A 144,179-nucleotide genomic window follows, 5' to 3' on the forward strand; every position below is an offset into this window, starting at 1 on the left:
AGGTTGTTTCCATATCTTGGCTATTCTAAACAATGATGCAATGAACATAGAGGAGCATACTTCTTTTTGAATTAGTGTTTTTGTTTTCCTTGGAAAAATATCCAGGAGTGAAATTGCTGGATTGTATGGTAGTTCTATTTTTAATTTTTTTGAGGAAGCTCCATATTGTTTTCCATAGTGGCTATATCAAATTACATTCCTGCCAAAAGTGCACGAAGATTCCCTTTTCTCCACATCCTTTCCAACATGTTATTTTTTGTTCTTTTGGTAATAGCCATTCTGACAAGTGTGAGATGATATCTCATTGTGGTTTTGATTTGCATTTTGCTGATGATTAGTGATATTAAGCATCTTTTCATGTGTCTGTTGGGCATCTATATGTCTTCTTTGGAAAAACGTTTGTTCAAATTCTCTGCCCATTTTGTAATCGGGTTGTTTGGTTTTTTGATATTGAGTTGTATAAGTTTTTTTGTATATTTTGGATATTAACTTATTGGATATATCATTTGCACATATCTTCTCCCATTCAGTAGGTGGCCTTTTTGTTCTGTTGATAGTTTTCTTCACTGTGCAAAATCTTTTTATTTTGATGTAGTCCCATTTTATTTTTTATTTTTTATTTTGTTTCCTTTGCCTGAGGAGACATATCCAAAAAAATACTGCTAAGACCAATGTAAAAAGCATACTGCCCATGTTTTTTTCTAGGAGGTTTATGATTTCAGGTCTTACATTTAAGTCTTTAATCCATTTTTAGTTTATTTTTGTGTATGGCGTGAAAAGGTAGTCCAGGTTGATTCTTTTGTACGTAGCTACTCAGTTTTCCCAACACCATTTATTGAAGAGGCTGTCTTTTCCCCCATTGTATATTCTTGCCTCCTTTGTCATAGATTAATGGATCATATAAGCATGGATTTATTTCTGGACTCTATTCTGATCTATGTGTCTATTTTTGTGCCAGTATCATGCTGTTTTAATTATGGTAGCTTTGTAGTATAGTTTGAAATCAGGGAGTATAAAACCTGCAGCTTTATTCTTCTTTCTCAAAATGGTTTTAGCTCTTTGAGATCTTTTGTGTTTCCATACAAATTTTAGAATTATTTGTTGTAATTCTGTGAAAAGTGCCATTGGTATTTTGATAGAAATTACATTGAATCTATAGATTTCCTTGGGTAGTATGGTCATTTTAACAATATTAATTCTTCCTATCCATGACACAGTATGTCTTTCCATTTGTCTGTGTCACCTTCAGTTTCTTTCAACAATGTCATATCGTTTTACACGTCTTATCTCCTTGGTTAAGTTTATTCTTAGACTTTTAATTCTTTTTGATATAGTTGTAAATGGGATTGTTTTCTTAATTTCCCTTTCTGATAGTCCATTGTTAGAATATAGAAAGCAAAAGATTTCTGTATATTAATTTTGTCCTGTCACTTTACTGAATTCATTGATGAGTTCTAATAGTATTTTGGTGTTGTCTTTAGTATATTCTATATATAGTACCTTGTCATCTACCAACAGTGACAGTTGTACTTCATCCTTTCCAACCTGGACTTATTTAATTTTCTTGTCTGATGGATGTGGGTAGAATTTCCAGTACTATGTAGAACAAAAGTGGCAAGAGTGGGCATCCTTGTTCTTGGGCATCCTTGTCTTGTTCCTGATATTAAAAAAATACTTTTAACTTTTCACTGTTGAGTATGATGTTAGCTGTGGGCTTGTCATATACCACCTTTATTATGTTGAGGTAAGTTCCCTCTATACCCACTTTGTGGCTAGTTTTAAAAGGATGTTGAATTTTGCCAAAAGCCTTTTCTGCATTTATTGAGATGATCGTATGATTTTTTATTCTTCAATTTGTTAATGTGGTATATCACATTAATTGAATTGTAGATATTGAACCACCCCTGCATCCATGGGATAAATCCCACTTAATTATGGTGTATGATCCTTTTAATGTATTGTTGAATTTGGTTTGCTAATTTTTTGTTGAGGATTTTTGTGTCTATGTTCATCAGTGATATTAGCCTGTAATTTTATTTTTCTGTGGTGTCTTTCTGGTTTTGGTATCAGGGTGATGCTGGCCTTATAGAATGAGCTCAAAAGCATTCCTTCCTCTTCAAGTATTTGGAATAGTTTGAGAAGAGATGTTAACTCTTTTAAAAATGTTTGGTATAATTCACCTGTGAAGCTGTCTGGTCTTGGACTTTTGTTTTGGGGGAGTTTTTTTTATTACTGATTAAATTTCATTACTGGTGATCAGTTTGTTCATATTTTCTATTACTTTATGATTTAGTCTCAGGAAATTGTATGTTTCTTGGAATTTATCCATTTCATCTAGGTTTTCCATTTTATTGGCATATAATTGTTCACAGTAATCTCCATCATTTTGGCTACTTGGAATATAGATAATTTTTAAAAAATAAATAAAATTAGTAGTATGTTCAATAGTGATAAGTGCTAAGGAGAGGGGGAAAAAGCAGGGAAAAAGCATAGAGAGTATGCAGGGGTGAAATTTTAGATCAGATGACCAGGGAAGGAATGAGCAAGTGAAGAAACCTTGAGACAAGAGTGTATCTTTGGGTTTATTTCATGGCCAATACTCTGTTTCTGGGAATATGATGGCCTAAAAAATGTGAACACTCCCTTTAGAAAGCATCTTTAAATGCTGGATATGGTATAATATTAGATTTCTATAGTCGTACAACAAATTACTTACGGGCTTAACACAACAGTAAATGTTCATTATCTCTCACAGTTTTTTTTAGATCAAGAATTCGGGAGCAGTCTAGCTGGGATCTGCTTCCAAGATGGCTCCCTCACATAGTTGGAAAGTGGATGCTTATTGTTGGTGGGAAGCCTCAGTTCATCCCCATGGGGCCCTCTCTACAGTGTGCTTGAACGTACCTGCAATATGATGCCGGTTTCCCCTAGAGCAAGCAATCCATGAGAGAAGCTAAGATGGAAGCTGCAATGTTTTTATGACATACTTAAGACACACATTGTCATTTCCACATTATCCTAAATGTGCACATGGGTCAACCATGATTCAGTGTGGGAGGGAACTATACAAGGATCTGAATATCAGGAAGTAAAGATCATTGAAGGCCATCTTGGAAACTAGATACAATACCACTGCATGTACACAAGTGTACACTCAAGAAATAAGGAAAAGCAGGTAGAAGCTAAAAACCTTTGTGCTAAGCAGCACTGAATCAACAGTTATCCTCAAGGGATTTGCCAGTCTCCATCTTCTTGGATCTGAGGCAAAATCTTCTAAGCACAGCAGTTTTTAATAACTAAGGCTTAGACTCCGGGAGAAGAATTTGGAATGAAAACCTAACAGTATAACTGGATCCCTGTAAGAGTTACACCCTTAGCAAAAGGGGGACTGGAAAAATCTACCCACCAAGAAAGGAAAATGACAAGAGCCATCTGAATTGGCCTGAGTTCTGGTGGAAAAAAAACTGTTTACTAAGAATTTGTAACCACTATTTGACCCTCACATGGCTTCAGGTTTGGATTTATACTTCTTGGAACCAAGGATCCCAAACTAAGAAAATTCACAGAAAGTGGTCCTGAGTTGGTAGCCTTGAGGTGTCTGGCGGAATTATAAACCCTCTCTGGAGAAAGACGTCTTCAATCCATGATTCCCATGTAATATATGCTTAATGAATATGAGCATACATTACAAAATTTTAAAGCACACAAGGGAAAAAAGCATTACAAGTGAGATTCAAAAGAAACAATAAGCTACAGAATTGAACACACAGAAGTTTGGATTAAAGGATTATGAAAATAAAAGTCTAATATATTAAAAATATATTTTAAATACATTGAAATACATTAAAAACATATTTTTAAAATAGTAAAATAAATAAAACAAACTAAACACATAAAAACAATCAGATTTGAAAATAAATAAGAACAATAGCAACCATAAACTACAAATAAATAATATAATAATCAAAATTAGAATCTCATTGGGATCTCCTACTTGTAGCATGTCAGAATGAGTAGATAAATAAATCCTCTCCCTAGAGACTTCCCTGGTGGTCCAGTGGTAAAGAATCTGCCTTTCAATGCAGAGGATGCGGGTTCGATCCCTGGTCAGGGAACTAAGATCCCACATGCCCTGGGACAACTAAGCCTGTGCGCCACAACTACTGATCTTGCGTGCCTCGACTAGAGCCCAAGTGCTGCAAACTACAGAGCCCACGTGCCGTGGAGCCTGCACGCCACAACTAGAGAGAAGCCCTCACGCCACAACGAAAGATCCTGCATGCCTCAGCAAAGATCCCATGTGCCACAACTAAGACTCGACACAGCCAAAACATAAATAAATAAATCAATCTTAAAAAAAAAAATCCTCTCCCTAAAAGCAACCATAAAGCTGGACAAAACACCATATGTTCATTTCAATAGTTACAGAAAAAATATTTGGCAAAATCAATACCATTTATGATAAAAATATCTCAACAAATTAGAAATAGAAGGAAACTTCCTCAACTTGATAAAGGGCATCTATGAAAAACCTATAGCTAACATTGTACTTAATGATGAAAGACTGAATGTTCCTTCCCTGTGATCAGGAACAAGGCAAGGATATCCACTCTTATTACTTCTATTCAACATTGCATTGGAGGTTCTAGCAAGAAAATGAAAGGCATCCAGTTTGAAAAGAAAGAAGTAAAATTTTATTTATTCAGGTGACATGACTCTGTTTTCAGAAAACCCAAGGATTCCATTAGAACTAATAAGCATGTTCAGCAATGTTGGATACAACATCAATACATAAAAATTGATTTTATTTTTATATACTACCAACAATTTGCAAATAATATTAAGAACACAATTTCATTCCTAATTTCATTAAAAAGAATTAAATACTTAGGAATAAACTTAATGAAAGAAGAGCAAGATAGGTAGAAGAAAATATATAAAACTTGGCTGAGAAAATTTACAAAAGATCTAAATAAATGGAAAGACATTTCATGTTTATGGATTGAAAGACTTAATATTAAGATGGCAATTCTCTCCCAATTCTCCCTAGCAGAATATTTGCAAAAATTGATGAACCAATCCTAAAATATATATGGAAATGCAAAAGACCAGAATAGCTAGAACAATTTTGAAAAAGAAAAGAAAGTTGGAGAATTTAGAATTCTTGATTTCAAAAGATAGTATCAGCCTGCAGTAATCAAGATAATATAGTATCCTTTACACTTATGGTGAATTGATTTTCAACAAAGGTGCCAAGGCAATTCCTTGGGGAGAAAGGTTAGGCCTTTCAATAAACAATACTGGGACAATTGAATATCTGCATGCAAGAAGAGGAATTTTAGGACTTCCCTGGTGATCCAGTGGTAAAGAATCTGCCTTCCAGTGCAGGGGACACAGTTTCCATCCCTGGTTGGGGAAATAAGATCCCACATGCCTCAGGGCAACTAAGCCCGCGCACCACAACTACTAAGCCTGAGCGCCTCAACTAGAGAGCCTGTGTGCGCCGCAACAACATAAAAAAAAAGATCCCACATGCCTCACAGATGATCCCGTGTGCTGCAACTAAGACCCAACATAGCCAAAAAACTAAAAATAAATAATTTTAAAAAAGAATTTAGATCCTTATCTCACACCATACACAAAAATTAATTCAGATCGATCACAGACCTAACTGTAAAAGCTAAAATGCTTAACTTTTGTTTTATGTGTGTTATTCGTTTAGTTTTCTATGTATGTGGCACATATCTATCTTTAAACTCTCAGAAGTCTAAATTTTCTCTCAAAACCTCCAACACAACAGGTACCCCATCAGTTTCAGAGTTTTGGAAGTTCTCCTGGAGTCTTCTGTTCCACACCCATGTGGACTGATTCCTTTCTATGACAGAGTCATCATCTCTGGATCTCTCCCCATCCAACTCTTAGAGGGCTCTCCCTTTGTCTCTCCCATATCTGAGACCTTGATTCATGGCTCTTGCTTTATTTCCTCCAGAATATTTCTGAGAAAAGATGCATAGGAGATAAGTTTTCGAGATTTTGCAAATCTGAAAATTCTTTATTGGTCACCTTATCCTTAATTGGTCATTTGGCTGGGTGTAAATTTTTTGGTTGGAAATAATTTTCCTTAAGAAATTTGATGGCTTTGCTCTAATGACTTCATGCCAGTGAGCTACTGGGAAATTTGACTCAATCCAATTCTCACTTTTTTTACACAGTTTTTTTCCCTTCTCAGGCAATTTTCAGATTGTTTTCATCCCATGTTTTAGTGATTTCATGATGATGTTCTTTGGTATAATTTTATTTTCATCCTGGACCCAGTGGACCCATTTCTACAGTTCTGGGAGATTTTATTGGATTATGTGATAACTCTCCCCTCCTCTACAGTCAAGTTACTCTGCTTTCTTTTTCTGAAACTTCTGTTATTTGGATAGAAGCTTCTTTGCTAATTTGGTTTATTAAACATAGCTATTTTGCATCTTATTTTCATCTCTCTTTTTTTTTGCTTTGCTTTATTGTGTGTGTGTGTGTGTGTGTGTGTGTGTTTTTTTCGATACGCAGGCCTCTCATTGTTGTGGCCTCTCCCATTGCGGAGCACAGGCTCCGGACGCGCAGGCTCAGCGGCCATGGCTCACGGGCCCAGACGCTCCACGGCATGTGGGATCTTCCCCGACAGGGGCACGAACCCATGTCCCCTATATCGGCAGGAGGACTCTCAACCACTGCGCCACCAGGGAACCCCTGGGGTTTTTTTTTGACATTATTCTCTATGCCTTCTTTTGAGCTTTTCATTTTCATGTATTTTATTCTTAATCTCTCAGATTCCTTTTATTATCTGATTGTTTCTTTCTTATGGCATCTTGCCAGTTTTCACAGATGCTATATTATTTCTTAGCTCTCTGAGGATATTAAAGACAAATTTTTATTTTATTTTGTTTTCTGAGGATAGTTTCCATTTCCTCAAGTTGCATTTTTTTTGATGATTTGTTTTCTTTTTTTTTCCTCCCTCTCTTTCATTTTAGAACAGTAGAGAATTTCCTCAAATACCTTGTGATCTTTTGCAGTTCATTCATACTGAAAGTTGAGGAGTGAATGGGAAGTTCTAGGGTCTAGTGGGACATGTATACTGTGGGGTGACCTGACTCGGCAGTTTTATTGGGAAGCGCCCAACATCAACATCCACATCCTTAGGCTGAGTAGATTCTCCAGTAAATGATCTTCCATCTGGTGAGTTTAAGTCAGCTCTCAGGGCTCTAAAAGCTAGTGGAGACAAAACTGTAATCTGACAGCCTGTACTTTATGTATTCTCCCTCTTCCCTTCCAGGGCTGTTGCCCTCAGTGCTGCCTGGTCCCCTCACCTCCTTCCCCAATTCGAGTTGCTCTGTTACCCTTTCTGGAGAATAAACCTTCAGTTTGGGGCTGGAACAGATGAGGGTCATTGACGCAGGTGAGTAGAAGAGAGGGGATTATTTTATCCAACTACTTCCTAAATTTTCAGAATCTTGCTATTTTCACTGTACTCCCCAGCCCATCACCTTCACTTGCAGAGGTATGTGGAATTCACTGTTCTTGGTCATTTGGAGATGCTGGGATTTAAGTCACTTTTCTCCTTTCAATAGAGAAATAGACCTTCTCTATTGCCAGGTTAGGATTTAGTTTTCTCAGATTTGCTAAGTTGGATACCATCGATCCATATGCTTTACGGTTTCCAAAAGTATGCTGTTCTTTTCTCCCCTAACATTCTCTTTTTCTATGTGTGTTTAAAGCTTTGAAAAACCATGTTAGTGCATTTCAGGAGAGAGAAGCCAGGCAAATCAAGTGTTCAGTTAACCATCTTTACTTAAATGTGTGTTATATTATTCTTTATGTCTTTTTGTGCCAGAAAGTTTTCATAATTTAAATTAATTAGAAGGATTTTGTGCTCTGAAATAGGTACATTCAGAACAAAGCTGGTGGTTGATTATAGCTAAGGGGATTGATCCCAAGAATGACAGGCACTGTATTGTCAGCATAACCCTATGGAACCAGCTTTCTCTACTCCACAGAGAAATTACATTTCTCCTGACCTCAAAGGAAATTGCTGTCCCTTTCTTGGTAAATGTAAATTAAAAAATACTTCTGGCTTGTTTCTTGCTACATATTGTACTTTTTTTTAGCATAGATTTGAATAGTGATTTAGTAAATTGGGAATTAAGGAACAATTAAAAAAAACCCAAAACTCACATTTTAAATTTCCAGAATTAATGACTGGTTCAAAACGATTTCCTAGGCCCACAGATTTGTATTTTAACTTTCCTACAAATGAATAGCTATCTCAGAACACTTTCAGGCACTAGATCTTTCCATCAGGTCAGAGGGCAACATGATGCAGCTCATAGAAAGCGAGTGCTTGTGGGGTGATGTCAAAAGCCTCAGGGGGAGTCTGCAAGTCTGAGAGGGGCTTTATTCATCCCAGTCAAACTCAAGGGTCCCAAGCAGTCACCACTCAAGAGACAAGGGAATGAAAGGTCTAATTTCAGTGTGCTCCTTGATCTTCAAGAGTAACTGTTGGTAACTCCACTTACAGGCTCATCTGCCAGAGGTGGTGAAAATTTGCACTTACGGTCAAAGCTGCTGGTTTGGTTAGTCTGCTGGCCGACGTTAAACCCAGCCCGTCCTGGGAGGTTGGGTGGAGCCCCTTCGCACCAACTCATTCCCTTTGCCTTTGATGTGATTTGCCCTGGAGCTCTTCACCTCTGTATTTATGGTTAAGAGCAGACCACTTCTCTTGGAACCGTGTTTTTGGAGTCAGCCAAGGGCAACAGGACTCTTTGCATGCTTTTAATTATAGGCTGTTTTTAATGTTTTCTTCTGCACTCCTATATTTCACTTTTAGTCACTTCTGCTATACTTTTCTCCCTTTCCCCTCTGCTGCTCTAACGTCATTTAATTTCAGAAGGAATCCTGCCTTGTATTAATGACCAATGGAGTGAAAACAATAACTTCTGGAATTTTTATTTACAAATGTGAATTAAGTGGACAAGAAGGAATCAATTTCAGTTTCTTGAAATAGAATATATTTGTTGGGCAAGGTTGGTGCAATGGAGGAGGTAAACAAAAACTGGGTGGCTTGACTAACTTTCCATAGTTTTCTTCTAGAGAAATTATTTCTAAGTGAAGAGCAGTTTTGTCTTTAGGCTTATTTATTTATTTAATTTAACATGTCCTTAAATAAGACCCCCTAGTGCCAGGCTTTAAGGAATTTATAAGTATGAGCTCATTTAATCCTAACAATCTTATGAGATAACTTTAATTTTATCCATATTTTATAAGGGATAAAAAATGAGGCACAGAGAAGTTAACTAACTTCCTTAAGGTTGCTCAGCTGGCAAGTGGCAAGGCTGAGATTCAGCTCCAGGTGGTCCTCTGTTCCAAAGTCCATGCTCTTCTTTTTCTAAAATACTGAAACCATACCTTGTTACCTACAGGTGTGTTCTGCTTGCAGAAATTAAACAAGGAAGGAAGAAAGGACGGGAGAGAGAGAGGGGGAGACAAAAGGTGTGGAGAAGGAGGAAGGCCAGAGTGAGAAAGAATCATCAATGACAATGATTAGTCACTTTCATCACTACATCACAAGCTGGGCTTATTTAATTCAGTACCATACATTTAAAGTACATGCCATTTGAAAATGCTTCCAAGGTAATCTTCTATATGCTGCGAAGCCAAGTGTACCTGTACTTGAAAACACTGAAATAGTGCATTCAAATCTGAATCTGCTTTAAATCAAATGTTTCAATTTTCTAAGTAGACACAGATTGTAGGGGAATAAAGAGATTATTTCATCATACTTTTCAGAGTATTCAGAAGATTCACAATAACTGGCTAGGGAGAATATGGGTATCAAAAGAAAGATTTCAATTTCTACTGTGTTCCTAAAAATTGTATTCTGTTTTCTAATGTAGACTCAATAACTGAGTTTTAACTTTTGCATAAATTGATTAGATAGATAGAAAGATGTATGTTTTCTGGGCAAATACAGCTCTTCCACAACATACAGATATTCTTAAACATGTGGTTATGAACTATTTGATGAAATTGGAGATTTTTTTTTTTTTTTTTTTTTTTTTTTTTGCGGTACGCAGGCCTCTCACTGTTGTGGCCTCTCCCGTTGCAGAGCACAAGCTCCGGACGCGCAGGCTCAGCGGCCATGGCTCACGGGCCCAGCCACTCCGCGGCATGTGGGATCTTCCCGGACTGGGGCACGAACCGGCGTCCCCTGCATTGGCAGGCGGACTCTCAACCACTGCGCCACTAGGGAAGCCCCTGGAGATGTATTTTAATCGCGCGTGTGTGTGTGCGTGTGCGTGTGTGTATGCGTGTGTGTGTGCGTGTGTGTTGCAGGGGCAGAAGTCTAGAGGGTGATGTCAGGACATAGAGGAAATAAGACTTCAGAAGTGAGGTGGAAGAGTGGGATCCAAAGAGTAATTGTGTGTCAAGCAATTTGAGGAAATATAAGAGAGGAGGAGATAAAAATATTTACATTACACAGTTAATGATTCAAAATGTCATACCTAAACATTCATTTGGTTGACTGAATTTGCTTCCTAATAAATTAATTTGATAAATTGGAACAGCTCTGCTTCGGAGCATCACATAATGAAATGCATTGGCATTTCATCCTCTCTCTGCTCTAGTCCTGCTCAGAATGGCACATCTCCATTTGTTTCTTTAGAGCCTGGATGCATTATCTCTTTATGGTGGTTTAAACTTTGTGTCTTGGCTCCACTAAGAGTATCTTGATGCAGTTCTCTCTTATATAAATACTCTTCCCCCCAATTTTTGCTTTGTTTTAGTTACTCTCCATGTTCCGACAATTCTTACCACATGGAGCAAAACATTTCAACACTATTTATTCAGAATGGAGGCCCTCATTTTGTTCTTTCTTTTGATGGAGCTCAAAATAAGAAAGTAACAATATTTCAAAAATGGTTTTATATTAAAGAAAAATGTGTGCTGTATCCACCTCAAAAGAGGAAATCTTGTCAGGTTTTTGACTAACTGTAATTTGATTCTTCTTCTAATGCTCCCTGAGTTACTTAAATCACTAAAATGCAAGCTCCATGAGGGAATGGATTTTTTTTTTTAAATGGGGCAATATCTCCAGAATCCAGCAATATCTCCAGAATCTAGAAGTATAGGCACACAATAGGTTCTCAAAAGTATAATGAATAAATGAATAAAATAACATCCTGGAATGCAATCTAAATAAAAAATTCACAAATTTCAAATAAAAAATATTTAAAGGGATTAATCCCAACAAACTAAGGACATATTCTTTCATAGGGTTGTGTAACCATGATGATTTCTTAGAAAGGTTTTGTTTCACAATACACGTGAAAACTTTATGTGTGCTTGTTTAGAAGTTCTCATGAACACCAGCTGCTCTGATAATTTTTAATCCTTGGTAAAAATCCAGAAACTTGTAAATTCTAGTGGCTATTGACAAAAGACAGTAAAAAAAACCAAACTTCTCCATTAGAGAATGCATACTGTGAACATTTCTTTCTATTAAATATTTGAGTAACATTTCTTAATTTTAAAATGTTCCTTCCGTAAAAATCACAATATTCCTAAACTTTCTGATTTTTCTGGTGTTCCCCAACCTAAAATTTCTCCTATAGATGGAAATCTTTCTTCTAACCAAAACTTCATAGAAGACTCCTCACAAGTCTGATGTCATATATCATATATACCTTAAATTTTGTGTTAATCTTTAACTTTCCTTTTCAGGCTGGGTCTTTAAATAAACTCAACTCCTACAATCATCTCTTTGCACCAGCTCATGTTAGCTGGGCAGAGCTGTCTTGGATCATCTAGTTAAGTTTCTGTTTTCTGTTGGAACATTCCAAGCTTCGGCTCTCCTGCTTTAGAAGCTCTGTTGTGAAATACTGCCAACTAGCCAAGTCGGGGAAATGGCTCTAATTGATGGAGAGTCACCTTAAAATGGGTGATCCAACAGAGGTGGTGATAATGTGGGCTGAAGCCATGAGACTGATATTGGCAGGACTCTGGTATGCCCCTTGTCACCCTTGTCCTTTTTATTTTTACACATTTCTCACTCTTCTGACTCAGTGGGATCCGGTCTGTTGCTTTTTCTAATCTCTCTTTTTGCATTCTTGGCCACCAAAGAAACATACAGCATTCACACCACCTTAGACACTTTTCAGGTAATTCCTTCATATAAAAGGTAATTGAGAATTGACAATAAATATGCTTTAAGAAGTGGCTACTGTATAGTTTAACAGTTTGCCTAACTTTGCCCCCCTCAGATAACATGCATTTTATCACATGGTGTTTGCTGTTGTTCACAGTGAATCAAAGAATTAAAATTAGGGCTTCCCTGGTGGCACAGTGGTTGAGAATCCGCCTGCCGATGCAGGGGACACGGGTTCGTGCCCTGGTCTGGGAAAATCCCACATGCCGCGGAGCAGCTGGGCCCGTGAACCATGGCCACTGAGCCTGCGCGTCCGGAGCCTGTGCTCCGCAACAGGAGAGGCCACAGCGGTGAGAGGCCCGCGTACCGCAAAAAAAAAAAAAAAAAAAAAGGATTAAAATTAATGTTCTTTACTGGGAGTACTTATTATTTCCTTGGGGGAATATATTGTTACAGGAATATCTGCAAGACTGAATTAAAACATCCTTTTTAAAGAGGAATGGGGACTTCCCTGGTGGTCCAGTGGTTAAGACTTTGCCTTCCAGTGCAGGGGGTGCGGGTTCAATCTCTGGTCGGGGAGTTAAGATCCCACATGCCTCACGGCCAAAAAACCAAAACATAAAACAGAAGCAGTATTGTGACAAATTCAATAAAAACTTTAAAAATGGTCCACATCAAAAAAAAATCTTAGAAAAAAAGAGGAAGGAAGAATGGAGCAGGAGATGGTCTGTTCTGGCTGATATTTGGCCTCTTCTCTGTAGGAGGCGGATCAAATTGATCCCACAGGTCAGGTTAAACCCCTTTCCGGGAATATTTAGGCCTCGTAAATATTCTTCACACAAATAAACCTACCTTAAAAAGGTATATTTTAAAAAATATTTTCAAATCAAAACATTGGTTATGCTAGTCAAAAAAGATTTTTAACAATATTGGAGATATAGGAATGACACCTTGATTTCTCTGGTTTATATCCCAAATCATGATTTTTTAAAAACTCCCTTAGGTTTTATTTTCCCTGACTTAACAGTCCTGCAGTATAAGTAGCAATAATAAAACATAATTTGTCAGTTCTTCCTTAAAAAGAAAATAAATTTTCTTTTTAAAATTAGGTTTTCAAACTATTTTACACCCACTAGCTGGTTAATGTTTGTATCATGGTCTAAATTACCTAAAAGCCTTCACTCCCTAATGTCACTAGGGGTCATAGAATTAACCTACAATTTGAAAAACAAAATGTGATCATGGCAATTTTCTCTATAACTTTTTGCTGCTGTGAATTCTAAACACTGATTATATACTTGAGGAAGAGAGCAGATTACTCATTTTTTTCTAAGTTATTCCTTACAAGACACCAACTCTCATTTTATATCACATGAAGTTTAAATTTTCAACATGTTTAGTTTTCCTCTCCTAACATCTGAAAAGTGGAGCAAAAAATGGATTGACAATTACCATTCTGCCTAACAAGATTAACTGAGTGACTTTAAGTTGTGTCTGAGTGTATGTGTGGAGAGAGAGGAGAGAGTATAAAAGAGAAATACTATTTTAAAAAGATGACTTACTTTCTTCAATTTCATTCAAAAGTTCACTTCCCCTCTTCACCCTCACCATGACTTTTTAACATTAAATTTTTATATGTTCCATTGCCATTGAACCAATTTTAGTATATAGACACTCCTCAAGGAACTCAGCAACCACATACAGTTTTAGAAACTTGTGTCAAGAAAAGCTCCAAATATTTGTAGCAAATCGATTTCCTGTGGGTTTTTGTTTATTTTATTTATAGTCAATAAAAATACTACCAATAGAGTTGTTTGATAAGAGATGTCAAAAAAATACATACCTGGCAGAGGAGGTACCATGATCTCGAAGATAGTTTTCCCAGGGGGAGGTTTATCCATTGCCCTTTGCATGTGCTGACCCATGCGATTTCCCAAAGTGTGGGAAACTTGACTGCATAATTTGTAGCAGTTGGGGGACTGTGTTTATGGTTTCCCCAGAAAAACAAAGGGTGTAAAGAAGTTTCTAAGACGTGTAACAGTTTATGGTTATTAATAAATATTTAATATTATAAGAAATTCCTTCCTTTACAGTTGAGAGAAGATCCTGTTGTCTTTGCTTTTATGGAAGTTGAAAAACGTTTTCTCCCCCAATTTCCTTCAAATAGGGAGAAAAAAAACACTGACTTCATAAAGTTACTCTAAAGATTAAATGTGACAATTCACATAACATGCCTGCATCACTTTAATAAATGTATTGGTATTATTGTGATGATCATTATCATTATTATGATTTTACTTCTAAGGCTATCAATACTTGGCTCTCCCCATATCCTCATTTTAACAGTTATTCTTTATTCTTTTGGTGTCTCAAGCTCACTGTTGGAATTAGTTTTACCAAATATTAACTTCCATAAACACATTGGAAGGTGAAGAGTAGAGATGAAGAGGGCGTGAATACAGGGAAATTCTCCTCAAGTGTAGGGCTCCCTAGAAATTACCCTCTGGTCATGCTCCTGTGTTCTCATTATTATTAATCGTTTTACTCCTAAGGCTAATTTTGTAATGGCCTGGGCTTTTGATAGGCTCTTTTTGGGCAAACTCTGCTGTAAGTGAGGTGATTGACCAGCAATTATCTGGTCAATTAACAGTGACAGTCAACCTAATTATTTGTTTTATTTGTTTAATTACCTAAAGAAAAAAAAGATGGCTTTTGAAGACCAAATTGTGTTTATGTAAGGCTAAGTCGATTAATCTTTAATTTCTAAGTTAATTAATCTTTAATTTCTTTAACTTCTAATTTGGATATTTAAATGTGGAAATTTCCAAAGAACTGAGACTAGAGCTTAGATTTAAAAATGAAAAGAAATAAAATCTTGCAGCATAGGAAATAAACACACACATTTTTCCCTTTTTTTCTTTTTCTTTTTGGTATGCGGATCTCTCACTGTTGTGGCCTCTCCCGTTGCGGAGCACAGACTCCGGACGCACAGGCTCAGAGGCCGTGGCTCACGGGCCCAGCTGCTCCACGGCATGTGGGATCTTCCCGGACTGGGGCACGAACCCGTGTCCCCTGCATCGGCAGGCGGACTCTCAACCACTGCGCCACTAGGGAAGCTCCATTTTTCCTTTTTTATTCAAGAATTGATTAGAGAGCTTCAAAACCTAGTTTAACACTCATTCCCAGACTATGTCTTATATTTGCCAGTTTCCACATGGAAAAATAATTGCTAATTATTCCAGTTTTGCATTTAAGGGAAACTCTTTTCATTATTTATTATGCTTAGTAATGATTGTAATGACTTTCAATATTTTTTATGTTTTAGGCTGCTTTGGGTCTTATTTGCAGCACGCGGGTCTTCGTTGAGGCATGCAGGATCTTTCGTTGTGGTGGCACCCAGGCTTCTCTTTAGCTGTGGCTCGCGGGCTCCAGGGCGCATGAGCTCAGTAGTTGTGGTGTGCGGGCTTGGGATCTTAGTTCCCCTACCAGGGATGGAACCCGAGTCCCCTGCATTGGAAGGTGGATTCTTTACCACTGGACTACCAGGGAAGTCCCCCATTATGTTTTTTAATAATTACATTTTTATATTTCTAGTCTTTAATTATAGTATATAGATTTCTTTAAATTTTTCCAAAACCTCATATGGAATTTTGGAATCAAGTAGTACTGAATCATCTCATTCATATTCAGTTTTTGAACTTGATGCTGGTTGCTTATTTTGACTAAGTACGTAGACTTTTCTTGAAATTGATGGTTATAGAAGCATAAGCCCATAGAAGCACAAGCATTTAAAATACCAAATCTACTGTATAACCAGAAGGGTAATATCTAGGGAGAATATTACTGTACTCACAATGACTTCTTTCTCCCAACATGTTTACAGGAGTTAAAATTTGGTAAACCAATACCAGTGGTGAACATGAGACATCCAAAAGAATAACTGTTAAGAGAAGGATGTGGGAAGAGGCAAACATTGTTAATTTTGTCAGGCAACCACCCTTCCTGCTTGTTTCTATTAAAAAATTGTAACTGAATAACAAGTCACTTCTCTCTAGGACTTGCTAGCTTCAGCTGCAAGATGAGAGTATGGACTGCAGGGTCCTTGAGGTTCCTTTTAAGGCAAATCCTAGGATATTCCTAGGACTAACTCAGCACACTTTATCACCCCTCATTTCTCCTCCCATAATCACTGACAACTTCAGTTGCTTCATTGCCATAGAAACTAAATTTAGAGGACATGGTTATTTTTCTTCATCTAAAGATCACTCTGATAAAGAGCACAATTCTATTGCTCTCATCAACGCCCAAACAACTTTTTAAAAAGGCTTTACAATACTATAGGCTGAGTGCTGGTATAAATCAATTTCTTCCCTACCACAGTATTGATACACATTGTAGTTAATTGTAAACGGAAATTCTAACAGATGGTCACTAGTGATAAAAAAAAAACAGTATTATTACTTTTTTCCTCTAAGAAAATTTTATTACTTTTTCTAGTTGAAACAGTTTGATTTCAGAGCACGGTTTATAGATAATACCAAAGTGCCGGTTTTGCACAGAGAAAGTGGTTTGTTTGTTGTTATCTTCATACGGAGGGATTTTCAATGCCAACTGGCACTTATTTTCAAAGTAGCCTCAAGAACTCAGTTAAGACCATTTCAGTTTTTTAGTAATAAAAATAAATGCACTTCTTCATCCGTGCCACCATCATCATTGGTATCATCCATTATTAAAATAAGGAGTATAATAGTGGGCTAATAGCGGATCACGGCATCTTGCTCATGTGAAAAATATCAGCCCAGCTGAAAGTTTCATGATGATGACCTGGTAGCTTTAAAAATTACTTTTTTTTTAGTGGATATGAGGTGAGAGCTAAGGAAAGTATGTAGTCAAAAAAAAAAAAAAAAAAAAGAGAGAAACCAAAGTTCTATTTTTGGCTTTTCTGCCACTGACTCACAGTATTAACTTGAACCAGTGGCCAACTTTCGTCTACTAACTAAGCCTATCCACACAAGAGGCTTAGTTAACAGATGAAATGAGAAATGCTTCAGCTTCCCTATTTGAATGCTGGAGAACTGCTGAGATCACTTATATAAATATTTTTCTTTGAGCTCCCTAGAAGACAGGAACTTTATAAATATTTAGTTTTATTGTTGCACCTTAGGTACAAGTAGATGGGAAATTATTATACTTCCATATTTAAGTAAGAAATAACCTATTTCAGATAATCCTGGTTCATACCAAGGACTTGGCATTGGCTTGCTAGGGTCTCTTGAGCTTTCTTTTTTCCATCCTCCTCCACCCTTGCAGTTGACAAACGTGGAAATATAAATAAACCTTCCATAGCAGCGAGGGTTCCAAGGTAAGGAAGCCCAGCATGGATGCAGACACGCTGACTGATGGCAAGCTGTGTATCAGAATGGGTGAGGATTCAAAATACACATCACATTTAGAATTCCTGATTGAAAAGTGTGAAAAAATGATTCATTTTTTAAGAATGAGTAATTTGGTTGAATGTTCTGAACTCAAGAAGGACCTCACTGGATCTCTAGTTTTGTCTTTTCTTTCTTTTTTAGATACATGTGTAGAGAAGAAACCTAAAAAAATGTGATTGTAACCAGCAGGTTTAGAGTCACTCTGTTTATTTCAAGAGGAGTTTTACAAAAGTAATTCACCTGTTTCTTTGCAAATTCTTATTCAACAGGCTCTTCCTTCAAGGTTTTAATGGCACTAGGTTCTGGAATGATGTTCTTGGAATTCATACAAGTGTTAGTTTTGGATGGTGGAATTTCAGGTGATTTTTTAGTTTCCTTTCTTATTCTTTTTTGTTTTTTTTTTTTGCGGTACCCAGGCCTCTCACTGTTGTGGCCTCTCCCGTTGTGGAGCACAGGCTCTGGACGCGCAGGCTCAGCATCCATGGCTCACGGGACCAGCCGCTCCGCGGCATGTGGGATCTTCCCGGACCGGGGCACGAACCCGCGTCCCCTGCATCGGCAGGCGGACTCTCAACCACTAGCGCCACCAGGGAAGCCCCTCTTATTCATACTTTTTGCATTTCCTGATCTTTTGCTTTAAATAAGGAGCAAGTATCATTTTTACAAAAACAATAGTTAAAAAAGTAAATTTGAAACCTCTTGCCACTGATTTCATTCTCTTCCCGGCTCTATACCCTGAGTTTTTAATGGACCTGTGCTTTCTTCCTGCTTTCCTTACAGATTTAAGACAAGCAGTTGTACAGTAATTAATTTCCCAGTTGGGAAACTGCGACTTTATGCAACTGAGCGGGGAGATGGTATTGATCTAGGGAACTCAGGCAGCTTATAAAGCACACTTAGATAAAATTGTCTCTTTTATTTTCATTTACTGGGGTAATTCAAGCCAAGGCAGAATGGGTCTCTTGAGGATGAATTATGCTAATGATGTTCTGTTTGTTGACCTAATCTCAACATGATTATATTAGTTTTAGTAGTTCTTAAGCACTCAGGGTGTTTTGGATGCAATGCCAGTTACAGACAAGCAAAGGGCAATAACTTCACTTTCAACATCCCGACTTTATGAAAGAATAAAGACCATTTAAGACTTTCTCTTTTGTGTATTCATGTATGGTCTCCTTTTATATTTTTGCCTCAATACCAGGGCAGAGCAAAACATTCAATCGTATCTGGGGGCCAAGCTTTCCCTCCACAGCCCATCTTTGTTAAGAGGATGCTTCCGGGAGGATCTGAAAATGCATCTATTTATTCTTCCTACAAGTATTTATTAAGCACTATTGCATGTTCATACATATTCTAGGCAATGTGCTAGAACAAGGAACCAGAATCTGTTCCTGACTTAAAAGGCTCCTGGAGGAAAACAAGCATATGGACAGACACTGAAATGTTAGGGGTGCCATCATGAGGTCTGCACAGAACATTCCATGGCATGGGTACTACTGTGGAGGGGTCAATGCAATCTGACGGACATGTGGGAAGAAGGATCAGAAAATACTTCGAAGAATGGAGGGAAGAAAAGGCAAGTGTGGCAGAGTGTGAGCAATCTGAAAAGGCACAGTGATGGGAAACAGCAGGGCTCTCTTTTGAGGATTCTAGAGACAGCTTTTATGTGTCCGGTTGGAAGTGGGTGAGTGACATGGCAGTGATGGAGGGTAAAGCTAGAACAGTAAACAGGGGTCAGATTCCAGATGTGAATTTGGGATTTATATAACAAACCCCAGGAAGCAGATGTAACCATGTATTCCAGGCTCCTCTATGCTAGGGATAAAAGTGGGGTCACAAAACAGGAAGTTTGCCTTTGATCACTCTGGAGTAATATAACTCCCCTGAAATGCCTGTGCCTCACATGGTACCAAGACCCACTCTTCTTGGCCTCCATGTCCACCATTTTGGTCCTCTCTCTCCACATTCCCTTTCTCTTCCTGGCCAGAGCAACAGTAGTAGCCATGCCCCTGTGCTTGTAAAAATGTAGTTCTAAGGATGCGATTCTTAGTTTGCCGAAGTTGATGCTGCTGCTCTTGATGTCTGCCCAGGGAGTCCTGTAGCGGCTGGTAGTTCATACTCTCAATGCCTCAGTTCTTTAAAGGCTTCACAGGCTCTTTTATTTCTTGCCTTATCCCAAGGTTTCAACATTGCCCTACTCTGATGGTGGTCTGTTGTCATTGACTAAACCTGTAGACTTCAGTCCCCTCTCTCCTTGGGATGAGTCTCTTCTCAAGCAACTCCCTGAACTCCCTAGTAAACAGATCCGCTGGAAGGTTGCTTTCCAGAATTAGTCAAATATGCCCGAATCTTTGGGAGAGCACAGTTTTGATGCATGGTGGCAACTCTGGAAAAGTTATGGGAAAAGCAATGGCAAGAGAAAATAGGAGCAGGAAAAAACAGGCTGAAACATGACTCGCAGAGAGAATTAATATAAGCAGCTTGTGTGGAGCCTCCAAATCCAAAGTAAATAGTACATATTTGTAGTATTCTCCTTACCCATATTTTTTAAATCTGATATCCTCTCTTATTTTTATATTTTGTATTACTTGTATTTTATAAGCCACCTTAGAACTTGTATGAAACATGGCAGAATATAAATAAATGAATAAATAAAGACGGTAATTTGCAGTTGCCACACGGAGTAATTAGCATTCTGAAGACAGGAGTGATGTGGTCAAAGGTAGAGACAAAAACACTTTTTGATAAACATGACTACGGCCAGAACTTGAAATAGCAGGAAACGAGGATATCAACTTAAAATCTAACTCCCAAATGATGTTTCAACCCTGACCGATTTGCTGATGGCAGAGTGGTTTGGCAGAATTTGTCCCCTCAAGACCAAACCAAATCAAACAAAAACCAGTTAGAAGGAGGCAAGCCTTAAGGTGCTGACTCCTGCCGTCAGGAACCAGGTCTCCCAAGACTCGATGAAAGGGTGAGAGAGTTGCGCTGGACGAGGTGAACCGTGTTCCCGGTGGGGTAGAGGCATCGCTGTGTACAGTGGTTTCGGAAAATCGACGGCAGCGAACACGGAAATATTAAGCGGTTAACCCTGGACGGGACTTTCTCTTACTTGCCCTCCAGCAAACCCAGGATAGTCCCTTTGATTACTCAGGTCCTCCCCTCCTCGGCTAAGCTAGACTTACCCTCTCTCGGCAATTCCTTATTCTCTCCCCTGGGATCCCCACCCCCTGGTCCCCAAGACGTGCTCACTCTCCCGCTCCTTTTCCCTCTGCCCCCGACCCCCTTGCCTAGGCTTCCACCTCCTCCTCTCTCCTTCCAGGACGTCCGTCGCTCCGCTCCTCACTGAATCCCACCTCGGGGACCAAAGCAGGGGCGCGGGCTGGCAGATGGATGGGCGGCAAGGGCGGGACGCAGCTGGAATCCGCGGGACCCGGGCCGACGGGCTGGCGGGCCGCCCGGGCCTGGGAGGGAGAGCGGGACGGTCCGGCCCCTCCCGGCGGGCGGGACGGGGGGCGGTGCCCAGCCGCCGGCTCTCGACCGCCGCTCGGCGTGCGCCCACCGCGTTCCAGGCGGCGGGAGCCCAGGTGCCGCCAGGAGGGACGCGCCCGAGGATGTGCCGCTGGCCGCTGCTCCTGCTGTGCGGCCTGCTCCCCGGCGCGGCGGCGGGGGGCTCGGGCCGGCCCTTCCCGCACCGCACCCTCCTCGACTCGGAGGGCAAGTACTGGCTGAGCTGGGGCCCTTGGGGCGGCCGGCTAGCCTTCCGCCTCGAGGTGCGCACCGCCGGCTACGTGGGCTTCGGCTTCTCGCCCACCGGGACCATGGCCGCGGCCGACATCGTCGTGGGCGGGGTGCTCCGCGGGCGGCCCTACCTCCAGGTAAGCGCGTCCCCTCCCGGAGCCGCCCCGCCGCGCCCCGGCCGCTCCCGACCCCGGGCCACCCGGCTTTCCCTCCGGCCGAGAGTGGACGCCGTCGCGCCCCGCCGCCCCGCCGCCCCTGCCCGGCACCCGTTTGCCTTCGCCGTGCGCTCCTGTAGCCTCTGGCGCCCAGGTTTCGCCGCTGAGCACGGTGACCCCAGGCAGCTTGTCGTCTCTGAGCACTTTCCTGTCCCCAGCGCCCCACTTAATACATCCCCCAGGTACACGCACCCCGCTTCATCCCTCACAGGAAAGGAGAGGGACCCCGGCTTTGGGGGCCTAACGGGACAGCTCTCAGGGTTGAAGAGACCAGAGAGCTGTATCATTTGCTGTCTTGCTATCGAGGGTCGGGGATCTCAGAACTTCCCACATCTCGGCTATTCTGAAGCCTCCTGGCTCGCGGGCCGGGTCAGCTACCTTACCCGAGAGATGAATGAAAGGTCCCCAAGAATCGCTAGGAGCTTGCTATTCTGAGAGCCGTTTAGGAAGCCGCGAAACCTACAAAGCCTGGAGTCCCCAGGCAAAACCCCCTATTAAGTGGCAAAACTTTTCACTTACTTTAATAGCTAACAGAATCAATTTGACAGCTACCGTTTTGCTTTGAAAGAGCCCGAGTAGAGTCGTTGCCTGTTCACAGATGTTTTTATGAATAGGAATTTTTTTTTTTTAATTATGAGATGACCAGAATGATGAGGTAGGTAGGTTTTTCTGGACATCTTTGTCTGTTCGATCTTGACCGACATTTGGACACTTCTCCACGACGACATGACATCGTGGTAAACATAGGGTTGCTTATCAAAGTTCATCCAAAAATGCTGACCATTGCCAAAAGTCTCTTGATCCGGATGAAAACTAGTTGTTCTGGCATTGTGTTAAGGCTTTGATGATGTTAAAATCGATGTGCACGATGGATTTCAAAGAGCATTTCTCAGTAATTTTATTTCTGACTTCTAAGTTTGATTTCCACAACGTTCTGCAATTGATTTTTAACGCTAATTTTGGCATTGGACTTTTAACTCCGGCTAGAAATTTTAAAAAATGACAGCAATAAAAACTTTAAAACCATTCTGTTGTCTGTATTTTCATAAATTAGTCCTTTCCTCCCCAAAATAAGGACAACTCCAAGAAAGTAAAGTTATACGGGGATTACACTCTGCTGAAGTCATTGATGTATAAATTTTCTCCTTCTGGAGCATCTCAGACATTAAATTTGTAAACCAAGAATTTGACCCCAAACACAGGCCTCACTAGCTGAATAACTTAGCTCTCTTCCGATATGAAGTAGACAATACCTTATTTAAACACCTGTTGAGCCACATCTTTTTGTTTGTTTGTCTGTTTGCTTTTTTAGGGTGGGGAGAGTCAAATGCCCCTTAACTATCCTTGCATGTTTTCTTGAAGGGGACAAGTCTTACTATAGTGATATCATAAAACAGAGCATGTGTACTTTAAAAGATAACTTGATATTGTTTTCCCCAGAAGAGTGGCAGTTCTAGAAAGCCCATCCAATCTGATATCGAATGAAAGACTAAGAGTAGAATTCTGTTTCAACATGCCATAATGGGCACACCACAAACATAGGGTTTGTTAAACTACAGTATTTTCACACTCCTGGTGGATCTTCATAAAGATCACATAAGTGCTCTTTAGATGGGTTTTGAAACAGAGAACTTTTCTTAAAGTGATTACTGAACACATATCACTATGAAATAAGCCTTGGAAATGGATCCTTTCCCAATATATTTAATGAGCACGAAGTAGGACTTTCCCCTCTGTTTTTATTCCTAAGGAGATGAAATCTTTATTTTCATGTATAAAGGATCACCATTTTCTTAGCTGACTGACATCCTTTACTATTCCATGTTTTTAAGCATCCCATTCATTTTAGGACATATAATATACAATAAAAATTATGCTTATCAGTTAAGGAGAAAGAAAATTTATTAAAAACCTCTTTAATAAAAATGAAAGACCCCAGCCACTAAAAATAAAAAGAAATGTATCAGTTCCAGCTGGATCATCCAGGCTGGGTGATTCCATTTTCCAACTCTTGAAATTGTATCTTCCCCCTAGAAACTATTGATTTGAGATTCTTCATGCAGTGGTGTGATAAGGGTATCCTCAGCAACTATACCAAAAGGTAAATAGGGTTGTTAAACATTGTGTATGTGATTCCACTAGTAGACTGAATTTTGTGTAATTTTACTCCCCAAAAGAACAAATTTTGCATGAAACAATATAGCAAAAAACATTGGCTTCTGGGGCATGATGTAGGATGGCATCAGAGTGTATGATAACAACCTAAGTTGACATCCTAGTCACCTCCCCTTGTGGCTATTTTCCATATATTTTATTTCATCCTTTCTTATTTAATTTAAAAAAACTTGACCTTTACATATTTTTATTCTTTTATTATTATGACTTTTAATAATGATGATTATTAAATTCAGTTTATTATTAAACTGATGATCTTAAACTCTTCTTTTCAATAGAATGTTAACTCCTGGATAACTATATAAGAATAAATCCTAACCAACCAGGCAGAGAACTGTCGTTGAAACAGATGCCATAAACCCAAATTCATGTAGAGGTCAAGCAGCAAATGTAAAAGAGTGACAAGTCTTGAGTGGAACAGGCAGGATTGTAATGCAGCAGAGTAGAGGGGAGAGAAGAAACCCGAGATTTTGCATGTGAATTACTGTTATGTAGAAATGCAAATCGAGTATTGCCGGATCTTCCATTTGTTTTTGTTTTTTTGAGAGAAGAAAGTTTTTTTAAATTTATTTATTTAACTTATTTATTCTTGGCTGTGTTGGGTCTTCACTGCTGCGTGTGGACTTTCTCTAGTTGTGGTGAGCGGGGGCTGCTCTTCCTTGAGGTGCGCAGGCTTCTTATTGCGGTGGCTTCTCTTGTTGCGGAACACGGGCTCTAGGCGCGCGGGCTTCAGTAGTTGTAGCATGCAGGCTCAGTAGTTGTGGCTCACGGGCTCTAGAGCGCAGCCTCAGTAGTTGTGGCGCACAGGCTTAGCTGCTCCGTGGCATGTGGGATCTTCCCGGACCACAGCTCGAACCTGTGTCCCCTGCATTGGCAGGCAGATTCTTAACCCCTGCACCACCAGGGAAGTTCCAAGAGAAGAAAGATTTTTAGTTTGTGTGTGTGTGTAAGTAAAACCTTCTGATTAGTAAATAGCAGCCACAATTCAAAGTTGTACAAAGCACCCTGTAGTGCACATATACATACACAATTTCAGTTGAGGTATATCCCATGGACATCTTCATCTGGGACCAAGAGGAAAAAAAGCTAAAGTTAATAAAGAATCAACCCAAATTATGAAAATCCAGAAAAGACAGAGAAGCAGGTCCCATTTCTCTTCAGGCCAGATTTATTCTGTGTGAAGAAACATCCAGTGTCAGAGGAGACCTTGCCCCTTCTTTTGGTTGTCTGTCATTGTGTAACAAAGCACCCCATAACACAGTGGCTTATTTTGCTCACAAAGCTGCAATTTGAGCAGGACTTAGTGGTGACAGGTCTTTTTTGCTCCACGTGGTGTCAGCTCCAAGGTGAGTGCTTGAGTCATCTGGAGGCTCTCTCACTGGTTTGTCTGACTGGCAATTGATGCCGGCTATTGGCTGGACCTCCGCTGGTACTGTGGCAGGAACGTGGCCTCTCCGTGTAGCTGCCTGGCTTCCTCCCAGCAGAGTGGCTGGGTCCCAAGAGTGGACATCTTGAGAGGCCCAGGTGGAAAGTGGATGGCCCTTTATAATTTAGCCATGGAATCATGGACTGTGTCTTCTGCTGTAGTCAGAGTCCCACTGGATTGAAGAGAGAATGTAGATGCCACCTCAACATCATGCTGTGAGGAGGTCACGTGGGAGGGGAAGATATTAGTGTGGCCATCTTCGGAAAATCCATGCAACCGCACCCATCATCACCAACGTGCCCGTTCCCTTCCACCACCCCTTCTGAGTACCTGTCACCATGTAGTCACTCTCTCAAGACACTGCTCGGTTTGGGAGGCAAGTGCTTACTTTTTCACCTCTTTCCTTCCCCCCCCTTCTCACACACACACACACACACACGCGCGCGCGCGCGCGTGTGCATTGCTCACAAGAAGTTAGTGAATGGTTAGTCCTCCTAGTCCCCATTCCTTCCACCCCTCCCCCCAGTAAAAGATTTCTAAACCTCCACAAACCCACATTTTTCAGTGGTTGCCGATCACTAATTCAGGGCTGGACCCAATGAGACTGTCTCCGGAGGGCAGCGCGACATTTGCTTGTAGAGTTGTGGAGTGAAAAATCAGATTTTGATTTCCTTGCCTCAAGGCAGTATACTGGCTTGGACATCCTTAAAACCACACCCAGAGATGAGGTATTGTGGAAATTTGCCCTGCCCGTTTTGTAACCCTCTGACCCTGTCTGGAGATATTTCTTCAGATGGTGTATAACCAGGTACCATCAAAATGGGAAAGAAAAGAGAGAAACGCGATTGTGAAGTAAAGCCTGTCCCAGTGTACCCTGTCGGGTAAGTTGTTCTGGATCGGGTTACACTTGGGGACACGTTACCCCTGGGATGCTGCTGAGGTTAGTTTTGAGACAGTGTGTTTCACAGAACGGCCGGGGTGGGGGTGGGAAGCGGTCTTTCCTCTTTCTTCGGCTTTGGAAAGCCTCACTATTTTGTCTCAATGAATTAACTCAGTTCTCACTTCCCTGATGCACTCAGATTCGTGTCCTTTCCTTGTACTTTGCCCCTTTTTGACACAGAGCGATCCCACCCCGACCCAAGCCACTTAGTAACTGTGAGTCCCCATTGGGGGAAGTAATCCGGGTTGATGAATGCCTAGTTTGTGTGAGTTGGAGAAGAGGGCAGCATTGTCAGATGTGCCTGTTGAATTTGCACAAAAATGGATTCACTCTTCCTTTGGGGGTATAAATCGCTGGGGAATGGAGGCTGAAACCTAAGTCATCATTTGTTACAGCCTTGCTGGTTGGCCATCGCTAGGACTGAAACTTTTCTGTGATGAGAAGGAAGTCTTCAGCAGCGGGGTAATTGCTGCAGGGCTGCTCCCTGAGGAAATGCTTGGAAATTATGCTGTGATTTGAAATCACAGAAAACAGTGAGCATTCTTTGTGGTTAACGATGTGCTTCTTTTAAGTGCACCGGGGCCAAGGGCAACAAAGAAATGTTTGGAAAGCAAATTGAAAAGCTGTAAGGGAAAGGCGAAGAGAGTGTGCAACCCTGACACAGCTCAGCCGGGGCTTTGTTAAGAGATATTTATAAATCTTCAGATTATGTCCTCTCCCCCCCCCATCAATTTCCAGATGATGAAATTTCCAAAGCTTCATGCTTTGTGCATTAGTAATAAGTCCACATGCACCAATGTAAGCTGGAACAGAAACACACCAGGATAGTCTTCAGCTGTGTGGTTCTCCTTGGAAGAGCAGATGATTTCATAGCGCCAGCCTGAGGAAAGGGCAGAGTAAGGGCCAAGAGAAGAGTGCACCTGAATTGACCATCAAGGTTTAAGACTTCAGGCAACCAACAGCCTATTTCTGGATTCTTGGAAGGAGAGGCAAGAGTCCACGTCAAAGAAAGTGAACGGTGGTTTATCGATTCATCATTTGTAATAGAGCCCTATTAAAATAAAGGTGCTGGCAAAAGGAATGAATTCATTATATATCATGTTTCTGGCAATGTTTGATCCATACGTAAAAACAAAAACAAACAAAAAAATCCTCTGCCTATGGATGCCTCACAATGATGTTTATTGTAACTTTTAAAAAATAATTAGTACAGAACTTTTAAAGAGAGAATATTTCTCCAGGAAACCTCTTCCCAATCTATGTCTTTTTAACCTGTTAAATTTTAAAATAGACTGGGGAAAAAGCTTCACATTAGGACAACATACAGCACACACATAAGCAGAGAATTCTACAAAAATAAAAATAACTTCAAATATATCACTTTTTGTTAACTGTAAAAATGGGATTATATATGAGTGCTGTGCACATAATGTATAGACCAAATTTAATTTACTACTGAGGTCTTTTGTAGTCATCTAATGTAGCCAAAAATTATGAGAAAATCTTTAAACAATGTTTGCTTTTACAAGTTAAATGTCGATGTTTTGGACATTTACTTGCTGCTGGTAAGAGCTCAGAGTTCAGTTGATTCCCCTTAAATTTCCTAAACCACCCCCGCCCCAATTTTACGGTTAAGAAACTAGGCCTTAGGTACCTATTAAACGACTTGTTGGAGGCCATACAGATCAGTAGCCTGGATTCATTTTCTCTCAGTCCTGGTTTGGTGGTCTTTCTTCTCCTACAAGCAACTGGTAGCTTACATAAAAACATGTTAACAGTTTTCTTCCTCAACAGTGAAAAAACATGTTAATAAAATGCATTTTTAAAAAGTGATGAAATCATAGTATCTCTCTGACTACTTTTGTTGTACTATGAATGTCATAGATATACATATCTATGATGTGATTTTTCATTCATGGAGTTCTTGGGGTTTTTTTTTTGGCTGTGTAGGGTCTTAGTTGCGGCATGCGGGGTCCTCGTTGAGGTGTGTGGGATCTTTCATTGTGGTAGCGGGCTTCTCTCTAGTTGTGACATGCGGGTTTTCTCTTCTCTAGTTGTGGCGCACAGGCTCCAGGCGCGTGGGCTCTGTAGTTGGTGGCACGTGGGCTCTAGTTGAGGCGCGTAAGCTAAGTAGTTGTGGTGCACGGGCTTAGTTGGCCCACAGCGTGTGGGATATTAGTTCCCTGACCAGGGATCGAACCCTCGTCCCCTGCACTGGAAGGCGGATTCTCTACCACTGGACCACCAGGGAAGTCCCTCATGGAGTTCTTAATATATGCCATACACTATGATAAGTCCTTAAAGTGTGTTATCTCATGTAATTCTCACAATAGCCCTATAAGGTCAATATCTTATTTCTCCCATTTTGTAGATGTATAAACCTGAGGCTCCAGACCACACAGCATGAGAATCATTTGGGACTCGCATATGACTGTTTTAGTAAAGTACTCACCGATAGGCAGAGAATGTTAGAATGTTCATTCATTCACTTGACCAATATTTATTGAAGGTTTATTGAGCAGTTTTAGATGCTGGGGATATAGCATTTAGTGAGAGGAAATCAGTGGTATCGGGGGGCTCACATTTTGGTGGGGGATAAACAAACAAGCAACAAAAATTTCAGAAAGTGGTAACTGCTGTGCAGAGAATTAAAATAGGGTGATGTGATAAGGAGCACCAGTGTGGCTGTTTTAGATTGGAATGCTTATAATCAAAACACGAAGGAAAACAAATATCTCAAGTTTTAAAAGTTGTCTTTCAAGATTAACCATAGTGTTTACAATTCAAAATATCATATACTATGAAGAAGATTATCTGGCATGGGCATCAAAGGACTCAGTAGACCTTGAATATAGGAGACTGCCTACCTGGAGGAAATATAATTAATGTGTCTGAACCACATGAGCTCTCTTTTCTATTTCTGTGGCATTGTTACACAGATGTTTAGCAAGCTCAACTAGAGTCTTTCAGGCTTTGATCTAGAGACTCGGTGATTTTATTTTATTTTATTTTATTTTATTTTATTTTATTTTGCGGTACGCGGGCCTCTCACTGTTGTGGCCTCTCCTGTTGCGGAGCACAGGCTCCAGATGCGCAGGCTCAGCGGCCACGGCTCACAGGCCCAGCCGCTCCGCGGCATGTGGGATCTTCCCGGACCGGGGCACGAACCCGCGTCCCCTGCATCGGCAGGCGGACTCTCAACCACTGCTCCACCAGAGAAGCCCAGACTTGGTGATTTTATAGGAGTTTCTCTCTTAATACTAGGTATGAATGTTCTTCTCTTGTACTCTGTGTTCTTTCTCGTCTTCAATAATATGAGAGAGCTAAAGGACTTTGAGAACTAGAGCAACAAAACCACATGCGTCTGGGGAAGATTTCCATCTTTCAGGCAATTTTTAGACTAAAACTTGGAAGTCTCAGTTTCTTAGATGCAACTAAATTGCTACCATTTTTCCCCCTGCAAACTTCATGCACGGAAACCCACTCATACAAGGAAGCTCTTGGTAGATGAAACCATGTAGAAGCAAGGCCTCTGGTACTTTGGACATCCAGATCCCTTTGGGCAGGGCCAAGATGGATCTGTGCTACGGTGGATTGGAATCCAGTGGTGAGCAGGCAGAGCTAATGGAAGACTGAGAACTGGGAAAGATACTTCCTACGTCAGAAATTCCCAAATTTGTACATTAGAATCACTTGGGCATCTTTTAAAACTTTCACTGTCCAGGCAACCCCCATCCCTCCTTAATACCCATTAAATCACAATCTCTGGCGGGGGGGCTGGACACAGGCATTAATATATTTTAAAGTTTCTTAATTGACTCTGTGAAGACAATTCTGAAATGTGCAGACAAGTTCGGAAACTACAGACCTTATGTGGTTAGGCTCTTTGATCAGAATCAGGTGACTCCTGTGTGGTCCACCTATAGAAGCTTGGAAGATTCCAGGCGCTGGGCATGGGGACGCATAGCAGGATTCTGGACAAAGCAATTAAGACTGACCGCTTGATGTTTGAAGCCAAGGGCAAACATATGCTTAGATATTTAAGATTATTTTGTAAAGTAGAAAAATAAAGTGGGTTTTTCTAGAATTGAAACACTTCTGAAATGTTCAACAAATTTGGTGATACTTCTAAGTATTTTCTCAAAAGTACACGTTGAAACGAGAGCAGCAATGGAAGAACTGTGGGTAGTGGTGTATTTTAAAACATGCTGAGCCAGAAATCTCCCTCCTCCTCATAGCCCTCTACCATTCCTACACACCTTTTGTCAGTCGGTACTAGCTGCTGTATTTCCAAGCAACAGGAATATCTGCCCACACAGAGTCTAAAATTCATAAGTTATATATGGCCACAGGGCATTAAAGGAATATTAATAAATGAAAGTCTTAGATAATTTCTCAGCCTGTTCAAGAGGCGTGTTCTGCTCTAAAATCTTTTTTTAGAATTACCAGTGACAAAATGGACTCCCTTTGTATTTGGAAAAATTCGGAAGTGTCTTTCTAGTTACGTAAATAGATGTTCCTTTCCCTCCCTCCTTCATTTTCCAAAGTTACTAATAAGAAGTGAAATGCCCTAAAGCTATAGTTGCAGTAGGGAGAAGGAGGAAAAGAAGCAGGAGTAGTGGATAATTAGTGTTTTATTAGGGTGTGGATGCAACATTCACAGGTCGATGAGTATGTCAGTGCTGCCACAGTCTTCCTGAGGGACCAGGAAAGAGTCCATGTGCCTGGCGGGTCCTCAAGAAATACCTGCTGAGCAGCAAAAAGCAGGAAGCTCTGCTCTGAATCCCAGCACTGCTTGCTACTTACTCCTTGTGTGGCCCTTGGCAAACTCCTTAACGTCTCTAAAGTGACAGTTCCCTTTATGAAGAAGGGAATTATATCTAATGCATGGGGTTTTTGTGAGGATTAAATGAAATAGGCATGTAAAGCTCTTAGCAGAGTATGTGGCACATTAAAAGTACTCAATAAAGACAAGGTATTATTATAATGAGTCGTTTAGTGAAATATCAGAAATGTCAGATGATTACATGGAGAGAAATGTCCCAGATTTTCAACTTGGGGAAAAATATCTACTGAAGGAATAGATGGGGGAGATTCATAGTAATTTTTGAGGAAATTCAAAGACAAACTTTAAGCAACTGATTTGTGAATGCTTGGCCCTAAGCAATTGGTTTGTGACTAGAGGTCAGCATGGTTTCAGTAAACACAGGTTATACTCACAAGACTGCATTTGCTTTTGCATTTGATTTGCTGAACCAACCTGTAGTTGTGGTAATAAATCAATGGTGTGTCTGAATGATTCTAAAGTAATTGGCAGGTCTCTTAGGATGTCACAACATGTTTATAACAGACTGCCTACATTAGTCCACAGAATAAGGACTCAAAAGATAGTGATATATTAAAATAACGGAAGGAAACTAAAAGTTAAAAATTCACTGAGAATACAAATAAGGTTAAACACTTGGTTTAAAGATTAGTTGTGTATGTACAAAATGTGTAAAATTGGACTTAAATGGAATTCATATGAAAAAGGTCTAAATATTTGTTCTTCTTAAGCTCAAAAGATGTGCTTGTTGAGCACAAATATGCAATATTAGCCTATAAATTCTATGTTTACATCAAGTGAAGTAATACTGACATTGTAATCTGTACTAGGCTAACCATAACAGAAGATACCTTCTTGAATAACTTCTTTAAAGGATGTGTGGGTGAACTGGATCATTCTAAAGGAGAATTACAAGGATGATTGAAATCTCTGGAAATTGGGGTACTTGAGTAATGGGAGACCACTGGCAATGTTTGCTTGGAAAAAGAACAATTAGAAAAGACATGATCATTGCCTTTGAAATAGTGGACAGTCTTCCTCAAGAAATATGGATTGGATGCTACCTATTAGGTTCCAGAAGGAAGAAGAAAGACCCAATTAGTATACTCTATTTTAGGTTAGTATAAGAAATACATTTCTGACCATCAGAGGTATTAAAATTGGATGAGTTGCCTTGTAAGATTGTAAACTCATGAGCTTTGTCACTTGGAGGTATTGAATACTGTGTGATCCTCTCTTAAAAACATTTTTGAGAGAAATCCTCTTGATGGGAGCTAGGATTAGGTATCCTTCAGGCTGTCTTCCAACTTGAGTGTGATTCTGAAAGGAAATTTACTCCACAATCTTGCTTTTAGGTTATTCTAGAAATTAACAGAAGGGGAGACATTAGCAACTATGAAACTGTCTATTTTTTTTTTTTTGGTACGCGGGCCTCTCACTGTTGTGGCCTCTCCCGTTGTGGAGCACAGGCTCTGGACGCACAGGCTCAGCGGCCATGGCTCACGGGACCAGCCGCTCCGCGGCATGTGGGATCTTCCCGGACCGGGGCACGAACCCGTGTCGCCTGCATTAGCAGGCAGACTCTCAACCGCTGCGCCACCAGGGAAGCCCGATGTTTTTTAACCTGCCTCAAGAAGTCCTGCTGTCTCTGTGGATAGGTGTTCATTGAATCTTTACATTAGTTGTGAGAGTATTTCATTTCTTTACCTACTATATATTTCAGTATATTTGAATTATATTAGTGAATATATGTTAATCCTATATAGTGAATATGTATTAGTTTTGAAACCGAAAAAATGAAAAAAAGAATGTCTTATGACTTGTATATACTCAAAAGAATTTGGAGGGCTTCAGGAGCCTTTATATTCAAGGCTGAATATAAAGTCGGTAAGTTTCAGAAGCTTGGTTGATGCATTTTTTTGATCTAAGAACAGTCTATATATTCTCTGCCTCCTGACCTTCTCACCTGGATGTCTAGGTAGCATCTTAAATCTGCTTCTTCCCCAGCCTTCCCCATCTCAGTAAACGGCACCTCTGGGTACCTCCAGTCAAAAATTAGGGGTCATCCTTGTTTCTTCTCCTTTCTTCTTCCCACATATAAAACCCACCTCTTCAGATTCTATTGACTCTTCCTCCAAACCAAATCTAAAACCTGCCCACGTCCCTTCAGTTTTACTACTACCACTCAAGCTTGAACCCCTGGAACCACTGTGTGACTCCTGTCTTCTGACCATGGCTCTTCTTTTTTCTTCTCTTCATTCTCCACACGGTAGCCACAGTAATACACACACACACACAGACACACACACACACACACACACGTATATATATATTTTCATGTCAATCAGAATATGTCACTTTCTGCTTCAAGCTCAAATAACTTCTGTATAAGTTTAGTATTAAATCTGAACTTCCTATACTGACCCATAAGGCGTTCACAGCATCTGGGGCCTCATGGGATCCCTGTTGACCTCATTTTTCTGTTCCGGGCACTACAGTTCAGTCACCCTGGTGTTTTTTTTTTTTTTTTTTTTTGCGGTACTCAGGCCTCTCACTGTTGTGGCCTCTCCCGTTGCAGAGCACAGGCTCCGGACGCGCAGGCTCAGCGGCCAGGGCTCACGGGCCCAGCCGCTCCGTAGCACGTGGGATCTTCCCGGACCGGGGCATGAACCCGCGTCCCCTGTATCTGCAGGCGGACTCTCAACCACTGCGCCACCAGGGAAGCCCAGTCACCCTGGCTTTTATTTGCTTCACTAAACTGGATAAACCTCGCCTCGCCCCCTTCTAGGTCCTTTCCAATAGCTGCTCTCTCTTCCTGGACCTACTTCCTCGTCACTTTCCATGGCTGGCTCCTAACTGTAGTTTATTTCTCAAAGTAAGTCTCAGTGTCTCAGTGGTGACTTTTCTGATCCCTCAACCCAAAGGCTTTCCAATCTGTGTCTAGAATCTCTGTCTTATTTTCCTATAAGCACTTATCAAAATATTTTTGGTTATATTGTTATTTAAATTTAAAAAAATTGTCTGCTTATCCTGCAACTCCACTCTCAGTTTGATTATAATAAGGACTTGGTCTTATACTGTCTATACTGTACAATCGTGTGCTCTCAGCCCTACAACAGGGATAAGGAATAGTAGCCATGCAATAAAATATGTGTTGGAAAAAAGGAGAAGAAGAAGGAAGGGAGGAAGGGATGGAGGAGGGAAGCCAGGAAGGCAGGGGCCTTCTCTTCAAAATTGGTTCCTTTCATAAACTGGTCATGGAAAATTAAGAGAAGTCATCTAAATTTTTTTAAAAATTAGAATGATGGAATACGGTGAAAGTAAAGGAACGTCTTATGTCAATGGTAAGATTTGGAATTGTTTTTTCCATTGAAGCCTATTGTTAGGGATGGAGTCAAAGTTTTCATTTTACACTTTATCTGATAATTCTATAATTATAGCAAAGTCTTAAATGACCTATATGAAAACTAAAATGAGATGATTGGCTGTGGGAGAAAATTCAGGATGTGTATTTCCAGAAGGTGGCACTTAAAGGACAAACAGATTGCTCAGGTGGGCCCCTCATGGAACACAAGCCAATAGGGCTCACATTTAGGCGTTCCGGCAGCCATTTAACAGATCCCTTCTTAGAGCTAGAGAGTTTCAGTTTTATCTGAAGTGGTTTCTGGAAGGCATGCCCCTTCTGTTTTGACATTCCTCTCAAATTTCCAAGATTAGCGAAGAAATAACTTATTAAAATCAGCTATATTATACTGAAGTCTGAAGATTATGCTTATATAGTTTGTTTATACGGTTTTTTTTTGTTTAGTTTGTTTTTACGGTTTTTATAGGATCAAAGATTCTCTTGAACACAAAAATATCTATTATTATACTATCAATATTATTAAACTACCATAACACTTATTATAGAAATGGATATTACAAACAGGAATGTTTGAAGTAACAAGGCTTTTGTGATTTAGAAAAAGAAGAAAAACTACAAGCACCTGTTGAAGAAAATGATGACAGATGGTAACATTTTTCTCAAGGTTCCCTCTGCAGCTGTGCTTACATTCACTTCCCCAGGCTGAACTGGGGTTTATTCATATCTTTTATTACACCCATAAGAGTTTTCACTTCATCCTGTTTAACACAACACCGGTCAAAGCTCTTTTCTCTTAACAGAGATTTTATTCAAGAGAGAAAAAAAAGACTGACAATGAGTGAGAACCAATTTCACATCTGTGTAATCATGTTTTTTAACGAGAGGTCGTAGCAATCTTGTGGATTATCAAAGCTAGTGTTTTTGGTTTGTTATCTTAGTTTGAAGGTGGCAGTCAGTACTCTGGCTACCATGCGAAATGCTAATGCCAACTTCTGCTGATGCTGTCTTTACTATCGCCACAGCATTTTGAAACCTCAGTAATACACTTGATCATTTATTTCAAAGCATAACATGTTCAAAAGGAAAAATATCCTGTGAGAATATGCTTCAGAAGTAATATTTTATTTATTTTGAATTTTATTTACTTACTTATTTATTTATTTATTTATACCGCAGGTTCTTATCCATTTTATACACATCAGTGTATACATGTCAATCCCAATCTCCCAGTTCATCCCACCACCACCACCACGCCAACTTTCCCCTGTGGTGTCCATACGTTTGTTCTCTACATCTGTGTCTCTATTTCTGCTTTGCAAACCGGTTCATCTAGAGGTAATATTTTTATGACACAACTGCAGGTTAATTTTATTACCAGAGTCTAATTATCAACTCAATTTTCAAAGGTAACAGCTAATATTTTATATTTAAAAAGTATAAACAAGGTTAATACATGATATTATCCTTAAAAAGTATAAACAAGGTTAATCCGCAATAAAAACAAAAAATACCTCAATGACAATTCATATTGAAGCTGATATTTATGCAGATATTTGAGTTAGAATATGATTGAAATCCACATAAGACCATTTATCTAGGGAAATATTACTTCACATTTCACTTTATAGAACGTTAAAGAGGAATAAGTACAAAGAAGAATGACTTCTGCATGCCAGCTTTTATATTTACACAATTAAAACATCTACATATTTTTATTCTTAAATGCTTACAAAATCTCTATAGGATCATGATTCTCTGAATCCTCCTCAGCCCTCTTGCCCTCATAAAGTCAATTTTTAATGATACTTAATCGAAACTTACTTTTATTTATCAGCATTTTATGTTACATTTATAATTTATAAATATATTTAATACATATACAATGAGATTTTTATAATGGCTGTTATTTTTATAATCAGACCATGACAGTGAGAGTACACTGTGATCAATATTTCTATTTTTATTTTATAAGTCCTGGAATATCAAACACTACAGCAACGTGGCTGAGGAATGGCCTTCACCATGGATGTACAGCGAAGCTGCATCTGGCCCCATTTGCTAAATGGGATGGGGAGTGGGAGAGAGGGGCACCATTTTGTTCGAATTCTAAAGGTGAAAATCTGATAGTAAAACTGATCTGGAAAATTTCCTTAAATAGCCCATAAGTACCATACTGTATGGTTTTGTGAATATAAATTTCTAGGTGATGTTATCAGTATTCAAATTATTAATTGGTCAATGTTTTGCTGTTAATTTCATTCTCCATTTTTTTTCCCCTAGAAGATGATAGTACAAAATAAGTATTCCATTTAATTATCCCCTTGTATAACATTTATCTCTTTGTCAGACTGTCAGGAAACCCTTAAACTCACTAAATATACTTTTTTTTGGTTTGGCCAATCCTCAGGATAAATTCTTAAGATTGTTCTCTGAGTGACTCGCTTTCTTTTCCTCCTTCCTTCTTCCTTTTTTTGTCCCTCCCGTCTCCCCTTCCTCCCAGGGAGAATAATTGAATGATAAGAAATTTGAGACCCAGATTTTTTTTTGCCTTTGTCTCTCCTCTTGCCTCATTTAATTTTGCTTTTAAGGTTTGCCAATATGCCATTTCTTACGGTATAATATTGACACCATCAATCCTGTGTTTGATTGTAGTTCATGTATCTTCTTAATACAGGCTGAAGGAAGAAAGTAGGTGCTACTGTGGGATATTTTGCTCCCACCAAGTTAAACTGTTCCTTTACCACAAAGATGTGAATATCGGAGGATAGGTTATGGGTCCTTATCTTTTAGTTTCAAGATTATCCCCTCATTTAGATTTAGCAAAAGGAAAGGCAGGATTCTTCTTTCAAAACTGCACATACTTAATGAGGCTCTGCAATATGCAAGTCTCTCCATTAGGCACTGAGGATATAAATTAACATCAGAAAACGTTCTAAAATAGGGTTTCTCTTTCTCAGATATGTTTTTTAAAAAAATTTCTTTAAAATAGGTAGGGAATACCATCCTAGTGTAAAAGGATTTCAAAGAGCTGTTGCATGTATAAACTCTTTTTCTAAATGTTGATGTCAGTTTCGTAAGATTCATGTCCATTTAGGGGCTAAAAGGTCATAACAGCGCTCCCAAATTTCAGTGCCAGATGTGTCTGCATCACACGTCATGCAGACCCAAACTCATTCTAGCATCTGGTTAAACACCTTCCACACCAGGTCTTAACCATATGTAAATATAATTGAGAGCAAATGGGAAAATAATCTACTGTTCCCTTTTTTTGTTCCAGTTACAATGTAAACAACTTTTCTAAAGGTATACATTTATAACTGGATTAACAGGACTAGCTGTCTATTTCTAGGCAACTACCACTGGTTGAGAAGATAATGCTTTGTCTAGAATATATTATATGCAACACGGGAATGGAAATAGAGGAATAAAAATTCAGAGAGGGAATGATCACTTCCAGTTGGAATGCTCAAAGAAAACTTCGTAGAGGAGATAGAATCATGAGTCTTGGAGAGAAGGAAGCATTTCAGTGGAGTTGTTTCAGTGGGTGGAGGTAGTGGAGTGGTTATCTCAGTGGGGTGAAGAGAGTGGGGAGATAAAGAGGAAGAATGAACAAAAGCAAAGGGCTTGAAAAAGGTAGATTATTTGACGGGAATAATAAATAGATAATAGAGATCATGTGGTGAGATATTTTTTTAAAGTCTTTATTGAATTTGTTACAATATATCTTCTGTTTTATGTTTTTGGTTTTTTGGCCATGAGGCATATGAGATCTTAGCTCCCCAACCAGGGATCGAACCTGCATCCCCTGTATTGGAAGGTGAGGTCTTAACCACTGGACTGCCAGGGAAGTCCCATGTGGTGAGATTAATGGTAGACACTCTGGAAAACCAGGTTAGGCTAAATTCTAGAGAAACTTGAATCTAAATTATAGAACTTTGCAGTCTATACTGTTGAATAAAATGTAGACGCATTGAGAGTGATTTTCAAGGAAGACCTTGACAAAAGTATGAGGTGATAGAATCTGAAGTGAGATAGAAGAAGCTGAATGGAGCAGAAGTAAAAGCTGGGTTATTTTTTTAAAGGAGGAACTGATAGGAGGAGAGATTATCTGTGGAGGTGTGAGTAGTAAAGGAAGAAGTTAATAAAACTGTGGTTTTGAATTTGGATGGTTGGGAGAATGGCAGTACCAGGAAATAAAAATCCTTATAGATAAAGGGTGAATACAATTTTGGATACATTGCACGTAAGACTTCTAAGTGAAGGTATCCAGTGGACTTTTGGGTATGTAATCCTGAATAAAGGTGATGATTGGAAACTCCTGGAGCAGATGAGATTCCCAAAGGATGAAAGATGAAGACAGTGTAGTATAATGTCAAGGACAGAAGTTCCATGACCATAGTTTGGGAATGAGAATAACACAGACAAACTGTCAGAGGCGGACAACCAACAGTGGCACCTTCTGGAAGTGGGGAGTATGGACATCCTTGCCTTATTCCCAGGACTTACTTGTTCCCAAACTTAGTGGGGAAGAATTCAGCGTTTCATCGTTAAGTGTGATATGAGCTATAGGTTTTTATAGATTCCTTTTATAAGGTTAAGGAAGTACCTTCTGTTGCTAGTTTACTGACAGATTTTGCCATGAATAAAAGTTTTAAATGGATTTTCTACATTATTGAGATGATTGTGTGATATTTTTCCTTTTTAGACTTTGGTATAATGAATTGCATTGACTGATTTTCTAACGTTAAATCAACTCTGCATGGTCATAATATCTTTTTTTCTTTTTTTTTTAAACATCATTGGGTTCTATTTGGTACTACGTTTTTTTGTTTGTTTGTTTGTTTGTTTTTGCTCTACGCAGGCTGCTCAGTGTTGCGGCCTCTCCCATTGCGGAGCACAGGCTCCGGACGCGCAGGCTCAGCGGCCATGGCTTATGGGCCCAGCCGCTCTGCGGCATGTGGGATCTTCCCGGACTGGGGCACGAACCTGTGTCCCCTGCATCGGTAGGCAGACTCGCAACCACTGCGCCACCAGGGAAGCCCGCTACTATGTATTTTAAAGAAAATTTGCAGCTAGGCCCATGAGAGATATTGATCTTTTTTGTAGTGTCTTTGATTTTGGTATCAGATTAATGCTGGCATCAAAAAATGAGTTAGGAAGTATTCCCTCCTCTTTTATCTTCTGGAAGAGTTTGTGAAGAATTGATATTACCTCTTCCTTAAATATTTGGTGAAATTCCAAGTGAAAACACTTTGGCTGAAAATTTTCTTTGTAGGAAGATTTTTACCCATAGGTAGACTATAGGGCTATTCAAAGTATCTGTTTCACAAAGTTTTGCTGGTTTGTGTCCTTCAAGTATTTTGCCTCCTTCTCATCTAATTTATTCAAGCTTTTTACATCAAGGTGTGCATAAAAGTATTAACCTCTTAATGTTTGTAGGATCTATTGTAATATTTCTTGTTCATTTCAATTACATCTATTTGTTTTCTGCTGGTCCCATTTACTCTTTGTTTTATATTTCTATTTTCTTGCCTTATTTTAGGTTGATTTTTTTATGATTCCATTAAGTAATATTATTTAGACTAGAAAGAAGGCAAGATGTGAGCTCTCATGTATCATAACTGAAATTCTCTCAATGAAGGGAGAAGTATGATCAGAAGCTGAGGGTGGGGAAATGTTGGCATCTTATATAGAGAAGGTTTAGAATATTTGTCTTGGGACGTCTTCCAGGAAAAGCAAGAGATTAACATGTGGATTTCCAAGCATTAGTAAGGGCACAGCTAATTAAACAGGTAACTGATAAGGCTATTTGGATAGCTAAGGTGTACAATGGTCAAATCTGAAGATGTCTCCAAATAGACCCTAAAAATTGGAGAATGCAAAGAAACACTTATGGAATTACAGTGGTGATTAGGCTATTTCACATTTCAATTTTAGTTTTATTCAAACCCATTCATATTTTCCCTCAATGAAGTTGAAGATATCAGCTTGTTTTAAGACAACCACATTTTTCCAGGAGTCCAGAACTTTGACATAATTGGCATCTGTCTTTTCTGAATATTGAACACACAGTGGTTTACATGAGGCAGATGAGCTCAAGGGATTTTCAGTAAGTCCTGAATGAAGTTTCTCCTGCTTTCTTATAGCTAAGTTATCTGAAAAGCCAGAAAAAGGTGGAATAGCTGAAAGGAATTGGTTTTGGTGAGTGGAAATAAAACAAATGGAAAATTGGCAAGCCAGCTGGATATTTTGTGGGTCTAAGGTTTTGGAAACATATTTGCAAGACTAGGATAATTATTCTACTCTTTGAACTGATTACATTTTGTACTGTATTCCTTTTGTTTGCAAAAACTGTGACTACTTGAATCACATAATGAAATGTGAGCTTGGTGTAAAGGCACAGTTAGTTTATCTAAATCCCTTGTTGTCCACAGGCATTGTTATCTCATTTACATACTGAAATCTATGTGATCAAAAGTGGGAAAACCATAGTATCATAGGAATATTTCATTTGAATTGCTTTCACAATTACAGCTGGTTCTCAGAAAAAAAATTTTGGACAAACCCTGACTTCAGCAGTAGAAAAAGTAACATTTTATGTGAAAAATACTTGATAAGATGATTTTGTAGCCAGAAAGATATAAACTAACCCGTCCTTTTCCAGTGGTGGCCACTATGATGTAGAACAGTAAAGAAGGATACAGGCTTGGATCTGACTGCCTAGGTTTCAGTACTGGCTTTACCACTTACCAGCTATGTGACCCTGGGCAAGATGCTAACTTCTTTGGGCTTCATTTTATCTCATACACTTGATCTGAAGATTAAATGAGTTAATATGTGTAACATGATTAAACTATAGAATGTACACAGTAAGTTGTAGTTGTTACCATAGTGAAAGAGGTTAGTTAGGCTCTGTGCATTACCGATAATGTGGGGTCTGAACAGTATCTAGATCTGGTACCCTGGATATCAAATTTACACACACTTGATAACTAATTTAAAAAGGTGCTAGGAGGGAATTCTCTGGTGGTCCAGCGGTTAGGACTCTGCGCTTCCACTGCAGGGGGCACGGGTATGATCCCTGGTTGGGGAACTAAGATCCCACATGCCGCACGGCCAAAAAAAAGAAAATAGATGCTAGGAATAGAAATGCCAAATACCATCCATTTGAGTATGACAGTTATAGACAATTTAAAGTTCTTCTCTTGTACACTGTATTTTCTCTGTCAAGCATGCAATCGTTTCTTCAAATGTAATTTTAGTGTTAGAAAAACTAATTATAATTATGTTTCAACATGTATATTCTAAATCAAGTCTTTGTGATTATCAAAAATAAAATATCCTATGTACTGAAAAAACAGTATAATTACGGCAAATTTTGTGTCTTCTGTTAGTGATAAAAATTAACAATGTGATTTTTATAACTCTCAATATAGAAAGCTAATGGTAAAAAGCATGAAGAATATTTTCGGGAAAAACCAAACTCAAATTGCAGAAGGGGGAAAGAGACTGGCATTGAATGAGCTCTAACCATGGTTGGCAGTTTTTCCCTCATATACTATTTCACTTATTTATCTTTCAAAATCCACAAAATAAGTATGTATCATCTCAATTTTATTAATGTTAGAACAGAAGTTCAGAGTTTGACTTCAAAAATTCGTCAAGACATTTCAGAGTAGAGCTGTGGGTCAGATCCTAGTCGTTTGATCTCAAAGCCCATGCCCTCTCCATTGCATCTGTCTGCCTCCCAGAAGTGATCTTACACCATTGAACAAGCTTATTATGAAAATTATAGCTGAACCACCAAAGCAAAATGTCCCTAGTATTTCAATATCTTATAATTCAACTAGTGTCATTTCTTTCCATATTTTCCCATTGCATTTCATTTTAAAAAACATATGCCATTAAAGGTCTTACTAAAACAACCTATAATCTCAGGATGGGTCTCCTTGCTTTAGAAGTGCAGAAGGGAAGCACCACAAGGTATAATAGTGGAAAAGTGCTGACCCTGGCCCTGGTTCTGGTGTTGCCATGAACTGGTTATTTCATTTGGAGCAAGACATTTCACAGTGTTGAAGTTCTTTTCATTTGCAGAATGAGGAAAAAGTACTCAGTGATTGTGAACATTCATTCCATCTCTTTCAATGCTCTGGGATACTATAAATCCATTACTGCCTTTTCCTGAAGGGCCAGATGTTCAAAATATGGACCAGTTTCCTAGGGAACTGTCCCTAGTCCCAACTATGGAGTATCCCATACTCCAGCCCCTTGGAAATTCCCAGGACTTAAAAAATGACTATAAATACAGGGTTTTGTAATAAGCAAACTGAGAATTAAATTTTTAAGGTGATATGTGTATACTCTTAATCTAATTTATTTTCACCCTGAATTTAGGACATCCTAATTTTTCTTTTTCATATTTTCCACAGGATTATTTTACAAATGCAAATAGAGAATTGAAGAAAGATGTTCAGCAAGATTACCACCTAGAATATGCCATGGAAAATAGTACACACACAATAATTGAATTTACCAGAGAACTGCATACATGTGACATAAATGACAAGAGTATAACGGTAAGGAGTCTATCAGTGAATTCAAGCATGAATAGAGTGTACATTTACAACTGGGAAACACTTTACAGAATAAAAAGAAACAAATATTTTAAAATAACCATTAACAACAAAGTCACATAGTCTTCTTTGGAATATTTTTGAATTCTCTTTAGAAGCCACAAAAAACTCTAAGACTATAAATTTCAATGAAGGCAATTTTTGTGTGAATCTAAAATTTTGAAGGGCTGTTTAAAGTGTGTGAGATTTTACCTATAAAAGGTTTTAGCTTCTTTATAAAGTTTTAAAATAGGTAATAGATAAAGGTTGGAAAAATTGTATTACACAAGAGAGAATTATGATACTGAATATTAGGCTGTAATTCATCTGAATTGTAACTGATTCATTTTTGTAAATTTCTAAAGTCAAGATGAATATAGACTGTTGAAAATTGCCTGTTAACATATTATACAAGATTTCTTACTGTCAGACATCATGCAAAAATTAACATCTTTGTGCATATGCAAATTAGGTATTTAGAGGATCTAAAATTGATGTGGTTCTTTGAAGGTTTCCATGAATTTCTTGAATCAATTTCATTTTGTATAGACCAACAAAATTATTGTTTTTATTTGGTAAGTCAAAGCTTTAAAAATGGGAATGTAAAAATCTGAAGCAAATTTGATTAACATTCAGCATAAAGGGTAAAATAGGAAGAAAAAAACACATGCAAAGATATGGACCATTTTTTATGTAATATACAGTGCAATTATACTTTAATTGGAGTAATAATTATAGTTGTTTGACTTAAGAAAGAATATAACTTTTAAAATAAATAGCTTTTGTCTTATTATTTATTTTCAAAGTTCTTATTACAAAGATCTGGCAAAGTCATCTTTATCTGTGGGGGGACTGAACTGTTTATACCCCAGCAAACCCTCCCCACTGCCCCACTGCCCTTTGGGCAATCTCTCATTTACTTAATGGAAACCGATTTCACTTGACAGTGCTTTCCCTAGTTGGGATACCCCAGTCCCTAGGAAATTCCCAGGATTCATAAAATGACCATAGATAGATTCTAGGATAATAAACAAACCTAGAATCAGAAGTTCCTGCTGTATTTCCACTTTCTGTAAATTCATACATGTGAGTGGGCTAGTGTCTGGGAAAAATCTATTGTGAAAATAAAAATCCTGACCTGGGAAGTCATTTTAATTTTCATTGTATTTATTTGTTTTCCGTAAAATGTTCCATGGCATAAAAATAGGTTTTAATTTTCCCAAACCCCTGCTGCTTAACAAGAGTATTTGCTTGGTAACTACTAGTTTGCTAGTTTGGAGGTTTAGCATGACAATGATTTACCGTTGCTGTAAGCATGAAAGCATAACTACTAAATCAGTTGGCCTTCATTCTATTTTGGAACACATAATCTTGCACGGGGGAGATGATTTCTTCCAAAAAGGAACTCATCTATTTGGATTTTTAATGACTTAATCAGATTTACACAGTTCATGTGAGAGACCATATTGATAACTCCAAATGTCATTATTCTCTGTTTTGAGCTTCTATATCCTGCTTTGAATAGAGTTCTTTAAACTCAATTCAATGGTAAGGAAAGTGCTCTCACGAGACATAATCATGCCCCTGTCTGACCACCAGGAGAGCACGGTGAGGGTGATCTGGGCCTACCACCACGAAGATGTGGGAGAAGCGGGTCCCAAGTACCACGAATCCAGTCGTGGTACCAAGAGTCTGCGGTTATTGAATCCTGAGAAAACCAATGTGTTGTCTACCGCCGTACCATACTTTGACCTGGTAAATCAGGACGTAAGTTTTTTTTCAGGTTTTTATGGTTCTAGGGGTGGGTTTATTGAAAGTGCATAATGGTTTTTAAATTATTGTTTTTAACAGAATGTCAAGAGAATGTGACTTTTGTTCCCCTCTCCTTTTTTTTTAAGACAGGTCCCCATCCCAAACAAAGGTACAACATATTGGTGCCAAATGTTTAAGATTCCTATGCTCCAGGAAAAGCATCATGTAGTAAAGGTATGTGACCCACTCACAGGCTAAACTTAGTTTGTATGAACAGAGGAGAAATTGTTGTTCTTAAAACGAAAATAATATAAAATTTATAGAAATGATTTTCAGTTATTTAAAAGTTACCTAGAGAACAAGGAACTGGCTTATCTGACCCACACACTGTCCTAAAAGTCACTGAATTTAGTGAGAAACTCGGATTGTAGCTAATATTTTGTGTTTTGTCTCCTAATTTTATATGTTTAAAGGTTAAAGTTTTGGGATGCATTTGTACACCTCTGGTTATTTCGTAGGCAACAATTCAACATTTGGAATGGTTGGAATTGCAATTTAAAATAATATATTGGGCCTCCCTGGTGGCGCAGTGGTTGAGAGTCCGCCTGCCGATGCAGGGGATACGGGTTCGTGCCCCGGTCTGGGAGGATCCCATATGCCGCGGAGCGGCTGGGCCCGTGAGCCATGGCCGCTGGGCCTGCGCATCCGGAGCCTGTGCTCTGCAACGGGAGAGGCCACAACAGTGAGAGGCCCGCATACCGCAAAAAAAAAAAAAAAAAAAAAAAGAAAAAATAAAATAATATATTTATGTATCAATAAATTCTATCCAGGAAGTTCACATTCCCCAATATTGTTTGAGAATATCTGCTTCATTGAAAATACTGAATATAGTCATAAAAATAACTGTTACAGTATATTTTTGAAAACAGGAAAACAAGAAAGTTGTAGTGAATTTCTACAGAGTTGAAAAACACAGAATGGGGTAATAAATAAAGCCTAATTTGCCTGTGGCATCTAATTCTCTCCCACCTCCTCTAGGGATAGGTCTCCCAAAACTTTTGCATCTAGTTAGTGACTGAACAAGTATTTAAAAAAATTTACAGGTCCTTGGCTCTGTGCTAGGAATTGTTTGGGCAGTTCCACGGAGGCTGAATATATGTTTCATGCTCTCAAAGAAACTACAGTGAGATTGTAGGAGACGTGACCAAGACACAAGAAAGAATAAGATAGAATTAAATAGTGCACACAAAATACTGCAGACATTCAGAAGGCCAGACATTGCCGACTTTTTGTCCTCCCCCAGACTACGTAATGAAGTAGTGTGGATGTGAGAAAGGGAGAAACTTCTAGATTCTGAAATCTAGAGGGAAATATGAGGGTTCATATAGCAAGTTGGCTCTTTAACTATGTGGTCTCAGATAAGTCACTCTGGGGTAGCGCTGCAGGCCCCGTTTCCTCATCTGTAAAAGAGGGCTATTCGTCCCACTTTTCCTACCAACCTCAAAGCATTCTGGCAAAGATGGAAACACTGAGCACATTCTATAAAGTGATTTAAATTTGTTAATTTCTAATGTATTTCTCCAGTGGCACAGATCTGCCTTTTGTTTACAGAATAATTCATAACTACTTAGAGAAGCAAGAGGGGTAGGTTGAGGGAATGTTCATTGAATTAATAAGTAGTCCTAAATATTTGTAGGATATTTTTACAATCAGAAGACTTACCAACAGTGTGACTGTGGATGAGTCAATTCACCTCCATGCAATGTTAGTTTCTATTTCTTGCATGTGAAAGGGGAATGCAAATTCTATTCTTACATACTTAATACAGTGCCTGAGTCCTTCCCTTAAACCAATGAAGTCTTTCTCAGAAAAGAGAATGGTATATTTATACATACTGTGTGTCATACATTACTATGCATCATTTGCAGTAAATTTAACTGGAACCTGGCTTAAGGGTCAAATGTAAAACTATAGGTTAAGCAAATGTTTCACAAACCAGGTCTTTGATTCATTTTTCAGCAAATGTTAATTGATAGGATGTAAAGTCCTTAACCACTTACATGAATGCATTTTTATTCTTGTTTTTATTAATGCTAATAATTAAGTTGAATGAAATAAAAACAGTTGTCTACACTTAAGGGATGGCAGTATATGTTCTGACTCTCTATGTAGGGTATTTGCTTAGTACCTCATCCAAGAAGTCTTAGCTAGCTTTCCCGTCACAGGTATGTCATAGTAAGACTCAGATATGTGTGCATCTATTATCTAAGGGTGTGCTTGGAATTAAGTACTTTCAGGTTCACATTGCTGTCTTCATAGGTATCAAGAGGGATCTCAGTGACTGGAAAGGCTTTGGAGCAGTTTTTTGTTTGTTTGGTGTTGCTTTGGTTTTTTTTTGCAGTGGTTGGAGATCTGTAAGATGACAAAAATTCTTTACCCTGAACAAGAGGGGATTTGAGGGAAGGGTGGCAGGTTGGAGAGCAAGGCTTATACAGACTTTCGTTGCTGCAGGGCAGAGGGTTGGTGGCTAAAATTTTAAACTCTGTTATTACTCATGAATACCACTTATAGACTAGATTCCTGAGCTTGTTGGTAATCCCTAAAATATTTTAAGTCATTAAGTATTATGAAACATTTAACTCTCAAATGAACTCAAATAGGATAATATACAAAAAACAACAAACACGAAAACAAGGGAAAGCTCTATGGGGAAAATAAATTGAAAATATTTAGATTGTATAATTTTTTTTTTTTTTTTTTTTTTTGCGGTATACGGGCCTCCCACTGTCGTGGCCTCTCCCGCTGCGGAGCACAGGCTCCGGACGTGCAGGCCCAGCGGCCATGGCTCACGGGTCTAGCCGCTGAGCGGCATGTGGGATCCTCCCGGACCAGGGCACGAACCCGCGTCTCCTGCATCGGCAGGCAGACTCTCAACCACTGCGCCACCAGGGAAGCCCCTAGGTTGTATAAATTTTGAGATAGTCTTTCAAAAACGGTTTTAATTTGCAGCCTCTGCCAGTTTACAATAAAATTTTAATAAATGTTTGAAGTAGAATTCATAGATTTCTAATTTACCTTAAGAAATTATCTAATTTCCATTCTCTTTGCCTTAGCAGAGATGATTTCTAATAATTTAAGAAAAGTGTATCTTCTTTTCATAGAACCAAAGACTCCTATATTTCAAAAATCCATTGGCTAAGTGTTTCTCCTTATTCCTTATTTTATATCCCACACATTGGCTGCATGAAAAAGCCTCAGTCCTTCTCTGATACAAACAAAAAGTGCTTTCTCAGAAAAAAGAGCATTGCTTTTATATTGTATTATGTTGTGTGTCATTTGCAATGAGTTTTAAGAACATATTGATTACACTAGTACTATGAGAAATCAGTTGTATTCTCTGGACTCTATTTCAAAGCAAATGTTTATAATTGAAGTTTAAACTTTGATAGTGTTGCCTAGTATACATTTAGTAGTTGTAATAACTATAAAACTAAGCAAGTAAATAAAATCTATCGGTGGTTTGATCAATGAATACATTTAATAGAAATGACTAAAATTCAAAATACTAATTACAGGTTAAATTTTAATCATATAATGATAAAAATGATTTACTACTAAAGTACAAAATAATAAGGTAAATAATTTCTAAAATTATAACAAAGATAAATAATTTTATCTGTAGGAAAGATGGGATTATGATATAAATTATTGGCCGTTCCAATTTACTTGACTCCAGTTTATTGATTTGTATTTTGATGCTTGCAAAAAATGTCTAAAATTATGACTTGAAAATGTTGATGTTGTCACATGACAGATATGGAGATTGTGAAAAAGAAAATTCTTAGTAAATTATATTAAAACCACACTTCTCATATGAGATCATCTCTGTGAGTCCCTCTTGAGACCCACCCTCCAGCCCATCTCCTCATATTTAAGCATGACCCTATTTGAGCTTTGCCAAATATGTGATATTACCCCAAATTTAAAATTTTTAGAGAAAGTGATTCTTTCCACTCTCTGTAGTCAATATAATATCATTATCCCAACTTAGAGTAACGCTTGGATATACTCTGCTAGAAGCTGGGGCTGTCAGTTGTTTTAACACACTTTTTATTTTTCTTGAGGAGCTTTTAGTGTCAAGGGATTTTCCCCATAGATGAACTAAACTTCTAATTCATCTGTTTAAATCTGATGTGTCTTAATGAATTTAATAAATAGTTGTTGATGGCTTATTTTGTTAAAGAGGAGGAAAAAGAAAAACAGCCAGGTTGAATCACCATCCTTAGTCATCTCCCCTTAAAAGAGATGACTCCCTAATAGGGAGGCAGTAGGTGCGTTCTAGACTTTGATGGGCCAGGGTTGAATCCCTTCTTTCTATTAGTCACAGAACGGCGGGAAAGTTATTAATCATGTACAACTCAGTTTTACATGGGAATGATACTTTCCTGATGGGATTGTTTAGACTAAAGATTAAATAGCAGGTTTAAAAAAATTTTATTAGCACTTAGTACAGTATCTAACACAGAAGAGTCTTAATAAATTCAACTACTGTTATCCGTCCATTTATTTTCAGTTTTGCTCTCTGAATGACTTTTCATTGAAAACGACTATTTTGTGTGAAGGCCCAGAAAAGGACAAACATCATGCTAGAAGGTTGACTATTGCTGAGTTTTAAGAGAGGATTACTTTTACTAGTTGTGTGATCATGGGCAAAGTATTTACTGTCCTGTACTTCAGTTTCCTCATCTGGAAAAATTGGTATAATAGTTCTCACCTAATAGGGTTGTTATGACCATTAAATGAATAAAAGGCAATTAATATTTGTAATTTAGAACAGGGCCTGGCACATAGTGTTTGTTAAATAAAGTAACTAAATAAAATTATGTTGATCACTAGTGATACACAGTTGCTAATCTGTTAAACATCTTGTTAGGTTTCTGGGTTTCTGAAGGATTCCAAAGCAGCCAACCCTTTCTAGACAGTCAGAGTTTCAAATAAAACAGAGATTGCTGCTCATTTCATTTAGGGAGGCCATCTTGAGAACTCTCTGCTCAGGAGAAACGTGAAGTTGAGTGAAAAAAACACTCATCATTCTCCTCTTCAGCAATCTACACAAGAAGTGAAATGCTGTGCTTTATACTTGTTACTGGACAGAACATCTTTCTTGCCATGAAATTAGATGCCGCTGTTCTTTTCCATTGCTGGCATTCATAAATCTGAGTGATTTAATTTGGGGAATGTTTCCTAGGATAAGAAAATCTAAGCACAATTGACACTGAATAACCATGAAATGTCCTTGAAGCCAGAGTACTGTATAGCCATGAAATAGTCACTCAAAAATTGATTTTCCTATGCTAGACACACGGCATGAACCTTTGACTTTATATACTAAATTAAATGAACACTGCTGTCTAGTTTCCCTATTATGTTCATTCCTTCTTCTTTTTGAAATAGAAGGACGCCATCAAATGGAGAAATTTAGCATTAACACATTCTGAAACGTCAAGTGTGATAGTGGGTTTCTATTTCTGAAAATGTGCAAGACTTCAGGATTAAATTTAGTAAAACTTGGAAATTCTCAGTGTCAAACTACATGATTTGACAACTATTAGAATGATCTCTTCTCAGTCAGTGTATCTTCTTCCTTTTTTCCCTGAAATGATATTTCAAACTATATTTTAGTTGATGTGATCTTTTGCCCCCTGATGGAAATAGCATTTTGGTTTGTCATCAGGATGCATTTTCACAGACTCCATGCTTTAGTTCTCATTCTTTCATTGTGTGTTTCACTTTACTCTGTGGCAGACTAGTAGGAGTTTGTTATTGACTGTTGACTGAACAGTTGTTTGTATTTTCACCCGTTTTCATTCCAACTCTATAGTACTTTTTTGGGTTTCCTGATGTTTCCCTTTTATCTTTTACTAATTCAACCATATTTCCTAAAGGCAAACTTTAGCTCTTCAGATAGATCTATTTAGTATGTTGAAAGAAATTAGCTTTCAAAGTATGCTTCATGTAAAAATACTTTCCATTCCTTTTAAATACTTTGCAACACTATATGTGGTTATTAAATTCTTAATACCAATGCATGACCACTGGCACCTGTGGATTTTATCACTGATTGGCAAAACAGATGATTTTTGACCTTCTAGAAAAAAATCGTGCTGTAAAAATATAAGAATCTTCTTCTTTGGGAATTTTTCATCCAATATTTATAAATACCAAAATACCAAAATAATTTTACCCTTATGTACAAGTATATCTAAGAATATCTGAAATGTTGTACAGCTTTTATCTACCAGAGAAGAGACGAAATTACTTGGGCATTTACTGTGGCTAAAACTATAACTTTGAACAGAAGAGAAGTTGGTAAGAGCACCGCCCCTAACAATAATGAGTTGACTCAAATTAGCGCATTTAAAAAATTGCTGACTTAGATTGTTCAGTGCTGCCAAGTTCTTTCTAGACCCTCTTGGGTTATACTGACTTCACGGAAACATTGGAGATTGTCTAGCAACATGGGTGTTCTTAATAGCCACTTGAGAGTGGAGGTAATTGAATTCACTTTGAAAGCATGTCTTTTCATGGAAGTGATTTATTGCTAACTCTGTCACTAATTAGCTTTCTGACCCCAGAGAAAGTACTTAACCTCACCCTGATCCTCAAATTCCTTGTCTGTAAGATAAAGGGATTGGACCAGATGATTTCAATTGGCTCTTTTTTATTTCTAAATATCTATGACTTACTGAAAACTAAAAGTGAAATCTGTGCTGGGGTTTGGATGCCCTGTGGTGTGACTTCCTGATAACGCTTCATTCTCACTGTCTCTGGGCATGCCAGGGTGACAATGCTTAGGACCCCACTGCCTCCCTTAAAGTTAAAAGTCCTCCTTCTTGAAGTTAAAGGTCTCCTTCTTTAGTCCCTTGGTCATAGGCTCTCTTAGCATACATTCTGAGGCTTCGGTTTCCATCTGTAAATGGGGATAATAATAGTACTCGTCTCAAATGGTAACTGTCATTATCAAATGAGATAATATCTGTAGAGTTCTTATATGTTTGGCATATATTAGATAGCTCAATAAGTACTAGCTATATTCCCAATTTACACTGGTTTTCAGGTACCTCTAAATCTTGGATATAATCCAAGTAAAATAACTCTAAATAAACAGACAACAACTAAATAACTCTAAATCTTGGGAATAATGTCCTTTTAAAATAAGGATAGAATGAAGAGTGCCAGGGTGAGAAGACTTATAGGTTGGCACAGTGCACAGGATGGACTCTAGAGGCAGGTAGGGGTTGTGTTCTAACTCTGCTTTTCATTAGCTCAATGACCCTGGGCAAACTGAACTCTCAGTGTGCATCTTCCCCTGTGAGTTAGGAAAAACAATTTCCAGTGAAGATGAAATGGTTACAAGTGAAGACACCTGTTGCATAATCGGCTCATAATTGCTTGTTTTCTTCTCTTGATGGGGATTATAGAGATGGATGACTATAAATTCATCTAGTATTTTCTCATCCTTAAAGTCAGGACCGCACTGAAACCACGGTAGGCAGTAAGTCTCTATTTTATTTTGACGAAAAGATTCTCTGGGAATTAGATTTCATAGCTTGTTTCCATTATTCTAAACCAAAGGAAATTTAAGCTAATTTCCTCCTGTTCTGGCTAAGTAAGGATAAAAACCAGCTGGTGACTAACCTCTGGGAAATATTCTTTCACATTCTTAGATCACCCATTAGCCTTCCACTCTATGGCCTTAAATAATTTTCAGCAGACATTAAAAGATAGTTATTCTTCTTTGTTCTCTTCTCAAAATTGGTAAATAATTAACAGCACTTCTATTGAAAGAGTACTAAGATGTTTAGGTTGGATTCTAAATGTTGATGGCACTATAGGATTAAGAAGTATGGTAATATTAAGATATGAATGACTTTTACTTACATAAAGGTAAGTATGTAAGCAAAGTACTTACCTATTTTTTTGCTACTTTAAATACATTATCTTGTTGGATTTTTCACAGCCTCCCTTGAGGTAAGTTGAATTACCACCACTTTCCAGATGAACGCAGTGAGGCATGGCAGGCATAAGTAACTTGCTTAACACTGCACAAATTCTGTGAAGCAGAGCCAAGATTGAACACAGATCTTCATAGCAAAACTAGTGGATCTTTCTCTCTGCAATACTACTAGCCCAGGACTTATGATTTTTCTAGGTGATATATATCAAGGAAACAATTTGAATAAGTTCCTCAGTACCCAGGCTACTTTTATGTCCTATAGAATCAGTGCATAGACAGAGGGCTACATGAGCAGATCCCACTGGAACCTTCCAGAAATATCAGTATAAAGATCCTGGGAACTGACTTAGACCTGGTTGGATGGCATTTGAGTACAAAGAGGCCTACTGTTTTCACTCTTGGGGACTGGAAATGCTCACGAACAAGAGATGACACCTATAAAGTTTCATTTGTGATTTAGGAAGTCATTTAAATACGACTCGATTTAGGCTGATTAGGTGAAAGATTATGCATATGGATACAAAAGGGCACGGAACGTTAGATCTCAGAGATGATGTTAGGGAGACAGGAACTTCAGTGGAAAGAGGTAGCTTGCTAATCTGATTGGTCATGTCTTGTAGCATAAGGATCATTGGAAACAAGCCCATAGCCTTCTCTATAAGCTGAGTTACAGTCCTCTTTGGAGTTAAGTGAAAATAATGGCAATGACCTATTTTATTGCCCTTCACTGGCAATGTGAGAAAAAATACTAACATTTCCATTTGGAAGTTAAATGTATGGCAAAGTGCCTAGAGAAAAGTACCCTAAAAACGAGAAGAGCCATGTTGTTGGAGAGAGGTCTTGAAGTGTTGATATCTCCGAGTGGCCTAAGAACCAGACTGAGTGTGGGTTCTAATCCTGCAGTAACATTGGTCAGCTGATCATTCATGTGGCTGAACCTCAGTGCTTCTCAAGAGATTGAATTCATGTTAAAAACACAGTTCAAAGACTGTAAATCTGTATAACCAAGAGGTTGTTCTAAGTGATCTTTAACCCTTAAAATTCTATGACTTTAGTGAAATATTGAAATTGATAAAACTGGAAATGTATAAAATAAATCGACACATTCATACAATTTATAAAATAAACTGTAATAAAAAGTTATACTAAAAATTATAAAAGGAATGAAGATAATGTGTGTGTGTGTGTATTCTCATGGATATAACATGCCAATTTTATTTTGATGTCTATTTTCAATGTAAAAAATTCTATACTTTTCAAAACAGGATGACATCCATTATTTCCTTTTTAATGCAACACTGTGTCTTATAGTTTTTATGAATGGAGCTTTTAGTAATTAGTAGAGAAAAGTATATATGTGGTAGAAACAGTTTAAATAAATCAGTTATTTACTATTCAAGTTTATAAGGCTGAACAGTTGTGTTCTTTAAAATATCAAGCCTCTCAGTGCATTTAAAATGAATGTATTTCTACATCAAAAATTCAGATTATACCTAAGAGTTTAATAATATATCTATTTTATGAAGAAGAATATTACACTCACATATCAAAAAAGTTATGGTTGAGTCTTGCTTCATTGAATAGTTATATTTTTCTTGATTCCTAACCTAGGGTACACATTAGAACCATGTGCATGGAATCTTTAGGGATGCAGTCCAGGCCCTTATGTTAGTGGCAGTTGTTGCTGTCATTTGGAAAAATTCCTTAAATGATCTTGATATGAACTCTGTGGTTGAGAATCACTGTTTTATATGTATTAAAATTTCCCAGGAGACCATACTTACATTATATTTTATAGCACCTAGTAAAATGCTCTTCATATTACATTGCATCGGTGCATATTTTCATAGTAATACATTGTTTTATTCAACAAATGTTGTAAAAATTGAACACACATCAAACATCTACTATTGAAATGCACTGTTCGTTGTCTGCACGTGAAGATTTAAACAATTTATGGTTTTGAGATAGTTTATTCCTGAGGCATTGGACATTTTTTGTGGAAGTGGAGAGGCGAAAACACCAGCTGTTTCCTGGAGCCACAGCTGACATTCATTATAAAATTTCAACATGAACTAATTCAGATATATGGGATACTTTCTTCTATGAAGGAAAAAAAACTTATGTTCTAGGGAAATATACACCTCGAAGTTAACTCTATACATTAATGCTTATAATGTAATGGATCCATTTTAGAAACTGTATACGGAAGACCACCTTCCTGACTTTTGAATGCATTCCATTACCAACAAAGAGACATTTTTCATTACTGAAATCCCACTGAATTGCTCTATGTGGAATCTTAAATATTGACTAATGGCCAGACCATGTAAATAACTGTTATTAAATACATAAATGCTAGAGCCTTTCAGCCTTTTAGCTTGGCGTGAGAAGTCCTGAGAATATAGGAGAGGCACTTTGTTTGTGATATGTTTCAGAAATCAGATGTGTACTTAATACACAATATGCTTAATCAGCTAGAAGTATACCTTCATACTATCCTCTAAATCGAAAAGAAGAATCAATGAGTGTCTAGTGAGTGTCCACTTCAGAAAATCTATGTCTTTTGTCAGATACAAGGCAATATAAGACATAACCTTTCACCCCCAATGACCTTCCAATCTAGGTGGGGAGAAGAGATGCACACATGCATAACAGAGAAACCCCAGAGCCGGCAAGCGAACATGGTGTCAAACTAGAAAGTATAGGCAGCTGAGGCAAAAAGAAGGGAGAGAGCAGTAAAGTTTTGGGCACAGTCCCATGCTGTATGGAAAGAATCATTTGGGGAAAGTACAACCAGATGGATCTTAGGTAAGGATCCAGGTGTGGTCAGGATGACCAGGAGGCAACCTCCCTCTTTATGTGCTTCAGCACCAACATAAAATGAGATGAAAGACAACATTTACTGAGAACACTGTACATTCTGTGAGTCATCAATCCTCATTAAAAAACCCCTAGGAAAGTAGGTAGTAGTATTATCCTCATTTTAGGAAAATGAAGCCCAGAGAAGTTACATAACTTACTCATTGCTGATAATTCTCCTGTTTGTATACTTTTCCCTGAGGAAGAAATGTCTCAAAGAATCCTTGATGCTCTGGCCAACATCTGCCTGTGCTAGAGCTAACCAGCAGCGGCTGGCTGAACTTTAAATTCATAGTCATGTCAGATTAGAATGCAGAATCCCTACAGTTACTTGTTGTCAGGGTAACTGCATTTTTTGATCAGAGAATGCCTTAGGCATACTACGCCAAAGCCCCTAGTGTCAAATATTGAAAGGGACTGTAGACTGTGGCCTTCACTACCTAAATGGGGTCACTGATTTTATCTTGAATGATACCATTGTGTAGCTTTATCCCCAGTCATGAACTTATAGTTTTACTTAATGTTAGAACTCTGGCAAGTTGCATCATACACTCCAAAGTAGAAACCAAGGCTACCTCTTAACTGCACACATATGTATATAACCATTTCGTTCTTTAAAGAAAAGCTGCAGACAGTTCCTCAGAAGAGAGTGATGGCCTTTCAGTTCTTACGGAAGTGAGAGGTCTTCCCTAGAGCTCCAGTCACTGTAGCGTGACTTCACTATTGAGTTTGTTGGACATCCATTTGCATTGTCAACATCAGTCGAGTTTTCTCAGTAGTTTACAAGTATGTAGTGCGTGTGAGCCTCTTTATACAAGAGGTTTGTATCACTTAGCTGCTCATTTTGTTGAATCATGGACCTAGAATATCTCAAGAGATAGTTTATTTATTGCCTGAGCTTTGAAAAAATATTTCTTTAAAACTACCCTCCAAAGATGAATGTTTCTCATAATTATTAAAATATTCCATAGACTTTCCAAATTTATCTTTATTAATGAAATTGGATATTTTCTCCATAATAGCTGATTTTAACTTCATGACTTCAAGGCAAATTAGTCCTTTTGAAAGGAAACTGAACACAGTTTCATCACAGCAGTAAATACCGTGGCCTGTTATTGAATATGCCCCTCTTACCTTTTATGATCTTGGTATCAGTATATACCCATATGCAAAATGGAAGTAATAATTCCTGTCTTCTCAAGATTACTCTGAAAGTGCTTTAAGAATATTGAATTTTCGAAAACAAATATTTGTTGATTGTTCTTTAGGTACCAGGCACTGTGCTTTACTTACTACTTACATCATTTTGCAGATGAGGAAACTGAGGCTCAGAAAAATTCGATGACTTTCCTAATGTCACAGAGGATTTAATATTATAAAACATATTCCTGGGGCTTCCCTGGTGGTGCAGTGGTTGAGAGTCCGCCTGCCGATGCAGGGGACACAGGTTCGTGCCCCGGTCCGGGAAGATCCCACATGCCGCGGAGTGGATGGGCCCGTGAGCCATGGCCACTGAGCCTGCACGTCTGGGGCCTGTGCTCCGCAACGGGAGAAGCCACAACAGTGAGAGGCCCGCGTACCGCAAAAAAAAAAAAAAAATTGATAATAATAATAATAATAATCTCTAATGAAAGAATTTTTAGAGCTTTTGGAAAAGCTCTAAATTACTTAAATGTAATTATCCAGTAATTTAGAGCAGTTGTGAAACTCACTTTGATCTCATTGACTTTTCTGAGACATTAAAAAGAGGGAAACATTGAAATATATTTATATCCAACTGGATTTCATATGGTATATTAGCTCTTTATAATTTGCCGTTCATTCTTTCTACTATGTTTGCTTTTTGTTTCTATATTCACTTTTAAGATAAAGCTTGGTTCCTCTAAGAACTAGGGTGCCAAACGTATCTTATTTGTTATGTAAGGCAAGCTCTCATTGCAAGAAGTTGTAGGATTCACAACTGAATTAGATTTACAAGGTTAGAGAACTAAGTTCTTTTTTTAAATGATAAAAAGGAAATGTCAGTACTCTGAGTAATATTTTCCACTCATATAGCAAATAATTCCAACGGATTTTCGGGTTGATCACTTTATTTCAAAGTGTATTTGTTCCAAGTGCTAAAAGATATTTTAAAGTCTACTTTATTTCTTCTTCAGCTTGAATTAATAATCATATGAAATTTGTATATGATATGATGTCCTCCTGGACTGACCTTTAACAATCTTGAAAAGAGATCACAACTGTTAAAATTTTATCCCTCATTAGTTGAAAGATTAAGGAGTTTGTTCTGTGCACTGTTTCTCAACAGAATGCTTATTTTTTTCTTCTTTTTTGGGGTCTATTTTGTATAATGTTTGTGTCTACCTGTGCTGATTGGATATAAAATTTGAAAACTGCATTTAATGAAGTGACTAGATGTTCTTATTTTTAATTTAAATGCTGGGAGTTTTTTTTTTTTTTTTTTTTTTTTTTTGGTACGCGGGCCTCTCACTGTCGTGGCCTCTCCCATTGCGGAGCACAGGCTCCGGACGCGCAGGCTCAGCGACCATGGCTCACGGGCCCAGCCGCTCCACGGCATGTGGGATCCTCCCGGACCGGGGCACGAACCCATGTCCCCTGCATCGGCAGGCGGACTCTCAACCACTGCGCCACCAGGGAAGCCCATGCTGGGAGTTTTTGAAAAAAGTATTTTCTAATGTGTGTACATATTTCATTTTCAATGTAATGAAAACTTGTTACAACAAGAAAAAAGTGAACTGTATAAAAGAAACAATAGCAGTGTCCCTCCTCTTCCAAATTCCACTTCTCTGGGGTAACCAATGTTAACAGACTTATTTGTTAATTTCTATAACTTTATACTCAAGGAAAAAATTACAGAATTATATAGGATTTTATTGAGTTAATATCCCTTCTTTTTTGAAACAAAAGTAGGATCACTATATATATATATATATATATATATATATATATATATATATTACTTTGAAATTTGCTTTTTCAAATTACCACCCTTATCACTGCAGGTCAAACTATAATAATACATACACTTTAATATTTATATAATTAAGTTCCCTATTACATATAAACCACAATTCTTGCAGCGATCCACAATTGATGTGCATTCAAGGTGACTTAAATTTTTTTTGCTGCTATGAACAGTGCTTCAATAAATATTCTTGTAAGTATATGCTTATGTGTTAGTGATTTCATTTCTGTAGGATAGATTCATAAATGAATGAGTTTGTATATTAACTAGTTTATAGATAGATTAAATAGTTATAGATTTTATAGATTTTAACTACTTTATAGATTATAGATTACATAAATGAGTTTATAGATTCATAAACTTTAACCTTGAGTAAAGGTTATCTGCATTACAAATTTTAATTTATTAATTAGATTACTTTCTAAAGTTTACACACTAGCAATGTGCCAATATTTCCTCATTCCCTCTCAAGTACTGAATATTTCAGTCTTTTAAGTTCATTGCCTACTAATGGATGAAAGCTAGTATTTATGAGTGCTCTAACTTGCTTTTTTCAGTGAGAGGCTGATGCTCTTTTTATTTATTTTACCTCTTTGGTGAATTTGCTGTTCAATTCCTTACCGATTCCTTTTTAAAAAATCCTTTTACTGAATTACATATATAAAAGTGTACAAACACTAGTATATGACTCACTGGATTTTCAGAAGGTGAACTGACTCATGGAATCAGAGTCAAGATCAAGAAATTAGAACATGACCACTCCCCTGGAAGTGGCCCTTGAGATCCCTTCCAGGTACTGTTTCTCTCCAGACATAACCACTATTCCGACTTCAATCATTGTTTATTAACTTTGCCTGTTTTGAACTTCATGCAGAGAGAATCAGATATTCAGACTCTTTTGTGTCTGCCTTCTTTTCCTCAATATGCTGTGTGAGTAGCCATGCTTTTGTGTGTAGAAAATCATGTGTTCATTTTCATCTTTGTGTGATATAGTGTTTGTCTGTATATTCCAGATTTTTTATTTGTTTGTCTCAGTTAGCTATTGCTGTGTCCCAAACCACCCCGAAATTCAAAGGCTTTAAATAAATACACATTTATTATAGTTTACAGATCAGCTGGCAGGTGTTCTTCTGTTTATTGCTTTGCTTACTCATAGGTCTGTAACCAGCTTGGGTTGTGTAGGCGGTTCTTTAATGGTGGCTGGCTGTTGCATGTGGTTGGGAGTCAGCTCTTTGTAGGCTGGTCTAGGAGTCCTCAGCTGGGAAGTGGGCTCTCCTTTATAATAGCATGTTCTCCAGAAGTCTAGATTGAGCTTGTTCAAAGATGGTGGCAGTGTTCCAAACAAGAAGGTAGAAACTATAAGGCCATTTGATGTCTGCCCTTGGGATTGGCATACCGTTAACTCTTGCCCCAAGAATACAGTTTCAACCTAGATACAGAACAGTTTTTCAAAGTGTGTAATGGTTCTAGTTGCTCTGTATCCTTGTAAATACCTGATATTACCAGTGCTTTCCATCTTTAGCCATTCTAGAGGGAGTATAGTGATGTTGCATGGTGCGATTTTTAACAGGTTTGCTGAGATATAATTGATGTCCAATGTCTTGAGACACTGCTCAACATCGTTACTCATTAAGGAAATGCAAATTAAAACCACACTGGGATTAGCTATCACATATAAAGCTACTATGAACACTCTTTTACAAGTCTTCGTATGGACTTTTTTTTTTTTTTTTTTTTTTTGCGGTATGCGGACCTCTCACTGTTGTGGTCTCTCCCGTTGCGGAGCACAGGCTCCAGACGCGCAGGCTCAGCGGCCATGGCTCACGGGCCCAGCCGCTCCGCGGCATGTGGGATCTTCCAGGACCAGGGCACGAACCCGTGTCCCCTGCATCGGCAGGCGGACTCTCAACCACTGCGCCATCAGGGAAGTCCTGGACATATGTTTTTATTACTCTTGGATACATATCTAGTAGTGGAATAGCTGGACTACATGGTGTGTATGTTTAATTATTTAGGAAGTTGCCAAATAGTTTTTCAAGGTAGTGGTACCATTTTATATTCCCATCAGCAGTGTATTAGAATTCCAGTTACTTCACATCTTGCCAACCCTTTAATTTTAAGCTATTCATATAGATGTGTGATAGAAAACTGATAAACAACAGAAATTTATTTCACACAGTTCTGGAGGCTAGGAAATCCAAGATCAAGGTGCCAGTAATGTGGGTTTCATTCCCAGACCTCTGCTTTTCGCTTGTAGGGAGCTGCCATCTCACTGTGTGCCCATATGACCTCTTCTTTGTGCAAGCACAGGAAGAAAGAAAGAGAGAAAGCAAACCCTCTGGTGTTTCTTCTTATAAGCCTTTAATTCCAACATGAGGGTCCTACCCCTGTGACTTTATTTAACCCTAATTACCTCCCCAAAGCCCCATCTTCAAATACCATCACATTGGAGGTTAGGACTTCAACATATGAATTTGGGGAGTACATATTAACCCAGATTTGTGGCAGAAGCAGGTTTTTTCATTGGCTGCCTTTGGTAGCATTTAGATTTTTCTAGCCTGCATTTCACTAGAGTTGTATCAAATTGAGGGGTCCAGGTTCTATGTCTAAATGGGGGAGGGGGAAGAGATATGTGTCAAGTTCAGGCTCCCCTCTCCTATCATTCAATTAGCCTATCCTGTCACCATTATTCCCTGAGACTCTAGGATCATAGTATAGACATACATTCTCATAGGAGCCTCAGTTTCTGTTTTTGTTTATCACTTTGATTTCCAACATATATACATATAAATTTACCTTTAGGAAATTTCCCTTAATATCTTACCGAGCTGATCAGTACATTTGAAGGTATGTTTAAGTTTTGAGAATCCAGATGGTTTCCAACTGAGGGGTGTTTAAAACAGCTAGCTATCCTACTGAAAGCTCAAGCTGTGATGGATACATTTCAGTTCTGCCAGATTCAGGATTGAGGAGGCTGGAATGCCATGACCACAGGCGCAGAGAACAGATCTTCCCAGTAATGTTTGAGGGTCTTGTGACACGATCCTATGGAGCATGGGTAGGAGGTTGAAAAGTGAGTTTCTCTTGAGGCAAAGCGAACTGTTGCATTCTGACTAGAGGAATGGCATGATTTGTTGTTGAGATTTTAGAATGCAGAAGATTAGAGATAGAAGTTTAGCCTCTAATCTAGGACAAGTATACGTGAGAGGAAAAGACAGCCTCCACTGGTAGAGTGGCTTGGGAAATAAGGAGAGAATACACACAAGTGTTGTTGTAGAGGTGGAAGTTGAAACACTTGGCAGCTCACTTGATGTTAGGGGTTAAGACTTTAATAAAACTCCAAAGGAAGAGATGGTTCATGGGGGAGAGAAGATGACGAGTTCTTTCTTGGAACCATTATCATAACTTGATTTATCAGATCATTTTTAGGTTTCTTCTTTCAACTGCCAAGAAAGGAGATTGGCCACATTTCTGAAACTGCACATTTCTCTCGTAATATGAATACCTATGAAGGTTGTGAATAATGAAGTTTAGACTGGGTGTGGCTTTTATCTGATTGAGAAGAATATGGAATAAATCACCCATGCTTTTTATGTTTCTCTCATAAATAGATCCATTTTTTGTGTAATTACTATAACAGCAGACCTAAGAATATTTAAGCTCTGATAAAAAGTATTGATTGCAAAAGTTATTTGAAGTTTTATTTAAAGAAGATGGAGAACATGTTTAGGAAAAAGAAGATCAGACCTGTTAAGACCCGTGAGTTATTCGTTGAGACTCTGAATGCCTGAGTTTGTCATTCAGGTCACCATTGAGTGCCTAGTGAGAAGAGAGAAATGTGTTGGATTTAGTGGGGGCAAAGAGGAACAACAAAGTAAAAATGACAATATGCTAATTAATTCTGGGTGGTTGTTATTGTAAATGATGTTATTTTCTATAGGTATAAACTTTTTAAAATCAGAAGTAAGCAAATAACTTAAAAGATTAATGAGATACTTGCTTTGCTTTCCAGAAACCTACATCTAGAGGAGAAGACTTATTTATTCAAATAGCTAGAAGGCAGCAGGAGACTGAAGGGCTTTGAAAAGGTGAATTCAGTGTGATCCTGTTTACTAAGCTAAGCAAAGGCTTCGTGGAGGAGGGGTTATCTATCTAGAGTGGAGGTTCACCCACAGAAGAGCAGTGTTAACTCAGCCATAGCCTGAGTGAGACACTCTTCATTTTGTTGTTTTCCCCTTTTTATGGAATTGCCCTATAAATGAGGACTTCTTTTTATGGAGGCCTCATGTTTAAACATATAGAGAATAAGAAAGAAAGAGGGGAGCCAGAATTATAAAAGCCATTCACTGGTATTTGTTTAATTTTCCTGAAATGTAAAGACCATACGTACGTATTTCTTTTACTCTTTAAATTTTTTTTTTATTTAAAAATTAAAAAAAAATTTTTTTGACCGCATGGCATGCGGGATCTTAGTTCCCCGACCAGGGATGGAACCCGTGCCCCCTGCAATAGAAGCATGGAGTCTCAACCACTGGACTGCCAGGGAAGTCCCCATATGTATTTCTTTTTTTTTTTTTTTTTTTTTTTTTTTGCGGTACGCGGACCTCTCACTGTTGTGGCCTCTCCCATTGCGGAGCACAGGCTCCGGATGCGCAGGCTCAGCAGCCATGGCTCACGGGCCCAGCCGCTCCGCGGCATGTGGGATCTTCCCAGACCAGGGCACGAACCCGCGTCCCCTGCATCGGCAGGCGGACTCTCAACCACTGCGCCACCAGGGAAGCCCCCCATATGTATTTCTTAATTGTAGTAATGGCTAATCACAAATTCTGTGAGATCACCTTTTTTAAAAATTATTTTTATCATCCCTTTTCCAACCAGAGGGCAAAGTTCCATAAATAAAATCAAATGACTCTTTGAACCAGTACTGTAGTGTTAAAGTACAAAATTATTTTTGAGCCTTATTCCAATTCTTTTTCTAACCATAGCTCCACTTCAGATCCCCACTGCAGTCTGTGTGGATAAGAAAGGGAGATAAGAACTGTCCCCCAGAGAATGGGACTTAAGCTAGTCAGCCCTGGGTGCAAATTCAAGCCTACTACTCAGCAGCTGTATGAGTTTGTTCCATTGACTTAACTGTGCCTCAATTTCCTTGTCTATAAAATGAGACAATAATGCCTGTCTCTGGATGGTGTGAAGATAAAATGAAATTAAATGTGATAGTATGTGTAATGTGTTTGGTACACATAAATACAATTGATAGCTATTACTGATGCTATAGCACCTATATTTTTCCTATGGGATGTATCTTTTTACCTGACCTTAGAAGTTAAGTCCCAGGACAGTTGTGCCATGCTCATCCTTAGACCTTCAGTTCTGGGTACAGTTCCTGACAGTGGTGCTTAATGAATGCTTGTTGGATGAATGACTCAAATCTAAATTCAAGTCAGTGATGGTGAATTATAAACAATGTTCAGTAAGGTATTTCTTATCCCTGAAACAAATGAACTTTGAATGTGTGGCACTGTGGCTTATGTATCTAATTTCTGGGCTGAACTGAACAGATACATAAGCCACAGTTCTGCTGTGCTACTTGTAGACACTTCATAGAAAGGGTCAAAATTCAATGAAGTGAATTATGATTTGGAAACCTGCATTTACTACCAGCTCTAAAGCGACATTATTTTGTATCTTAGAGAAAAATACTTAACATCAGTTTCTCCTACTTTCATTACAAGATAAAAAAATAGACTATGCCTTAAACTTAAATTTAATTTAAATTTAAAGAGCAGTGAATTCTACACCTCTGGATAAAAGCCAACATAGAATTCTGCATGAGGCAGTGTTATTCATCTGTATTGCTTACAATTACATCTAATCTTTAAACTATGCGTGAAGGAATAAAAAATGCCATGTAATGATTATTTCCGTACTCCTAGAGGAAACAAAAAAGTTGGCCCATCTATTAAATTTCTCTAGAAAAAACAATCCTTAAATTATGATGAATCAATGCTAAAATAATACACTTTACTTAAATCTGCCAAAATTATTATGATAAATTATATATAAACACAGGTACTAGAAGTTTCAGGATGTGCAAACAAGTCTTGGAGAGTTAGTTTTAAAATATGCAGAATTAAATCAGTTATTTTTACATGTAAGTTGTATTGGGCTGAATGAAAAACTAAATTTTTTCTTCCCCCTAATTTGGGGCTATGGCATTTTATCATGTGGATCATCTGGTAGTAATTGAGTTCCGTCCTTTCATGGATGGAATTATTAGGCCTTTAAACCATTAAAAAAAAAAAAAAGCACACACAACAACAACAAAACCAAAAAGCAGACCAGCAACTGTAGCTTCAAAGGAGACCAAGAAGCAAAAACAATCCAGGGAGACAGAAATTGTTTGATGCAGAACCAAGGAAAGGTCTCGGTGTCTTTGCCGGGACCCTCCCAGCAGGAGCTGTGTCTGTTCAGAGGTGAAGCCAACTCAGTGACATCTGCCAGTGGGCTGGAAAGTCTTGACAGCAGGTTTGGGGAAGAAAACTCTTTTATTCTAAGGGCTTAAAAATTTGGACGCTATAATTGGGTTTTCAGAGGAACAGAATGTTGCTCCATCCTGGTCAATTATTACTGTAAATAACTAATATTAAATTAAAAAATCATGAGAGGAAACAGACTATTGTTGCACTGACTCAAGATTAGGGAAATAAACATTTTTTACATTTTGGGGGACTCTGTATTATATATTCAAGTGTAATAGCATAACACAAATGCGATATATATGTAACATTCAAGGAAGTATCCTAGATAGATTATGGATAGGAAATATGAGAACTAATATTTGATGATGTTTGTATATACCATGCACTGTTGTAGGAGTTTCTAATATTTCATGTGATTCTCACAATCACCTTATCATGTAGGAAAAAAAGACTCAATTAATTACCTTGTCAGGGGCAATTCAGCTAATAAGTGATGAACCCAGAATTCTAAAAATATATTATAAAATTAATATTTCTTCAGTGTAAACAACTCAAACACAGAAGGCCATACAGTGAAAAGCAAAAAGTTCTAATTTCTACCATTCAAGTTCTGCTTCTCATAAGCCATCATTAATGTTTTCTTATATTTTTCTGAAATTTCCTATACATATGCAATCATACACCTTTATGTCTATTTCTGTTTACATTTTGAGACCTCTCTCTTTACATATATATTTTTTCTTGTTTTTATTTTTAGACTTCAAAGGAATTAAACTATATATTTTGACACTTGCTTTTTACATTTAACTATCTCTTGGAAAATATTTCACTTCAGTATGTACAGATCTATTTAATTCTTTTATGACTGTGTAGTAGTCCATTGTCTGAATTTAATATAATTTAATTGATAACATTAAATATTTTCAGTTTTCTGCTATTACATACTTCCTGTCTGTATTAGTTTTCTCAGGCTGCCATAACAAAATATCATAGACTAGGGTGGCTTAAACAGCAGATATTTATTTCCCACAGTTCTAGAGGCTACAAGGTCCAAGATCAAGATGTTAACAAGGTAAGTTACACTCTGAGGCCTCTTCTTTTGGGTTGTAGATGGCTCTTTTCTCATTGTGTCCTCCCATGGCAGAGAGAGAAAGAGAAAGAGAGCACTCTCCTGTCTCTTCTTATAAAGACACTAATCCTATTGGATTAGGGCCCTACACTTATGACCTCATTTAACCTTAATTACCTCCATAAAGGCTCTCTCTCCAAATATAGTCATTTTGGGGATGGGGACTTCAATGGATGAAGTTTTGGGGGATACAGCATTCAGTCCACTCTCCGACATTGCCTTTTAACAAACTTCTAACATGTTGCCAATCTGATAGGTGAAAGAGTGCGTTGTTTTCATTTCCATTTATTTAGTTATGAATGACTTTTGACATCTTTTTCTCTATTTGTAACGACTTGTATCTCTTTGCTATATACTCTTCACTCATGCAACTCTGCCTGTTTCTACTATTGTCTTTTTGTTTGTTTATCAGAGCTTTTTTTTTTCTTTTTTTTTCTGCTTTATAACAAATTTAATCAGTTATACATATACATATGTTCCCATATCCCCTCCCTTTTGCGTCTCCCTCCCACCCTCCCTATCCCACCCCTCCAGGCGGTCACAAAGCACCGAGCTGATCTCCCTGTGCTATGCGGCTGCTTCCCACTAGCTATCTACCTTACGTTTGGTAGCGTATATATGTCCATGCCACTCTTTCGCTTTGTCACAGCTTACCCTTCCTCCTCCCCGTATCCTCAAGTCCATTCTCTAGTAGGTCTGTGTCTTTATTCCTGTCTTACCCCTGTATTCTTCATGACATTTTTTTTCTTAAATTCCATATATATGTGTCAGCATACAGTATTTGTCTTTCTCTTTCTGACTTACTTCACTCTGTATGACAGACTCTAGGTGCATCCACCTCATTACAAATAGCTCAATTTCGTTTCTTAGAGCTTTTTTATATCAAGGGAATTGTCCCTTTGCTTGACATAAGTGTTGTGAATATTTTCCTCATTATTTTGGTAATTTAATGTTTACTTATCTTTGCTCAGCTGAGTGTTGCTTCCAGTTCTTTCCTCTATTAACCTATAGTCCACTTCTCCACAGTAGGAGGATGGGTCACTTTAGATAAAGTTGGAGTGTCCATGCATTTTTATTGCACTGTTTTGTCTCCCCTGTCATTCTGTGATGCTGAGCTATGTTCCTATCAGATATCCCCCATTTCTGAAGTTTTTATCCTTCATAAAACATGTTGGTCCACGTGTGTCTCTCTACCCTGCATAGGATTGGCAGAAATCCAGTTATACTCATACCTTTGATATATGTATTGCTGCACTGAATAGCATGCACTGACTAATAGCACTGTTGGACAAGATTTACAATGTGAAAAGTGGTAATCTGTGAAGATGGTTTGGCTGGGATATGGAGTATGGTCCAGAAAGCAAGCTCCTAAACATTTAAGAAGTATGTGACTATTGGTATAATTTAGGTAGGATGTGTAGGAGGTGTAGACTAGGATGATTGCTGTGACTGGAAAGTAGCTTGAAGGATATTTTGAAGATGAGAAATATGAAATAGGATGAGCCGTATTGCTTTGGCATATTCTAAATATTCAGTGTTCTCATGAAAAAAATTCGACTTTCAAATATGTTATAGAACCAGAGACTCAGCCATTAGCTAATATTTGGGGAACTCTTTTTTTTTTTTCAGAAGTCTTAATTAACAAAGCTTCTAACTTTATCCAGATTTGGGTGCTCATCTCAGTTTGCATTGTTTGTCTAAAGAGAGGGAAGAAACAAATGAAGGGTGACAGAAGAAAATAATTGTCATTGATAATTACTGTCAGCATCAAACCCATTTTTATTTCAACTGAGCATTGCTTGTGTTTATTTCAGGCAAATCTGTTAGTCCAGAGGTTTGTGATGTTTCAAGAGCTGCAGCTTCATTTTGAGTTTGGCCCTTACCATTGTGTTGTCTTCATGCTTAGGCTGTTTTCCCTCATGGTAGGGAAATGGCAGCCTCAATTTCTGATGTAACACTTTCTCTTTCATGTCTTGGGGAAGGGAGAGGACAGCTCTTCTGTCAGCCACCATGGAAAAGTCCCTGTGGTTTGACCAATTTAAGTTCATGTCAAGGATGGGATCACATAAATGGGTTTAGGTCACTCAGGGGAAGTAGGAATCATTCTTAGCCCAATGGTGTAGTTAAGCAGTTCAGGATTCTGGTAGGAAAATCAGTGCTAGAGGGCAACCAAAAATGATCATTCTCTGGCCTTTGCTTCTCTACCGTTCTAGAATATGAACCATATGACTGTCAGATTCACGTATGATGCATCTTTGTTTTCCCCCTTGGCACCTAACAAAGAGCAAACAGTAGAGTAGATATAAGTGTGTGGGTTTTTTTTTTTTGTTTTTTAGTTGATTAGTTGAGTGCATGAATGAATGGATGGAGGGCATCTCTTTGAGAGAAAAGATTTTCAGAGCAAAATGATAAGGAACGTTTATATTCAAAATTATACATCAACACACATAAGTGTCAATGTAGCTAAGTTTCTTTTGGAGAAAGGAAGGTGGTCGTAATTCAGAAAAAGATCTCTGTCGAGAAAATACAGCTCAGTCTTATATCTACAAATTTGAAACTCAAATCCTAAATAAATTGACAAGGCACACGTAAATTTGTATTTCATATGATGACATATTTTGCAATAAAACATTTGACCATGGTGATATTTTTTTGCCTGAATATTTATAACATAAAGCCTTAAAATTTGATTTTGAAATACTGGCATTTGTGAATAAATTATTTGCATAGTTTTGCTTGTTATCTATGTGGGCACAATGTTAAAAATGTATTTAAAAACCCAGAACCCAATTTATAATAATACATCACTTTTTGAGCACCTACAAGGTGTCTGTTGCTTTATATGTACCAGCCATTTGATTCTCAAGTAATCTTATGAGTAACTCTCATTATTACTGATTTTCTGATAAAGAAACTGAGATAGAGACGTTAAGCAACTAGGAAACAGAGATAGAAAATCACGTAATTATCAATTCCATTTTTTGTGGTGGGAATAATTAAAATCTAGTCTTTAACAAGTTTGATGCAATTATATTACAGTGTATAAATGTATCAAGTCAGCATGCTGTACACCTTAAATTTACACAATGTTATATGTCAAATATATTTCAAGGAAAATAAATAAATATGAAAATAAGGGAGCAAGATTCAAACCCAGGAAAATGTGGTCCAACAATGCTCTTCCATTATGCTACTTGCTTTAGGTTGGGTTCCCAGATTCAGTCCTTTAAGACAAGGTTTTATGTTCAAGGATTGATTAAGGAAGTTCCAGGAGAAAACAGTAGGGGGCAGAGTAAGGCTAGGGAAGGGGAAGCAGCCAAGCAAGTGTGTGACTGCCTTGTAGTTCCAGGTTTAACTTAATCCCACTGTCTTAGCCCCTTTGGTCTCCTCTAACAGAATATCATAGACTAGGTGGCTTCTAAACAACAGAAATTTATTTCTCACAGTTCTGGAGGCTGGGAAGGCCAAGACCAAGGTGCTGGCAGCATAGCTATCTGGTGAGAACCTTTTACTCAGAGATAGCCGTTTTTTCACTGTGACCTCACATGGAAGAAGGGGCAAGGGAGCTCTCTGGGGTCTCTTATAAGGGCACTAATCCCATTCATGAGGATCTGTTCTCATGACCTGATCACCTCCCAAAGGTCTCACATGTAATACCATCAGCTTGGGGGTTAGGATTTTAATATATCAATTTGGGGGGCAGGGACACCAATATTCAGTCCATAGCACCCATGAAGAATATAAAGTATGTTTAGAGTTGTCCTATTTAACACAAGATTACCAGACATTCATATTCTCTTACCTTTTACCTTCCCTAGAGGAATGTACATTTTCTGGTATTTCTTGCTGTTTGCAAAGTGAATCCAAAATCATGCCTCTGGTGCCTAGAAATTAGGCACCAGAACCTGGGTGATGGGTACACAGTAAAGGCTACAGGGATCTGAAGTGATCTTGGTGGAGTAGACACTGCCCCATCTACTACCCTGCCAATAAAGAGGCCAGTACATCAGTGTGGTGGTTAGGAACACCGACTCCCAGTCCAGGCCACCAGAGGTCAAACCAGGGCTCTGACACTTGGGCAAGTTTCTTAACTTATATGTGTTTTACTTTCCATTTCTATAAAATGTGTGAAAATTCTATTACCTAAGCTCATTAGGTTGTTTTGAGGATTAAGGAATGTAATATTTATGTTTATATATCTAGTCTGTATATAAACTAGAGCCTGAGAGCCTGATGGAAAGTAAGAACTAGCGTGATGTGACTTGCACAAGGTCATGTCGCACAGGTGGTTAGTGGCACAGCAGGAAGTCAACTTGGTCTCAAAACCTCCAGGTCATTCCACTACTCCTTGCTGGCCATATAGGTGTTAATTTAAATTTTCTTAGAGTAGGTAGGTGATTTCTAGCTTATTAAATATCTCAGTTAACCAAAAATTAATATATAAATATAGGGCCAGAAGCTATCTTAGAGTTCATGAATAGTCTATTAAAAATTCAAAAAACAATACATACACTGAGCGTGCTGTGTTATGAACTTTCTTAAAGGTAATTTTCTGTTTTATTTTGTATTTTTTTAAATATGCTTGAAGTGTTTGGCAAAAGTACCTCATTAATTCACATGCAGAAATTAATGACTGTAAATCATAATGTTTTACCTTTCTCAAGGGTATTGGCATGTTCACCAAGTAAAACAGCCTTAGTACTAAGTGCCTATGTGCAATTTCAGAAATCAATAAGCAAGGGAGAGAGACATTTATGTGTGTTAGAGGGGGTGATTTTTTTCCCCATATTGCCTATTAAGGGCATTTTATTGAAGTAACTTTGTTATTAACTTACCCAGATCCAATTAAGAATAATAATTAAAATAAAATAGTAAAACAAAAGCAAAGCAGTTTTATATGGCAAGTTTCCTAAGAGAAAAAAAGCTATTTTCAGATAGCACATACATAAATGCACACACATATTGATAAGTTGATGGTATATAGTTGTGTGATTATTAATCAGGGCTCTTGGTTGCAAGTAACAGAAACCCAACTTGAGCTAGCTTAGGAAATAGAAAGGAATGTACTGATCCATGAAATAAGAGGAAAGGTTGAATAAATAAGCCACAGAATGGCAGAGAGGCAGCTGGTTTCAGGAACAGCTTAAGTTAGGTATTCAAAGACTGTCTTGTCTTTGGCACTTTTCTGTGTGCTGACTTTATTGTATCTCACTACATGCTGGCTTCTTCCACAATCTCCACCTTCTAGAAGGCAGTGGGTTCTTTTTCATAGTTTGAAAATCCCCAAAAAGGATTGATGCATTGAGCACCCATCCCTGAACTGGTCAATTGTGGTTGCACGGGCATGGTCATGCATGAAGATGGTAGTTCCTAGGAGAATTCAGGATTGCAGTACGGAGTGAATTATTTCCCAGAGATCTCCTTTCCCTCAGTTTTTCCCTTTTCTTCATTTCTTTTAGTCATCTCCATCTGGTTTGAACATGATTTCCTGGGCTTTAGCTGCCAAGTCCATTCAAGCTGTGACCCCTTGATGCCATATCAATAAGTCGGGTTTTACTTTGAACCCTGAACTTTTTCAGAGTGGATTACCTGTCGGACAGTGATATCATTCTCTTGCTCAATTTGGTTGCCTCTTAAAAGTCAGATATATTGTCATTCTCAAAGAGTTCTCCCCATCAGGGATGAAGATAAAGAGGGAGAAAGGGAGAGAGGGAAGCAAATAGTCACATGACCTTATAATCATCTATCTATACAACTAGTTCTGGCTAAAATGTTCTCATAGGCTGCCTCACTTTACGAGCCAGGTGCCCTTTGGATAACCTTTGTCAGAGCTGGTTTACCTGCTATTATATGGACAGCAACCTGTGCTTCAGGTGCGTATGTAAAGAGGGATGCCAGGAACAAGAATGGGCAGGAAGAAAAGTGGTGATGGGGATTTACAAAATTGCCAGCTCATTACAGATTCCACCCATCACCTCTTTCCTTTTGTTTTAATTTTTAATTTATTAGACTGCAAGTTGGTTTTGGAGAGCTATGTTCCACTCATGTTCCAACAAGTCACATCTTAAATGGGTAGACTTGGAAGAATAAGTATAGGAAAATTGCTCATAAGAGCTCTAATCACCTCCTGTTTTTCTCACTGAGCTCAGTATACTTAGACCAGTCAAGAGGGGCATTTTATCCCCCTCTTTTTTACCCGCCAAAAATGAAAACAAAAGCAAGATAACACATATATTTAGCTATAGATAATGAATCTTATTTTTTTTTACTTTTTACACTTTTTATTTTGAAATAATATCAGATTTACAAAAAGAGTTGTAAAAATAGTAGAGTTCCCTAAATGCTAGCATCTTACATTTATTTAGTTTGATTATCAAAACCAGGAGATTACCCTTGATACAATATTATTAACTAATCTACAGATCTATTCAAATAAGAGGAAACAATGTATATTTGTGATAATTTCACATCACAAACAAATGCAGAGACAACCATGGCCTAGGTACAGGTGTAAAAATCTGAGAATTGTTAGTTTTTTATTTAAAAATATTGAGGTGGGGGGCTGTATTAGATTCCTAGAGCTTCCATAATAAATGACCACAAGCTGGGTAACGTGAAACAGCAGAACTTTATTCTCTCAGAGCTCTGGCAGCCAGAAGTCCAAAATCAAGGTGTTGACCGGGCCATGCTTTCTCAGAAGGCTCTAAGGGAGAAACCTTCCTTTGCCCTTCCAGCTTCTGCTGCTTTCTGGGGTTACTTGGCTTGTGGCAACTTGACTTCAGTCTCTGCCTCTGTCTTCACATGGCCATCTCCGTGTGTGTGTGTGTGTGTGTGTGTGTGTGTGTGTGTGTGTGTGTCTGAGTCTGAATCTCCTTCTCCTCTCTCTTCTATTAAGACACTAGTCATTGGATTTAGGACCCATCCTAAGCCAGTGGAAACTCATCTTAACTAATTACATCTGCAAAGACCCTATTTCCAAATAAGGTTACATTCTGAGGTTCCAGGTGGACATGAATTTTGGAGGAACATTGCTCAACACAATGTAGGGGAATTAAGCAAAAAATAAGTTTCTTTCTGCAAGTGTTAGTCCTAAGGTAATTGATATTTGAAAGTTGAGAAAACATGGTTACATTCAGGCTACCTTTTTTTTAAAATAAATATATTTATTTTATTTATTTATTTTGGCTGTGTTGGGTCTTCATTGCTGTGTGCGGGCTTTCTCTAGTTGTGGCGAGCAGGGGCTACTCTTTGTTGTGGTGTGAGGGCTTCTCATTGCAGTGGTTTCTCTGGTTGCGGAGCATGGGCCCTAGGCATGTGGGCTTCAGAAGTTGTGGCACGTGGGCTCCAGTAGTTGTGGCACATGGGCTCAGTAGTTGTAGCTCGCGGGCTCTACGGCGCAGGCTCAGTAGTTGTGGCACACAGGCTTTGTTGCTCCTTGGCATCAGGCTACCTTTTAAAGGTAGTGCTCACTGGACTTGTTGATTGACTGCATCTCTGGGAGATGGTGAGGGAAGCGGGATGCAGCATAAGTCACTGGAGTTGAGATGATCAGGAAGTTAGGAGGCATTGCATTTGATGACTCAGCTTCCTTAATGTTGGCTGCATGAAAAAGGTAGTAGTCACTTGATTTCCATTCAATAAGTAGTTATTAAGTAGTCTGGGTGTTGCAGGGACTTTGCTTTGACCTGACTAAAGAGGTCAAGAAAAGATGGGGTCATGAGAAACAGTATAAATATCTGGGGGTTTTCAATGTCTAGGTTATTTTATCGTCAATGTTAATTTTCATCTTTGTGTTGGCTATGCTTAGTAGCTCTTGTTTTTTCTTCTTCTTCTTTTTTACTGCTAAGTCCTCTCAATAGTATCCCAAAGTTCCAGTTTCTTGAACTAACTGAAGGGATTGTTTTACCTGCTAAAATCCTTCAGGTTGAAGACTTCCCTCTCTTTTTCATCTGCGTTTTTGTTCTCCGGCTGTTTTTTAGTATGCACCCACGCTAACAGATAACCCGCAGCTGCCAGGCCACCCTTGCCTGGCTTCTGTTGCATACGAAGGTGGGCGTACAGGCCTACCATCTGTTCTAGGTCTGTAAATTCCATCTATGTGCAAGAACACAGTGATCAATCACACAGTTTAATATGTCATGAGGTGGGTGTCATTGCCACCCACTTCCATAGGCACTTCTAAAAAATATTTCTCTTTATTTATTTCTTCTGCTGGCATATAGCCAACTAAAAACAAAATTCAATTAAATGTTCATTACAGTCTCAGGAATACCAATTTATTTATATTTGTGTACTTTATCTTGCCATGACCTTCTTTGACAATTTCTATCATTGTAATATTTTTTTGAATAGAGGCAAATTTTTGGCATTACCATTTTGACTGTGATAATAATGTGACACCTATGAAGTAGTAACCAAAATAGGAAATCCTTTGTAAGTGCTGCCCCTTATAGACAAGCACTGATAGACAAATAAGCCTTACAGCCTTATTTGTCTCTGAAATATTTAAATACAAAAGTATAGCACTCCACCATTGTTTCAAACAAGGCAGTGATGCAAAAGGAAAATTCTTTCCTGTGGACTGTTACCAAGAGCACAAGAAAGAGTAGTGTTGAGTGTTTGCATTCAGCCAGCAAGCAGTGTGAGTCATGGACCCCTTGTGCGCCTCACTCTCCTTCCTCAGATGTACTCACTGGTCTCTGCCTCAGCCTTACTTGGGAGAAAAGAAGGATATCACAGCAGGGGATAAAACTCAAGTGCTATGACTGCTTCAGATGTTTGTGGAACTGGTTGTGGCAGCAGAAGATAATGTGCAGCCATCATTTGGTGATCGGTAGCCATGCACTGGTGTCACTAGGCTCTTAAGCATGACAGGAAGCTTTGTGGGAAATTCTCTCCTGTGCTGGGCGCCATAAGCCAATGGCCCTGTCCCGCTCTCATCAAGGAGCTCTCATTCCCTGGAACTTGGACCCTGCACTGTCGGGTTATTCCCATCCATGGGGTCTCACTTAATTATCCCCCATGGTCAACTTAAAATTCTCTATCAAGAAATTCTCCTCTTTTCAGGAGTTTGATAACTCGTATTTTTCCTCCCACGTCTGTGGCCTCTTCACTCAGTAGTTAGCCTTACGTATCATTCTCAGGCACTTCTCTTTCTTTGTCTCTTTCATCTCACAGTAGAAAAAAATTATTTTTTTCCAAGGGCTTCACTTCTTCCAAGGCTTCCTATATTTTCTTATGATCAGTACCTAGGTTTGCCTGCAGTAAGTTTCCTTCTTGTTTTATGAGTGTATTTTTCTTAGGAAATCCTCCTTTTCTAGGCTGTACTATCCATTTGTAACCTGGGGCTTGGGTTGCAATTTAATTCTCCTTAAAGCCTTCACTGAGCTTCGAGGAGAGACCTTGTTATTTGCTCTCCTTAGGAGAGAGCACAGTTAAAGGTCACAGTCTGTCTCCTCTCCCTAGAGGCTAAGGGTACTTGGACTGGGTCTCAAGGAGGGCAGGAGACTCCCCAGGCATGGCGCTCCCTCCCAGTCTGGCACTGCTCCCCTGAGGGCAGTATTGCATGGGGATTTTCACAGTGGCTCTGAAAGCACCTCCTGGCATTGACATCTGCCTGACAGTTGTCGGCAAGTTGCCTTATGTGAAACCCTTCATCTGCCCGCTCACTGGGAGCAACCTCCAAGGTCATTGGTGCGTCTCCAACATATCTTCCTTCAACAACGAGTTGCAGCAGAAGAATACTGACCTTGGGGTCAGACCAGCCTAGTTTCAAATCCCCATCCACCACTTCCTAGCCATGGTACTTTGAACTTGCTGCCTAAACCTCTGAGTCTTAGTTTTCTCATCTCTACAATGGAGACAATAACATTTACCTTATAGATTTGTTATAAATAGCAAATGAAATATGTGAAATGACTCAATAGTGGCTGGTAGTTAGTAGGTGCTAAATAAAAGACAGATGTTACTATTATTGTTCCTAGAATGCATTGTTAGCTTGACAACTTGGTGTTGGCTTCAGCACTTCCTTTATACATACAAAAGGCACTTGTTCTTAAAGAGATTTTTTAAAGAAGTTTATTGGAAGCTCCTCTAAGACAGGCACCACCCAGCCTCACATACTCTGCCCCCACCCTCTCTTAGCGCCCTCTTGCTGTGCCATTATGAAGGCCTCTAGTTTATGTAGCTGCCTTGGCAACAGCCAACCCTCATTTGCCCTAAGGGCTCCTATCCAGGACCTACCTTGTAGAGCTCGGTACAACCTACAGGTTCTGCCTGAACTTAGAAGGCACATAGCAAAAATCTCACGTGTGCCTGAATATTTTACTATGGACATATTAGCAGTTTCCTGTCCCCCTTGGAGTACTGAGGTGCCCAAATAAGTACTTGCAAAAAAGCTCAAACTAAATGTGGAAACTACAATCTCGTAGAAATCCTGGGCTGTCCTGTGTACTTGTTATATATTATGCAATCATGCTTGAACAATAACTGTCATTTTCAAGCAAAATAGAAAATAGTTTCTGTCTTCAGGGCACACGATCTTCTAGAGATGAGGCAAGTGCAAACACAACCATGTGCAACCATGTCATTTTCTGTGAATGTGATGTTAAAAATGTACGTGTGGGTTAGGTGTGGCAGGACTCTATGCAACACAAAAGAAAAGCTGGATTTAAAAACTTGAAACTCTGGCTGCCCACTCAGAGCTCTGCTCACTGCCTACTGCTTCTCTCTTTGGCTGCTTAGATTTTCATATATATATATATATATATATATATATATATATATATATATATATGTTTATATATATATATACATATATATATATAAACATATATATATATAAAGAAAACTAGAAAATCAAAATGGAGAGACTTAGGAGAAAATAGCTGAAAACACTTCATCTTTATGACTGTCTAAAGCAAGGATTTTAAAATGAATTGTTTGCATTTGAGTAGTTAGGGCTAAAAGCACAAATGTGGATGAGCTCTAAGACAGCTAAACTCTTGGAAATTTAGGAACACACCAGGCCTTCTTTGGCAGTTGAGCAAAAGGTTCAAAGAACCCTGTAACTAATGGCAACACCTGTAGCCCAGCTAAGCTAAGTACAGGGCTCATCCACTTCCTCTGGATATAAGGCTCCTTGGGTTGTTAGGATGTGCTTAGCTCATTCTGGGTTCCTGGACAATGTTCTGAAGGGAACTTACAGAAGGGACAATGGAAGGAGCATAGTCACCTAAATCACGCTTTCAGGACCAACTTTACCACTCATTCTATTTTTACCAGTTTCCTTCTTCTAATTTGAGCAGTGTCACGGGAGTGCATCGCTACAATGACTTTTTCTCTCCTAAGTTCTAATGGTAAGATTCTTGTTAGAGTTTGATTTTAATCACTAAAATAAAAATATCCTTTATTGAGCCCTCCTTTGTGCCTAGCACTATGCTCTGTACCATATAGATAGATGATAGATGATAGAAAGATAGATAGATAGGTGATACATGATCTATTACTGCCAGTAGGGATGGGTAAAGATAACATTTTGAGGTGGTAGAGAGGGAGACTGTAGGCGTTTATGCCTATGTGATTTTTTTTTTCTATGTGAAAAAGAGAGAGACAGAGAGACAGAGACAGAGAGATGGAGAGAGAGACAGAGAGAGACAGAGAGTGCCAGGGCAAAGTAAAACCTGGAAGAGAGCAAGCAAGTTTTGAAACAGCTGCTATGCAGAATGTTAAGGGAAACAACAGTGAGTTAAAAAAGCAAACAACAGATTAGTAAAGTCCTAGGATTCTTGGAGGAGTAAACGGTTATCGAATCTTTGCTGTTGCCATTGTCTTTGCCACTGTCATCACTATCAGCACCATCATCATCATCACTGTCATCATCTCCAGAACAAATTGTGCTTCAGCCACATAGCTGTTACCATAGTTGAGAAAACTATTCCTTTGAAAAACTAATAATCATTTATGCTAGTTTCATGCTTATCGTAGGGTGTTGTAGGGTGTTTTTACTCATTGCATCCTCCCTCTCACCTGTGCTTCCTTAGGTTAAGCCCGTGATACAGAGAGGCCACGAGAGTCTGGTCCATCACATCCTGCTCTATCAGTGCAGCAGCAACTTCAGCGACAGCGTCCTGGACCACGGCCACGAGTGCTACCACCCTAACATGCCTGATGCCTTCCTCATGTGCGAGACTGTCATTTTTGCGTGGGCCATTGGTGGAGAGGTGGGCCAATGATTACTGAGATGTAACGAAGTTAATTGATCATTTTTCCCCCTACGAGTCTAACACTTACTTGTAAAACTCTATATACTATTTTTTTTAATGTATTTATTTATTTTTGGCTGCGTTGGGTCTTCATTGCTGTGCGTGGGCTTTCTCTGGTTGCTGCGAGCAGGGGGCTACTCTTCATCGCGGTGCACGGGCTTTCTCACCGTGGTAGCTTCTCTTGTCATGGAGCATGGGCTCTAGGTGCACGGGCTTCATTAGTTGTGGCATGTGGGCTCAGTAGTTGTGGCTTACAGGCTCTAGAGCGCAGGCTCAGTAGTTGTGGTGCACGGGCTTAGTTGCTCCGTGGCATGTGGGATCTTCCCGGACCAGGGCTCGAACCCATGTCCACTGCATTAGCAGGCGGATTCCTAACCACTGTGCCACCAGGGAGGCCCTATATAGTATTTTTGATATGAGGGTGGTTTATTTTTCTTTCCATAGGAAGTAATTCTTTCCTTAAGCCATTTTATTTGATCAACTATAGATTAATGGAGTTGAAAAACGTTGAAATATCGTTGAGAATGGCTGGCTTTTGGGTGGAACAGAGCTCTGAGGGACTTTCACAGGACAGTATGTTACAGAATTTTGCTTGTTTAGGGTTTTTCCTACCCACCTCATGTTGGATTATCCCTCGGCACTCCGTTAGACCCTCATTATGTGCTCCTGGAAGTCCATTACGACAATCCAACATATAAGGAAGGTGAGTGTATTCTTTATACATTCTACCTATGATTTTAAAAGTTTTGTAACTTTTTATTTTAACAGAGTTAAACATACTTAAAATAAAATAGCATCCAGTGGTAGAAAGAATTAACCTATACATTTGTCATCCAATTAGGATACTTTTATTAGAATGAAAAAGGGCACTATTAATAGTTACTCTGGGACAACAGTCATTAACCAGCGATGAACCAGGCAAATGGGCGCATGTGATCACTAATTTTAAAAAGCAATTTGCATATTACTTACCAGGAAGTAGAATAATAGCCTTTTTCCTTTATGATGTATATTAGTCCCAAATACATGATGCTTACAAAATATTTTCTTTCTAAAAGCATATATAAAAAACTATCATTCATCACACTAGAAAATATTAAGCACTTTGCTGTGTGATAGGCAAACCATAAATATACTCAAAAATATTTATGCAGTGACACTGTGTAATATGATGTTGAAATGAAGAGAGGTAAGTATTTACACCTGCATTTACTATGTAATATTCCAAAGCCAACAAATGGAAGGATTTAATATGAAATTATCAACAGAAGAAACTTAAAGTTATTATTTTACACTGATTCGTGCAATTTTTCAGCAAATAGTGATCACCAATGATGTGCTGGATCTGTGTTTAACAACATAATGTCCCCACCCTCATGGACATTATAGTATAGGGGAAGAGAGAAACAATAAAATAATCACAACAATTAATACAAAATTATATATATGTTACTTGATCCAAAGGTCAGTTCGGTAGTCACAGGTAGGTAAGTCACCACTGCAGAGAAGAAGCAATTAATTTTATAGTGGAACAGATTTATGAAGTGTTGGGGCTCATACTGTCCATCCTTTTGATAACTTATGTCACAGCAAGAGATGTGTCTTATTCATCTTTCCTCCCCACTGTTCCTGTTGTTGTGCTGTTCACATGATAGATTCTTAATAACTGTTTGTTGATCAAACGACTGATGAATTATTAAAAGACTGGTAATAAACTATAAAGAAAGTTGACCATTAATACTTTTCTCCATCACCAGGTGGTTTCTAGACCAAGGGGTTTTCACCTCTATGTAAATGTTACTGAACTTCACCTCAAAACAATATAAAATGAAACTCCTGTTGAGTTATTCTATATTCTAATGAATGACTTTAGAATTTTCGTTCTGTCTTCATGTTAGGTAATTGTGGAATATATCAGCTAGTCAACACAAACGTGTCTCCTATGGTATGCTGTGTAAGTCAAGAGTGGTTGCAGACCATATGGCGACTCATCTTATAATTCCTCTTTGTGAAGCTGAATGATGCCGTCCGTTAATCTTTGCTTGTACTCCTTTCCCTTGTGAGATTCTTTTTTTTTTTTTTTTTTTTTTTTTCCGGTACGCGGGCCTCTCACCGCTGTGGCCTCTCCCGTTGCGGAGCACAGGCTCCGGACGCGCAGGCCCAGCGGCCATGGCTCACGGGCCCAGCTGCTCCGCGGCACGTGGGATCCTCCCAGACCGGGACACGAACCCGCGTCCCCTGCATCGGCAGGCGGACTCCCAACCACTGTGCCACCAGTGAAGCCCCGCCTTGTGAGATTTTTAAGAAAAGCCAATGAACCCATTTCAACTGAATCTGGAAAACTTTTTCTTTTTTAAGAACTTAAACTCACTTTTAATTTTTCTTGTTTAAATGCTCGTTCCAGGCTTGATAGATAATTCTGGATTGAGGTTATTTCACACGACAGATATAAGGAAATACGACGCTGGGGTGATTGAGGCTGGCCTCTGGGTAAGCCTCTTCCACACAATCCCTCCAGGCCTGCCTGATTTCCGGTCTGAGGGTCACTGCACCCTGGAATGCCTGGAAGAGGTATGCTATGTCTGAGTCTATGAGCTGCTGTTTCCAGATTAATCTATGCTCTTAGAAACTATGTTTGGAAAATTCCAAGTTAGTTTATTATTAATCTTTTTCTTGTTGTCATGCTGTAAAACAATTATTTACAATTTTAGCAAGACCTTTATTGCTTTTTTAAATCTTGAAGACTACAGGTGTAGAATTCTAAAGACAGGAATAATTTTCAGGGTGTTTTCCTTCCTTTCCCCTCCTTTGATTGTTTCATAGTGGATACTTCACTTTCTCTTTTACAGTTTCGACCTTTGTTTGTATAGTCCCCTTTTCCTTTCTCAACTTTATCTTTTATCCATATTTGTTTTCCATGATTCATTTTCATTTTTTTCTCATTTTCTCTGATTTATAGTTGCCTTCCCTTCTTTAACCAAAGAGCAAGAATAACTAATATAAAAATACATATTGGATAAGAGAAAACCATATATAAGTATTTCATAATGTCTGCTTCCACTTATAGTTCTTTTTTCTTGAATTAAAGTATTTCAACATGGATAGTATTCTTTATGAATTATAGGATATTGTGGTTGTGAACAGTATGGCAGACTGGTGGAGTGGAAAGATTGTGCTCTTCTGAGTTATTTAAGCCATTTACACCATGAATTAAATTACCATGACATCAACCACTAGCTGTAGGACCATGAGCATTGCATTTAATTTCACTCTCCCAGTTCAGTTTTCTTATCTGGAAAAGTGGGAATAGATTCTCCTTTTAAGAGTTTCAATGTGCAAGCTACCAACATACTGGAATCTTTTTGCCAGGAGCTCTGACTGCTTTCTTACCTACTAAAAGAAGAAAAAAGAAAGATAATATTTAGAAGTGGTCCAGTTGGTCCTCAGCAAGCATTAGTTCCTTTTCTTTTCCCCCAGCCAGTATTGCTTCACAAAGATAACACTGCTAGGTATAAGTAAGGAAAAATCCAAATTCAAAATGTCTGGCAGCTCATGCATTCACTTAAATTGTGTAAGTTGTTCTTCTCAGTTGTCTCTACAAGTCTGTTTTAAGGTAAACTGTCTGAGCTTATTTGGGCTAATCAGGCCTCCCCTGTGTCCCCTGTAGGCTTTGGAAGTTGAAAAGCCAAGTGGCATCCACGTGTTTGCTGTTCTGCTCCACGCTCACCTGGCAGGCAGAGGCATCAGGCTGCGTCATTTTCGCAAAGGGGAGGAAATGGGATTACTCGCTTATGATGATGATTTTGACTTCAATTTCCAGGAGTTTCAGTACCTAAAGGAAGAACGAACAATTTTACCAGTATGATTGTTTTGTTCTTTTTCACTGAATGTCATCAAAGTCCTGAGACATAGGTCTGCTGAGAATTAGCCAGGTTTCTATTGGTGAAATAAATCGCTCATCCATATCCTCAAAGCCACCCACCATGGCTGTTGCACAAGCCACATGGAATGTGTTTGATCTGTTTTCCCAAACTGAAACTCATTTTTCTTACTATTCCCAGGGGCAACTCAAGTTGTTGATTTAAAAAGAAAATAAAAACTTGGGTTTTGTGCTGTAAGCATCTTTATTTTTTTTTAATTTTTTTAATTTTTTTTTTTTTACTTGACTCCCCAGTTAACAATCCTTTGGCTTGCAGTTCAGGTAATGGTAAGATCAGAAGTTTGCTTTCACCATAAGATAGTTTTTGGAAGTTTTATTTCAGTAAACGTGAATATAAGGTAATTCTTTCATTTGACAAAGATATTTAGACATAGCTAATTATTCTATTGTGTGTAATCCAGCTTGCAACAGTACTTGGGGTTCTAGTGGAAGGACACAGAAGAGAATTTTATGTTTTATAATAATGAAGAATTTAAAAAATTTTATGATGCTTCATTTTGTCAAAATTTTTATTTAATGGCCATCAAGCTCAATAGTTATATAAATTCCTACCCTTATTCTCTTCTTAAAAGTCAGATACTTATACAAGTTATGAAGTGAGAGTAATAGCAGTATCTTTTCTACATGCAGAAATTCCCTGATACACCCTGAGAGTAGGAAGATGAAATTTGAGAAACAGTGATCTCAAGATCCTTAAGGACTACCCTCCATTGTATGGTGTTGTCTTGTCTTGGGACTCGTCAACCAGTTTCACTGGGTTATCTCAGAACTCCCTGTGACACAAAACTGGTGTGCCATAAGTAGGGTATAAATATGTTGAGATACTGATCTCTGGGCTCTCTGAATATCTAGGCAGGGAGGACAAATCTGGGGGCCATTACCCAGAGCTCACTCCCTCTGATGAATAGCCTGTCCACTTACTTGACTGGGGAGCCATAAAAAATTATTTTCATTATGTGCAGAACTGTTCAAAAGGTTGGAAAGTATGGGAAAAATAAATTACTAGTAATTTGCCTCATAAACCTGTTTTAAGAAAATGAATACCTAAAGACCTTTAAAGAAAATAATGTAAATGAGGAGATAATCACAATAACTAGTATCTGTGGCTAACATTTATGAAGTGTTTAGTCTGTACTAAGAGCTAAGTGTGTGCTCTGTCATGTAATCTCCTCCCAACAGCTGTGCAAGATAAGTGCCATTTTTATCATTATTTTTTAGGTGAACAAATTGTGCCCAGTTGAGTCATTTCCTTACCTAAGGTCATGCAGCTAGAACATGGTGGAGTCTGGCCTGAACAAAGAGAGCCTTATTTGTTTGTTTGCTTGCTTATGATACTAGCAAACCTAGAATTTAATAGATCAAAGGTCTTCTTATGAATCAAATTACTTAATGCATACATTCATATAGCAAATTAAACTGTTGGTCTACAAATGTATTAGATAAATAGAACAACATGAAACTCCAATATGAAAGCTTCTACTTTTATGTTTTAGGGAGATAATCTAATTACTGAGTGTCGCTACAACACAAAAGATAGAGCCCGGATGACTTGGGTAAGAAGAATTTTATTATTATTAAAATTTATTTGTGGAGGAGGAGGAATAAACTTTGATTTTAGAAGAGAAAAAAGTGAAAAGCATTCACATTTGGAAGCAAAATTCCTGAATATCTTGAACGTGAATCATCATAAAAGTAAAATCAGAGCTGTTTTAGCATTTTATAAGATTAACTAATGATACTTTGGTAATATTTGCAGTATAATTTAGTGACCCTTTCATGAAAAGCTATCCTTAGTCTTTCAGTTTTTCCTCACCAAATATTATTAATAAAGACCTGTGGTCTTTAATGACCACGCGTGTGAATCTGGACTTAGATGAATCAAGACTTCAAAAGGAAGAATAAATTCCATGACCTTAGTGCTTCTGACCCAAAGAGAAATCTGGTCCCAACAGATTTACTGGGGAGTTCTGCCAAACATTCAAGAAATAAATCACTCATGCCTTCCTCGGTCTCTTCCAGGGAGCACAAAAAAAGGGGGAACACCTTCTACCAACTCATTTTATGAAGTTAGCATAAGCTTAATACTGAAACTTGATATGAGCAATATGAGAAAGGTCCACAACATGCACCAGAGGGAAGTAACTTTGACAAAGTATTGACAAACCAAATCCAGCGTTATATAAAAATGTAACATTAGGACTGATTTGGGCTTAACTAAGGAATGTAAAATTGGTTCAAATTAGAAAATACACTAATGCCATTATACATTAAGAGATCGAAGGAAAAAGACTTATGATCACTTCAATAGGGGCAGAAAAAGCATTCATAAAATTTGTCAGTCATGGGGGGAATAAAGGACATTTAGCAAACTAGGAATAGGAGAGAATTGCCTTAACCAGATAAAGATTAGCTGTGAAAAATCTATAGCAAATATCAAACTAAGTGAAATACTAGAAGTAATTCTTTAAAGTCAGGAAGAAGACAAGGATGTTTATTATCACTGGTTTTATTCAATATCGTAGTAGAAAAGAAAAAAATGAGATATAAAGATCAGAAAGGAAGAAGCGAAGAAGTAAAACACATTATTTACAGATATTGTAATTTTCCACATCAGAACCTCCCCCAAACTGATAAATCTAAAGTTAATTGTATTTTAGTGTACAATAAATTATCTCAAGAAAATTCAATTTAAGGCTATAAATCCTATAGAAATAAAATAACATTAGATGTGTTTGATCTCTATGGAGAAAATTATTAGTCATTATGCAAGACATTAAAGATCACCTAAAGAAATTAAGAGATACTGTGTTCATGGATAGAAAAGCTCAGTGAAACAAAGATACTCTTTCTTTTTAAATTGGTTTATAAATTTGATATAATTCCAGTAAAGAAAGATCAGAGAGATTTTATGATTTGGGGTTTTGGTGTCTAACGAAGAAATCTTCACCTAGCCAAAGGTTTTCTCCTATTTTTAAAAAAATTTTTTTCTAAAAATGTTACAGTTTTAGCTTTTACACGGAGCAAATTGATTGTAAAATCTACATAAAAGAGCAAAGGGTTAAGAATTGGCAAGACACCACTAAAAAGAACAAGATGGGAAACAAGCTACTAGATTTGATGACTTATTTTAAAGCTATGGTGATTAATAGTGTGGTTTGGGTCCAGAGTTGGAAGAGTGGAGCAGAATAGGGATCTTGGAAACAGACCTACAAACCCCCTATATGGAAACTTGGTTTAAGATAGAAATGGCATTCAGATAAATGGCAAAGGATGGACTTTTCCATTAAAGAATTACTGGCACAGTTGGGTATCCAGATGACAAAAATAAAATTACATCTTTATCTCCCGCAATACACAAAAAAATCATTTCCAGGTAGATTAAACATTAAAATGTGAAAAACAAAATATTAAAACCATTAGGAAAAATATATATAAATATAACTTTAGTACTTTGGGGTAAGAACTTATTAAACAGAACATAAAAAGTGCAAACTATAAATTAGAATATTGATGAATTTGATTACCTTAACACTTTTGGTTACCCAAAAAACACTATTAAGTGAAAAGATAAGTTCTAAACTGAAAAAAATTGCAATACATAAAGCATTAGTATCCAGCATATAAAATAAATTCTATAAATCCATAACATAAGACAAACATACAATAGAAAAATAGCAGAAGTGTGTCCCTCACTGGACATTGCCATTGGTGTCAAGGAATGACCCACTTAAAGTTATACTCTCTTCAGTGGGGCAGCCAGCAGCCAATGACTGGTTGATGTGAGAATACAAAAGCCCAATTCCCTTCCTACAATTTGGTATAACTCTGAATAGCCATCCCAGCTCAAGGACAGATTAAATATATTTACTGAGGTGTCAGCTGCACCTCATTTGCAGATCAGCTTCTCCTTTTGCCCAATCCTGCATCAAGTGCAAAGCATTCTGTTTTGCAATTTGTAAAATCATTGCATATTAACCACTATGTTAATGTATAACTATGAACAACACTACTATGTTTTTCACCTTCACTTTTGAAAGATAGATGATTTGCTGGATACAGAATTCTTGGTTAATTTCTTTTTCCCTGGAGCACTTGAAAATGTGATTCCAATATCGTTTTGTTACTTCCATCATTTATGATGAAATGTTGGTTGTTCACTGTATTACTGTTCCCCTGTATGCAATGTATTGTTTTTCTTTGCCGCTTTCAAGATTTTCTCTTTGTCTTTGGCTTTTAGCAATATGACTATGATGTGTCTAGGTATGGTTGTCTTCATAATTATCTTTGGCATTTATTGAGCTTCTTGGGTCTGTAAGTTAATGTTTTTCACTAAATTTGGGAGGATTTCCACCATTTTTTTCAAATATGTTTTTCTATTCTTTTTTTCTCTTCCCTCTCATTCTGGAATTCAAATTACATACATGGAACATTTAACATTATCCTACAGATCTCTGAGGTGTTTTCACTTTCTTTAGTCTTTTTTTCTCTGTTCTTTGGGTTGGGAAATTGCTATGGATTGATCTTCAAGTTCACGGCTTCCTTCCTCTGCCATGTCAAGTTGCTCTCAAGCTCATCCTGTGAATTTTTAATTTAGATATAGTACCTTTCAACTCTAGAATTTCTATGCAGTTCTTTTTTCTAATGTTTTCCTTTGTCTGATGTTATTCCTTATTTGTTCACTCTTTTTTTTTTTTTTTTTTTTTTTTTGCGGTATGCGGGCCTCTCACTGTTATGGCCTCTCCCGTTGCGGAGCACAGGCTCCAGACGTGCAGGCTCAGCGGCCATGGCTCATGGGCCTAGCTGCTCTGTGGCATGTGGGATCTTCCTGGACCGGGGCACGAACCCAGGTCCCCTGCATCGGCAGGCGGACTCTCAACCACTGTGCCACTAGGGAAGCCCTGTTCACTCATTTTTAACATATTTACCATTAATTATTTGAACATCTTTCTTTAGCTCTTTAAATATATTTATGTCTGTTTTTAAGTCTTTGCTAAATCCAACATCCATGTCCTCTCACAATTTATTTCTACTAACTTTTTGTCCTGAATACAGATCATAGTTTCCTGTTTCTTTTCATGTTTAATAACTTTTGGTTGAAAATTGGACATTGTTGTAGCAACTCCAGATGCTGTTCTTTTTTAATTAGTACATAATTTACTACTTAGATTCAAACTGTGAACTGTGCCTCCCCTGTGGTATGCAGCTGCTGATGTTTATATACATGACAGCAAGATTATGGAAAACTCAGTGCAATCAGGCAAAGATTCCATCAAACTGACCGATTGGTATCTTGTTACTGAACATCCTCTGAAATGTTCACTGTGGTGAGAAGTTTACATCACATACACTGAACTTTGAGGAGATTATTAAGTTATTTAAGAAAGGCAGCTTTTAAAGAGATGGAAATAACTTTATTAATTTTTAAATGTGCCACTATCTTTTGAAAAACCAAATTGGCCTTTAAGTGATTATTTTTCAGCTTTAAGGTCATTTCAATATGGAAAGAAACTGCATAACGTTTGCAGCTTGTGTGCTATAAGTATCAGAGTTGGTGGAACATATACTTTTCTAAATAAAGTATCTCCATTTTCAGGGAGGATTAAGCACCAGGAATGAAATGTGTCTCTCATACCTTCTTTATTACCCACGAATTAATCTTACTCGATGTGCAAGTATCCCAGACATTATGGAACAACTTCAGTTCATTGGTGTTAAGGAGATCTACAGGCCAGTCACGTAAGTAGTAAATGGATTTCATGGTAGGGGTAAGGATGGGCTTTATTTTCATACTAGATTCATCACCATGTTATGGGATTCCTTAATGTGCTGTTCTATTTGATTATTTTCAATTGGGGAGTCCAAGGGACCTTCTTGCTTGTTATGTCCAGGGTCCTTGAGACTACTCTTAGCTTCAGTAGTTTTCTAGGAAGACCTAAAGGATTCAGCTTATAGTTGTACTCATGACTAATATTTATTACAGTGAAAGAATATAAAGAAAAATGAACAAAAGGAAAAGGCACATGAGGTAAAGTCCACACAGTAAACCAAGTGCAAGCTTCCAAGAGACCTCTCCTAGTGGAGTCACACAGAGTGTGCTTAATTCCACTCACGTCAAATTATGACAACGTATATGAAGTGTTGTCAACTGGAGAAGCTCATTAGAGACTCAGTGCTGAGAGTTTCTACTTGGGGCTGGTCACATAGGTGCCCTCTGCTTAGAAAATACCAAAATTCCAGATTCTCAGAAGGAAAGCAAGTGTTCAACATAAACAGCATCATTTGTACAGACAGTCTAGGTACAGTAAATTACTCTTATCATTTGGAGAAAGTTTTATGTCCTATAGGAAATTGTTTGCTATTTAAGTTCCCTGATGCCAGCCAAAGGTCAGCCTTCCAAGCAGGTGTTCCTAAGGATGGCCGTCTCAGACCTTCTATGTTAACTCTTTCTGCACAATTGCATATAATAGAAATGACTTAGGATAAAATTATAAACAAGAGAAATATTATTCCTGCTCCCTTGAGATTGTGTGCTAGAGTGGGGAGGAGGTAATAAGCAAATAAACAACATAATATAAAATTTCAGATATTAAAAGATGCTATGAAAATAATCAAGACAGTGAAGGAAGTGTATAGTTGTTCTCAGTAGGGTGGTGAGAGCTTTTCTCGGGAGGTGTCTTAGTCCATTTGGACTCTTATTACTGCCATAGATAGGGTAGCTTATAAACAACAGAAAATTTACCTGTCACTGTTCTGGAGCCTGAGAAGTCCAAGATCAAGATTCTGGCAGATTCAACATCTGGTGAGGACCCATTTCCTCACAGACAGCCATCTTCTCACAGTGACCTCATGTGGCAGAGGGTCAAGGGAGCTTTCTCAAGCTGCTTCTATAAGGGCACTAATCCCATTTATGAGGACAGAACCTCCCAAAGGCCCCACCTCCTAATAATGTCACCCTGGACATTAAGATTTCAACATGTGAATTTCAGGGGGTGGCGGAACACAAATATTCAGATCATAGCAGGAGGTGATGTTTGAGCAGAGACCTCAGTGATCAGGAGCCAGCCAAGGAAAGATATGGAAGTATACTCTTCAGGGAGAAAAGCCAGTATAATGGATGGTGGGTATGAGGCTAGCATGTTCAAAGAACAGCAAGAAGGTGAGTATGGCTGAAGCAGAGTGAAATTTGGCAGAGTAGGTGAGGAGGTCTAAGAGCAAGTGGGACCATATAGTGTAGAACTTTTTAGGCAACATAAGGACTTTGGGTTTTAAGTGCGAAGAGAAGCTATTATAGGGTATAGGGTATTAAGAATGTTAATTTAGCTACTGTGTTGAGAAAGGACTCTAGGAGGGCAAGATTGGAAAGAATAATATCTACCTGGAGACTTGTGATTGTCCAGTTGAGAGCTGAGGGTGCCTTGGACCAGGATGGTGCCAATAGTGTTTATGAGAAATGGTTCCAATCAGGTTAGCTTTTGAAGGTAGCACTCTCTGGACTTGTTGATTGATTGCATCTCTGGGAGATGGTGAGGGAAAGAGAAGAGTAAAGGGAAAGTAATGATATGTGAATGGTGCAGGGAAACATGTTTGAAGAAGAAATTGAGAATTATTATTAATTAATTAATATTATTAATATTAAGGTTGATGCAAAATAAAAGGATTTTATCCATTCTTAGTGCCACAAAGGAGAATTAGGGTGGCTGGTAGAAATTTTGAAGTGTAGATTTTATCTTAATGTAAGGACGAATTTTCTAATGATTAGGATTTTTCAAAATGAAAAGGACTGGTGTAATTAGGCAAAAGATACACATAGATTTTTGAGGGGGTGTATTTAAGCAGAGGTTAAATAAACTCTTAATGAGGATGTGGTAAAATGCAGATCTGAAGGAGGATATACTTACGGTCTCCTTTTTTTTTTTTTTTTTTTTGCTGTACGCGGGCCTCTCACTGTTGTGGCCTCTCCCGTTGCGGAGCACAGGCTCCGGACGCACAGGCTCAGCGGCCATGGCTCACGGGCCCAGCCGCTCCGCGGCATATGGGATCCTCCCAGACCAGGGCACGAACCCGTATCCCCTGCATCGGCAGGCGGACTCTCAACCACTGCGCCACCAGGGAGGCCCCGGTCTCCTTTTTGTTCCAAAATTTTATGGGGATTATAAATTAGGAACTAAAAACACTCTTCTTTTTAAATTAAACCTGCTATTCATAGATATGTTCTGCTGAGTTCTTATCCAGACAACCCAATGACCACTAGACAATAAGTCTGTATCTACTAAAATACAAATAACAAAATGCTGGTGTAAATTAGGTTGTAGGTTATAAAGTATTTTCACATACATGATTTCATTTAATTTATTTTCACACAATTCCAATAGGTAGAGCAGTATTTGCAATCCCAGTTTAGAGAAGGAAATGGAAGCTAAGAGATTAAAAATCTGTTCAACCTCATAGAGTACATACTAAATGGGGGAGCTAGGGTTTGTATTGTGGTTGATGATATATGTGCCTTTCTGTTCACAATCAATAACTACATTGCAAATAAGTAAATAAAAATATCAATAATCAAAACAACACATAAAAATCATTCTAAAAACAATAAGGTGTAGTCTTGTCTTTAAAATATTGAGATTATATTGTTTCTTACTAAGACTTAATAGTTTTTTTTTCCCTTTAGAATATTTTTAACATATTGACTAGAAACTTTTCCTAATCAAGAGAATGTTGGAGTGAATGTTGGATGAACATTCAAAACTGTGTATTTACAAGACGAATGAAACATGTTCTGTGGTCCAGTTATTTTCTTTTGTGTTCAACTTGCATGAAGCCTCTGAAACACTCAGCTCCTGTGTCCCAACGAGCTCTGTCAGTGTCCGCACGTTTGGTCTCCTTCAGGAAATATTGAAGTTGGGGTTTTCATCACTTCGAAAGACAGGGAGGGTTGCTTCAAAGAACAAGGCCAGTTTTGAGATGTCATTGCCCACATAAAACCATTTAACTACATGGTTAAATATAGTTATTCTTCAAAAATATGAGTGAAAAAGAGCCTCTGTTATAAAATACATGTTTGGACTTTAAATCAAACTTTCAAGTCTAGTTCATCATCACAATGACATAATAATCATTAAAGGCCAAACCAACAAGGTTCTGGTGAAAAGATCAGAAAGAGAGAAATGGTTTGAGTGCTTTTTTTCTGTTTTGCTTATAAGAATACCACGAATTTGGTTTTAGGACACAATACTAAACAGGAATATATATAACATATAACCTAGAATCTCTTATTTTTGCTTTTAATGTAAGGACTATTTAGGTGTCCAGTTTTTTTTTAAACATTCTGTAGCAATTCTAGGATTAAAGGATGCATTGGTGGAAAGATAGAGACAAGTACATCCTGTCTCAGGATTTGTCTGTTTTGGGGGATGCAGTTTTTCTCTGCCTCCTACAGATCTGGCAAGGCTTAAGGAAAAACAAAAAACTCCCAAAGATCAGATAACAGAGTAGACAATGAGGTCAGATAAATTTGTATTCTCTGCTGCACCATATATCACCACTGTCTGTGTGGTTTCAGTGAGGTTTATGTGATGGAAAGTTCCTGCCTTATTTGTTCTATTTCTTAAAAACAAAATCAAGAGAGGTGTTTGTATTTTTCTTTGCAGGAAAAAAATTACTTTATGTTGATAAGGTGTAAAAGTCACGCAGGCTTTATGATAAAGAGCTTAGGTAATGCAGAAAAAGGTTTTAAAAAAGAGGACAGGGCTTCCCTGGTGGCACAGCGATTGAGGATCCCCCTGCCAGGGCAGGGGACATGGGTTCGAGCCCTGGTCCAGGAAGATCCCACATGCCGCGGAGCAACTAAGCCCGTGCACCACAACTACTGAGCCAGTGCTCTAGAGCCCGCGAGCCACAACTAGTGAGCCTGCATGCCACAACTACTGAAGCCCGTGCTCCTAGAGCCCGTGCTCCACAACAACAGAAGCCACCGCAGTGAGAAGCCCGTGCACCTCAATGAAGAGTAGCCCTCACTCGCCGCAACTAGAGAAAGCCCACGCACAGCAAAGACCCAACGCAGCCAAAAATAAATAAATTTTAAAAAAAAGAGGACGAAAGCAATCACCCCAAATTCTGCTAGAAATAAGCAACACTAACATTAATGGAATGTCATTACAGACATTTTTCTATGTAGGTATTGATATGAAGATGAATAGAGTAGCATTAGAAAGATTATAATTTGTGCACTGCTTTAAGCAAAAATATTAAAATTTAATTTTGTTTTAATTTATCAGAAGAAAAAGAAACTAAATCAAAATTGAATAATTGTTGAACAAATAAGCATTTCTATTTTTTTTTTTTTTTTTTTTTTGCAGTACAAGGGCCTCTCACTGTTGTGGCCTCTCCCGTTGCGGAGCACAGGCTCCGGACGTGCAGGCTCAGCGGCCATGGCTCACGGGCCCAGCCGCTCCATGGCACGTGGGATCTTCCCGCACCGGGACACGAACCTGTGTCCTCTGCATCGGCAGGCGGACTCTCAACCACTGCGCCACCAGGGAAGCCCAGCACTGCTATTGTTTTTAACTACAAGAGATAATATTGTATAAAGGAGCTCTCAAATGTTGAGAAAATAGATCATAAAAGATATTAACACATTTTTTTGAAAACATGTTTCAGTTTTAGATCATAAAGATTGAGGACATTCACACTTTCACATTTTCTCCCAAACTCCCTTTTGTACCTCCAAATATTTATTATTTATATTAGAATTTTTGTATTCTCAAGATTTTTAGTTTTCACATTTAATTCTAAAACATAATTTCCACAATATTTAATGCAACTTTTATAGATTCAGTGATAATCCCTAATCTTTATATGATTTCTGCATTTCTGAGTTCTTTAATTTGATTCCTCAGGGTTTTGTCCTCAAGTTGCTTAATCAAGAAGGGCTTCCATGTGCTTTATGCCCTGAGTTCTTTTTATGTTTGAAAATTTCTGCATTTATATTTGGGCAGCATTTGGCTGGATATAATATTTTGGGGTCATAGGGTTTTTTTCCCCTTTGGAGATGTCTTTGGATGAATGGGCTCATTCTTCCTCTACCTGGAGAATTCATAAGTTAAATTGAACATATTTCAGTGTTGAGCATATGAATCAAATTCTCCTGAAACACCAAGTGTTCTTTCAGTACATATATTCACTTCTTTTTTTTCATTTCAAGGACATTTTATCTTATGTCTACAAACTTTTTTCTAATCTATTTGGGATTTTTCTCAAGCATTTTCCCATAATTTTTCAGAAATGCTCTTCTGCTTCCTGTTTTTTCTAACTTATTTAGTACTAATTTTTTTTGTCTTAAATATATTAACTTTAGTCTGCTATCCCTCTTTTCATTTCATTGTGTTGTTTTATCATCTTGTATTTGAGCTCTTGTTTAATTGAATTCATGTTCTTATTAAATAAACTTACAGCGTGAAACACTTGTGGGAATTCTCTCCAGTATAATTGATTTATATCTTCTTCTAGAGTTGATTTTTTCTGTCTCCTTATATGAAATGTGATATAATTTCCTTTCACCCTAAGTTTGCATGGTTGTTTGTCATTTCTTGCTTATGCTGAGCCAGCTCTGTTTAGAACTTCTCTTTGCTCTGGTAAAATATAGGTGAATTTTTACTACCTTCTAAGCAAATCTGAGAGTAGCTTTCTTTCTCTCCACACCACAGTTTGAAGTTTGGGTGATGTATTTTTATGTACTTCCTTTTCTATATTTTGAGGGTAAAGGGCTGTGTGTGTAGAGGTGGGACTCTATATCACAATGCATGGGTTATTCCTTCCTCAGATTTTATTAAAAATCTATTAGAGGATGTTTACTAAGTGGTTAGGCTGAATGCCTTTCCATAAGGGAATGTCCCAGGCCTTATATCATGCTGTCAAATCTGTTGCAGCTCTCAAGCTTTTGCTTCTATCAGGGAGATTCAGCTTTACTGGGTGCTTCGCAACATTCACTGGCTCAGGGAGTGTCGAGAGGATTGGGAGTTGTGCCTCGTTAAGTCAGATTTCCTGGTTTCCTTCTTTAACAATTTGATTGGTAAAGTATACACTGTGTCTTTTTTGTTGGTTTGTTATGTTTTTTTTTTTCAGTCAAATTGCTTGAGGTAGAACATACCTACAATAAAATGCCCCTATGGTTAAGTATACTGTTCTAAAGTTTTCTCAGATGTGTACCCCTGTTTAACCACATCACAAATGAGATATAGAGCATTTTCATCACCGCCAAAACTTCTCTCACACCTCTGGAGACAATCGCCCCTCCACACAAAACTCCAGGAAACCATGGCTTTGATCTTTTCTAGATTTTATGAAAATAGGATAAGATGGTATATACTATTTTGTGCCTGACTTCTTTAACTTACAATGTTTCTGAGATTCATCTAAACTGATGAATATATACTGAGATTCATATATATACATAAATATATATGTATGTATGTATCAGCAGTCCTTTCCATTTTATTGCTGAGTAGTATTCCTCAGTGTGTATATACCCAGATTCATTTATCGATTCACCAGTTGAAAGACATTTGGATTCTTTCCAGTTTGTGACTATTATGAAGAAAGTTGCTATGAACGTGATTGTGTTCATCCTTGTATGGACATATGTTTTCAATTTCTGGGTTAACACCTAGTGGTGGAATCCCTGGATTGTACACTAAGTTTATGTTTACTGCATAAGACTCTCAAAATGTTCTCCAGAATAGCGTACCTTTTTACATTCTCACCAGATTAATAAGATCTCCTACTGCTTAACAATCTTCCCAATGTATTTTGTGTTTTCCATATTTTAAATTTTATCTATTTTAATGTGTATGCAGTGGTATCTTATTGTAGTTTTATTTTCCATTTCCCCATGATGCATGATATAGAGTGTCTTTTCACATGGTTATTAGTCATTTATATATGTTCCTTCATAATGGTTCAAATTCTTGTCCATTTAATTGGGTTACTTTTTTAAAATTTATTGAGTTGTAAGAGTCCTTCATAATTTTAAAAAGTTCTTTATACTTTGGATATAAATCTTTGTCAGGTATATGTTTGCAAATAATTTTTCCCAGTCTGGCTTGATTTTACTTTTTCAACTGTATTTTTTGAAGTCTGTTTTATCATTTTTGGTTTGTTTTGTGCTTTTGATATCCCACGTAAGAAATTGCTGCCTGCCCAAGGTTGTGAAGATTTTCTCCTGTTTTTTTTCCTAAAAACTTTACAGTTTTAGCTTTAGGTTGATGATTCATTTTGAATAATTTTTTGTGTGTTGTATATGCTGAGGTTCATTGTATTTCATACAGATATCAAGTTGTACAAGAACCATTTGATGAAAAAAACTACCCCTTTCCTATATAATTACTCTGGAAGGTTTGCTGAAAATCATTTCACCATATACTGACAATTTCTGGACTCTGAGTTCTGTTTCATTGTGGTACATGTTTAGCTGTACTATAATACCACACTCGATTATTATTATAGTTTTATAGTAAATCTTGAAATAAGAGTGTGTAATGTGTAAGTCTCCAAACTTGTCATTTTTTTTCTTTTTCCAAAATTATCTTGGATAATCTAAGTTTATTCCATATTCGTGTATTTTTAAATCAACTAGTCAATTAAATTAAGCTTACAAAGGAAAGTTACTCATCAATATTAAACCCTTCCTTTTTATCAACTATAGTGATATATAAATAATACCCTTCTATTTATATGTATATCTGGGTAGTCATTTGGACACTGCCCAGATGTTCAGAAATATAACTTTTAATTTCTAGAACATTCCTAGTGTTTCTAATAACTAAGTCCCAGTCCCAGTGAGAGCAGAAGAACTTGCTACTTCAACATTACCTGTTTCTGGTTTACAGCTTAGTCTTTTAAGGAAAAATACTCAGGATAAATATTTACTTTTTCAGGATTTCTACTCATTCTGTCTTTTCCTTCTCTTTTCTCCAATGGTAATCTGGAAGTGTGGTGTAGGACAGCTGGAAAGGTTAGGAAATTAGTTGGTGTGATGTTACAGAGTAGGAGCCTGGACAAATTTAGTAGGAAGGGAAAGGAGACAATAACAATGAGACAAGATGCCAGGTCAGGGAGGTTGTGACGTGCTTCTCCTCACCCAGCCTGTCATGCTGGCTCCAACATAGGATTCATTGGGTTTGCCCTTTCCTACATCCTTTTCCATATATTTATAGTAAGTAAATAAATGTGTTTATACCTCTTCTGTCATTTTATACTGTGAAATCTCAAACAGGTACTAGTTTACTAATTTGTTTTAGCAGTAAAACTTTTTAAGATTTCATCTACGTATGTAATACACTATTCACTCTTACCAGCAAAGCTGCAGAAAATTTAGGGCACTTAGTCCTCCTTAGTACTTTAGTAGAGATTCCATTGCCACCTTGTGGTGTTTTATGTGATTACAGGCTGATGATCTCCACACACCCCCCCACTCCCACCCCCCAACCCCCAGCATTTCCCTGGTGATTAAGTTGATTTTCCTTTTTTAAAGACAAATACCTTATCTCTTTGAAAAGTAAATTTGATTTTTAATATTTGATTTAAAGTTATTTTATAGTTAATGAAATATAAAGCTTTTAGTGTATTTAAAAGGACATTGTATGTAAATATAATGGGCCCCTTTCAAGTCAAATTTTTACTTTATGCAAGTTTTTACATGTACAAGTTTTATTTTATACTAATTCTGGATTGTATCTCTGCAAGTCTTCACAGTGTATTTAATTTACAATGTTATAGATCTAAGGTCATTGCTAGATATGTTTAATGTAGTGTGATGGTGATTGCTCTCTATGGTACTTTAAGGTCTCTGCGCAAAATAGTACATTTAAAACTCAACAAAGATATATGGACTTTAATTAAAGGAAAAAGAAGGTTAGGAATAAAGTATATAAAGATTCTCATATATGACCTATTGTATTATTCATTGTCTTAATTAGAGTACAGAGGAAATGACTTTGTTTTAAACATTAAAAATTTATCTTCCTAACTGTAAAAGATTAATAAAGGATGTTTAATTTAATTAAAAAGATAATATTCAATGTGCCTGAGTAGGTTATGTGTGTAAGAGAGAGAGGCGGTAGTGACATAATTAAATGAAGAAATTGTGAAAATCAAATATTAAAAATGTAGATTCCTTAGCTGGAGGTTAATTCATTGTTAGTTACTGAAAATCACTGGAACTTCCTCTTGGGGTGTCAAGGGAGCCAAATACCTACTGGTTACCCATGATAATCTCCTGGAAGGTCCGTGGAGTAGTTTATGTAAATTTCTGAGCTATGCCAACACTTACACTTTTCCTTTTTTTTTTCACTTTTCCTTTTTTCAAGAATCAATAATATCAAACTTATATTTAATGAAAGACATCACCTGAAGAGTACCTCTTGAAGCTGGTCATGTCATTCTTCTGTGATTTCGTTCTTCTTTCTTGGACACTTAACATATATTTTTTTAGAGCAGCAAGTAGAAGCAGAGTGTATCCTCTGTAGAGTATTTTTTTCTCAGTGGAGTATTAAAAACACTGGTTCAATTTCAAATTTTTCAAAACTTTTTGTCACTTAGGCAAGCTAAAACAGGGCAGCCAGCAGGGGTCAGGCTTTTCAACAGCATGGAATTGAAATTTCCAACGTTGTTCAGTACCTTTTGAGATTCTGTACGTTTCTTCATTACACCATTAACATTATACTCGTCAGAACTGAATGCTTACCAGTTATATTGTTAACTAGAACCAAAACAAGTACGTGAGGAATTATGAGGCTCTGGGGAAGCTTTCTAAGCCAAAACGATTTGTTTAAAAGTAATACCTAGGGCTTCCCTGGTGGCGCAGTGGTTGAGAGTCCACCTGCCAATGCAGGGGACACGGGTTTGTGCCCCGGTCCGGGGAGATCCCACATGCCGTGGAGTGGCTGGGCCCGTGAGCCATGGCCGCTGAGCCTGCGCGTCCGGAGCCTGTGCTCCGCAACGGGAGAGGACACAACAGTGAGAGGCCCGCGTAATGAAAAAAAAAAAAAAAAAAAGTAATACCCATCTGTTACTAAACCGAGGATTTTAAAAAAAGACTCCTTATTTTATATGTATTTCTTCTAGCAACTGCTTAAGAGTTCATTAGTGCTTTGCATTAGGTTATCTGTGTGTGTAAAAATGAACAAGTATGAAGTCTATTTTAGAATGTTGAAAAGTGATGGAAACATGTAATGCTTTTGTTCTGAATATGACTAATTATGGTTATTTATTTTAAATTCAGGACCTGGCCTTTCATTATTAAAAGCCCCAAGCAGTATAAAAACCTTTCTTTCATGGATGCAATGAATAAGTTTAAATGGACTAAAAAGGAAGGTCTTGCCTTCAATAAGATTGTCCTTAGCCTGCCGGTGAACGTGAGGTGTTCCAAGACAGACAACGCAGAGTGGTCGGTAAGCCCCACTTTGTTTCAGTCTTCGGGGAAACCAGATGTTACATCTTACCTGACTCCACAACAGATACCATCAAAGGAACAGACAGATATCCGTAAACCCAGTGGTCCAGCTGTCTTTTGATATGTCTGCGTATTTATGCAGTGATTACTTAGATTGGCCCAAAACTCCTGATTCCACTTCCTTTGAAGAAGGCAGTCTATTCTAAAACTAAAATTGGGGTGAAGAAGGAATAAAATGGGATGAGAGCTTCAAAAAAAAAGACAGAGCGTGCTTTCTATCTCTTCTTTCCCAAAGGCGTGTCCGGCCCTCTTTGCCCCCTCGCTGGGAATCCTTAAGGTTCTGACACCCGGACGGTGCACAAATTCCGCATCCACACCAACACCCCTTTAAGCCCTGCAGAGGCGCAAGGGCTGAGCACGCAGTCCTGCTCTTAAATCACGCACTCAGTGGTAATGTCTGCTTTTTCCTTTTCAGATTCAAGGGATGACAGCATTACCTCCAGATATAGAAAGACCCTATAAAGCAGAGCCTTTGGTGTGTGGAGCTTCTTCCACTTCCCTGCGTGGAAATGTGTCTCTCGAGCTGCTCCTGTGCTTCATGGTTCTGGGCGGCGCACTAAGCTCCACAGGCTTGTGCCAGTAATCCTGTTGTGCTCCGTAACCATGGTTTTCCGAGATCCGAACCTGACATTTAACGTGCAGGTTAAAGACACTTTGGGCATGAAGGGTGAGGGTGAAGCTCTTGGAGACTTGCCTTTCACATGTTCCCTTCCTCCCCTCCCCCTCTTCCCAGGCTGCCTGAGAGATGTCAGTCGGGTTCTCATCTTTTCCTCAGAAACATCTGATAAAATGTATTGACCCCCAAATAGAGCAAAGCGGGCCTGACTTCATATAACCTCTTAAAAACTATGGATAAAGTCAAGTGGAAGTAAAAGAGTTCTTTATCTCCTTCTGTATTTCATTTTATTGAAATACTCCTTGTTATTTTACTTTTTAACATTGTTGATTTGGTTTCTATATTCCTTTTTTTTTTAAAATGTTTTCATCTTAAAGGTGTAAAAGGAAGTACTCCCCATTGCAGTTGTCTTCCTCTTTATTGCCCTTTGGTGTGGCTTCCCAGATTTAACAGCGGTCCTTCCTACCTTTCCACGTTATCTGGTTCTGTTCTTTTTTGTGAATTACCCACGCACCTCAGTGCTTTCTGATGTTGCCCATTCTAGTCTCCTCATTTATCTGAGTCTGAGTCCCAAACTACCCTGAATCCATCTCAGAGTACTTTTCCCCACCTCCCCCTTCCTTGCTCAGCACTGGCCAGGTGAGTTTTTTCCTTGAGCTCTGTCACTATGTAAAAAGAAAGAGGCTATGGGAAACATAGAAATGGTACATAACTGATTGTAGGCTGAGGAGAAAATGTAATTGGCTGCAAACTCTGTGCTGTGAGGGGTGTTTTGTGGGGCTCCAGGGCAAAGGCCAGATAGTGTGAACCAGCTGAGGAGGGTGTGAGGCCCCTGTAGTACCTCCCTGACCATGGTGGGTGTCACACGTGTTGCATACTGGCTCAATCCGAGTCACAGTTGCTATTGTAGATGTATTTTTATATTAGTTAGTAAACTAACTTTCCATCGTAAAATTGTCACCAACTGAAAATCTTGTCACCTTTTTTGGTTCTCTTGGTATAGTATAGATTAGCCAAATCTTGTTTTGTGTCTTTTGCTCATTTCTTAAACTAAGTCTGTTTGGATAATATTAATAAACTAAATAAAATTAAATTTTTGTGTGGTATCTTGCATACTCCTTGAGAGAAGCAAGTGGTTCAATACCGCTTGATTTGACAGTCCAATCAATTAAGAATGTTGCATTTTTGCATTCCATTTTTAAGCCATTTCTCCCTAGCAAACAATGTCTTCAACACAAACTGTATTGTCTTTTAAATAAATATTGTGTTTCAGAGTTTTTCCTTCTTGATTCTCAGAATTTGTCCATCTAATGAAATACTTGTCATGTTTTTGAGGAATATTTTATTGTTAACTTTAATTCTTTTTATTTCATAAGTGTTATATCAGATTCTATGATTTTCCTTCTAAATATTTATGTAAGAAATATGATCATCTCAAACACTCCCTATTTGAAATTTCATGTTTATTTTTACTTCAGAATTTCTGAACCTGAGATATCAAAGTAAAACGATTTCCTTTGGAAATTGTGTAATATTATATTTGTTTTCATTGTTCTTAGTAAGGAAGGTGCGCATGCTGGCTAGAAAAGGATACACAGCTTTTGGAAACTCAAATTTTTGGAGCCAGGGGAATCTATTTTTCTACTTGATGTTGCTAAGAATAAAGCTGACATTCTACTCGTAGGAATTCTCATGAATATATATAATTTTGAGGCATTGACTCTTTCTTTGAAATTGGGATAGGTTATCTGTTGAATATTTGGTTGGATTCTGATTATATTCTAAGTTAGTTTGCTCTGTAGTTGCGCAGACCTTCCTGAACAGCCCAGGCTTTTTACTGCTGCCCTGGATCAAGTCACAGTACCTGTTTCCTAGGCTATCAGGGAGGAGTGCCTGAGACTCAAGGGAGGACAGAGTCTCCATGTACAATGGTCCCTGGTTTGAGCCTCCGTGTGGGGAGGGTCAGAGAAGCATCCATGATAAAACCAAAATTCATCAAGGCCATGTGAGGTTGAAAGTATCTTGGGTGATCATTTTCTCTGGAGTAGTCTCAGGCAGGGTCAAGGGTGATAAGAGTGATTAGAGTGATGCAGTCAACAGAGGCAGATGAATTAAGAGCTCTGGACTTTATCTTAATGGCTACGGAGGCCAATGATGAATAACAAATAGCAGGACATTTGGAAGCAGGATATAACTGCATTGTACAATTTGCTCAACTAAACTCTTATGTTGGACGTACAGGCCATTTCCAGTTTTTCAGTATGATAAACACTGCTGTGATTAACGTTCTTATAATTAAAACTCTCATTTCTATAAGTATTGCCTTATAAGTTACTATAAGTGGAATTACATATTAATAATTGCATATGTTTGAGAATTTTGATGAATACTGCCAGATGCCTTCAACTTATTGTTCAAATTATTCTCAAATGGTTCAGAAAAGAATCCTATCTATCTATCTATCTATCATCTATCATCTATCTATCTATCATCTGTCCACAGAGAGAGAATAATAATTCAGTATGGTAAAATGATACCAAGTGAGGACTGTGGGTGAAAGATATAGAAGTTTTTTAATACTATTCTTGCAACTTTTTAAAATTTGAAATTATTTCAGAATAAAAAGTTACAAATACTATAATGAAAGATCCACCTATAGTAAAGTGATCCAGGCAGGTGATCTTCCCTAGACAGTGGCAAAGAGAGAAGTTGGAATGTGATTATGCCTCAGATACCCATGGGTAAGGGCAGGGATGACTGGCAATTTGCCAGTTCTGACTAAGGATGGAATATATTCCCAGTTTAGAGGTCCAGAACAAAGGGCTTGAAAATTTTAGGGATTTGGAAAGGATCCCAAAACAAAAAAGGAAGAGGTTTTGGAGCTAGAAATCATTAAAAATATGTATCATTTATTTCATGTTTTCCCCCTGATTATAAATCTAATGTGTAGTAATGCCTATTCACTGAAGAAAATTTAGAAAATATGGTAACTTAAAAAATAGACAAAACCCAAATCTGTTAATCCTATTACCTAGAGACTACCAACTCTAACTTTTTGGTTCATAAGCTTCTAGTATATGTCTGTGAAAGTATATATTTATGTGAATCCATATTTGATATTAGATAACACTAGCTTCCGAAACAAATTCCAAAATATCAATGGCTTAACATAATAAAGTTTATTTCATATTCATTTACTAGTTTGATGTGTGTGGTTCATTTGCTAATTGGCTTAACTTTTTTTTTAAAAACATCTTTATTGGAGTATAATTGCTTTACAATGGCTTGTTAGTTTCTGCTTTATAACAAAGTGAATCAGCTATACATATACATATATCCCCATATCTCCTCCCTCTTGCATCTCCCTCCCACCCTCCCTATCCCACTCCTCTAGGTGGTCACAAAGCACTGAGCAGATCTCCCTGGGCTTTCTTTTTGTGGTGATTCAGGGACCCAAGATCCTACAGTTCCATCATTCCTAGAGCCTGGGGGTCCTATGCGTTCAGCCGGCTAACAGAGAAAGACCTGAACTAGAGTGACATAAGTGACCACTTTCACTCTGCTGATTAAAATTAGTCACATGGCTTCACTGGAATGTGAAAGGGGCTGGGAACGTAATGTCTGTTTGGATAGCTGCCTCCTAAAGATAGCACTACAGAAGAGAATCTCTGATGCAATAGATATTTTTAGCAAAATTGACTTCCATCTAATCCAGTAAATTCCAAGAGTTTTGAGTTTTAGAGACAATTATCAGACCAGTATAGTGTTGTCAATTATATATATTTGTCAAGTAGGTCACTAAACAGGATAATTAGTATTTATTTAACATTTTTTTTGAAAGCCTACTTGGAGCCAGGTTCTTACTAGAATGTTGAGTTTATAATTGTGAGTAAAAACAGATATTGTCTCTGCCATGATGGAGATTATAGCCTCGTGGTAAAGCTCATAGCTGAGCCAAATAAAATCTTCTCTCTTTATTTATTTATTTTTAAAATGGAAGGATTCAGAATAAATGTCAGTCCTTCAAACTGAATAAATTTAGCTTTATGAAATGCTTATTCACCATCCTGAATCATCCCTTTTCCATAGATTATTTGGACCACAACCATAGTTTATATAGTTTTATCTATTTTTGGTCATCTTAGTCTTACAAGATCTTGATTGACAGTTGTATCCAAATCCAGCATAGTCAAACTGGTAGTTTATGAGAAGAAAATGGTCAATTGAATAGACTTATGGCAGCATCCCCTACCCCCTTGGCGAGAGGTGTGTTCCATGGAAAATATGAATAGTGGTGGAAAATTGATACAAAGTTAAAGAGGGTTACTGTTGCACTTTTCAGAGTTTTGAATATATGAATGTGCATTTGAAAGTCCAAGCTATATAGTATGAAACATTTCCCGAACTCATTGACCACTCTACCACGTTGTAGTGGAGCAATGTTCCCTAAGGAACAAGCTTTGGGGCACACACTTTTCCCCACAGAGCATGTCCAGATTTATGTAACAATTTTTCTGAAGATTGCAACGTGTCCATGGCTAGCTGCAAAGTATAACCCAACAGACACGGGCCTTCCACGTGTGTTCATTGGTCTATTCCTTATTTGCTGTTCTTTTTGCTAACACACTATTTTTTATTAATCTAGAGTTAGTACAATTTACGGAGAACAAAGAAAAGGGAATTTACTTTTTTAAATTAAAACAATACACTAAAATGAATTACATGGCATGAATAAGGTATCTGAGAAGTGCTGACAAATAAGACTGTATTTTTGGGAAGTTTCAGACCTATAGACACAGACTAATGGTGTGGAATTGATGTAATGAAAAAAATGAAAATTGGGAATAACCATCTACAAATGTAGAATGCAATCCTGAATTGAACCAATTTCTCCCTTAATATTTTTAAATAAGGCCATTAAATCTTGATAACCAAAATAATTCCATATATTTCTACAATGCTTTGGAATTTGCAAAGTGCTTTCACATTTCTCAGTGTTTAAAACTGCTTTTACAAGTGAGTATTTGTATTCAGAAAAGCTAAGCAGACAGCGTGTTGTACTGCAGTAATCATAGCAGACCTAAGTTTCAATCACTTTACAAACTACACGTGTATAAATTAGATCCAAATTACTTGGATTTACTAAGCTTCTGTTTCCCATTGGTAAAGTAGGGATAATAATTTCTAACCTAATAAAATTGCTTGTGGATTAAATGTGATAATGAAGGTATAGCACCTGGCACAATGAGTTGTCTATTAGTTTTTTCCTCCCTTTGCAAGATCTCACATTTCAGGTGCACAGTATCTGATAACAAATGCAGATTTTCTCTCCTACCTTACAGACATAATCAACTGAAATTTGACTTTAACCAAACCACTTTTGCTGAGTGAATGATACATAATCAAATGAACATTAGGTCTGAGTGAATTTGGCAATCACTCCCTCAAAAAAAAAAAAAACATATTTAATGACTGGCTATGTTTCCAAAGAGGTAAAATACTGTTTTGCTCTTTTAGTTCCTCTTGAAAATAATCTGTTCTCATTGAAACTAATGATATTCAGAGTTCAAATTAACTATGTTTCTTGTCTTTTATTTGATTAGTTTTTGTGTGAATAGCTTTAAAGTTCTCTATTTTTTATTGCTTCATGAGACTTTTTCTTCCACATTTGATTACAGTACCTTCACCTCACCTTGAGAAATTATTTGATAAGTTGTCTTCTCTTATTAAGATATTTCTGGAAAAATGGACTCTTCTAAATAATCCTACTAAATATAATGATACTCTGTTAACCAAAAATAAGGAAAGATGGGGGAAATAAAAGAGTGGGGTGAGAGAGAGATCCATATTAAACAAGGAACGTGTTTCTATTCGCCACTAGAGGGCGCTTTGTGTATCTCTTGTCAATCCTGTCAGCTCTGGAGCAGGATTTAAACATGCTGGATTCGTCCAGCTGCTCTGAGGCTTCACATGTTGGACTCTTCCTACTTCCTTCCATATTACCTTTATTCTTGCTAATTCTAAATTCAGTTACCTAAAGTTTAAGCTTTCTTTTTGAGCGTTTAGCTCGAAGGTCAATCTTAAGTTTCTTAACCTTTTACTGTGATGATTCTAAGACTCTTTCTAAAATTTCCAAATTTTCATTTTACTGTAGCTTGTGTTTTATACTTTCACCTTCAATTTTGGGATTATTTAGATCTTTAACTTTCTGTTCTCTTATCTCTCACTGTTTTCATTTTTTAAATTTAATTCCCAGTTTCAATTCTGATCTAACCATCTTAATCATTTCTTCCCAATCTCTTTATTATTAAGTCCATTAGTTCTCCATCAAAAAAAAAAAATATATATATATACACTTCTTTAATAATAGCTTGACGCCCTTAAGTGGGATTGTGAGCAGTAGCGAGAACGCACTCTGTAAACAAGGAAAAGTGGAGGAAATTTTGCCCCGGAACTCTCTGCATCTACATCACTGGCTCCCTGTACAGGGTTTCCCAGGGCAGATGAGGCTAAGTCTTCAGTGCTTGAAGTCATTGGTTAATCTTTCTAGAGTCATAAACCCTATCGCTCAGCTGGCACACTGGATTTGCAAGGATAATGTTACTTTTCACAGACCATTTAGTGCTCGTATGAAGTACTCTGTTCTTTACAACTCCATAGTCTCCAAATTATAAAAGCACAGGGTTTGGAGTAAACTATGACACTTTCATTCCCCTAGCCAGGAGCCGTATATGGGCAGTGCACTTGGAGAAGTGAGCAAATATGGTACCTAGGCCTACTCCTGGGGTTGCCTGTTTTTTTCTGTCACTTTTTGTGATTGCTAATGAGCTGGAGAAATTTTCTTTTTTTCTTTATTAAAATCGTCCATTTTTACAATTAACAAAGATTTCCTGCAGTCTGTCCTTTGCATATTTGAGATGTGGTTGTACATATGGGCTCTGCAGGAAGTCCGTGTGCAGCCTTTAAACAATTTTAACTTTTCATCCATCATTTACCCTTCAGCCAGACATGCTGCTACAGATTTGAAATACACTGGTGAACAAGAAAGGTCAAGTTCAAATCTCAGGAGAAAAACAGATTGTAGGTACGGCTTTAAACAAATCTCTTATTTTTAATTTTTCTTTGCATAGCTAATATAGCATCAATTCTGATAGCCATGGGACATAGTTTTTTTTTTTTTACATATAGTTTACAGCTTTACTTATCGTAATGTTTGACCTATATATTGCTTACAATTAAGTGTTGTATTTACCCTCAATGTTAGTGATATTTTTAGGACTGTTAACTTATTTTCTATATTATTTACAGATGAGTTTATTTAACAGTTAAAAGGGCTTCCTTTAAGTAAGATATGCCTGCATCTCTAATAAGAATATTATTTTTCACGTGATTTGGATCCATTCAGCTTTAATTTATAAATTATACTTGTGAGCACTCTGCTTACAAGAATAAGAAGGGTAGGATGAGCGAGCAGAGAGCTCTCAGAGGAGGAGAGCTTGGGTTGTGTTCTGTGGCTCATATTCCATATCTACAGAAAAACACTTTTGCTTGGAACTGTTACACAATGCTTAGTCTCCGGGTCATAGCAGCTTTTAGTACTTATTCTGATGTGATGACTTGACATTAAATCTCTGCCTTACTTCATTACAATGAACATAAGATTGATTTAAAGTTGACCCAAGTACAATGAAGAAGCTAGAATAAGATATTAAATTTTCTAAAATCCTCTTCAAATCGTCGTTTTAAAATTCATGTCCGTTAGACTGTCTAATGTGATTTAACTGAAAAATTTTCATTTTCCTTTGTAACCCCGATACAGTTTAGCACAGTGAACTTGCCTATAGTAATTTCATTATAAGTATTAGTTAAAGAATTCTGAAATATTTAGTTTTAGAGTATCTCCAATTATGCTTTTAAAGTTTTTATAAAAGTAGGTTGGGCTTCCCTGGTGGCGCAGTGGTTGAGAATCTGCCTGCCAATGCAGGGGACACGGGTTTGAGCCCTGGTCTGGGAAGATCCCACATGCCGCGGAGCAACTGGGCCCGTGAGCCACAACTGCTGAGCCTGTGCGTCTGGAGCCTGTTCTCCGCAACAAGAGAGGCCGCGACAGTGAGAGGCCCTCGCACCGCAATGAAGAGTGGCCCCACTCGCCGCAACTAGAGAAAGCCCTCGCACAGAAACGAATAAATAAATAAATAAAAATTAAAAAATTAATAAAAGTAGGTTGTTAATTTCCAGTAGGCTAAATATGTTTCGTATTTAAAACTTAAAAATTTTTGAATTTGTTTTGTACCAAAAGTGACATCAAGCACGTAATGTCAGACTAAGTAAATCGAACTTTTTCATATAAAGTTATTTTATGTGATATCTTACTGTTGGTAGAAAAACACAGTAACCAGAACTATGAGACTAGCTTAAGGCCATGTCCGGTACGCAGGGCTTGCTTTGTAAATAGGCAAAAGGATAACCATCATGTGATCTAGCTTTATGAATTCAGATACTTAGAGGATGAATAGAAAAACTCTGCCTAGCTGGCTGCTGCCTAAAATTTCAAAAATAGAACATTATTATTTGGTCATTGGAAAGCTAATACATTAAATATTATTCCTTCCTAAGAAAGAAGGAATTTAATGGAATGTGGTGGAGGTAAGAAGTTTGGAGGAGATGAAGTGGGTCGAGTATTCAGATGAAAGAATGAACAAGACCACCTGCAAAAAAAGTAATGGACACTAAACAGAGTCTAAGACAACCTTCTCTCCAATTTCTGTAGTTAGCACTATATGTGTGCCTAAGGCACACAACCAGGATTTGTCAAGGTAATTTGCATTTAATGCATTCTCTCCTGTCATCCGTAAAAGCAGCAAGATATTTACTTCAGTGTAAAATATGAGCCTGTGGTTTAACATGAGGAAAGGTCTAATGCAAAGTTTAAAATGGGTCCCCATATACAACAGCTACATTTTCTTTCAGTCTTCTGTGAGTAGTAATGGCCTTAATTAATGAAGAAAAAGGTTATGGGGTGAAATGTCAAAGGATAACAGTGTTTCTTCTCCCCTTTTTGTGGTAGGTGTGATCTTCCCAAAGAATAGAAGGAATAACACGTCATTGAAGTCCCCATTTCGTTTTAAAGGACATGGGTGCCACTGTGGGGACAGATGCCCAGGCAGCTACAGAAACATTCTCAACCCTGGCGGGTCCAGCAGTCAGCTCTTGCAGACAGAACAATAGTCTGGGGTTTGAGTAGACACTGTGGTCCCACAGATTTCTCATCTTTCTTCTTCCTTTCTTCCGTGTTCTCTCCCCACCCTCCCTTCCACCTTCCATTTCTCCCCTCCTGTCTTCATTCTCTCTTGCAAACTCTCAGCTAGACAGCACACATTTACTGAGCACCAAACTTGGCTGGGTCATCAACAAGACAAATTTCCTGATTTTGTAGAATTGACAGCCTCAAGGGAAAGCAGGACCATGAACAACCATCACGCAAATACCACTGTTCATATATTAGAATGGCTAAAATCAAAAACACAGAAAAAAATGGTGATGAGGATCTGAAACAAAAATATATAAACTTACACATTGCTGGTGGGAATGTAAAGTGGTACAGCCACTTTGATCAAAGGTTGCAGTTTCTTATAAAGAAAAGCATTCATTTAGCCTACAACTCATTCATTTAGCCATCACATTCCTGGGTGTTTACACTAGAGAAGGGAAACCTCATGTTCACATAAAGCCCTACATGAATGTTTGTAGCAGCTTTATTTATAATAACTAAAAACTGGAAACAAACCAAATGTTCTTAAATGGGCGAATGGAAAAATAAACTGGGTACAGGCAACTTACGAATTACCACTCAGCAGTAAAAAGGAATGAACTATTGATACAAGGACTTGGATACTTCTCAATGTCATATGCCAAGTGAAAAAGAAAATCTCAAAAGGTTACATAATGTATGGTTCCATTTATATAATATTATCAAAATGACACAATTATAGCGATGGAGGACAGACCAGTGGTTGCTGGAAATTAGGGCTGGGTGTAGGATTTGACTGTAAAGGGGTAAAACGAGGAACTTTCTTTGTGGTGATGGAACAGTTCTGTCCCTTGATTGTGATAGTTACACAAATACGTACCGGTAATAAGATTTCATAGAACTATGCACCCCTCTCCTTAAAAAAAAAAAAAAGTACATGCAAATACTGGTGAAATATAAACATTGTCTATAGTTGAGTTAATTGTATTGTAACAATATTGATTTACCACTTTTGACAATATACTATGATTATATAAGATATCATCATTGGGGGATTTATTGTTCTTTATATATTTTTCTATGTCCTCTGGCCTATGAATTCCATGAAGACAAGAATTATAACTTTGTTGTCTCACTTGTTCCTAACATACTACCAGATACAGAGAAAATGGTCAATAAACATTTGTTGAATAAATGCATTCTATCATAAATTATCAGATGAAAAGTCAGGTTGCTTCTGAGATCAATCTCATCTAATGTCTCTGCTGCATTTAACACAGTGATCTCCTTCTGTCTTCTTCATATTTACCCCCTTGGCTGTGCATTACAATTCTCTCTTTGTTCTTTCCTGGACTTTTATCTTTTCTTAAACCCTACACAGTCCTTGAATTGAGGAGGGAAATGCCATAACTATGGTGACGAAGTGGGTAATTTAAATAAGCATTTTACTTGATGATCGTAAGAAAATGTGGAATGAAGAGGTCTGTGTCCAAATCGGAGAACACAAAACTCAACTAAAGGTTTTGATTTTTTTTTTTAATTAAAAAAGTGTTGAGCTGACCTTACAAAATGTATTTATGCGATTTAACACCTTCCTGCTCTTTAGGGTTTTGTCTTCCCTGGTGTTCACGAGTGTTTGTATTATGGTAATTCCTGACCTCAAACATATTGGACTAGACATAGCAACAGAAATATATATACACAATTATATTATACAATTATAATTATATATAATATCTACATATTATCTATATGATAATTATATATAATATATATTATGGTATATGTAATTATATATTTTTAATTTCAAATCTCAAATGTATTCTACCCCAAATAGAACTCCTCTTGCCCCAAAACATCTATGTTCTTATCTATTTCCTTTTTTGTGAATTGGCCACACAGTCCTCTCATTCACCTGAACTGGAATTTGAACTCATCATCAATTTCACCCATTTCTTCAATCTTCACGGTCTGTCTGTCCCTATGTCTTGTAGACCCTTGAATGCTTTCTGCCATTCTCACTGTTATGAGTTTAACTCAAGTCCTTATTATCTCTCATTTGATCTTTTTGCCATAGTTTCCTTGTCAGTGATTCCAAAACCTGGATGTGTGTCAGAATCACCTGCGGAATTTTGTAAAAATAAAGATCCCTAGTCTCAGTTGCCACGTCATACCTACTGAAGCATAATCTCAGGGATGGGCCTAGAACATTCACAGTTGGTTCATTAAAGAAATGTCGTGACTTAAAAATGCTCATCAATATTCTTACTGTTATATCATATCAGTCTACACTTCTTACTTAAACCATTGGCACCCATGCTGCTCTCTTTATTCCTCTTCCTAAAGAGCAGACAGCACCCTAATGCAACAAAGAGAAACCATAGTCCCAGGTGCTGCTGTAGAGCCCAGAAGTGCCTCAGGCTTGAGGACTTTAATAAGAGACCCTGCAAGTCAAAAGGCACAATGACGGCTTCCCTGGTGGCGCAGTGGTTGAGAGTCCGCCTGCCGATGCAGGCGACGCAGGTTCGTGCCCCAGTCCGGGAGTATCCCACATGCCGCAGAGCAGCTAGGCCCGTGAGCCATGGCCGCTGAGCCTGCGCGTCCGGAGCCTGTGCTCCACAACGTGAGAGGCCACAATGGTGAGAGGCTCGCGTACCACAAAAAAAAAAAAAAAAAAAAAAAAGGCACAATGAAGGCACATTCCAGCTAGAAAATTATCCAGCTAAACTCAGAAGAATTGAAAACCTAATTGTAACACTAGATAATGAAATCATTTTCCTCAAAAAATAATTTATCTTTTTCATGGATGAATTGCTATTGTTTAAACAAAGTATTTCTGTTGGTTTTGGTGAGAGAGTTTTAACCTTGTACTGGAAGCTAAGGACCATGTGAAACCCAGCATTACCTGTATTAAATGAGCCTGTGCTCCGGGGCTGGAGAAAATCCCTCAAGTAGAGTGAAAATATCTCTTCATTTCATTGTTCTAACATTTAATCATCTTTGACAGAAACCCATCCTTGAAAAATAGCAAAATTTCATAAGTAGATGAAAAAAATTCTAAAGTTTCTTAATTAAGCTTCTACTTACAAGAAATATTCTTTCTTCAAAATGACAGTGCTGATTGCCAACCCAAAGTTTTGAAAAAGAAACTGACTGTCTCAGGGCTGGCAGCACAGCAGTGATGGGGGAAGAGGTGCTCTCTTGTAGCATGAATAAAAATGACCAGAAGTGCTGACAAACCAACAGTTCTCATTCCACTTGTTTTCTTGCCTTTGGAACTATTGAGCTAATAATGACGTCTCTCTTTTATCTCCATTCAAATACAATAGACACATGCAAGTGTTTCTTTTGCAACAGCTGAAACCTTCGGTAAGCTAGGACAGAGTGCTGTTTCGAATTTTAGCTTCTTTTAGATTGAATTAGAAGGACACTGCCCTCTTGTGGTAGATATGTCGCTTTGCAAAGAGAGATAAATTTCTCTGGCCGGACTCCCAACGTAAGAATTTAAATATTGCCAAAAGGGCGGGTGGGCATTTGAGGAAATGCATAGATACCTTGAATGCAATCCTAATAGAATTTCACATTTCCTATTAGCTTACGTAAGAAGAACAAGAAAGTTCATCTTAATACAGCCTGTTAAAAAACATTTGTTATAAAGTATTGGTTTTGAACTCAACGTTTCCTTTCCTTGTCTTTTCTCATCTGGTGTTCATTAAAAATAGTGACATGGCTAAGTGTTTCTAGCTACTTCAAATAGAAACAAACAATAAAACTTCCCCAAATTTATTGTCAATGTTTATTTGTGAGAAATGCTACTAAATTAAAATTTTCTATCTCAAGAACCTGAATGTTTAGCAGGGGTCTGGCATAATAAAAACATACTGGTTTCATTGAATTTTGTTTAATGAATAAATAGAAAGCTTCACATTATATTACCTGTCTGCTAGAATTCAGATATCATCTTTCTCATGAAATAGATGGGTTAGGCAATGAAAGCTGTGTAAATTAACTTTTATATTTTAAATGCATTTGAAAGGAGTTTATTGTGTTAAAAATGTATTTAGTGCCTGCTACGTGTCAGTATTGTACTGCAAACAAGTTGTATAGAGAGAAAAGATAAAGTCCTTACTTTTTAAGGAGTGCACTGACCGATGAAGCAAATAACTACCCACTATGTTTTACTTTTTAAAAAATGAATGTTTAGGTCATAGATTTATTTAAAAATAAGCTATATATTCATTTAGTTTCTCCCCCCCAAAAGTATACTTTTATGGCTGATTTTTCTATTTTTTAAACTTCCAAAATAGAGTGTAAATAAAATTTTAATATGAAACTGTTTGCACAATATGGCCATCCTGTGAGGCCTGTATAAGTCAAGGTTCTCCAGAGTAACAGAATGAATAGGATATATATAGATATTTATAAGAGGAAATTTATTATAGGAATTGGCTCACAGGGTTATGGGAGTGGAGAGGAGAGGACTGTCTGCAGGCTAGAGAAGCTGGAAAGCTGCTGGTGTAATTCAGTCTGAGTCTGAAGGCCTGAGAATTGAAGGTTGATGTTGTAAGTCCCTATCTGAATCCAAGACCCAAGAACCAGGAACATCGATGGCCCAAGGGCAGAAGAAGATAGAGATCTTAGCTGAGAGAGAGGTAGAGAGAGAGAGAGAGAGAGAGGAACAGAGACAGACATAAAGAGAGACAGAGACATAGAGAGAGGTCAAGTTCACCCCTCCTTTGCCTTTTTGTTCTATTCAGGCCCTCAGGGGATTGGATGACCTGCAGCACTGGTGAAGAAAGCTTGCTTTACTCAGTTCACCGATTCAAATGCTAATCTCCTCCCTACACACCCTCACAGACACGCCCAGAAATACTAAATGTTTTACCAGCTGTCTGGATATCCCTTAGCCCAGTCACGTTGACACGGAAAATGAACAAGGCCCATTCTTGCCTTTTGAATAGTTATAGAACACAGAAACTTGAGATCACAAGACATTCAGATAGAAGAGTTTCCTTTTTCCGTACAATTACCTTAGCACAAACCCCTCAGAACAAAGTAGGGGCCACTGACTCTGCCCTAGGGGTAACCATTCTGCAGCTTTCTGGAGGCTGCAGAGGGCCTGGAAATTAGCAGACTAGTTCTGGGAAGATCGGATTCTGCAGAATGAAATGCTTATCAGATTCTTTTCTCTCAACCTGGGGATTCTGCGATTGAACTTAAGGCATATCCAACATAATAATACTTTAATTCAGGAAGAATAAAGTACACCAAGAGTTATGTTTGCTCTTTTCCACAGGAGAGGTGATGCCTGTTCACATTGGAACACAAAACTAGAAAAGGTATTTTCTCCTTGGTTTTGATTTGCAGTGTTCTAAAAAGATGCTACTTTGAAAAATTCTTCCACACTGGTCTGGTTTAATGCCTGACATTCCATTATTTCTTTCACACAGAGAATCACAGACACTTTCCTATATGCTTAGCACATTCTAAGCACTTAGAAAAGAGTAGAGTGAGGGGAGAGAATTTACAATTTGCTTTTCAGGATCTATAGTCTGGACCAAAAAAAAAAAAGTCTCAATCTAAGAAACAATGGAGACCAGCAGAAAATGAAAATCAGGGTCATAGGAAGGTACAGGCAGGGGGAAGGATCAGAGTTATAGTAAGTACTTTCCCAGTGCCACCCTCTTCATGCACATTTTCTCACTTAACCCTCAAAAGTCAACACATAAAAGTGTTATAGAAAGGGGGACCAACAGAGTGGGCTCTTGTCTAATACTTGGAGACGAAATGTCTGAGGAGACACACACACTGACAAAGCAGAAGACTTTATTGGGAAGGGGTGCCCATGGCAGAGAGCAGCAAAGTAAGGGAATCCAGGAGAACTGCTCTGCCATGTGGCTTGCAGTCTCAGGTTTTATGGTGATGAGGTTAGTTTCTGGGTTGTCTCTGGCCAGTCATCCTGCTTGGCCCATATTTGGTCTGACTTAAGGTCCTTCCCAGTGGCACATGCATCTCTCAGTCAAGATGGATTCCAGTGTGAATGGTTCTGGGAGGTTGGTAGGACATATTATGGGCTGGCGTCTCCTCTCTCCTTTTGGCCCCTCCTGAAATCTCCTGATTAGTTTTCGGCAGCACGATGTTCTTTCTCAGGACCTCCTGCTGTGAGACAACTAAGGCAAGTAGTTATCATCATGCCTGGCCAAGGCAGGCAGTTTCGGTCAATGGTTCCCTAACAAAAATATATCATGCCAAAGGTCATACACTAGCTCTGTAGAGAAACTGGGATACAAATAACAAAGATAAAAATAATACAATTTTTATAACAAGAAGATATAGTTGTTTTTGTGTGTGTGTGTGTGTGTTTTATAAATTTATTTATTTTATTTTATTTATTTTTGGCTGCGTTGGGTCTTTGTTGCTGCACCCAGGCTTTCTCTAGTTGTGGCGAGCGGGGCTACTCTTCATTGTGGTGTGCAGGCTTCTCATTGTGGTGGCTTCTCTTGTTGCAGAGCACGGGCTCTAGACACACAAGCTTCAGTAGTTGGGGCACATGGGCTCAGTAGTTGTGGCTCGTGGGCTTAGTTGCTCTGCAGCATGTGGGATCTTCCCGGACCAGGACTCGAACGTGTGTCCCCTGCATTGGCAGGTGGATTCTTAACCACTGCACCACAAGGGAAGCTGAAGATATAGTTTTTTTGAGTTTCAGTTATATATCATTTATTATACTAGATAACAGGTCTGTGAAGTAGGCACAATCATTCTTATTTTGCAGATGAGAAAACTGAAGTTTAGGGAGATTAAGTAATTTCCCTTTATTACCCTCAAAAGAATAAAAAATGGCTCACTGAGGATTTAGAGTCAGTTCCAGCTGAGTTGTAGGCTCATGCTCCTGGCACTCTGCTGGGATGCTCTCACATCTGGGCTCTGAAGCTCATAATTTTGCCACTACTGTGCCTTCTTCAACATTTCTCCTTCTGCAGCATGAACCATCCATGCCAAGAAGAGTTCAGTGAATATTACTGTAGCCTGAAAGGTTCTTTGGGTCCAGAGGTTCTTGTTGAAAACCACACATCTCTAAAGGGTTCAATTCTTTAGCCTGTGTTTTCTACTTGTCACCAGAAAGAAGATCCATGTGGTCAAGTAAGTTTGGGAAACACTTGGTTCAACAACATATACAAGTTTTGTTTTGTTTTTTTAACTTGAGGAATTCTCAGTATCATTAAATAGTTGTAGTAATAGTAATAACTTAAATATTCCCTGTTAACATATATTGAGCACGTATGATTTGTCAAGTATTTTGCTAAATGTTTAATACATGGCCCCTAATTTCATGCTAACAAAATAATAGGAGGAAGAGACTATTACTGGCCCCATTTTATGGAAGCAGAGCAGTTAAGAAACTTATCCCAGGTTCCTCTGTGGAAGAACTGACTCTGAACTTTACAAATCTCCCTTGACCTTGGGTACATTTCAGTTCATACCATTTCCAAGGCATATTTGAACTCGGAACATGTTTTGGTGTGGCCAATCACAAGACTCCTTTCTTCAGGAGATGCATTGGTAATTACCCCTGTAATAATAAAAACTAATATGGAGAGGCACCATGTACCAAGCCAGGACTCAAGGCTTTGAAGAGATTGTTTAATTCATCCTTGCCTGTTAGTAGGGTCACATTTTTAGGATGTAAAACCAAGCCGCAGAGCAGGTAAGAGACCTGTATACGGTTGGGAGCCAAGGAGTTCATGCTCTCCAGGCCGTGCTCATCACCCAGCACCATACTCCTCTCTGGCCCCTCACCCCACCAGCAGCCATTCTTCTGGGCTCTGTCCCAACTTCCTGCTTTCTGGGAAGCAGAATCTTGATTTGAAGGTTCCAGAGAGACACTAGAGACCTGGAGAGAAAGGGCCCTGGAACACAGGTCTATCTTGTTAGCAGGAAGGCAGGATTGTAGGTTTGTGAGGGACACAGAAGAGAAGCTAGTCATGGCGAGGTGAGGGCACCAAGCAGGCTGGAGCAGAGGGTGGGAAGTCACGTCAGGCCGAAGTGAGAGTTAGAGGGGGTGGGGTGAGCAATCCAACAAGTGTTTGTATTGGGGTGTGGAGTCAGCCTGGGATAGGTAGGGGAAGCCCTCAGCTGTCTCCCTTGGCCTGGACCACATCCGTGAGGCTATAATAAGAAACAGCAAATCTGACTCCATATTGGATCTGTTGCTTTGACTTCAGCTTTTGTTTTCTATTGCCTTTGCTGCAAGTGAATCCCTGAAGAAAGGTTACCTATAGCTTAAAACATCCATAATGATTCATCTCCGGGAACCCTGCCCACCATGCCTGAATGTTAAGCTAAAATGCCTTTGTTTAGCTCACAGGAAACATCCTGACCAGGTCCACCTGTGAAGAGCTGCAGGAAAGAAGAATTTTAACACATTCCCTCTGGAGTTTGGCCAGAACCAGGAAATAGCTGCAGCAACTTATGGCCTTTTTTACTTTACCTCCTTACTTCCGCCTTTCTGTATCATAAAAGAAAGTAGTATCCAAACCCGGGCAAGATGGTTCTTTAGGACATTAGTCTGCCATCTTCTAGGTTTGCTGGCTTTCTGAATAAAGTTGCCATTCCTTGCCTCCACACCTTGTCTCTCCATTGGTTGGCCTGTTGTGGGGTAAGGGCTTAGACTCAGTAACAAGGAGACAAGGTGACATTCACTTGGAGGGCTTGGGGGCTGGCACAAGCATGGCTGCTCTCACAGGAAGCAGGCTCCCTGCCTCAGCTGCATGAAGCCATGTTGTGTGTGGTGCCTCTGACTTGGTCTCAGAGGATTAGGCCCCCTCACCCCTCGCCCCCAGATGGTTTATTGGAAAGAATGGCACCTTTGTCCCAAAGAGACAATACTAAAGGGGTGGCCCAATAGATAACACACGTGACCATCAGGAGCTTTTATTTCATGAGGTTTCCTTGGACTCAGGCTGCAAATGCCAGGTAGGGCCTGTGGAGGAAAAATCCACAAATAGAATCTTGCAGCTCATGCCTGGAATTCATATAGTCAAAAATTGTGTTCACTGAAATTTCCACTATTTGGTCATTACTGGAGAGTTCTAAGCTTAAGACCAACAATGATAAATCCTCCAAAATGCCAAAGGTAACTTGCTCCAGAAATAGCAAGGAAAACAGTACTGAAGAGGAGAAGGGAGTGATGCTGATTGTGTGGCATCCTCTGAGCCAGGACTTGAGGAACTTCTGGGTAATTTTAGCACATTTCTTATTAGGAAACACCGTGTGTCAGGGGCACCTCTCCAGTCCATGCTGGAATGCAGTTGCAGAGATGAGGGGAGCCCTGCTCTAGTTTAATCTGGCTGATCAAGGAAAGGAACGGAATGTGCTCCTTCCACACCTGCAAGACCCTCCTGTCGTGGCACTGGCTGCTCCAGAAGAAGGTCTTGTCTAGCATTATTAATATTCTGGAAAGTTCTCTGACTCATAACACTGGAGAGGTCAGAAACCCTTTTCTATCCATTACAGTACTGTAGAAAAGCTATAGGTAATCATAATATGACCATATTTCTCAAATTGGCCATGAGGAATACCCATAGTGATCGTGATAGATAAGAAACCACAATGACAGGCAGACCTTGGAGATATCATGTGTTTGGTTCCAGATCACCGCAATAAAGCAGATATCACAGTAAAGTGAGTCACATCAATTTTTTGTGGTTTATTTATATTTTTTGCTTTTTATTTTATTTAAAAATTTTAATTTTGTTAGAGTATAGCTGATTAGCAATATTGGGTTAGTTTCAGGTGTACAGCAAAGTGATTCAGTTATACATATACAAGTATTTATTCTTTTTAAAATTCTTTACCCATTTAGGTTATTACAGAATATTAAGCAGAGTTCCCTAAGTTATAGAGTAGGTCCTTGTTGGTTACATATTTTAAATACAGTAGGAGTCACACCAAGTTCTTGGCTTCCCAATGTATATAAAAGCTCTGTTGACACTATACTGTAGTCTATTAAGTGTGTGATAGTATTATGTCTAACAAAATGATGCATATACTTTAATTAAAAAATAATGCTGTTGGGAAATCTCTTGCATTCCTATACACTATTGATGAAAAATCTGAAAGACAAATTAAAGAAACACTCTCATTTACCACTGCAACAAAAAGAATATAACACTTGGAATAAACCTACCTAAGGAGACAAAAGACCTGTATGCAGAAAACTATAAGACACTGATGAAAGAAATTAAAGATGATACAAACAGATGGAGAGATATACCATATTCTGGGATTGGAAGAATCAACATTGTGAAAATGACTCTACTACCCAAAGTGATCTACAGATTCAATGTAATCCCTATCAAACTACCACTGGCATTTTTCACAGAACTAGAACAAAAAATTGCACAATTTATATGGAAACATAAAAGACCCAGAACAGCCAAAGCAATCTTGAGAAAGAAAAATGGAGCTGGAGGGATCTGGCTCCCGGAATTCAGGCTATACTACAAAGCTACAGTAATCAAGACAGTATGGTACCGCCACAAAAACAGAAATATAGATCAATGGAACAGGATAGAAAGCCCAAAGATAAACCCACGCACACATGGTCACCTTATTTTGGATAAAGGAGGTAAGAATATACAGTGGAGAAAAGACAGCCTCTTCAATAAGTGGTGCTGGGTAAACTGGACAGATACATGTAAGAGAATGAAATTAGAACACTCTCTAACACTATACACAAAACTAAACTCAAAATGGATTAAAGACCTAAATGTAAGGCCAGACACTATAAAACTCTTAGAGGAAAACATAGGCAGAACACTCTATGACATAAATCACAGAAAGATCCTTTTTGACCCACCTCCTAGAGAAATAGAAATAAAAATAAAAATAAACAAATAGGACCTAATGAAACTTAAATCTTTTGCACAGCAAAGGAAACCATAAACATGACAAAAACACAACCCTAAGGATGGGAGAAAATATTTGCAAATGAAGCAACTGGCAAAGAATTAATCTCCAAAATTTACAAGCAGCTCATGCAGGTCAATATAAATAAAACAAACAACCCAATCCAAAAATGGGCAGAAGACCTAAATAGACATTTCTCCAAAGAAGATATACAGATTGCCAACAAACACCTGAAAGGATGCTCAACATCACTAATCATTAGAGAAATGCAAATCAAAACTACAATGAGGTATCACCTCACACTGGTCAGAATGGCCATCATCAAAAAATCTACAAACAATAAATGCTGGAGAGGGTGTGGAGAAAAGGGAAGCCTCTTAAACTGTTGGTGGGAATGTAAATTGATACAGTCACTATGGAGAACAGTATGGAGGTTCCTTAAAAAACTAAAAATAGAATTATCATATGACCCAGCAATCCCACTACTGGGCATATACCCTGAGAAAACCATAATTCAAAAAGAGTCATGTACCACAATGTTCATTGCAACTCTATTTACAATAGCCAGGACATGGAAGCAACCTAAGTGTCCATTGACAGATGAATGGATAAAGAAGATGTGGCACATATATACAATGGTATATTACTCAGCCATAAAAAGAAATGAAATTTAGTTATTTGTAGTGAGGTGGATGGACCTAGAGTCTGTCCTACAGAATGAAGTAAGTCAGAAAGAGAAAAACAAATACCGTGTGCTAACACATATATATGGACTCTAGAAAAAAAATGGTTCTGAAGAACCTAGGCACAGGACAGGAATAAAGACGCAGACCTACTAGAGAATGGACTTAGGACACGGGGAGGGGGATGGGTTAGCTGGGACGAAGTGAGAGAGTGGCATGGACATATATACACTACCAAATGTAAAATAGATAGCTAGTGGGAAGCAGCTGCATCGCACAGGGAGATCAACTCGGTGCTTTGTGTCCACCTAGGGTGGGATAAGGAGGATGGGAGGGAGATGCAAGAGGGAGGAGATATGGGGATATATGTATATGTATAGCTGATACACTTTGTTATAAAGCAGAAACTAACACACCATTATAAAGCAATTATACTCCAATAAAGGTGTTAAAAATAAATAAATAAATAAATAAATTTTAAAAAAAAGAAAAGAAATGAGACTATAGACATATGCCATTTGCCATCTAGCAACATCATGTAATGGGGTCATAAAGATCACAAGCATATATTGCCATGTGATTCTCAATCTCTTTTATGTGGGATATATGATATTGTATTTTAGTAATACAGTGCCACTGAATTCAACATCAACATTCAAAAATATAAATTGATATGGAAACCCATCCTGCTTAGCTTAATGTACCTAGACTTTAAGTATTCAAAATCTTCTGTGTGTGTACAAACTGTGAAAAGATTAATTTTATTAGATTTCAATACTTTAATCTTGGGTTTATTATTCCCTCTTTGATTTTCTGAAGTATTCAGATCTGCTCACAGTGTGGAAATATAAATATATGATCTTGTACATACACATGAGTCATAATAAAGAGGTTGTCTTCTCTCAATGGAAATAAATAAATAAATAAATAACGCTGTTGGGAAAATGGTGCTGAATAGCTTTGCAGTGTTGCCACAAACCTTCAATTTGTAAGAAATGCAGTATCTGTGAAGTGGAATAAAACAAAATATGCTTGTATAAGGCATTAAGAAGGAATTTAGAGAATCGAACTGACCTCCTCCAGCTCTATAACCAGTCCCAGAGCTAGGTTTCCTTAGCTGTCTGAGCTCTGCCTTTGGCAGGGTTGAGTGTCATCTGTACTCTGCAGGAGGAAGTAGCTTCCTTAATTAATGATGTCTCCTACCAGTGGAGTGATGTCAACTGTATTGTATGACAAACCTAGTTTTATACTTATTGAAAAGAAGCCTCTCCCTCTGCTTGGGTAGGCTTTAAGCTCATAGGAATGCATTCTTAAAGCTCAAAATACGCATTCACAGAAAATTTCTAAGAAGAAATAAGAACGGCGGAGGACAAAGATGAAGAGATTTTGAAATGTATTCCCATATGATATCTGAAAAAGAAAAGACAAAGCTAATAAAGTTTTTAGCAGGGGATATAATATGAATTCTTTTCACAAGCATTTACATCTTCACATTTTATTCACAGCCAGATATACAATGACTATTACAGGTACTATAGTTTACAGATTTGTTCAAAATGGAAAAATATTTTTAATCAACAGTATTGTGTCTACAATATTAGATTCACTTCTGAACATTAAGTAAACTTCTTCAGCCAGGCAGTTACTTATCATCAGCTGTTGACAAAATCTTATATCCAAAGTCGAATTATTCTAATATAACATTGCTTCTTAAATGTTAGCAGTAGCAGAAGCAGCTTACCTTCATTTCTGATTGACCTCCTTAAACTAGAAATTTATCTTTTAGGAAAAAATGACCTATATCCAAAGTTCTGACTGATACAGTATGATTTTTGAACGCTGATGTACCAGATTTTTTTAAACCTTAAAAGAATGTATTCTAAAAAACAAAACTTCCTTTCCTGACCTCCTCCTTCTGCTTCAAAAGCAAACAACAGAGAAACAAAGAAATAAACAAAACACATTTCCTGCACGCACTTGTGTCTTCATTTGAAGAATAACAGGAACTGATGATTCCCATTAACTATTCAATGGCAAACAATGTATAGGCTTGTGAGCCAGAACTTTGACAAATGTCAAAGGAGTAATATTATTCTACAAACAATATTTTCTACCTGTTTTTAGAGGTCTGGAAAGGTATGAGCCTACCATCCCACTCTACAAGGTGTTTTTAAAAAAGGCCCAGGTAAGAGCTTCAGGTAGGCAGCTGGACCCTACACTGGGAAAGAAAGAAGAGGTTTGAGGAAGGAAGGAGGGCCGGTAGCTACTGATGAGCTGTGTTTATCCACACTGAGCTAGCAAATACGAGCTAGGCAATACCTCCTGACTTTGGGGAATTGCCAGGTGCACGTGGATAAAGGGAGAACTCAGGGACACAGGAAGGAGAAAGGCCAATATTTGTTCTCAGTATCTGGCTGCTAAAACAATTGACGCAGATCACACTGGCTGAGTAAGAAGAGGCCAGTAGGCTGAGCTGAGGGGAGGGGAATTGTCTCAGGATGTGGAGGGAGTTTTCACATCCTGTTAGACCTGTGTTATTTTGTGCAGTAAAGCTATGGAAAATACTGGAAGGTTTGGGCAGGCAGTTTGAAAACAAAATTTGTGCTCCTTGTAACTGTATGTTTGCCTCTTCGCCAGCCAGTGTGTGCAGAAGAGAAATGGCCCAGCTGAAGATCATTTCCTCTTGCTCCGATGCCCGTTTGCAATGATTGATTCTTAAAGGTCACTGGATGGCTCGCCAGCACATTTTTGTACAAGGAGTCCAGCTTTCTGTTTTGACGTTAGTCAGATACACATGTGGCACCTGAGAAACAAAGAGGAGACGGGAAAGCATCAGATTTTCTTTTGGCTCAGGCACTGTCAACTTGGAAACCCTTACATGTCTGAGAGCCTTATTTGGCCTAGACACCCCCAACCTGGCAAAAAATTCTTTTGTAATATTTTTGTACTACAGTTTTAAGGGTTTACCCTTTGTCATTTTTTTCCCACCCTTTAAAATTTTCCCTTTTCTTTCTTCCCTTTCCTTCTTCCTTTCTCAAACTTTTCTAGACCCTTATTATATATGTCAGGTACTGTGCTGCTGAGGATGTATACAGGTATATAAAACAGTCTTGGCATCCACAGGGTTTACAGTCTAGTGAAAGATTTGAAAACAATTAGCAGCAATACAACCTTCTAAATACTACAAGGGACTCATGTACAAAGTGACATGTGTCCTAGACAATGACCTGCCAAACATTAGAGGTCCACACTAATTGGTACTTTAATACAATTAAAGTACCAATACAATACAATACAATTTTGGTCTCTCTCTCTCTCTCTCTCTCTCTTTAAGCTAATTTATCTATCTGATCAATAAGTGGTTTTTGAAGATTTTTATTTATTTATTAAAAAACTTTTTATTTTTATTTTTATTTTTTTTGTGGTACATGGGCCTCTCACTGTTGTGGCCTCTCCCATTGTGGAGCACAGGCTCCGGACGCGTAGGCTCAGTGGCCATGGCTCACGGGCCCAGCTGCTCCGCGGCATGTGGGATCTTTCCGGACCGGAGCACGAACCCATGTCCCCTGCACTGGCAGGTGGACTCTCAACCACTGTGCCACCAGGGAAGCCTTGAAGATTTTTATTTTTACCTTTTCTTTCTTTTTAAAAAGTTCACTTGTAGAAGATTGCCACGATGTGTTGAATGGTTATTATGTGACAGCCAGGCATATTGCTAGGATTTCAGGGTTACACAGATGACTAGAAAAGGCCCCTGACATAAAATAGTTCATGTTATTATGGATGAGACGGATTTTCAAACAATACCATATAATTCAGGTAGGTAAATTCTAGAAGTTATGGATGAGGTACTATGAGAACACAGAGCAAGAAAAGGTTACTTTTCAGAGAAAACTCTAATTCAAAAAGATACATGCAGGGCTTCCCTGGTGGCACAGTGGTTGAGAGTCCGCCTGCTGATTCAGGGGACGCGGGTTCGTGCCCCGGTCCGGGAAGATCCCACATGCCGCGGAGCGGCTGTGCCCGTGAGCCATGGCCGCTGAGCCTGTGCCTCCGGAGCCTGTGCTCCGCAACGGGAGAGGCCACAACAGTGAGAGGACGGTGTACTGCAAAAAAAAAAAAAAAAAAGAGTTACATGAACTCCAATGTTCACAGCAGCACTATTTACAGTAACCAGGACATAGAATCAACCTAAATGTCCAGCAACAGAGGAATGGATAACGAAGATGTGGCACATATACACAATGGAATATCACTCAGCCATAAAAAGGAAAGAAATAATGCCATTTGCAGCAACATGGATGGACATAGAGATTTATCATACTAAGTGAAGTAAGTCATCCAGAGAAAGACAAATATCATATGATATCTCTTATTTGTGGAATCTAAAAAATGATACCAAAGAAATTATTTACAAAATAGAAATAGACTCACAAATATAGAAACAAACTTGTGGCTACCAAAGGGGAAAGGGGGTGGGGGAGGGATAAATTAGGAATTTGGGACTAAAATATAAACACTGCTATATATAAAACAGATAAGCAACAAGGACCTACTGTATAGCACAGGGAACTATACTCAATATCTTGTAATAACCTATAATGGAAAAGAATCTAAGAATATATATAACTGAATCACTTTGCTGTACACCTGAAACTAAACACAACATTGTAAATGAACTATATTTCAATGAACATTGATAAAAAAAAAAAAGAGAAACAGTTAATTTTCTCTGATGGACTTCCCAGGAGATGCGTGGGTCAGGTGAAGTCACAAAGAGAGGATGACACTTGAGCTAATGCTTGAAAATGATTGTGTTCACCAGACTGGTGGCACTGTGTTTATTTCAGATTGTACCCAAGTTTATGTATGACACAGTGACTGTTTTACAGCTGTGGAATGCATATAACTCAAAATTAATTACTGCCCATCCCTGTTCTTAAGTCTTCTGGTTGCCTTTACTACTCTAGTCATGGTACTCAGATCCATCCCTTTCTTAAGGCCTCTCCTACCTCACTCTACTCCTTTATTTTTTGGCCCAACACCTTATAGTGTCTTTCAAGTTAACCCTCCATGATCCACTCACCTCTGAGCCTCCTCTTATCTCCAAAGGACTCACTGATACACAGCAATCAACAAAGATCCACCTAACCACCTCATCATACAGTGGAGGCTTTAAAACGTCCCCCCCACCCCCATGCCCCTGCAACAGCTTCTGTACGTGGAAGGGAACAGAAATTTATTTTTTCACTATTAATTATCCAAACAACTACTCTACCCCCTAGAAAGTAGAAATCACCACAGTCAGTTTTCATTTTTAATCATTTTCATTCCTGTGAATTATACTTGACACCTGACCTCATACTTTTCTAGGTATTTTTATACTAGTATCACCTGTTCTTGTGTATTTGTAACTCATTATATCACATACCACATTATATCACATCTCTATAATATATCATTATATCACATCCCTACAATAAGACTTAAATGCAATTACTGCGTAACCTGCCTGATCATCACATGCTAGTCAGATATGATTATACTGCCAAGCTCCCCATTTTCTTAAACAGAAAACCTAAAAAGGCAGTGGAGTCTTTTGAGCTAATATGTTGTAGACTATCAAGACCAGTCTTGACTGTCAGAATCAGTGACAATAAGGTAAGTCAGCTAACAGTAGGGGACATAAGTGGTTTGAAGGTGTTGAAGTCTAAGTTTAATAGTTTATCGTTGGTCAAGTTAGTTACAACAAATTCTGCTGTTGCCTTTGTTCTTTAGAGAGGCTGAACTGAAGAGACCCAATTGTTTTTTCATTTCTAAGAAGAAGCAGGCCAAGTACATTTTTAGGGCGTCTGCATTTTCTGAACTTCTCCTGAATTTTTCTCTTTGAATGGAGAAAATACTGCTTTCTGAGAAAAGGTATGTTCTTGGAACAACTGCCGAAAGCTAAAAATAGTGGGAATTGAACGTAAGAATGCCTGGAGGAAAGAAAGCCAAACTGTAGATTTTGGTTACTATATTTGACTTAAAACACCCACTCCAAAAGGAAGAAAACAAAATTCTCATAAGTTTTATTAAAATTCCAACTGATATTATTTGAAAAGCAGCTATCTTATACGATTGAGATTTATTTCCCTTAAAATAACACATTTTGTTTCATTTATTTTTCTGAGAACTCTGTATTAATTCAATTGGCATAGCATACTAGACATTATTGGTTGGATAACTAAATTTAGTTTTGTACAGGTAATCATAAAATAAAAATCAGAATGTTCTACCTCAAAGTATAGATTAACTTTCTCCACAAGTTTTAAGAATGACACATTTCCTTTCAGTTTATAGATGTCATTCTTTTCATAAAGCACATAAAACTTTAAATGAAAAATTAAGACTTGCCTACTGAAAATGACTAATGATTTATCTGAATCCAGTGCCTTGCCCCTTTGGAACTTACTATTTGGGTATTAAAGAGAGAATAATAACACTTTTATGTATCTGCTGGGAGACAACATCTGTGAAACCATATATTTATTGATGAACCCAGAGCAAGCTTTTGTTTTTAATCTTTGATCTAAGCCCATATACGTTAATTTTGACAGTAAGTGACACTGTGACAACATTCTAGCTCCAAATTTATTTTCAGGCTAATCCAGTGGATGCCATTAATCTTTGTACAGTAGCAATAACATTGGCAGTTCTTCAACCTTTCCTTGTTGATAGCTTCTGAGCTCAATGATGCATTTTCTTTACTATGGAAACAAATAGCATGAGGGTCCGAGGAAGTGAAGCATGATAATTGTCCCAGGAGTTCAAAATGTATTGCATGTTGCTTTGTTGATGGACCTTTTATCTATGTCATTGACTGAGATAATTCAGTAAAGTCCTCATTCATGCCCTTAATCTTTTCTTACCCAGCACCCACTCAATCATTTGGGCCGTTTTATTTTTTGAAAACATAACATTTCAATTTTGGAAGAGATGTCAAAGTTGCTGCTAAATGTAATATTAGGTAAGACCATTACACTGGTAAAGAGCCATGTGAGAAATTCTGGTGTATCAGGGATTGATAACGTACTCAAAATGCTGGGCCTCAGGTAGAGTAAAAAGTCCATTTGTAAAGTATCCAATAAACTAGCTTGGGGGTTGTGGGTATTTAAAGTATGGCTTCAGACACAGAATAAATGCTTTTGGGCAATCTCTAAATAATGTGGATATAAATATTGTCAAAGGCCTAATTAATTTTCTTGAGCAATCTCAATTTCAGTGGTAGAGTTGTACATTGAAACACACCATACTCCACATTTATTAAAATAACTCTTGTGATCGTAAATCAGGTGCAGTGTCTATCATCTAAGGAGATTAAAAAAATATCTGATTCTCATTACATTCCTGTGAAAGAGGCAGATGACATACACCTTTACCCTATTTTAACTAAAAGATTAACGTTACCATTAATTCATTGAATACACATTAATTGAGTACGTAACAGGTGTCAGAGAAATTCCAGATGTTGGAGATATGCATTTACAGCCCCTGTTTTGAGAAGAGCTAAAAATCTGTGCAGAGTCTAGTGTGGAAATTATAACATGATAAACCAGGGTTAGACAGAGCCAGCAAAAATGTTTGTTTTGATCTGTATAGATTTAAAAAAATATATTGATATAGCTAAAATAGATACTTTTCTCTCCAAATCTGGATTTTTAGGCTTCTATTTAAAACCTAACATTGGGCTACTGCCTAGGGGAGACATCTGTTCTTTAGTTCCTACCACTTCCTGGCAAATACACGAGCCCACTTCCTTAATTTGTATGTAGTAGTAATGCAAGGGAGTGAATGTGAGAATCTGTAACGCTTGACAATTCAAAGTGAGAAGTTACAGGGAGTAAGCAGAATTTCAGGATGGCCTCCACAACCCTCACCCCCTGATACTGTTCCTGTGATTATGTCTTGTTGTATGACAAAGGGGAGATTGTCCAGATAGGGCTAGTCTAATCACATAAGCCCTTGAAAAACAGTTTTCTCTGCCTGGGAGCAGAGGAGAAAGTCAGAAAGATTTAAAGAATGAGAAGCACTCTACTCACCCATGAGAAGGACTGGATGACTGGCCACTGTTGGTTGAAGATGGAATGGCAGAGCTGAGACTGCCTCTAGAAGCTGCAAGTGACCCCCAGCTATCAGCCAGCAAGAGAATGATGACCTCTATCCTGCAACTGTAAGCAACTAAATTCAGCCAACAACTTGAATGAGTTTGGATGGCGATTCTTCACCCAGAACCTCCAAAAAGAGCCAGCCCAGCAAGTACCTTGATTTCAGCCTTGTAAGACCCTGAGCTGAGAATTCAGATGAGCTCACTGGGACTTTTGACCTACAGAACAGTGGGATGATAGATGGGTTTTGTTATAAGACAATAAGTTTGTGGTCAAGTGTTGTAACAGTAATGGAAAAACCAATCCAGGTAAGGAAATAGCTAAAGTCAACTTGGGTGACTAGAAACATATGACTATCTTTGAGATAGTGAACATAAGAGACAGAATCAGATTTAAAAAAAAAAAAGCATGGTTGATTTTAGTTTTGGAATCAGATCCTTGAATGGGCCATGCAGTTTTATTCACTCATTCTTTTATTCATTCAGACGTATTTATGGTGCATATACTAGGCATTAGGCTTGGTTTTGAAGATATTGCTAAAATTGACCTGCATCCAAGTTCTGGCACATACTAAGCACTCAATATTATATTGAATTGAGTTGAATTGCATTAAATGCCTTTGAGAAGACTAAGTTTGGTGGCTTAAAATTCTTAAGTTATATAGTGAATAAATGTCTGTATCTTCACAGCCCCTACCCCCCACTCCCACCATGCTGCTTTTATCACTTCTTATTATCCTTGTTGTATATATATATATATATTTTTTTTTTTTTTCGGTACGCGGGCCTCTCACTGTTGTGGCCTCTCCCGTTGCGGAGCACAGGCTCCGGACGCGCAGGCTCAGTGGCCATGGCTCACAGGCCCAGCCGCTCCGCGGCATGCGGGATCTTCCCAGACCAGGGCATGAACCCGCGTCCCCTGCATCGGCAGGCGGACTCTCAACCACTGTGCCACCAGGGAAGCCCTGTTGTATATTTTTTACCTTGTTTATTCCTGAACACAGAAACACCAGAGTTTAATTTTTTACTCTCAATTTAGGCATTATATTGTATGTATGTTTGAAAATTGCAAACAGAATTCTTGAAATTTGCCATTGAATCAGTGGACTGGACAGACTGGGTTCTCTCGTCTGCAGGTTGTTCCTCTGCCTGAAATACACAGCAGATAGCAGGCCATGGATTCTGTCCCTTAACTTGCCATCATGATGCATCCACCGAGGTGCATCAAGCTGGTCAGGAGAGGATCCCATGCATGCTACAATTTGTTTTGTTTTGTGTATTTTCATTGCAAAAATCTTCAACAACTGTAAAGTTACAGGCTCTTTGTAAGACTTTCCTTGGGGTTCTATTTCAGATTTACTATAAATTTAGTCTTGTTATGGTGAAAGGTGCCAGATCTCTTGAGCTTTGCTTGAATCATGAATTTCACTAACCATTATTTACATCAAGACTAATAACGAGTATCCAATCAAAATCTTGGAAAAAAGACACAGTCATTTGTTCCTACCTTCCTACCTACCTACCTACCTACCTATCTTACTCCAGCTGGTCTTAAATCGTTTGGTACCAATATTTTTATCAGACTGTTTTGATCTGAATATAATTTTTTAAAAAGGATAAAGGGAAATTTTAGTTCCTAAAATTTGACTTAATCCAATTAGAGCAAGAAATAGAAAGAGACAAAAGAGATTTTAAAATATATGCACAAACAATCTCACTGTAAAATATAATTATTAAGTAGCTTTAAAATACTGAGAATTAGCAGTGCTTTAAAAATTAATATAGAATGCTTATAAGTAATAATAAAAAATTACGAAGATTTTATAAATTAATAGGCTTCTGTAATCATGTTGAATAATATATGAAGAAGTATATAAATATAGATATCTTAAAGCCATTTACAAAACAAAGGTTTATTGAAAGAAAAACTAAGACTCTTTCTCAACATCTTCACAACAGCCTTCTTCCCATTCGCCTCTTCAGAAAAGACATCTCAATTAACTGTGCAAAACATTAACGTTCCCCAACCCCATGTCCTGTATGCTAGACTCTATCATATTATTCCATTTTATCTTCTCCATAAATTAGCAATAATGGAAAAGGTTACATTTATGCTTCTGTTGTAGTGTTTCCTGTCAGTGCTCTCCAACTCCCAAATAGAATACGAACTCCTTGAAGAAGTTCTTCCTTTCCACATTTATATCACCAATATCTAATACTTAGTAGGTACTGATAATTATTTGTGCATGGATTAACTTGCTTTTCAAATATGGTAAATAATTTTGCCATAAACATATAAAAAGATGTTAAAATTAGAAATAGATACAAGCACTAAGATATAGTTCTTTAATCTCTTTGTTTTGATGTAGTAGAAAAAGCAGTAGGTTTACAATATGTATAACTGGTTTTGCTATGGTGAAAGATGTATTCCATCCATCCAAGAAACATGTACTGAGAACTAGTCATGTGCGGATACTCTTCCCTTTCTTTCATTTACTTATTTAATTTACAATCTGGTTGAACATTTTTTTATTTTCTGTAAAATAATGACAATGATCCCCATCTACTTCTCCCATGAAGTCTATGTGAAAGTGCTTTGAAAACTGTTGAGTTACCCTAAAATAGTAAGATATTATTATTATGACTAACATATTATCACTAGAATGAACATATTCACATAAATGAGGGCCAGAAATTCATGGACTTGTATTCAAATCTTTCTACAGCTCTCATATATGCTCAGACAAATGGAGGGTAAAGATAAATTTCTACACAATTTTTTCATGAAAGAACAAATCATATACTATGTGATGGATAACAGTACATTTGTTCATTCATTTTAAAATTCATTTATTTGACAAACAATTATTGTACCAATACTACACGCAAAACACTATGCTAGGCACCTGATGTGAAATGAACTCTTTAAGGAAGGCAATTTAAGGAGAAGCCAGTGTTATTCCAAATCTTTAAAAGATCAGCTGATCAAATGATTTCAAATACTTTCATATTCCTAATCATTTAAATAAAGTCTGTATTATTGTCTTGTTCCCACTTTCAACCCAGGATTCTAGCATCATGTAATGCTGATGGTAGGTAACAGTTTTAGAATACCACACCCTGTACTGCTGTACTTGTATTATACCATTTAATACTTGCAACAAATCCAAAGGATAAATGTTCTCATTTCATATGTTGGCAAAAATGTGTCTGAGGCCACATACTTAGCCACTATTTTGTATTACTTATGCTTTGTTCTCTGAATGCCTAGATACCTCATTTCATTTACCAATTAGTGGCTCAGTAATGTGATGTGTCAGTGGTAATTGCTCTCCTGATTGAGCCCAGGTCCTAACTTGTGTGTGTAGATCACAAAAACATACAGTAACTAGAATTCTGTAAACATAGGCAACTTTCCATCTTGTCTTTCCCATATACCACATTTTGGCAGCATAAAAATGTGGATCCATTATGTGTGGAAAATATAATAATACCTCGGAAAAGCTGGGGAATGTTTCAAAGCTTGTCAAGCCAAAGCCTGCAGCAAACGCTTCTTTGACTTCACACGACTGAGGATGTCCCAGCATGTCTGCCTCTAATGTGTTCAACAAGAGTGACATTGAGCACAGTACCTTCTATGTTGGGGAAGCATGCTGGATTCCAGACAGCCATGGGTCTTCCTCCTCACTTACTCCTCAAGTGCAGTTGTAAAAGTCATTTGAAAAATAGTAAGAGTGTCCTAGTTTTAATGAAAGAACCATTACAAGAAGGAAATTCTCCTTAGCTCAATATGATAAAAATCAGATGTGATGTTTTTCTATTTACAGAAGTAGAACTTTCATTGAAATCCTTGCCTGAGAGAGATTAGAACAGACAACGGTTACACAGGAGTTTGGCTTTGCTGGAACTGAGATATGCAAGAGGGATGTTACCCTCTTGTTATCAGCTGCCTCATTTGAAGCCTGCACCAGAGGTTCCTTGTGCAAACTGGAGGACCATGTCTGAAGCTGCTACACGTCCAAGAGTAAAACAGCTTCAGAATTCACCTAATTAACGTTTAGTGTAACAATCTGCTGAAATCTGTTTCTGTGATTGGCAAGAAATCCAAAAGTAGCCCTTGTTTCTTTTTTTTTAGTTGAAGTACAGTTGATTTACAGTATTGTGTTAGTTTCAGATGTACAGCAAAGTGATTCGGTTGTATATATATATATTATTTTCAGATTATTTTCTATTATAGGTTATTATACAATATTGAATATTATTCCCTGTATTATACAGTAAATCCTTGTTGCTTGTCTATCTTATATACAGTAGTGTGTATCCATTAATCCTATACTCCTAATTTATCCTCCCCCTTTCCCTTTTGGTCACCATAAGTTTGTTTTCTATGTCTGTGAGTCTGTTTCTGTTTTGTAAATAGATTCATCTGTATTATTTTTTAGATTCCACATATAAGTAATATCATACGATATTTGTCTTTATCTGACTTACTTCACTTAGTAGGATAATCTCTAGGTCCATCCTGTTGCTGCAAATGGCAATGTTTCATTCTTTTTTGTGGCTGAGTAATATTCCATTGCGTATATATATCAAACTTTAAGGAGAAGATATAAAAGGCCTTGTCTCTTTATTCATGGAGTTTATCTAACACTGTGGGCAAGGAGGTTTGATGTACATCCAATTATGATTAGATCTTCCCCTTCTTCTACATAGAATTCTATATATTGCCGCAGCCTAGAACAAAGCATCCAGATAAGTCTAGATTTAGAGGGGGACCACTACTGTCACTGTCCTGTTTAGCTTCACTGGCATTATTTCAACATGGCCCGAATCTCCTTCTCTGTTGTAGGAAGGTCCAATGAGCTGGAGATCAGAGATTCTTGGCTCTTGTCTCACACGTCTACCAATAAGCCATGTATGACCTTGGTTATGTCTCTTCATTTCTCCAGCCAATGAATGAGAGTTTGGAAATTTCTTTTTAAATCTAAAACCCTTTCTTTGTTATTTTCTTTTAAGTCGACACTTCTTTTCATCCATGGACACCTCCATGACTTTAGCTATTTGTTCACATCCCTTCTATCTTGAACAATACAAACACTCTAATGAGGCTTCTTCAAATTCAACCATTCTCTTGTATGGAAGCTTTAGTCTTTAAGTAGGACACACCATATATTTTCCAAGCTACTGAACTTTGGGAACAAAGGAGGGTCTGAGAGATATCAATAATTTGTAGAGATTTTATTGGAAGGGAGGGGAATAATTGCAGTCTATGATTGTTGTAGACTATTTGAGGAGGGCTTTGCTTAGGAAAGCAGAAGTGCAGCCAATTAACTTGTGCTTCTCAGTGACATCTGAGAATGAAGTTCTGAAACCCTAAACAGAGCTCACCAAGACCAGAATATGATTCTGTCTCTACATCCTTCCTGACATTAAAATTTTATTTATTATTTTTATTTCATATATTTCATATTACTATTGCTTCATTGTTTTAGTGGTAGTTCTGCTTTTTTTCAACTGAAAAAAGAAGCTTACATCATAGAAGTTCATTGCTAATCAGTAGCACAAAACTAAGAATACACAGATAAGAATGGTGATAAAGGATCCTTAACAACAACTTATGTTACTAGAGTACAAAGTAGTATATGTTACACTATTTAACAATATGAAACCAATTTCTAGTTATCTTAAATGTTTTTTTCTTTTTTAAGGCTTATTTAATTAGAAAAGGAAGAGCTAAGTGAAACCTTTGGGAATACTTCTGAGTAAAAGAAATAAAAACACACCCTTTTAAAACGTTTTTAGGTGTTGCCAGAAGGTGGTGTAAAGAGTCCAGTGTAGCCTGGTTATCTTGCAGCAAGGAGAGGCTAAGGGAGGTTAGAGGGGGAAAGAGTCCCCCTCAGAGGAGGTAAAGCAGGGCAGTGGAGCAGCTGGAACTGGGGGTGCTGGTGTTGGAGTGGGTGGGGGGAAGTGGTGGTAAGTTTATTTGCAAATCAGGAAACTTGGGTCCTGCCTGTAGTACTTTCGCCCGAGGCCAAGATCCCCCCTCTCCTCAGGACAGTCATGCTTCTCTTCAGGTCACCTCCTAACTAACATGAATCTCTCTTTTTCTTTCTAATCCTCCCTCAAAGACGATTTTTGTCTTTAGAAGTGACCACACAATATATATACCCTATGGAGCGCAACTTTTCTTCTTTAGTCATAGCACATTTTTGAGTGGAGTCCATGAATATTTTCATAGACTATGAACTGCCTGGTACTGTAAACTATAACCAATGATCCAAAGAGACTAATTACCACTGATCAGATGTTATGCCTTTAATCCACATTCCTCCCTCTTCACTTGAGGGAACTGGGAGAGTATGTGAAAGGGTAGTTATATCAGAGAGATGTTCCACAGACTTCAGCTTGATGCTGTTGGAAGAGCATCCAAGTGTTTCAATATGTTCCATCTGGGCTGTCCACTCACATTGGCAGAGCAGGGCAACCCCGGAGGAAGTCAAACTGGAGGATACCCTGTGGGGTATTGGTTTTCCTTTTCCCAGCAAAAGGTCTGGGCATGAGAGGAAAGTCCTGTTGCTATTACTGAGTCACATTCTTTGAGGTGGTTGGTTTTTCCACTGATGTGCATAGCTGAGATTTAGCAGCCCAAAAAAGCACTTGGAAAATTTTATTTTTCTGTTAAATATTACTCACCCTCAAGGCAAGTGTTCCTCTGTGAGAATATTATTAATTGGGGATATTCCTCAAGAAGTAACTGATATATGACTTTTGAGTGAAAGAGCTGCCTGATATATAAATATATGTCTATTCTCAGTTCAAAACTAGTATTTGATCAGTCTTGGGTGCTTTAGGTCCTGGTGATCAATACAGTGGTTCTTGCTCTCTTCTGAGTTTTTTTCCATAACTGCAATGGCAGGTACAGCAAGATAAACACCAGAAGAAAAGCAGATCAAAGTTCCTCTGGTATTTTAAAGACAGGGTCTGTTACATTTGGAAAATGTCTTTGCAGGAAGTGGAATTAAAGATGGATCATGGATATGGAGCACCTGTAGTGACTCAATTAAACATCAAATATCTACAGTTCTGGTTTGCCATAACAATATTAATAAAAGCCAACATTCACTGAATGCTTAGTATGTGCTAAGCATGGCGCTATGGATGCCACATATTTACTCTTCACAATAGCCCCTTAGTTAGGCACTTTCATTACCTTTATTTTATAAGAAGACAATCGTGGCACAGAAAAGTTAAACAACCTGCCTAAAGTCACACAGCTGATAAGTGGTTGAGAAAGGATATGAAAACTGCCAGGCCAGGTTACAGAGCCCAGTCTCTTACCCACCACACGGTACAAGCTCTGTTTTGAACTCTACAGATGAACATAATAGTACAGGAATGAGATAAATGAGCTCACTGCTTTAGTACCTGGTCTGTTAAGGAACCCATCTACTTGGCAACCTTATATATTTGGAGTATAATTGCAAACCAGGAATAAAAAAAATACAGCAGCTGCGAGCTGCTAAAAACACACTCAATCAAGGCACTAAGGCACAGTTACAGTATCCTTGGGTGGGCATAGCTGGCCCTCACTTCAACTGTATTTACTGTTATCACACATACATCACAATTATTACCATATCACACAACTTATTTATGGTTACTATAGATGTAAATTGTTTCCAAATCCAAGGCAATTCAGATCTGTGGTTGTTGACTTCTATATTCACAGAAGAGAGTGAGTCCACAGGAAATGATAAGAAAAGAGATACATGGAAAAAAAAAACATGTTTATAAGTTTAGTGCAAGGGTCCAAATTCTTATCAATTTTAATAAACCCCAGAACCATTATATCCTTGCAACAGAGCTCATTAAGAAATGTCCGTGTGGGTGATACTAAGTGATGAAGAAAATCTCAAGTGACATTTGATTACCGGTTCAAGAAGAAGAAAACATAAAAAGCTGTTGAGAAAGACTTCTATTCAAATTAGTTACTTTTGAAACTGACATATAATACTTGAGGGAGTAAATACCCTACTAGAACCAAAGCACATCTATCCACAGCAACGTTCCCTGCAGGGTCCATGTGGTTAAGGTTGATTGCATTTTTCACTTCTGTAAGATAGCAAACCTCCCGAAACAAAGGTCCTGAGCATCATGACCTTGCACCGGTAGAGTTGGTGCCTGCTGGGCACGGAGGGCCATCTCACAGCGTGGGGCTGCCAGCAGGAAGAGACCTTTTAGGGTAAGACCAGCTTTGAAGATCCGGTCAGGAGGCGGGTCTGATGGGAGGTGGCATTTCTGTCTTCAGGACTTCAAAGTAGTTTATTTACCATGATAGATGTAAAAAAAAAAAAAAAAAAAAAAAAGAACATGATTCACATATTAGCAAACAAATGTGCATAACTTATTCTTTGGTTTAGGGCTCAGAGTTCAGACCTGTCTTGATAACACCTGATAAAGTTTTCATTAAAATGCTGACTGTCTTAATAATGGACTAGAGGTCTCAGCCTGAGAAGAAAAATATACAAGCACCTTTCTCTCTGTTACTTTAAAAACTGCTATCCTAGTATAGAACTGATGATTTTAATAGTGTATCTACTGTTACATAGGAAGCAAACATGTGAAAAACATTCCCTTAATATTCAGCTTTATTTCACATACTCTGAACACTCAGGTTTTGGAAAATGAGCACTTCTTTACAAACAGCATCAATTGCATCAAAATACCCATCAAAAAGGTTTTCTTCTGCTTTTTTCTATCATAACTCTCCAGTTAAAAAAAGAAACACAACAGTTAAATGATGTCACCCTGGGGAGCTTATGTGGTAAAATTAGAATTAGGAAGAAACTTCTTTTTTTGTGGTATGCGGTCCTCTCACTGATGTGGCCGCTCCCGTTGCGGAGCACAGGCTCCGGACGCACAGGCTCAGCGGCCATGGCTCATGGGCCCAGCTGCTCCGCGGCATGTGGGATCCCCCCAGACCAGGCACGAACCCATGTCCCCTGCATCAGCAGGCGGACTCTCAGCCACTGCACCACCAGGGAAGCCCTAGGAAGAAACTTCTTATTAATATATTTGTTTTTATGTGACAACCAGAAAACTTTGCTGTTAAGCTGAGTATTAAGTCTAGAATACATAGAAGGTTTTTCTTCTCTGGAGAAGGGAAAGATGTCAACAAGCACTAAGGTCCTACTGTAGATCCTACTATATATACACCCCTACACCATGCACAGAGAATACACTAGTGAGGAAAAGAGAAAAGGTGTAGGTTCAGAGTCCAGTGAGTCAGATACGTGTTCAACTGCCTAACAGCACAGGAAGTATCCTACAGGTACCCTACTGCCAGGAAAGAAGGAGCTCAGGTACATGGAGAGGAAGCAAGTGGCTCTCTGGGCAGGAAATGGAGAGGGAGGGGAACAAGGGGACAATGGGAGGGGAGGGTAATATAGAAGTTAAGATCCCCAGTTCTGAATTCAGCCAACAGACCTGGATTGTAAACCTAGCCCTACGACTTCCTAGTAAGGGAACCTTAGGCAAATTGTTTATCTTCAATGTGCCTTTTCTGTAACATGGGAATAATAACAGGACCTTCCTCCTTGGGTTGTTTTGAGCATTAAATGAGACCATGAATAGAAAATGAGAGCTCAGTACCAGCATAGAGTTGCCTCTAATAAATGTCAGTCAAAAATAAAGAAAGAAGAGGGTTATTCCAGTCGAGGAAGAGACACTTGAGTTTGGTTGAAGAATGGCTAGGTGGACAGGATGACGACAGAGGAGCAAAAAGTAGAAAATTACACGGGAGGGAATTGTTTGGAAAAAAGCAAAGAGTATATAGTGATCGGAGTAGATCCTCCATGAGGTGAGGAGTAATAGGGTGGGAGTGAGTGAATAATACAGGTGGAAGTGAAAGTTTGGTTCCTTGTCACCCCCAGTCACAATTAAGAGGGGGAAAATATCAAATAAAAGTTATGGTCTTCATTAGGTGCCTGAGTGCCTAGCACTCTCTGGGCATAAAATAGATGTTTATATTAATTATGAATTGGCTTTATTTAAATATAGCAGCTATAAATCTCAGGCTACCACTCAGGCTGCATCCTATCAGACCTATCACCAGCATTTGACATGAATGATCATCCCTTTAGACTTTCTTCAGTTGGGTTCCAGGATATTGCACATTCTTGATTTTCTTATTATTGCACAGTTACCTGTGTCTGATTCTCATTATATTCAACAAGCTAGTGACAAAGAAATACTGGCATCTCTCCCTTTGGGAAGAATCTACCATACAAATCACCATGGAATTTAGACACTTTCTCCTCTTCTCTGCAGAACCTCTCTAATGAACCACCTACACACAGCTCTCTTCTGTCCTGCTGGCTACTCTACTTGCCCTACTCCATCCACTCATTGACTGACTTTCTTGCCTCTTATCCCATGTACTCTGGACCATCGTGTCTCTTCTTTCTTGCAGTCTTCTGTGATACCAAAACAAGCCGTATAAGATGTAATTTAATAAAATCAAAAGGATTACAGGATGAAGATGTCCCATGGAGTGTAGGTGCAGAATGACTTCCCATGGTGTTGGCTTCTCATGCTCGGTCAATGTACTTGGGAAACTAGTACATGTCCATAGCAGGGACCTAATCTCAGCAATCTGCCACAATTCTGGCTGGTCTTTCTCTCCCCTCATGAAGTCAGTTCCTGGAATATCAGAAGATTTATAAATCTATGTTTTTTAAGTCTGTGGTATTCTGCAATAGCAACCTGGAATTCCACCTTCCAAGGTCACTCCAATCTCTGCATCTGCCTCCCTTCTCTCTCTCTAACTTTGACCCTCTTTCTCCCTTTTATGAGTCTCATGATTACATTGGGTCCACCAGGATAATCTCCCCATCCCAAGATCTTTAACTTAGTCATACTCACGAAGTCCTTTTTTTTGTCATATAACGTAACATATCCAAATTCTGGGGATTGGAACATGGATATCCTTTTTAGGGGGAGTTATTCTATCTACCACAGTGTCTTAGTGTGAGACACTAAACTTTAATGTTCAGTAGACCCAGACTATCTGACCCTGAAACCATGAGGAAGCTTCAGCTTTCCATAGTTAATATTTTCCTGAGCAGCAACTATGTTCCAAGCTCTACAGGATCTGTTGGGAATGAAAAACAATAGCAACAGCAAAACAGTAATAATAACAAATATCACAACTACCCATATATGAAGTACTTTTATGTATCAAGAAGTTGAGATAAATTATCTCTAAATTTCACAAGAATTCTGAAAGATTTTATTTCCATTTTACCTACAATTGTGGAAAACAAGGCTCCAAATGGGTGAAACATCAAGAACTGGAATTTGAACATGGATTTTCTCAATACAAAATGTAAGCCTTTGAACTAAAATACACTGCCTTTCCCCCCAGCTTTTTCCCTCAGGATACCTTAGGGCTTTTCCTATGTCCATATCGATAAAGATAGTCTAGCCTGAATGTGAATTTTATTACAGAAACATAATTCTCTTTTCTTTGTCCCTTTTTAAAAATTTGTTAGAAGATTAAAACAATTTTTTTTACTTCCTTGTGAGATTTGAATATTAAAATTTTTTGTCCTGAAGGAAAGAACAGGTTTCTAATTGCTGATGAGTCAGTTTCTGATTATACTGTGGCATAAAATCTATTTTTCAAATAATATTTGAGGTCAGAGGTAGTGATTCGGAAAAGAAGGAGATAAGGAGAAGTTTTCTTTTGAACTGGAAAAAGTTATACCTGGAGAGATGAGATGGGGATAGTTCAGCAAGATGTGTCTGTGCAAAACAATTAGAATCTCATTACGATGGAATTTCCTCCTGACCCAGTGGGTGGGGACTTTGTAAGGGAATTAGTTTGCTTTGTAGACAATAGAGAAATAAATTATTTCTTGAGCCTGGGATTTATAACTGCTATATTTAAAGAAAGTTAACCAATATTTATTAAGGATCTTATATGTGCTCAGAACAGTCCTAGGCATTTTGATATAATTAAGCTCATAATTCAGTTTCTTTTACTTGATGTTTGAAATTCTAGCTAGAAGTTGAGAGTCGTAATGCACCCAACTCTGATCTCACTTCAGTTGGAATTTTACTTCTTGCTTATGTTAAAAAAAATTGTGTCTGAAGGTCTGAAATATACAATTGAGAAAAATTATTTTCCAATGAACCAAGTTCATTGGAGTGTTATTTATTTCTCATTAGCTAATATGTGTCATTGAAAGAGATTGTACGTTCTGGGAAACAGAGCCAAATACGTTAGAAGAGGTTTGTTAAAGTTGGGGTTTGGGTATTAACAGCTGTTATGGGTTGAATTATGTCCCCCTCAAAATGAACTCAACCCCCAGTACCTCAGAATGTGACCCTTATTTGGAAATAGGGTCCTTTACAGAAGTACGCAAGGTCATTAGGGTGAGTCCTAATCCAATATAACTGATTTACTTATAAGAAGAGGAAGTTTGGAGACAGACAGACACACACACACACAGAATTCTACGTGAATATCAAGGCAGAGAGATTGAAGTGATGTGTTTACAAGAAAGGAATGCCAAAGATTCCTGACAAACCACCAGAAGAGGAGGGAGACAAGGAACAGATTCTTACAGCCCTCAGAAGGAACCAACCCATCTGTCACCTTGATCTTGGACTTCTAGCTCCAGAACTGTGACACACTAAATTTCTGTTGTTTAGGGCATTCAGTCTGTGGTACTTTGTTAACAGCAACCCTCAGAAACTAATATAATAGCTGAACTTTTGTGTGTGTGTGTGTGTGTGTGTGTGTGTGTGTGTGTGGTACGCGGGCCTCTCACTGTTGTGGCCTCTCGCGTTGCGGAGCACAGGCTCCTGACGCGCAGGCTCAGCGGCCATGGCTCACGGGCCCAGCCGCTCCACGGCATGTGGGATCTTCCCAGACCGGGGCACAAACCCGCGTCCCCTGCATCGGCAGGCGGACTCTCAACCACTGCGCCACCAGGGAAGCCCAATAGCTGAACTTTTAAAGGAAGAAGTATTTGATTTAACAAAATCACAATAAATCTCCACAACCCAGCTCCAAATCATTTTATTCAGATATCTAAAAACTCTCTCCTCCTTTTCTGTCAATTTTATTTTTTATTATTACCATCCCACTCACTGGCAAAACTCTAGACCTTGGATTTTCTGATGTAAGTCAATGGTGGTATACAAAGCCACTGATTGTTCTCTGTGTAATACCAAAATCACTTTATAATGCTGTAATGGTGTTGGTGATATAATCCTTGGGGCTTAGGCAATCTATAGCAACTGAAAAACATTAACACATGTAAATAGATTGAATCTTTAAAAAGACTACCAGCAAGACAAATGGTAATTGGGCTGTTAAAATTCAGAGCAACTAAAATTTTATACTTAATTCGTAGATTAATATAATGATGCCACTATTTCCTTTACAAAGCAATTTATTGTTCCATTGAAGTAGCCAAAGCCTTATGACCTTAAGAAAGGAAATGTGGATTAGAGCAATTCATTTTTTTTGGTATGAGAGGATTCTGTTCATCCATGAATAAACTATTAATGGTATATAAATAAGATTTTCTAAATCTTGCTTGTAGAAACTGTTTGTGCCATTCTACTTAATTTCTGAAGATAATTTGACTTTTTGGATGGTATCCAAGATATATGGTATGGAGGACAAAGGAGCTCTAAAATGCAAAGGTTAAACTTAAAATAGATTTTTCATTTCTGATTTATGTAACATAATCAGACTGAAGGTAGGTGCAAGAAAAATATAAAGATGAATAAGACACTCCCTAGTTTTAGAAACTTGTGGTTTATTGGAAGAGATGAACAACCGTGACCAGAATTACAACTCAGAAATCAGTGCTACAGTGGGGCTGCAAATAGATGTGTGAGGGTCTCCGAAATCATTGTTCAGTTCATGACAAACTCAGTAGTCTTTCTTTTAGCTTGGAGGATGCCCTGTGAATGATAACAGCCTGTAGAAAACTGTCCGTGTCCCTAGTCTGAGGAAATTTTAGTAGGATCTACAGTTCTCATACAGTGTGTCAAAGACTGAATTATGTGTTTCCTTCTAATTCTGCTCTTGCAATGGTTTCTCTTAGTCTCACTGATTCTTCTTAGAAGGCCAGAAGGACAGGTAGGTCAAGATATTCAAGCTGGTGATTGGTTCAAACTTGGCAAAAGTTCTGAGTTTCTTCCAGAAAGGACTATACTGGTTAAGGAGATTCTTTACTACAGTATTGAGAAGAGAAATCTAAACTCTGTATGAACTTAGAGGTTAACTGTTGTCACATATGATTGTGATATTGAAGACTCTTTTGTGTCATGCTCTTTACCATTTCAGCTTTGATACATACATGAAACCAAACTTCTCTTCCTGTTCCTACAATTTCTTCACCCGTTGTTCCTGCCACAGAACTGGAAGTCATTCTAATTTCTTCTTTTCCTTGGGTGTTTCTGTTGCAAAACAGTTCTCCATGGGTGTCTTGCATTTCTGCAAATCTTGCAAGCCAGGCATTGAGTCCCCACTCTTCAAGATTGTCTTTACAAGAACGTTTGTAGAAGGAAGAGTCTTGAAAGACAGAAGTAGTGTTTCTCTCTGGCACAACATGCAGATTTGCTCATAGTCTTAGAAGATATAGATAGTATCTTTCTCTAGAGAAAAAGACACGCATGCTTAATGCTCATGATAAAAGTTTTAGGCTCTCTAAACGCAGGGTTCTTTTCCAGTAATGTAACCTGTTGTGTGTGCAAGTGACATCTGGTCCTTCTTTATGTCACCCTATGGACATGGAGGCTCAGGGTACTGGCACAAAAATGCAGATACTCTGACTACTGCTATTGCTATGAGGATTAAACTCTCCTTTGTCTCTGACACAGGAGACTGTGTCTGCTCTCAGCATCCATGAAACTATGGCAGGTTAAATTGTTAGCTTGGGAGTAGTGTAAAATTTTTGACCTTTTACAATTCTTGACATTTCCCTCACTCAGGTACCTATTCTTTCCCCAAATTGGGCACTGAACTTTATAGCATATTCCCCTTCAAGGCTGTAGAGTTCTTCCTTTTATTTGAAACCCAATTTTGTAGCTACTTAATATCCTCCCTGAGTCTTCTCTTGCCCCTCTCTTCTTAATCAGTCCTCAATATTACAGCCAGAATGATCTTTCTAAAATGATAACTGTAGATCATTTTTCTGATAAAATCTTGCATTGGCTTCCCAAGGAAGGTGATGATGTCAGGATATTTGCATATCCCATAGAATGGCATCAAAGAGTTTTCATGAATCATGAAAAATGAATACACTTTTCCACCTTAACTCTGGGTGTCCCCAAAGTAATACTATACTCCAATCTTAGCACACTATGGGTTCTGCAAATTCCTAATACTCTTTTATATGTATGCATGCCTTGGCACATGCTAGAACAACCCACCACACTCCTTACCCCATGCTGGCCTGGGAAATCTTATCCATCAGTTGGGAGTAAACCAAAGTTTTCTTCTACAGAGAAACTTTTTCGCAGACCCTACTTCCCAATACAACATAGATATATACCTCTTATTTCTATAGCACCTTAAGCACATCTCCAAATTTATATTTATAGCATTGTATTGTAATTGTTCATTTGCTCACCTGTATTATCTACTAAGGAAGAAAGCCATATCTTGTATCCCTTGAGTGGCACACAG

General features: G+C 38.1%; 1 protein-coding gene across 3 annotated transcripts; it reads left to right on the top strand.

Annotated features, from left to right (window-relative positions):
- The first annotated feature begins 21,141 nt into the window (after positions 1–21,141).
- On the top strand, positions 21,142–102,673 carry MOXD1 (monooxygenase DBH like 1). 3 transcript variants are annotated; one of them, XM_082633743.1, is made up of 12 exons: positions 21,142–21,503; positions 42,741–42,887; positions 44,523–44,690; positions 44,826–44,909; positions 78,193–78,372; positions 79,015–79,117; positions 80,819–80,985; positions 82,082–82,273; positions 83,848–83,907; positions 87,948–88,090; positions 98,634–98,802; positions 99,280–102,673. In XM_082633743.1, exons 1-12 carry the CDS (start codon positions 21,240–21,242, stop codon positions 99,445–99,447), a joined length of 1,845 nt encoding a protein of 614 aa, XP_082489869.1. In that variant the 5' UTR covers positions 21,142–21,239; the 3' UTR covers positions 99,448–102,673. The 3 variants fall into 3 exon arrangements, with proteins under 3 accessions (XP_082489869.1, XP_082489870.1, XP_082489871.1); XM_082633745.1 differs by lacking the exon at positions 21,142–21,503 and adding an exon at positions 25,951–26,063; XM_082633744.1 differs by lacking the exon at positions 82,082–82,273.
- The last annotated feature ends 41,506 nt before the right edge of the window (positions 102,674–144,179 follow it).

The sequence above is a fragment of the Mesoplodon mirus genome (assembly GCF_964341445.2).
Source record: "Mesoplodon mirus genome assembly, chromosome: 10".
Taxonomy (NCBI): Eukaryota; Metazoa; Chordata; class Mammalia; order Artiodactyla; family Ziphiidae; genus Mesoplodon; species Mesoplodon mirus.

Excerpts from the sequence above, each read along its gene's own strand:
- MOXD1 (XM_082633743.1), top strand. The coding sequence starts at position 21,240 with ATGTGCCGCTGGCCGCTGCTCCTGCTGTGCGGCCTGCTCCCCGGCGCG. Across the intron at positions 21,504-42,740 it reads GCGGGCGGCCCTACCTCCAG|GATTATTTTACAAATGCAAA; the intron begins GTAAGCGCGTCC and ends TATTTTCCACAG. Across the intron at positions 88,091-98,633 it reads GAGATCTACAGGCCAGTCAC|GACCTGGCCTTTCATTATTA; the intron begins GTAAGTAGTAAA and ends TTTTAAATTCAG.